This window comes from Podarcis cretensis (assembly GCF_951804945.1).
Source record: "Podarcis cretensis genome assembly, chromosome: 14".
NCBI lineage: Eukaryota > Metazoa > Chordata > Lepidosauria > Squamata > Lacertidae > Podarcis > Podarcis cretensis.
Window position 1 is genome coordinate 6,310,624 of NC_137183.1, and position 144,179 is coordinate 6,454,802.

Below are 144,179 nucleotides of genomic sequence, written 5' to 3' on the forward strand. Positions count from 1 at the left end.
ACATCCATGTTGCGGTGGCCAGCTGCAGCTCCTCTCCCTCCTCCTCTCCGCAGCCAGCAAGGCACCCTTTCCCATGGGGAGGGGTGTGGACTTGGAGGCAGAGACCCTACCTTCGCATGCAAGGCCCCCCCCCCCTAAAAGGGAGCCTCACTGGCTGGCTGTGGAGGGCGGAGCTGAACTGCTTCTCTCTTGGAGGCAGCCCTACTGCCACCTGCCAGATTTTCTTTGTGGGTGCCCAGCCCCCACAATAATATTATTGTGGGTGCCCAAGCACCCATGGCCTCCTGGAGTTGGCTCCTAAGGTGAGGGGTGGGGGAGCTTCATTAGGCCCACCAGGCCATTTTTCTCAAATCACACTCGCCTGCTCTACCACCTGACAACCAACTGGTCACCAGAGCTTGTGGAGCACCTACTCCTGGCTCAGCACAAGACCCAGCGATGAGCTGGTGCCATGTGGTGCCATGTGGGGGCACATTTGCCTTCACAGTTGGAAATCAAACCCTGTGGGCAAAAACAGGTCACCAGTGATTGGCCATTGAGCAGCCCTGCTCACCTCTCAAACCTGGACAAGTAGGGGCAGGGGAGAGAATGCTTTTGCTCACCCAACTGACCAAATCCCACCCCCTGCTCCTGTTTTAGGGCCTTAGGGAGAAAACTAGCCTGGAAGACACAACCCATATCCCAAGAGAGGTTCTGAAGGAACAGGAGGCCACCTCCTTTCTGAAGATGAGCAGCTACCTGGATGGAAGACCTCCTGTGAAGCACCTACATGCTGCCCCCTTGGGTCCCATAATGGGAGAAGGAGAGGCAGACATTCTGAACCACTGTGATGTTTTATTGCAAGCAGGCGATGCAGAAGGTTGTGAAATAATAATAATAGAAATGAACCACACAAGCATGTTGAGAGGCTCTTCTGATGTGTTGTGCCTTCCCCCAAGCCAATCAGATTTGTCTGTTGTGTCTTATGCAATACTGTGGGAATGTTCTGGGGTGCAGGAGAGGATATATTGTGAGATTATATCCTAATCCAACTTGTGCTAACAAGTTCCCAAAATATCAGCAGAGTTTATGACATTCCCCTTTTAGTTCGCAACGGTAACGTCTGCACAGGTTCGCTAGAACCTCTATAATAATTACTCTGGTAATTTCCCCTTTTGTTCCCTCTTAAAATACAAGACACGACACAGTCTTCATAAAAGTATAAAAGAGTTTACTCACGTTCTGTTCACAATATGATCCCAGAAGGCAGACAGCTTTAAAAAGGTTACATACACTTAGAATCTATCTTACAGGAAGATAGTACTGTCCTCTCTTGGCTGAGAGCCAAGAGGCCATGTTGCTCCTTCAGAAGATGAAGATGAGAGAGAGAGATATGGCTGCCTGCCCTGTGCTTTTATCATTTACCTGCACAGGTGAGGCCACACCCACCTCTGGTCACATGCGGAGGAAGTCCGTCCCCAGGAAGTTTACCTGCTTGCTAGATAGACATCCCGCCCCATGTTCTAACATGTACACTCTAGGAATGTTGTCATTGACTGCTCCTGTGTTTACATCCCACAAATACCTCCCTTAAGGGTACCAAAAACCAGTCACTCGAGAGATCTTAACAACAGAAATCTGGTGGGGAGAAATGTGAGAGGTACAGAGAGGGAGGGAACATGAATGAATGCAGTTGGACCTGCTTATTGGCTTTCCTGTTCAGTTTGGGGTGACACGTAAAAGGCAAAAGAGTGGGGGCTTGATGGAGGAGGTGGCATTTGAGGCAGGATTTGTATATACGGTGACATGACAGCAAATGTTGACTTTGAATGCCCTATGTGAAATATTGGCCTTGCTCTGGAATGTGGCAAAAGTCCTGCTAAGGATAGACTGATTGAAGTTAATGAACATGACTAACTTGAGTTCACTCGTTTATATGGGGCTCCTCTGAGCAGGAGTGGCGGTGGACACAACCCCATGGTAGGAAAGGCAACACACTTTCCCAATGTGAGTCTTCTCTTTGGCAAACACCAACACATGGAAACAGAGGTGCCCCCTGCCATGAGATCCGGGGGGCGGGGGTAGAGCCATAGCATTTCAGCCATGGGGAGGGGGTGGAATGGGACGATCTGCTTGGAAGTTCTCCTGAGAAATCTCGGTGGAGAGCGCCCCAATGTTAATTAGAAGGAAGAGGGGGGCATCCTTTGGGTTTTCCACCTCAAGCTCCAAAAAGTCTCAGAGCAGTTTAGTGAGTGAATTGCAAAGTTGCCCTCCATCTCAACAAGCAGCAGGTTGTGCCTTGTTGTGGACACTGCTCCTGTTTTAAAGCTGTAAAGAACCAAATCTGGGATGAGGAGATTGCAGGAGTTCTTCTGAAGGCAACTTTTTTGCATTCTCCCCTCCCCTTTCTTCTTCTTCTTCTTCTTCTTCTTCTTCTTCTTCTTCTTCTTCTTCTTCTTCTTCTTCTTCTTCTTCTCCTCCTCCTCCTCCTCCTCCTCCTTCTCCACCACCACCACAATCAGTTTTTGGCAAAGTGTTGACTTAGCTCCCACCCCCTCCGTTGCCTGGAGTCTCCGTCTGCTTCCTTGCCAAAGGATTCTGCACCAGATTCTGCACCTGTTTGCTCTCCCTGTAACAATGCAGGCAGAAGAATCTTTGGGTCACAAGGCCCCTTAAAAGCACCAGCCTGCTTTAGCAAACAGCTGGAACCTGGCAGCTACACAATCAGCACCCAAGGCTCTTCGTGAAGGGGGGAGCCGAGAGGAGCCCAGAAAAAGCACCTTGGAACCAGCTTCCTGCAGCCACAAGCAAAGAGGAACCTTCCCCTTCAACGGGGGGGGAGGGGGCGGCTCCACAGCTGCAGAGTCCAGTGGGGCTGAGGGAACTTCCTTCAGCCAGCAGCTGTGCAAGGAACTTTTGGCAGGCTCCGCACAGCCTTGCTGCACCCCACAAGGCAGGCGAGGCAGACTCCAGAAACTGTGTGTGTGCCAGCAGAGCCTGCTGGTTTGACTGTGCCTGCTCCATCCTGCGGCTGGCTGGATGTGGCCCCGGCTTCAGGGACACAGAAAGGCCTTATGTCAAGACAGACCATGTCACTCCATATTGTCTGCACTGACTGGCAGTGGGAACCTCTTCCAGGCGATGTTGTTAGGGACTGAACTGGGGATCATCTGAGCGCAAAGTAGATGCTCTGTCCCTGAGTTACCGCCTTTCCCATCACCTAGTATTCTGTCTCCAAGAGTGGGGTGCTGCGTGTCATTCTGCCATTTTAACAGCAGACTTCCTGTACCATCTTTCCTGTACCAGGTTAAGGTGTTAAAGGACTCCCTCTTCCCAGCAGCTCTTTACATGATGACCATGAGGGCAGAGTGTGTCCAAGCCAGCACCACATGCCCATGGGATAGACCATGGGTAGGCAAACTAAGGCCCAGGGGCTGGATCCGGCCCAATTGCCTTCTAAATGTGGCCCGCGGACGGTCCGGGAATCAGCGTGTTTTTACATGAGTAGAATGTGTCCTTTTATTTAAAATGCATCTCTGGGTTATTTGTGGGGCATAGGAATTTGTTCCTTTCTTTCTTCTCCAAAATATAGTCCGGCCTCCCACAAGGTCTGAGGGACAGTGGACAGGCCCCCTTCTGAAAAAGTTTGCTGACCCCTGGTTTAGACGCTCCCCTTGGGCCATGGCCTCCTTGTTTTGCCTCTGGCAACATTGCAGGAAGAGACAGAAGGAGGGGGGGCTGCCAGCTGGTCCAGGGCTCAGCGTTGTTATGCACCTGCTTTGGGAGGCCCATACCTGGCCTTGTCACGAAGCAAGCGAGCTGCCACAGAGGGCTCTGAGCTGGTCTCAAGCGGCAAGGTCTGAGGAAGAACAGCTGGATTTCTACCTATTTGCTCTATGATTCAAATGCTGCATGGCCTCCTTCTCATACTCTCTAGTATCAGTGGGAATTAAAGATACGTCACTTAAAAAGAAGATGATGTTCCAAAAGCACAGCAGTATCACATAGGATAAGACGCAGGTGGCGCTGTGGGTTAAAGCCTCAGCGCCTAGGACTTGCCGATCGAAAGGTCGGCGGTTCGAATCCCTGCGGCAGGGTGCGCTCCCGCTGCTCGGTCCCAGCGCCTGCCAACCTAGCAGTTCAAAAGCACCTCCGGGTGCAAGTAGATAAATAGGGACCGCTTACCAGCGGGAAGGTAAACGGCGTTTCCGTGTGCGGCTCTGGCTCTGGCTCTGGCCAGAGCAGCGATGTCACGCTGGCCACGTGACCCGGAAGTGTCTCCGGACAGCGCTGGCCCCTGGCCTCTTAAGTGAGATGGGCGCACAACCCCAGAGTCTGTCAAGACTGGCCCGTACGGGCAGGGGTACCTTTACCTTTTTATCACATAGGATAATAGGAAGCTGAGTGAGACCCTTAGTCTACCTGGCTCAAGACTGTCAACTACTGTGGGCAGCAGCTGCTATGAAGTTTCAGGGCAGCTAACTCTCCCAGCCCTACCTGCGGATGTTGTTGTAGATTGAACTTGGAGCTTCTGCTTTCAAAGGAGGTGCTCTAACGATGAAGCACCTACGATGGCCCTTCTTCCAAAGTCTCTCTCAAGGAGAGCCAACAAAATGTATTGTGACACCTGCAAAGTTAGCAAAGTCATTGTCCTAGAAGGAGCCTTTATGGGCAGGAGTCTGCTTTGTCCAATGCATGAATGAGACAGTAAAATGGCGTGCAGCTGTGGATACATACCTGTGGAAAAGACACACACTTTGCTTCTCTACATTTCCACACACACACACAAACACACATGGTGCAATGAGGGGAAGCTGCATGGTGAGATTTTAAAGTAGCCAGGCGTCTGCTGAATGTTGAGGTGCAGTATCTGAGTCCCATCAATGGAAGTGAATGAGATTCAGTCCTTGGGGTCCACAATCTCACAGGCAAAGGAAGGCCCAGCCATTCTCAGGGGGCCTTCGGTGAGATTCGGTCATTGTGGGAGAAGGGTGAGCTGTGCTGCAAAGATGGAGGAGGCCCCCCCTTGACCGCCTCCCCAGCTCTTCCTCCCCCCCCCCCAGCCTGTCTTTGCAATGGATCCGCCCTTTGAATCCCACCAGAGTTTCTCTGCCGCTGACTTTTTGAAGGGTTAATTGGGTGCAATTCTAAATACATTCAAGTATATTGTAGGAGACAAGGATTAAATCCAATGATGTGAAAACATTCCCACGGTTTTGACTTACTAAAAAGAAATAAGCAAGATGTTGGCCATTGTCATGTCGCATTACTTCATACTAGCCTGGAGGCAGACTTGACGGGAGGGAAATGAAGAGAGATGTAGCGAGAGGAGACCTGCAAGTCCATGTTTTGCTTCAAACCCCGATTTTCTTATGCTCAGAGATGAACGGGCACTGCAAGCGAAGCACACCACTTTATTCCTACACCACCACATCAAGTATCAAAAAGTGCATTGATGGGACCACATTGCAAACTCATACCTTTGCTGCCATCTTCTGGCTGAATAGGGGAAGGACAGGCTGGCCCTTCTCTTCACGCCAGACTTCTGGAGCCAGGAGGACAGAACACCAAGTTTGCTTGTGTTATGTTTGGACCAGTTAGCTGCGAAATGTACTTCGACAGACTTTAGCAGGAAAGTCTCTGTGAAAAGCTGCTGTGCCCCATGTTAATTAGCTTGGCTAATTAGGCTTCGGGTGCTCGTAGAAAGCACCAGAATTGGCCCATCTCTTGCACCAGAAGTAAGGCTGCCCCCGTGGGCAAAACTGCACATTAAAATGCAAGGGTTATTTGGATTATTACGTTTTTAATTTAAACCACATGGCTTTAGGCACTTGGGGGAAGTAGCCCTGCTCCCAGTTTGTGGGTCTTAGTAATTTTGTCATAATAGTGCCCTTCTCTGCCCCTCTAATCTCACAACCACATCAGCCACCTGTGCACTCCTGAAGGTGTCCAAGATGAGGTGCCCTTGGCTCTAAGGATCACCTGTTGCTCATCTGCCATGGATAGATGCAAGCTTCCAGGTCTCGTAGCCACTGGGCTCTTTTTATTTTAATTTGAAGATAACACATGCAAGGGATTGTGTGTGTGTGTTTTCATTGCACCCAGTTGCAAACATTTAAAATACTAATTATCAGAGGAAAACAAAGTTGAAAGTGAAATGTTAATTGTGTTTCCAAGGGTGGTAGGCACATAGGCAGTTCAGGGGGTCGGGGGACAGTTAAATGGCTGAACTTGGACTTAAGGTGATAACATTTGATTAAAGCAAATAAGAATCAATATAAGTGCAACTGGAAGGAAGCTGGCTTGCTTAATCAATGACTGGATTTTCGCTCAGTTGTTACAGTCTATCAAGATGCACCAAAGAATTTGTTTCTCTTTTCTGTGCTTTTAATCTGCAGTATCCTTAAAAGCTGCTACACATTTTATGGGAGTTTAAAAACAACAGCAGCAACTGCTTGTGTTGCAAAGGCAAGGGTGGTAATTTGGGTCAATTACAGTCACTGCACATGGGTGCTACTCTTGAGCAATAGGAACAGTGAGAGAACTTACTAACAGGAGACTGCTACAAATACCGGTATGTGATTTGTCAGTTGTACCCAGAAGAGCGATGCCTGCCTATTAAGAACAGATGTCAAATATATTGCAGGAAATACCCAAGCGCTTAGCAAGTCTGAACATCATGCATACTGCACTGAAGGTGGGGCAGAGGAGCTTTTCCTAAGTAGTAGGGCGGCATTGGTGTCAAGCGGGTCCCTGGACCAGATGGCCAGGAGGTTGCCTGCTCTTGATGGGACAGGGATAGCCTAACCTCTGTTGTCTGTGCTCTGGTAACCTCAAGGTTAGATAACAGTAATATGTTATACTTAGGGCTGCCTCTGAAGATGGTTCAGAAACTTCAGCTGGTGAAGAATTCAGCAGCCTGGTTGCTCACTGGGGCAAGACAGGTTGAGCATATTACACCTATCCTGGCCCGGCTGCACTGGCTTCCAGGCCCAATTCAAAGTGCTGGTTTTGACCTAGAAAGCCTTGAATAGCTCAGGACTGCGATACCTCAAGGACTGCCTCTCTCCATATGAACTGACCTGGACCCTGCAGTCATCACGTGAGGCTCTTCTTTGTGTGCCTCCTCTGTGAGAAGTCTGGCAACATGAGAACAGGCCTTTTCTGCAGTGGCTCCGTTTGTGGAATGCTCTTCATTACACACCTTTAGGCGCCAGGCAAAAATATCCTCTTCAACCAGGCCTTTGGCTAACAACCTATATCCTTTTAGATGTCAGTGTCAGCTTAGATGGAGCTCAAGGAGGAGAGGCCAGGGAGCTGCCCCCAGGAAGGCCCTTTCACAAATCACAGGACCACGGACCACAATAGCGCTTAGTCACTGCAAAAAGAGTGTGCGGCTAGATAGCCCTTTGGTCTGATCCAACAGCATTTTATATATAAAAGGTAAAGGTAAAGGACCCCTGGACAGTTAAGTCCAGTCAAAGGCGACTATGGGGTTGCGTCGCTCATCTCGCTTTTCAGGCCGAGGGTGCCGGCGTTTGTCCACAGCTTTTTGGGTCATATGGCCAGCAGGACTAAAACACTTCTGTTGCAACAGGACACTGTGATGGAAGCCAGAGTACACAGAAAAGCTGTTTACCTTCCCACCGCAATGGTACCTACTTATCTACTAGCACCAGTGTGTTTTCGAACTGCTGGGTTGGCAGGAGCTGGGACAGAGCAACGGGAGCTCACCACCATTGCACGGATTTGAACCACTGACCTTCCGATCAGCAAGCCCAAGAAGCTCAGTTGTTCAGACGATATGTTATATTCTATGTTGATCCCTCAACTTGCAAAAGGTATTTTAAAAACCCTCCCCCGAAGGCGCCAGCCAATGGGACCCCTCCACTGCCAGGTTACAGTCTGCTTCATCCTGTCATAGCAGGACAAAAACTGACAAAGACCTTTTCCTGTTCTTCAAAACAGAGAATGGCACCATCCCACTGCCTCCAGTGCTTCAGAAAGTGGTTTGCCTTCACCCTTTTGCCCTAATGAGACTGGGCAAGTCACTGTAGCTATTGCTTTGGGGGCAAACAAAAGTAAAGAAGATCCTATTAAAAATGGGAAGCTTAGCACAAAAGAGTGGGGGGAACCACACCAAACTCCGATTCAATAAACATCAGAAGAGGTTCTATCCATGGATAATTAACTCTGATGTCTTTCTAAAAACGAGAATAATTGAAAACAGGGGTTTAAAGTTGATTCATGGAGGCTTCCCCAAGATATTTATTATTGCAAGCTCAGAAGATCTGTCTGGGTTCTGTCACTGGGGATGGCTAAACTTGGTGTCCAGATGTTTGTTTAAGTTTCTCCCACATAGTTCTGAAGTCCGTTAGCAGGGGGTTATCAGGGAGCAGGCCCTGCGAATCTTCCTTGACTAATATTCTCATTTCTTCCGCAACTTTGATGTTTTCTTTCATTAAAATTCCTGGCCCTTTGCCACACACACCAAAAAAAACCTGCTTGGCTTGCAAAAAGAGAGGCCTGTAGACATGACATACGACCGAAGAAAGCTAATATTTATCATCAGCTGTCATTAAAGCCTTGCTATAATTGGTGTGGTGACGATCAGAACAGCTTAAAATGGACCAAAAAAAAAAAAATTAAGGGAAAAAGAACCGAAGGTGCATAACAACACAAGTCAGAAAAAGGTGTCCACCAAATTAATTGGGAGTTAGCGAATTCCTGCACTTTATTTTTTAAAAGGAAAAGAAAAAGCAAGACAAGAGTATAACTATGAAGCTGAGAGGGGGGTGAATTCAGGGCGCCATTGATGGTGGATGGAGAAATCTCACTCTCAAAAACTGAGGCACAACCCGTCGTGACCGCTTCCTGGGCAAGTCCCACATGAGAGAGCGAGCCTGGCTGTGGCAGGGCAGGAGTGTAGGGGTGTTGCACATGCGTGCATGCATGAGAAATGGACAGAGGTTCTCAAGCATTTTCATTGGCTAAAACATTCTTGGAGAGGGGGTTATCCGCAATTCGTAGAAACCAGCCTTATAACACAGCCTATTTCTTACTCATAAACTTTGTTATTAATTGAAAACTGTAATTCACCGAATTTGCTCACAAATGCACCCATGTTGAACGGTACTGTGCAGGGGGGAAGAGCCCCCATTGCAGACAGCAAACATCATAGTCAAGAAGAGCACAAGGAGGAAACGCTGCAAAGTTAATGGGACTCCAGGAGAGTTCAGGGAGAGCATGGAGAGCAGCAGGTAGGAAGAAGAAACAGGGTGAGGGGGGAATAAGTAGGGGGTGGTGCAGCAGAATTACAGGGCAAAAGAAAGAAGGGCAAGAGGACTTAGACATCTCCCACTGTTTTGAACAGAGGTACACTTTGGGTAGGGACACAGGTGGCGCTGTGGGTTAAACCACAGAGCCTAGGACTTGCTGATCAGAAGGTCGGCGGTTCGAATCCCCGCGAGGGGTGAGCTCCCGTTGTTCGGTCCCTGCTCCTGCCAACCTAGCAGTTCAAAGTGCAAGTACATAAACAGGTACCACTCCAGCAGGAAGGTCAACGGCATTTCCGTGCGCTGCTCTGGTTTGCCAGAAGAGGCTTAGTCATGCTGGCCACATGACCCGGAAGCTGTATGCCGGCTCCTTCGGCCAGTGAAGCGAGATGAGCGCCGCAACCCCAGAGTCGGCCATGACTGGACCTAACGGTCAGGGGTCCCTTTACGTTTACCTTACACTTTGGGTGGACTAAGACATCCTTCTCCCAAAGCCCCCTGCTCTCCCAGCAGCCCAATGGCAACACTTTCACTGACTTTAAGGAGCCTAGAGTACGTTTTTGTTGATGCATTTAAGATTTTAAACTATGTTACACCCCAGAGCAGATTCCGCTACCATCAGAAACCTGAGAGCATTTAAAATAAAGTATATCTTCAAAGGAGTGTAGTGCTACAAAATTAATCTGGTGTTCACCATTTTAGGCAAAGGTGGTGGGAAAGAAAGAACCATGTTTTCCATGTGTAATCTTTCTCTCTCACACACACACACATCAAGTATCTTCTCTGGACTAGATGGTGGGAAGTAGGAAGCTTTGAAGGCAACCACATTAAAGATGTGATGCGGATCACTCCCACAAGGCAGTGTCTCAAATGTCCCTATTTCACTGCAGTGTCCCTATTTCACTGCACCACTGACTGCCATTAAGAGGCTAGAAGCAAGTGCTTGGGTGATGCAGAACAAGACTAAGCAGAGGGTCATATCCTAACAAGTCCTACTCAGAGTAGATCCATGGGAATTAATAAGCCTAAATTAGTCATGTCCATTAACTTCAATGGTTCTATTTGGAGTAGGATTAGAACTGGATTCCACTACACTGGGGGCCACATGTCAAACTGAGTACGTAGCCTATGCGTAAAGGGGGACAGGGACTTTTTTTTTAAAGGGCAAATGGTGGGGTCTCACAAAACCATTCTGGCATCATTGATACACAGTAGGGGGCCTGTGGGAGAGGCCAGTGAGTACAGGACTTAAAAAAATTAAATGGTCAATCCCGACCAGAGACGAATGGTTGATGAAGATGATGGACTATGCCAGGGGTCAGCAAACTTTTTCAGCAGGGGGCCAGTCCACTGTCCCTCAGACCTTGTGGGGGGCCAGACTATTTTTTTGGGGGGGGATGAATGAATTCCTATGCCCCACAAAATAATCCAAAGATGCATTTTAAATAAAAGCACACATTCTACTCATGTAAAAACACGCTGGTTCCCGGAACATCCACGGGCTGGATTTAGAAGGTGATTGGTCCGGATCCAGCCCCCAGACCATAGTTTGCCTACCCATGGACTATGCCGAAATGGAAACACACACACATAATTAAAATTAAAAATTGGGAGTGGCTTGGGAGGTCACAAAAAACCTTTTGACCATGGTCTCACAGCAGGAGACTTGAAGCAGTAAAAAGACCTTTCAAAATTAGCTTTTGCTTTTGTTTTTTTAAGACAAATTGGGGTGAGGGTCTTGAGGAGGTGCAAAATAACCTCTTGAGGGGGTAGCTGCATCCCATGGGCAGGTTAGCCATCCCCACACTTTAGCCAACACAGAGGAAGTTGCCTTCACTAGTGCATCTAGCGCATGACCTGCTACGCTGGCAAGCTGAGGCTTCCCAGGGCTTCAAACAGGGAGTCTCACACAACCCCATGGAGATGCTGCGATTGAACCAGGATCTTCTGCATGCCAATCATGTGTACTAACACTATGCTATGAGCCTTTGCCACAGTCCCAAGGGCTCTATCTAACCACCCCAACAGTGGCTCCATCAAAGTATAATCAGAAGCAGCAAAAGGAAACCTGCCAGAACTGAACTGGACATACTCCGAGAAGGTGAAGGACTATGACTGATCTGCCTCTTGAGTCACTTCCTGCCTCTGAATGCCTTCATTCCACCCCAGCACGTGTGCCTCAAACCTGCAGCACTCCTAGAGACTATTGATCTGCAAAGGGTTGGATCTTCTCTTCCCCACAGCAAATATCTACAGAGCAGAGATGTATACTTCTTCCCTCCCCCCTCCCCCCCCCCGTTTGGTCAGCCCTGATCCAGGAGATGCCTTCATAGGCAGCGCAACTAACTGACAGGGAGGTACCGTATTTTTCGCTCTATAGGACGCACTTTTTCCCCTCCAAAAATGAAGGGGAAATGCATGTGCGTCCTATGGGGCGAATGCAGGCTTTCGCTGAAGCCTGGAGAGCGAGAGGGGTCAGGAGAGCCGCAGCGCCAGCCCCACAAGGTCGGGGGACAGCGGGGAGGCGGAACGCCGCCATCCTGCTGTCTCCCGATGTGGTTTGGAGGCTGACGGCGGGGAGACGCGTGCTTCTCCCGGCCGCCAGCCCCGCAAGCTCCGGGGACAGCGGGGAGGTGCAGCGCATCTTCCCGCTGTCCCCAGACCTGGTCTGCAGGCGGGCGGCGGGGAGAAGAGCTCTTCTCCCCGCTGCCGGCCCCACAAGCGCCTGGGGGGGAAATAAATTTTTTTTTCTTTATTTCCCCCCCAAAAAAACGTGGTGCGTCCTATGGGCCGGTGCGTCCTATGGGGCGAAAAATACGGTGTTTTGACCCTGACATCACAAGGAGACACACACTGAAACATGCTGCTCCTGAATTTTAATGCCACATAGAAAAATATAGAAACACAACACTTGTATTCTTAAATAGAAAATATTTGTAATCTTTTACACAAGTTAACAAATCCTACATTTGTTTGGAATCAGTCGAAGACTAGAAGGCAAAGATTTGGCTGCTCTTGCATCTGCTGCCTCCCCCTTTTACATGGGGGGCACAGCAGACTCAGTATGCCCCTGCACAAACCCAACTGAGGCAGGCCACTGTGGACTGCTGCTTCTCTGACTTACAAGCTTTCAAAATGCACCAACTTCTTTGGCAAGCAACAGCAAAGGGAACAGGGAATCTGGAAACCTCTGCAGCACTCTGGTTAATCCAGGGCCTCTGCAGGTGAGCACTCCTAACAGCCTCGGGCTAAGATGCAGCAGCCCACAAGAGGAAAAAGCACTGCGATCCTTCTGAGTCTTCGCCCAGGCATCCGCTGCAGATTCTGCCTTGGACTCAGTCTTCAGCCGAGCTGTAGCATTCCTCGTCCCTCACTTCTCTGTAGTTGCCCAGCGTCTCCCCCTCTGGCTCATAGCTGGCCATCTGAGGGCCTAGTCGGCCTGCAAGCTTCTGGGCTGCAAGTTTGGCTAGCATTTCCTATAAAAACAGAGAAGAGAAACCATTTACTGAAAGTGAGTAAATGCTAGGGTGGTCCCTAGGCCCAACAGAAACACACCAGAGAAAGCCATATACCAGTGTTTCCCAACCTTGTGCCTCCAGCTGTTTTTGAACTACAACTCCCATCATCCCTGACTAGCAAGACCAGTGGCAAGGGATGATGGGAATTGTAGTCCAAAAACAGCTGGAGGCACAAGGTTGGGAAACACTGCCATATACTATGAGCTGCCCACAGAATCCCCTGGTGTCAAGGCGCAGTGCCATGCTAGAAAGAAAGGCAGTGGAGAAGAGGGGTGGGGGAAAACAAGACCGCCATTCACAGTGCTAAAGCAACTTTGACACATTGTGCTGAACACTGGGAAGTATTTCATAGAATCATAGAGTTGGAAGAGACCACAAGGGCCATCGAGTCCAACCCCCTGCCAAGCAGGAAACACCATCAGAGCACTCCTGACATATGGTTGTCAAGCCTCTGCTTAAAGACCTCCAAAGAAGGAGACTCCACCACACTCCTTGGCAGCAAATTCCACTGTCAAACAGCTCTTACTCTCAGGAAGTTCTTCCTAATGTTTAGGTGGAATCTTTTTTCTTGTAGTTTGGAACCATTGCTCCGTGTCCGCTTCTCTGGAGCAGCAGAAGAGAACACGAGTTGCAGAACAAGATGGCAAAGGGGACCCTAAGGACAAAAAGCCCAGTGCAAGCAGGTAGGTGGAGAGGGGGATCCAGTCCTCTCTTTTCTCTGGCATCCTTAACCACTGAGTTTCAACACCAGTGTATTAATTCATGAACTTGAAGAAAGAAAGAGACATCATAGAGCAAACTAGCTGTTAAATGCTGGAAGTAATTGTCCTTTACAGGCGAACTGCACTTCAGGCGAAGGTGTTCAGAGAAAAAAATCAACTCTGGCTGATGTTTATCTAGCTGAGTCTACAAATCCGAGATGGTTGGACAAGATATGACATTATTTGTAATTTAATTACAGACAAACCGTCCCAAGTTGTTTATTAACATCACAATAAGCAAAAGAAAACAAAGCAGAGCGTGACAAGACAGTATTAATTTAGTGCCCGATACTCTTCTGTATTCATTCCATTCTCACCTGCATTTCAATTAAATTAAGGCTTGCAAGTAAATTAAGTGGATGTGCATATGAAAAAGATTCATAACTCAAATTCAGCATGTAGAATTTCAAAGCTATGTAAAACTGGCTTATTTGCAATCTGCGTATTTTTACTTGTAAGTCAACATGAGTTAGATTGCAATCACAGACAAATGGGAATAAATATCAAAATAAATAAGCTAAGTTTGCTCTGAACATTTCTATTCAGAACATTCCTATCCAAGTGTTTTTAGAAAGCAGCATCTTTTGGGTGAAGTTGAATACTGGTACTGCTGAGTCAGGCCACTGATCAAAGTATTGCCTCCTCTGACTGGCAATAGTTTTCCAATATCTCAGGCAGAAACAAGAACAGCCCTGCAGCAGCTGCATGAGGCCAAAAGGGGCTCATCTAGTGCAGCATCCATTATGGGAAGCCACAAGAACGGAGCACAACAGCACTCGGCAGCTGGCTTGCAGAGCATACTGCCTCTAACGGGGTCTAAAACACAGCCATCTTGACTAGTAGCAATGGATAGTCTTATCCTATAAGAATTAGTTTCTCTTATAGCCACCAAAATTGATAGCCACCATTACCTCTTGTGGGAGTGAATTCCATAATCTGACTGCATTTTGCATGTAGAAGTACTTTCTTTTGCTTGTCCTCAACCTTCCACCCTCCAGCTACACCAGATGACCCCCACTGAGTTCTATTATTATGGGAGAGAGAGAAGTTTCCTACCCACCTTTCCCACATGATGCACGGCACGTCTCTCCCACCTCCTGCTACCTTTCCACTGAGCCTGCACATTCTGCAGGATAAGCTGTGCTGTACCACCAAGCAATGCATTCTCCCTGATGTTGGTTTGGGGCTGGGGCTGGACCTTGCGCCTCCTTTCTTTCCTCTGTCCTCCACAGCCCAAGGCAAAGCAAAAGTACTGAAGCTTCTTTGCCACGACAAGCTGTTCTAACTCTGGGGTCAAGGAGTTCCCTCCTTGGAACAAAATCCTAGCAGACACTTCTCCCCCTCCACCACTCCAATCTGCATGTCCTCATAATATGTAACAGGAGCTCATGCAAAGCACCAGTGCTTTCATCAATACCTCATAAGCTTCCTTTTGTTGGATCTGAATTGCTATTGAATCTTCTAGGGATAGCAGCTGCGTAGGCTCGTAATGAAGAGGGGGTAACCGAGCGGCTGTGATGTCATCCAAGTGCTTCTTATCTCTGTGGCGTCTTTCCTCTGCAGAAAGGGAAAAGGGAGGACCTCTAGGTGAAGGGATATCTGGGGAGCCACAAGACGATCCACTTGACTCAGCCAGCAATCTAGAAGAAACCAAGAGCACAGCTCATGAAATGCCTCCCAGCCCTCTGGCACATAAGGTTGCTCCTTCCCTCCACTCCTATTCCGCTCTGAAATTTCAGGTTTGGATGAGTTTGAGACTAACATCTGATGCTCAGGGAAGCTTCCTCAGTTGTGCTTGCACAGAAGAGTGGGGCCATGAAGCAATCAAGGAATTAAAATGACCCCCATCTTGTTCTGTCCCAAGGATTTTGGCTTATAAGAGGACTGAAACACTTTGTATTCTCATATAGGCCTCCGTGGCAGAGAAAATGGCAGCTCTGGTCAGGTGGCAGCTGCTGCCTGGTTTCCTTCAAGTCCACCTGGCATTGGGCCAAGAGAGAGTTTAGGGGTCTCTGAGTGGAAGAGATCCCTGTGGCTCTACACTGCTTGGGCTAAGCTCCCCCTGCATCCGGGAAAGGGCCATAGCTTGGTGGTTTTGCATTGCATTGCAGGGGTTGGACAATTCTATGATTCTAATGTATCACAGCAAAGAATAACTATTTTATAATCCTACCTTTAAAAAATATTTATTCCCCAAAATATGTATCATAAACTTCCCAGTATGCATAAAACATACCCACACTTGTGGTTATAGCAAAAGCTCTCTCTGCAAGAGCGTGTTTCCTACAGTACTCACACATTAGCTTTAAATCTGCTTCTTTTTGCCACAGGGTTCTTCGCTCTCAGTTCCAGCACTTCCATGTAATGTGGAGTTTTGGGTGGTGTGTTTGGAAAGTTTTGAAAAGCACGGCCTTTACAGTCAAAACTCTGCCCATTTTCAGAGTTCTCCCCACACTCTCCCCCTCCAACTGAAATTCTTTCGAAGGCATCCACCAGTGCTTCACTGCTGCTGTTTGCAGAATGTGCTGGATTTTCAGCTTTGTCTAGAGAATTTCGCTTGGGAGCCTCCTGAGCATCTTTTGGAAGCCTGGCTATTGACACCTCCAAAACATTTTTGCTTCCTTGAGGAAAACTGGTGTCCTCAGGGGCTTGTCCTACTAATGCACTTCTGTTTGCTTTGCTTCTTTTCTTGGTCCAGACACTTTGCTTGTTCTGCAGAGATGATTCAATCTCATTGTAGTGACATTCAGAAATAAGAGGTGAGTCTCGGCATGTTGACTTGTTGCTGACAACCCCTTTTTGTTTGCTAGATTTGATTGCCTCTTGTTTTTCCTGGAACTCTAATCTAACAGCAGATAGAAGCTCAGTTGTTCTCTGCAGCTCTTCCTCTTGTGCAATGGCAATCTTCAATTTCTCAACGAAGTTGGATATCTTTTTACCTTTATCCGGAAGCCTGGATACAAATTTCCTATAATAGATGTGATGAAGATACACACTAAGGTAAACAGAATTCAAGGATGAGTTCTAATTCACATTTTGAATTCCTCTGAAGCCCATTAGCAAACAGTCTGCTACTATCTCTTCTATTTGTTTGAGGTTGTCAAATGCAACAGCATGGTTTTTTCCAGAAGATTTTCTGGGGTGAAATTGTTTGCATAATAAAATCTTTTTATGTCCTAGAGAACAATCTAATTAAGCATGTTTATTTTACTTGTATTTAATAAAGAAAACTAAAAATGTTGAAACTACCAAGATTGCCATATTGTACAGTATTTGAAGTTGGCATCATAGGAACATAGGAAGCTACCTTATACTGAATGAGACGATTCACCTATTTAGCTTGGTACTGTACTCACAGCAGGATTTCATGCTGCATTCTCAGCTTCTCACCAGAGACTGTTCTGTATGCAAAACAGATGCTTTTACCACTGAGCCACAGCCCAATCTCATGCTGCTAATGAGATAAGGAAATGACGCTCCCCCCCCCCCCAGCCTTGGCACATAAAACAGGGTAGAGGGGCACATATGACCCTATGTGACATTTGGCCACCCTTACTTGGAACTTTCATTTCTGGAGGGGGAGATCTTCTAACATTTCACAGGTGACAATAGGCATATCAGTGTGCCTGCGGTGTTTCTATTTTCATATCACATTCAACAACATTTAATTTTTAGATAAAACAGTTTTAGTTGAATTAAAAAACAGCAGCTCACTGGCAGTGTGCATTTATGTGTGCAATTTATATGTGACAACCATTTCCATAGAAGCCTCTAGTGTTTCTTTTGCTATTGATGCTGCACAATTTTATTAAGTTTGTCATATCTGAGAAGGACCTAAAGCACCTGCCTCACATGCAAAAATTTCAGTCCTCAGCATCACCAACAAGGGCTGGCCCAGAATTCCACCTGAAATTCTGGAGAGCTGCCGCTCATCAGTGAAAAACACAGTGAGCCAGGCAGACCAAAGGCTTTATGTCTTAGCCTCTCTCTCACGTGTGTGTGTGTGTGTGTTATTTATTGACTGTGAGGTGCTTTGAGGGGCATCAAGTAGCAGGAAAGCAGCACGTAAATACCAGCTATTGATTTTCGTAGAAAAGTAGGCAAAATATACATTTCTGAAATAGGACAATAACAGAAATGCTTGAAAGACCACGTTCACGGCGGTACCAGCACAAAGGGCTGTGTAAGTTGTTTGAAACTGTTCTTATAACTTATAATTGCGTTTTGATGCTGTAATCCGCCCTGGGGCTTTAGGGTGAAGGGCGGTTTAATAAATTATAATAATAATAATAATATCATCGTTAATACTACTACTGCTACTAATATTGTCCCGGGGTTGGAGGGCAAAAGCGGAGGGAGCGCCGCCCTCCAGGAGAAGGGGAGCTGCTCGCCCAGCCCCGCCTGAGCCGCGGAGGGGGAGTCGGCCCGGCCCTCCTTCCCGTCCCCGGCCTCTCACCGGTCCCCCAGCAGCTTCTCCTGCCGACTCAGCATCTCCCGCAGCTCCGGCAGGCTCCGGCCTCGCAGCTGCTCCGGCGCCGCCGCCGCCGCCATGCCTGGCCCGGGGAGGGAAGGCCCGCATGGTCCCGGAGGCAGGAGGAGAGCGGGCGGGGACGGACACAGCAGCGGCACCTCCGCCGCTTCCGGCCCCCGGTGGGCGCCGCCATGTTTCCGGAAGCGCCCTACGGCTCCCCAGCGGGGCCAAAACACTTCGGTGGCGCCTTTACGCCTTCGCTCGCTTCCTAGGCAGCCGTTTCGGCAGGAGCCAGAGAGGCGCTGCAGCAAACGCGTTCCGACGTTTTTAGGGTGCTTGGCTCCGCCTCCTTCTCCCTTATATATAAGTCGTTTCTATTTATAAAGTTAATTGCAAAGCGCTTTGGGCGCATGTGGAGCTAAGAAGTCGTATCGTTAAAACCAATCGTTAACAATACTAATTAATGCCCAATGATGGCCAATGAATCAACAGTGTGATGCAGCAGCAGAAAGAGCTAGTGCTACTCTACTCTGCATCAACAGAGAGTCTCCGTCAAGGGAAAGAATAGTACCACTTTATTCTGCAGAATACACCTGGAGCCCTGTGTCCAGTTCCAGGCACCACAATTTAAGAAGGGTGTTGACAAACTTATGCAGAGGAGGGCGACCAAGATGATCAAAGGTCTGCAAACCAAGCCTTATGAGGAACTGTTGAGAGGAGATATGATTGGCCACCTTCAAATATCTTAAGGGCTGTCACGTGGAGGGTGGAGAAAGCTTGTTTTCTCCTGATCCGGAGGGTTGGACTCCAGCTAACTGATTCAAGTTACAAGAAAGGGGATTCTGGCTAAACATATGGAAAAACTTTCTGAAAGTAAGAGCTGTTTGAGTGAAGCAGATTCCAACAAGAGGTGTTGGACTTTCCTTTGGAAGTTTTTAAGCAGAGGTTGGACGGCCATCTTTTACGGATGATTTACCTGTAAATCCTGCATTGCGGGGGTGGACTGGTTGACCCTTGGTGTCCCCTCCAACTCTAAAATTCTCCAAGTGGGAGCTAGAGATTTAAGTTTTATAAGCGCCTCAGAGCACATGTAGAACTATTTCCTTTGAGGTGAACTAGCATCTCCTTACTGCTGCTTTTTTAGAAAAGATACTGTTCCTTAGAGTGAAGGCACAATGGGTTGCCCCCTTGGGAAGACTTAAAGGTACAGGGACCCCTGACCATTAGGTCCAGTCGTGACCGACTCTGGTGTTGCGGCGCTCATCTCGCTCTATGGGCCGAGGGAGCCGGCATTTGTCCGCACACAGCTTCCGGATCATGTGGCCAGCATGACTAAGCCACTTCTGGCAAACCAGAGCAGCACACGGAAACGCCGTTTACCTTCCCGCACTTTGAGGTGCTTTCGAACTGCTAGGTTGGCAGGAGCAGGGACCGAACAACGGGAGCTCACCCGTCGCGGAGATTTGAACCACCAACCTTCTGATCGGCAAGTCCTAGATTTAGGAAGCTGCTTTATACCAAGTCAGATTGTTGTCACACTGACTGGCAGCAGCTCTCCAGTGTTTCAGGCAGGGTTCCCTCCTAACCATACCTGGAAATGCTGAGGATTGAACCTGGGACCGTCTGCCTGCTGCAAAGTGGAGGCTCTGCCACTGAGCTATAAGCCCTTCTATTCAGAAGGGGACATGGATGGCTTTAGATGAAGAAGTCTCAGCTCTCACAGAAATACTGAAGCCAGCCAGACTCATGTTCCAGCCTTACACCTCCCGTTTCTTCGAACCTTCCTGGAGAAAGCTCAGCACTTAGTGAATCTGCTTCCATCCTAAAGTCCAAGCTCCCGCTGAAATAGGCTTCCTTCCTTCCTTCCTTCCCTCTGGGATGAGGTCCAAGCCACAGCCCATCCTGTTTATCAGATATTTGGCTGAACAGTGACTGCATCATCGTGTTTCCGTTTTCCAACTGATTGGCCCGGTCTGGGCTTTCTTTTCTTTTTTCCTAAGAAAAAGCCACCAAACTGGGAGGGTTTTCCTAATATTTCTTCTAAGTGAATGGGTTTCAAAAAGTTCAGATCAGCAAAAACAAAGCAGGCCACAGCCAAAAGTGTAAAATGTGCTCTGCAAAGGATGTTTCTTCTTGAGAAGAAATTACAGCCACCTGATCAAAAGTGAATCCTTCTGAGTTCAGTGGACCTTACTTCTGACCTGAGCAAGCAAGCAAAATGTAAAATAGGGCATTCTCACTTTGCGGAACTGTACAGTACCTGGCAAAAGTATTCTATGTGCACAGCTCCTGCGCAACAGACACATGATTTGTGAAACAGCTACAGATATAGCATTTATTTATCCCACTTTTTTGAAATGTGGTAGTGTCTGAGGTTCCCACCACCCATAAATGCATGACAGTATCAAAATAAATCCTGCAAGACCAAGCCTAACAATATGAAGAATGGTAAAGGTAAAGGGACCCCTGACCATTAGGTCCAGTCGCGACTGACTCTGGGATTGCGGTGCTCATCTCGCTTTATTGGCCGAGGGAGCCAGCGAACAGCTTCCGGGTCATGTGGCCAGCATGACTAAGCCGCTTCTGGCAAACCAGAGCAGCGCACGGAAACACTGTTTACCTTCCCGCCGGAGCGGTACCTATTTATCTTGCACTTGCACTTTGATGTGCTTTCGAACTCCTAGGTTGGCAGGAGCAGGGACCGAGCAACGGGAGCTCACCCCATCACAGGGATTCGAACCACGGACCTTCTGATCGGCAAGCCCTAGGCTCTGTGGTTTAACCCACAGCGCCACCCATGTCCCTGTCATGAAGAATGGTAGGGGAACCCAAAAAAAACAAGAGAGCCAAAAGCTCCTTAAGAATTAACCCTAGTCAAACCAAAGTATTGCCTGAACAAAACATTTTTTTCCAGTGTTACCCTCCGCCAAGTGATCCTTGCCAGGGCTAGATCAGGAGGAAGGGGGTCCATCTAGTCCAGCATCTTTGTTCTCACTGTGGCCACCCAGATGCCTTTGGGAAACAAGCAAGCCCTCTCCCCTCCTGCAGACTCCAGCAACTGGGATTCAGAAGCATTACGGTCTCCAACTATGGAGGCAGAGCATAGCCACTGTGGCTAGTAGTCCTTGAAGGAAGGAGTTTTACAACTATAGAAAAGGCCCACTGTCTCCCCACCAGCCTCACTTTAGAACAGGGGGTGCAAAACCAGTTTCAGCCCAACAGCCACATTCCCTTTTGGACAACAGAGGTGGGGGCATTCTGGTGATGGGCAGAGCCAGATGCAAAAAATGAATGGGAGGGGGTTGACACTTTGTACAATAGGTATAGACTCCCCTCCCCATCTTCCATCTAGCCAAGCAAAAGCACACATTACAACGGGACAAAAACACTCGAGGGTGGGGACATGCGGAAGATCTGGTGAGAGGCATGGCCTGGGAATGGGCCTGAGGTTCCCCCCCCCCTTGCCTTAGAAGTTGGTGGATAAGATGTGAGTAAAGTGGCCTCATCAGGTGATCTTGGTAGACAAGGCAGCTTCATAGATGAGGTCTTTTTGGTGTTCTATAGGTATGGCCTTGCTACTTAGAGACACCAGCTCCATTTCAAAGGGAGAAATGTTTTTTCTCTGTTGACTTACACCTAGCCAACAGTCCAAATTTGGATCATGAACTCTTTTGGGCAGGAATCTCTTTTGCTAACGTTACTCTGTAAAGTGCCATTTAAACCCTATACACAAATCTCAAAACTGAAATGCACTTAGAATCTAGTGGTTCAACTTTGGAGGAAGGTAGTTGAGTCTACCTGGGAAAAACCCAGACTCTAGTCCTCTACTGCAGTTTCCCAAACTTGGGTCTTTAACTGTTGTTGGACTACAACTCCCATCATCCCTAGCTAGCAGGACCAGTGGTTAGAGATGATGGGACTTGTAGTCCAAAAACAGCTGGAGACCCAAGTGTGGGGAACCCTGCTCTATTGTATCAGGTGGTCTTTGTTTTGTATTGCTCTAAAGGTACTCAGAAGTGGAACTTATTTTAATTTAGCTAAGGACAAGATGTTGATGTGAGGGAAAAGAATTCTCTAAGAATTCTTAGAGAAAAGCAAGCATATATTTGTGTGACCATAACTTTAATTCAAAATCATGCGACAGACAGCATCAGCCATGTGAGGCAATCAGAGGGCAATCTCATTAGCACCTCCGTAGTGCCAGAGAAATTCTCTGCCCACACACTTCCAAGTTACAATTGAAATAATTGCAGCAGTCATCATTCAGCTGCAAGAATGTGAACTACATTCCCCTCCTCGTTTCAAAGTCCACACTCATATCTGACTTGGCAGGTGTTTTCCAGTATATTTCGGGAGGTGCCCTTCTTACAATATCAGTATTTAAATAGAAATAAAACTTCAGCAAAGTGAAGTCACAGAGCCAAGGTCATCTTCAGGGGTGACTTGCATATATAGCGTTGGGGTTTCCCCTGTCAAAATAGGAAGTTTCAGTTCTGCCTTTGCTAAGGGGTAGCTTTTGGCCCGTTATATCCTGCTTGGTTTGCACAGTTGGAAGAGTGTTGTAGAAAATTTCCATATCCATTCATATTTCAACTCTTAACAAGTTTGTTCATCATTTTTAGGCAAGCTCACATTTATTCCTCTTCCATTGAATATGTAATGTGCAAGGTAATTTGCCAAATATTCGATCTATTGCAAGGAGGTAATAGAATTGTTTTCATTTCATTTATTTATTTCAGCCATTTATACAGTGCTTCACCCCTTAGGGTTGTATCCATTGCTAGTCAGTGAGCCAGTGTGGTGTAGTGGTTAAGAGCGGTAGTCTCGTAATCTGGGGAACCGGGTTCGCGTCTCCGCTCCTCTACATGCAGCTGCTGGGTGACCTTGGGCCAGTCACACTTCTTTGAAGTCTCTCAGCCCCACTCACCTCACAGAGTGTTTGTTGTGGGGGAGGAAGGGAAAGGAGAATGTTAGCCGCTTTGAGACTCCTTAAAGGGAGTGAAAGGCGGGATATCAAATCCAAACTCTTCTTCTTCTTCTTCTAGTCCTATTCACAGTAGACCCTGAAATCTCTGAAATCTTCCTGGTAGGGCTGAACCTATGGCTCACCACACCTATGGCTTTCCCTGGACTGGGATAGCCCAGCCTCAGTCCATGCATAGTGACCTCCCCTCTTGGACAACTGCAGGACACTCTAATGAGGCTGCCCTTCAATACTGTCCAGAAACCAGCTAGAGTAGAATGCAGTAGTTGGTGAGTGGGGCAGTCTGGTGGGATTATGTGTTTTTAGCAAAAAGAGTTTGTGTCACATCTAGAGAAGCGGGACCATTCCTGTACAACTGAACAGCTTAACAGCTGAAGACCAGTAGGGAAGCTTTGAGAAGTTTGAACATAACCTGCAGACCCACAATTCCTGTAAACATCGCTAGCAGATTCAGCCAAGACTTGAAATTATTTCCCCCCTCTCTGCCTTTGTGGATTATACAGTCTCAGTGATGGTGACTGTGGAAACTCTCACAACCTGTTCTGTATTTACTTCCTTCTTTTCATCATAGTTTTATTTGCTCCCCAATTTGGATTGCTTTTTGTTGCTAATTTATGGACCTACTATAAAGACTCAAAGGTGGGGTTGGTGTGCTGAAATATGCTCAGATTATTTCAGTTAATCATAAGAAAATCACTGTAGTGTGCTCCTTTTTAATTAGTGTTAATTAAACTTAAAAATATTCCAAACCAAGGCCAACAAACTCTATTCATTAAGTTTCTGCACTGCCCTTTCTCCCAAAGCAACCCAGGGCAGCAAACGAGGCAGAAAAACAATACAATTAAAGTAAGTGAAATGATTTTAAAACATTAAGACATGTAGTGCTTTCAGGACTCGTGACACATAATCCCATCAGACTGCCCCCCTCACCAACTACTGTGTTCTACTCTAGCTGCAGTTTCTGGACAGTGTTCAAGGGCAGTCTCATGTAGAGTACACTGTAGTAGTCCAAGAGGGAGGTTACTAGAGCATGGACTGAGGCCAGGCTATCCCAGTCTAGGAATAGCCACAGGTGGTGAACCAAATTTTACACTTACATGGGAGTTGTGAAGGCCATCAGAGGGAGAGGAAGTAACAGGCCAGGCATAGGCAAACTCGGCCCTCCAGATGTTTTGGGACTACAACTCCCATCATCCCTAGCTAACAGGACCAGCGGTCAGGGATGATGGGAATTGTAGTCTCAAAAATCTGGAGGGCCGGGTTTGCCTGTGCCCGAGTTAGGCACTCTCCACTTTGCTTGGATATACCTCCAGCTGCCAACTACCATTACTGAGAGTAGCAGCAGGCCTTCCATTGTGCTTAGATCTCTTTATTTTAAAGGTGTATACCCCTGCTTGTCATCACCTAGCTCTCAAAGTGGCTTACAGCAATAAAAATATAATCAATGCAACATAAATTAAACCTCAGAAATTTAAATGAAAACATCAGGAAATTTTGAAACGCCAGAGAAGCTTTCATGATGCAACAGCCTCCTGAAATATGATTTTAACCAGGTACCTGAAACTTATCAGGGGTGGTGCCTGTCTGACTTCTAGAAGCAGGGAATTCCAAAGTTGGGCCCAGAACACTGAAGGCACAACTTCTCATTGACATAAGTCAAGCTTCTGCTCCATGGGGACCCTGTTCTCCCAGATGATCTCAGTGATCAACTTGGGATGCCTAGGGCAAGGGGGTTCTTAAGGTGTCCTGGGCTTGTACACTATTATTTATTTTTAATTTATTTATTAAATGTGTATACCACCCTTCATCCAAGGATCACAGGGCGGTTTTATATTGTAAAATGTGCAACATAGCAACAAAGAAAAATAATACCCACCCTGGCTCCTGTATAAAAGGTCCTATGTTGTTTAATTAGCCAAAGGCCTAGGAGAAGAGTGGTTTTTTGCTTGGTGCCTAAAGGAGTCAAGGTCCCCATGGATGCAAGCAATTTTATCCTTAAAATTGCTTTGCAAACAAGTCACAGCAAGCTACCACCTTCTGTCACCTTCTTCTGGAGAGACTGTGAAATGTTCTGCACCACCTGGAAAAGCTCTGCTGGATGGCACGAAGAGGATGCAGTGGAGATAGTAAAGTATTCCTTCTTTGCTGCCTTCATTGCCACTAGGTAGGCTCAATGACAAGTCCTTGACAGTGTTTGATTTCCTCCATTATGTTCAAAGAACCCTAGTGCAAGAACCCGTAATCTGGAGCAGTAGATCTAGTTCCATGACCTGCAGAATTAGTGCATGAATTTGCTTTTCCCCCTCCTCCCTCCTGTTTCTTTTTTCTTTTGTGTCATGTCTTTTTAGATTGTGAGCTGCTCTGGGAGCTTGTTTTTTTTTTTTTAATGTCATAACATTTTTATTGTAATGAAAGATTAGTTTTCATCCACATTAACAGTCTGTAGGCTTTTGAAAGTGGTAACTGGCACATATGTGACCAGTGTATACAGTTTATTAGGCGAATCCTCATCTTCATTGCGTTTTCTGGATAAACGCACACGGATACGGTAAGGAACATTCCTTACTCCTTTTGCCCAGACAGCCTTGTTCAAGCGGGTGTCAATGCGTACATCAGGAGTCCCCATCTCCTTCATTGCAAATTTACGGATTTCCTTGAGAGCACGAGGAGCCCGCTTCTTGAAGCCCACGCCATGGATCCGTTTGTGAATGTTTATAGTATATTCCCGAGTAACCACCTCATTGATGGCTGATCGTCCTTTCTTCTTTTCACCACCTTTCTTTGCAGGAGCCATCCTGCTCAGGACCAGACCAGAAAGCCTCTGGGAGCTTGTTTGGGCGGAAGAGTGGGTGGAAATGCTTTAAACAAACATACTGGGACTTACTTCTGAGTAAACATGCCTAGGAGAGTGCTGTTTGCAGGATGTTGGACCAGAAGACCCTTTAGTCTGATTCCAGCAGCAAGGCTCTGTTTACGTTTGTAGGACTGCCCCACACATGACTCAAGATTTTTTGTCCAAAGTATATGAAGAAAAGGCAAAGCACTAAAAGAGTCTGGGCCCTCGAGCCCCATATTTCTTGCCATTTTGAACCCAATCCACTTTGCTGCTATATGTACCTACAGTACATATTGTCACATGGTCCTCACTTCTCCAAGTGATGAAGATTTCCAGGTGTGCAGGTGTTTTCCAAGTGCTTGCATGTTTTCGGAGGACGGAACACTAGAGACTTGCGGCATTTTGCATTATCAGATTTATTTACAAATGGCAATAAATCAAATCTCCAGAAAGCGGCACACCCAGGTGCTTTCAACGTTTCAGCTCCCTCAGCGCTGCTCTCTCTCCTTCTGTTGCAAACTGCAGTTTGCTTCCCTCAGAGACTTCAGCCTCCTCCCCATGTCAGCAACAGGAGTGCCATTCTTCTTCCTCAATCTCTGATGTCTCTCTCTCCATTCAGAACTTTCCAGAACAATCTCAAACTACTTCCTAGGCCTTCACTCACGCTGGAAACCATTAACATTACTTCATCAAATCCCAGACTCTGACCACGTATTGCCTTGGGAAGCCAAGGGCAAAGGCATGATAGTCCCACCCACAGTAACAATTTCATAACAATATAAATGGAATATATAACATCACAGGGAATATATACTTCATATTTAGGTTTCCCCTCCATTTGTAAATGTAGAATATGTTGCCTTTGGTACAATTTCCAAAAAGTATTTATTCAAACAGGCACACTAGAGCCAAGTGAGAAGGAACTGAGGTGGCTGGATGGTATCCTAAGCAATTACCGTATTTTTCGCTCTATAACACGCACCTGACCATAACACGCACATCGTTTTTAGAGGAGGAAAACAAGGGAAAAAACATTCTGAATGAAACAGTGGATGTATCATTTTTGTGCTTCATGCTGTGGCCACAGACATGTGATCTGATGGTGAATTTGGGGTGACCCAATGCAAAAATCCTGAGAATCCCTGTGGATCCATGCTTTGTAACCACGTTTTTGCACCATTGCAGCCCCAGGCAACAGTGGGTGTGTGGTTTTTGGGGGGCAGGCTGTAGCCATGGACATGCTATGTGCTCTGATGGTGAATTTGGGCTGACCCAATGCAAAGATCCTGAGGATCCATGTGGATCCATGCTTTTTAACCACATTTTTGCACCATTGCAGCCCCAGGCAACAGTGGGTGCGTGATTTTTGGGGGGGCAGGCTGTAGCCATGGACATGCTATGTGATCTGATGGTGAATTTGGGCTGACCCAATGCAAAGATCCTGAGGATCCATGTGGATCCATGCTTTTTAACCACATTTTAAGTGGGGAGGGAAGGAAAAACACAGAAGGGACAAGGAGCAGGAGAGGGGTGTGCAGAGAAGCAGCTGGCTAAGAATGCAGGAGAGGGGTAGGGAGGAAAGGAAGGCAAAAGTTTTCCCTCACCTACCCACCCAAGCCAGCCAGCTCTCTCTCCCTCCTGCATGTTTTCAGCTTTCCCCTCTGCTTGCCTGGAGGGGAGGGGCTTTCCCTGCTCTTTGTTCCGTTTGAGCAAACACAGCAAGGAAACAGAGGTGGGTGGGCAGTAAGACCCTGAGGCAGAATGCCGGAAAGCAGCCGCTTCCTCTTTTCAAGTTTCCCTTCTAGGAGACTCGCGATTTGATTTTTGCCTGCTTTTTTTTGCCTCCCCTTGCACCAATTGGCTCCAGGGACCACACAATAACACGCACAGACATTTCCCCTTCCTTTTTAGGAGAAAAAATCTGCGTGTTATAGAAGGAAAAATACGGTAGTTCTCTTGCTGTAGAGTTATCCAAGTGACTCATATGGCCTCAGACTTCCTATACAGTGTTCTTTTTTATTTACTAATTAAGTAGTGCACATACATGAAAATAACAAGAGCTCTGTTAAATGTGAAACACAGTGACAATGGGCCAGAGTCTTTAAAAGCGTGATGCCAATCATTTTAAATCAACATTTTCCCTGTTAACTCTTACACATTGTGTATTCCTTGAGGAATAGCTAGCCCCTCCAGCACTTATGTTAAATGACATTAAAATACAACATAGCACATTATAAAAATGCATATACAGTGAGTTAGTCAAATGTGGCTTAAGCTTCAGTACAAAGGATTTTTAACCTTATTTCAGTGGAACAGCATTCAGGGATTTTCAATATACAAAATAATAGGCTTTGTTAAACAGGAAGGTTATAAATAGACACGTAAGTATTTCCAGGTATTAAAATACATGAAGAACCAATGCTATATTTCCTGGAGACAGATGAGAGGTGGGTATGAAAGACTGAAAAGGTCCCTTTGAAAAGAAACTGTGAATCTCAGAAATAAACTTGGTAGTTAACAGATTAGAAAGCTACGTGCCTTGTTGCAGAAACCCAACAAATTTCATTCCTTTCCACAAAGCTCACAAGAGCACCACTGGCACGCTTCCTTGGTGGTGGCCCCTGCCTCCCTCTTCAGGAGCACCGTGGTCCCATTCAGTGTTTTCAGAATCAGCATCTTAAAGAGCTACAAAAAGCAGAGACTTCCTCCCCAAGCAAACTGCCAATATATCTTTGGCTGTAACTACCACTTTTCCAAAAAGGAAAAGAGTAACATTGAAATTAATGCCCTTTTCAAGTAAAGAAAATGGCACTTCTGTGAAGTAGAATTAGATTAAAGTTCAAACGAGAAATGAGTTTCCATGTGCAGTTAGGATTGCTGTCCAGCAGCCTCTCCTTCAGGTGTGCTCAAAATGTGGCAGGTGACTTTGCATACTCCTTCCTCTAAAAAAGGAACAGGGGCAGAGGTTTTGCTCACCTTTGGTTCCCTTGCAAATAAATACAGGGCAGCTTCATGAACAAAGTGTCTGAAAGGCTTCTCTGCCTCATCAGTCCTTCATGCTGCAGAGTTTCAAGACGCTGGAACATGTGTGAGGAGTTCCTGGGCCTGGAATGATGGCAGTTGTGCTGCGCTTTGACGAATACTCCAAGACTCTCTTGAATGGAGTGTATGTCCTGGCAGGCTTTGATGTCTCGGAAGATACGCCGCTGTTCTCAGTGCTAGGAATGAAAACCAACAGCACAAAATGTTAGACACTCGAGAAATCAACCAATAGTGTTTGGCTGATCAAAACCAATGAAAAGGAATCCACAGCAAATATAACTCTTTCCTTGAGCAAGTAGAGTGAGGAAAGTCCTTCATGCAGCACAGCTGGTAACCAGAAACAAATCTTCTACATGTTTTAGAAAATTGTTTGATGGTTCGTTATAGAGTCTGTTCAATATTTGGAGACCTTAAAATATCAAAACCAAATTTTGCATGATGGTTCCTGAGACCAAGGAGCAAGTCTTGATCTATCTTTGGATACATCTGGATGCCATTTTGAATCAAAATGTTGGACTGAACCTTTCAAAACTGCACTGGTTTTTGGTTTCTTGGAATTCCCAAACAACACTGGGTATGAGGCTGCTAGTTTTTTATTTTTTAAAAAAGACACAGCATGTTGGAAGAATTGCATCTAACATGTAACTTGTTGTAACATGGCAGCCCACTGCAGTCCACCTTTAGTCTCCAGACACCGAACTGGAAAAGTGGAGAGAACAGTGATGCATGCTGGGAATAGCTCTGCTCCCTAAACCCCAGGGCCAGATAATTTGACTCTCAAATTTTTTACATTGCAACACCCACAGGAATTGACAATAACTGGCTTACAAAAGGCTGACCTAGTGAGCCCCACAAAAGATGACTTCAATCACCCCCCTCCCGAAGCTTGTCCGGAGTTTTGGGCTGGGCTGCCATCAGTATGCTGATGACACCCAACTCTATTTGTTGATGGACGGCCACCCGGACTCAGCCCCAGACACACTGATCAGATGCTTGGAGGCTGTGGCTGGATGGTTACGTGGGAGCCGGCTGAAGTTAAATCCTTCGAAGACAGAGGTCCTCTGGCTGGGACGGGACGACATGGGACTGAGGGGGCAACTCCCATCTCTTGCGGGGGTGCAATTAGTGCCAGCACCGTCCGTTAAGAGTTTGGGTGTAATCTTCGATACCTCCCTCTCCATGGAGGCGCAGATTGCAGCTACAACAAAGGCGGCATTTTTTCATCTCCGCCAAGCTAAGCAGTTGGCTCCTTACCTCTCTCGCCCTGACCTAGCCACTGTGATCCACGCGACGGTCACCTCCAGACTGGATTATTGTAACTCGCTCTACGTGGGGCTGCCCTTGAGACTGACCCAGAAACTCCAGCGGGTGCAGAATGCCGCAGCGAGACTCCTTACGGGGTCCTCGCTTAGAGATCACATTCATCCGGTGCTATACCAGCTGCACTGGCTCCCGGTGGAGTACAGGATCAGGTTTAAGGTGCTGGTTTTAACCTTCAAAGCCCTATACGGCCTAGGGCCCTTGTACCTACGGGACCGCCTCTCCTGGTATGCCCCACAGAGAAACTTACGATCTTCAAATAAAAACACCTTGAGGGTCCCAGGCCTCAGAGAGGTTAGGCTGGCCTCAACTAGAGCCAGGGCTTTTTCGGCTGCGGCTCCAACCTGGTGGAACGCTCTGTCACAAGAGACAAGGGCCCTGCAGGACTTGACATCTTTCCGCAGGGCCTGCAAGACAGAGCTGTTCCACCTGGCATTTGGTCAGGGCGCAGCCTGACCCCCTCCTCTGGCAATCTTTACAAAGCTTTAGTTTATGGTTGCCATCAATTTTGATTTTAATTCATTTTTATAATGTTTTATGATGTCACACTGTTTTAATGTTGTTAGCCGCCCTGAGCCCGGCTTCGGCTGGGGAGGGCGGGATATAAATAAAATTTATTATTATTATTATTATTATTATTATTATTATTATTATTATTATTACTATCATGCAAATCAAGGTAAACCTTTGGTTCATATGTGGGTTATTAAGTACCTGGGCAAATAAGACAATACTTGTATCATACTTCCTGAGGAACAAGCATAAAAACATCACACCTGAGGCACAATAGCAATCTCAAGCAGAGCTTCAAATGAATTTTTAACTAATAAGGGTAGGGAAAGCTCAGCCTTTGTCTCCTTTCTCCCCTTCTCTTCCAGCCATTCCTTTGAAACCAGACTCCAAAAAAAGAGAACAGATTCTGGCACATGCTTGGAACTTCTTTCTGTACACACCCACCATTCTCCTCTGCTTCCCACTGCAGTCTTACTCAGAGCAACTGAATATCAGAGCTTGTGGGTCCCAAGAGCTGAAAAATCGTAAGAGAACCTGAAGCAGAGGAACTCTGGCCTGGATGCTTGGCCCTAGCATCAACACCCACCCACACCCACTAGTCATTTAGTCATTTGCAACTGCAGGAACTCCTCTAATTCCCAACCCTTTAAATCCACTCTAGTTAGCAACCTTTCTCTCTCCTCTTCTCCACTGGAGATCTCTTTCTCCACTTTGGGGGTTTGAGTGCAGTAGATTATTGGGGGGGGGGAGCCCAAGGAACACATTATTTAGTGTGTAATTGAACTTCCTTTCCCCACCCTACCTTAATATATCTTGTACTTCAGCATTCAGCTCAAGCTCTTGGTGTGAATTCCTGGAATCATGTGCCAGGGTGGCACATGGTCAACCCACAGAAAGCATTCCCCTCTCACAAGTCTGTTTAAGGGTCACATGTGAAGTACATGCAAGCCCCCAGAGACACATGCATTCAGAGACTTCAGCATTCAAACTGGAATCTGATTAAGAACTTTCCCCCCAGGAACTAGAAGTTATTATTTATGTATAAGAACTTGCAAAAGACTTTATTTAAACAGATGTTTTACCAGGGATCCATAGTTGTTGGTATTAATTGCTACTTAACACTTTTGCACATGGTTGAAATCTTATTATTAGTATAATATACCGTAGGTTGTATTTGGATATTATTGGGTCTCTTTATTTCATTGTGCAGAAAATACATTAAGCCTATGCCTGATGAATGGCAATTAGCTATTCATAAACAGCGTGAAAAAAGCCTCTTCCTGGTTTGTTTGTTTTACTGGCATTTGCCAAGTTGCTACAAACTGAGGAACATCTGCCACGTTCCCCATACACATTCTTTTGGTTTAGGGCCTTAAGAGCTTTCCTCAAGCCATAAAAAATCATTAATTCTTGTTTACTTATAAAAATTAAACAGGAAAAATAAAGGGCTCCATAAAGCTAAGCAGAGTAAAGGTCAATGATAAATTTCCAAATGAACCACATATAGATGCTTTGGCACCTTGAGGGTCCCCAGGAAGCATCACATAAATAGCTGTCACACGGCCTGGAAATTTCTTAACTTGTCTTATTATTGCAGCCTCTAGGCTGAAGCTCTGGAAACCAATGTAGCTGGTTGTTAATGTCAGAAGGGCAAAATCATAACTGAGTAATCTTATTAGTGCTTCATTAAACTGCTCTAGTGAAATGACTTATTCAGCGTGCTGCTAAGACTTCAGTCTGCTCTGGCAAGCTGAAACACAGCAAGCATATAAAAGTTTATTCCGTGTGACAAATCACTGTTCCTCATTTGGCCTTGAAGAAGCACCTACGGAAATGCCCACCTGCCCACGTCCCCCCTCCCAAAAAAACTTCACAATTCCATGAATTTGCAAAGGGGTGGCAGCTGCTTTAGTTGTCTCAGTCTCTCGACGAAGTGGGCTAAAAAGGATTCCCCCTGAATGTATTTCAAGCCCAGATACCTCAGTGAAAGGTCACATCCTACTCCAACATCTCTGGTTTCTACATCAGTCCTTGACTGTGACTCCATCAAGTAATCCAAACGGTCTTGTAATTCTTTATTCTGAAACATACAAAATTGACAACTCAATTCTTCAGTTCAATATCCCAACAGGCCCTGCAATTAATTGTTACACATGCATACTGTAAAGCAATGAAGAATTTTTCTTCATTAGTATCTTTTTTAATTTTTGAGAGAAGCTCATGATAGTGTACATGACTCATCCTGCTCCAGGCCCCACCCCTGTTGCGGAACCCGGTTAGTCTTAGAGATGGTGACCAGTCCCAAGGTCACCCAGGGAGGGCCTCGAACCAGAGTCTCCTCCCCTGTCCTAAGTCAACACTCTTAGCCACTGCCACTGCATAGCCTATCATTTAATCTCTTTAGATTAAGAGAGGCTTGCTTTATTTATTTTTACCATTGAAGGAGAACATTAAGACAACAGAGATGGGGGAGCAGGAGGTATTTAAAAGGAAGCTTATAGGGAATTTCTTAAAATGGAGGTGCAGAAAGTGAGAAAGGAAAAAGATGAAAGCTGGCATGGGAGAGTAGTGGAGAATGTTGGATTTAGGACTCATCCTTACTGTCATTCAGTATGGATAGTAAGCTTCCTGTACTTCCATTAATTCTCTGTTGGTCATATGACATTCCCCTCCAATAACTGCCTTCCCACACATTCTCCTCTCTCAATCTGGATTTTCTCTTACCCTCTCCTTTTTTGAGTGATTTGGAGGAGAGCGTCCTATGGACAGGGGAGACTTATCCAGTGCTTCGCTCCCTTTCGTGTCACAGCTCCCATGGATCCTGACAGGTTTTGCAAGCGGGAGCAATGAGAAGCCTAGATGCTAACACTCTGATCTAGCTTCCAGGGTTTTCCTGGAAAAGCTGTCGCTCAGCTGTAGAGCATCTGCTTTGCGTGCAGAAGGCCCCAAGTTTAGTCCCAAGCATCTCCAGGTAGGGCTGGGTGAAACCTCTTGCTGTTAGTCAATGTAGAGTGTAGACCAATGGTTCCCAATTGGTGGTCCACGGACCACTGGGAAGTCCGCGTAACTGACCCAGGGGGTCCGTGGTACCATTCACGTAACACAAACTACGAAGGTCAAAAACATGGATCGGCTTTTGAAAAACAGGAGGCCCACAATACTTAACCAGTTGGGGACCATTGGTGTAGTAGACAATACTGAGCTAGATGGAGGAATGGTTTGACTCTGCAAACGGCAACTTCCTGTGTTTTCCCCTCCCAAATCTAACCACAAATGTGAAAAGACGTTTCTATTAATTTTCACAGGCTTCTCTTTACATCTTACTGCTCATCTGTACAAAATATAAATATAATTTTTTTTATTTGTTGAGTGCCTGAAAAATAGGTGTTTCACAGAACATGTAGGAAGATAGGTGCTGCCTAAGTAGACTTGCTATCTAATACAAACCACAAAACCAACCTACAAATTAATCAAAAAGTAGGAGGCAGCACACACCTTAATTGAAATCTAACAAAATTAGTTGTAATATAATGTCTAGGAATATTTTAGCTAGACATTGGAAAAATATTTCAGGGTAAACATAGATCATTCTTACAAAAGTGTATGGGATATTGGCCTAGTGGAAAAAACTAATAAATTATGGTTGTTGAAGGAGCAGAAACAAAAGGATAACTTCACAACAGTTTGGCTTAATTTATTATGTATGCAAGTCTTCCAGACAATAATCAGTCCCCCTTATAACATATAGCTCTACATGGCTACAAGAGTGGCGTGTGGCAACATTTTTTGTAGGAGAACAGTTAGGGCCAGAGGCGCCAGCTTGCGAGTGTGATGGGGCAATATCGTACACGTGAGCATCACACCTCCCTCCCTAAGCTGGGCAGAAGCTTCCTGGGCTTTGGGAAGGCGGCACCAGGCTTTAATACTTTAATTTAATCAGAACATTTAGGGGACTAGTCTAGTCCCCTAACAGTCCATTGACTGCACACCACTGGGCTACAGTGATCCTATAAAAGGGGAAAGTATTGGATTTCCATTTCCTCTGCCCTTCCCCTCACATTCACATTCACACAAATACATCCTGGTCTGCATTACCTAATACAGGAAGCACTTAGTTCATTATCATCCCTGCTCCTGACTCACTCAAATCTCTAGACAGCCACTCAAATACAGCTGACGATTATACTCAATAAAGTTTATTGTTTTCTGTTTATAGATTTTCTGTGGTTCCCCCCTCTTTTTTCTTCTATGCTGTTGACACTTGATTCTTAATATTATGCTGCCTTGATCAGAAGTGTTTCATATTTGTTTCTGAATTTTCCAGACTGAGAGTATATAAATGTTCTACATTGTTAAACTTTTACATTATTAAATTTGTATTTATATTTGTACTGGGCTAACGGAACTAGCAGTTTTGAGGCATTTTTACACTGGGAAAGATAATCGGCTAAGTATCAGTTAACAACAATAACTTCCAGTAATTAGCCAAATATAATCCTTACCTCTCCTTCAAGGAATGATATTTTTTCTAAAAGCTGTAATATAAACAGTTCCTTTTGCTTCATCTTTCGCTTTTGCAGCTCAATCTATGAAGAAAAGAAAGAAACAATGTAAATGCAGATAGGAGGGAGAAGCTCTGTTACTAAGTAAGTTCCCTACCCGAAATTAGATTGTACATATCCATAGGAATGATTTCCAGAGGGATAGCTGTGTATCAGTCTGTTGTGCAGCAGCAAAAACAAGACCCATGACATACTCCATTCATTGGAACATTAAATTACTCATTTCAAACTTTATAGCTAAGCCTGAATGTTTTTACAGAATGCAAGCAGGTCAAATTGTGATTGTCGAACACATAAAAATGTAACAAATGGCAACGGGGAATAAGTTTCAGGGTTCAGAGCACTAATGTTCCTTTTTTAAAAAAATATTTTTATTCCAACCTTCTGTCATTACAATATTCAGTGATGTATAAAAATCAAAACTATCATGAGATAAATCCTAATAATAAAACTGAACTCTCTCACACCTACAGAGTTGTTGTATATATGTGTGGTAGCCCCATATATGCTGTCTTGATCTCTTTGTGGTAAGGGGGCAAATACAAACATGCTTATATCTCATGCACAAGCACACCCCCTCTCACCCCAAGAAATCAATTTGTTATACCCATGTTGTGCTGATGACAGATTATACCCCCATATCTGCACAAACTAACCATGTGCTCATGGGCATAGCCAAGGGGGGCAGGGGGGGAAGCTGCCCCCCAATCAATAGGAATAAATACAAATCTGAGGTTCTGCCCCCTAACAAAAGTCTGCCCCTCCCAAAAATACCCATGCATGTGTTGCTACTGCACAATGTGAGACTACTCCATGGCTCCTAAGTCTTCCCTTTCATTTGTGCTGCTCAGCCACTGCAGATGTTTTCTTTGACTTCTCTGCCAGGCAAAAAGTCATTGGATGCGGAGAAGGAGAGACCTAGCAGCAGAGAGGGAACTAAAGGCTACTAAGATGATGCAGAGGCAACGGGCATGATCGTGGGCAACAGGGACACCCCAAGTTATTTTAGTGCCTGCATCAGCAGAGAAACCAAATGGCACCCTCACGACTCACTAACAATGATTACACCGTGAATTTTTAAGGGACGTTAGGACATAATTGAATAAAACCCCCACACAACCAGTGAAATGAGCAGGAGTTGCACAACGGCACTGCTCTGCTCCCGTGCATTTCAACTGAGCTCACGTCTTAGTGGTTTCCACCTCAAGGCTCTGTCTGGCACTCCCTACTAACATATGTAAAAATGTCCAGGAAAATGACATTCTAGGGAATTAGACAAAGGAGGAAGGGTGTGTGTGTGTGTGTGTGTGTGTGTGTTTAAGTCCCTGGAGAATTACATCAGTGTATGAAGATAGGAGAGGCAGGCAGCATGGCAGGAAATGCGTCTGCACATGGAAGAAGGCAACCAAACAAGATACTGCCTCTTGTCAATACCTGTTAGGGCTGGGACACAGCATACCAGGATGGGTCCGGAAAACCATACCATGGATGACTAGACAGTAATTATCTTATTTCATTTAGATTAAAGGCATTCAGGGCAGCTAAGTACATTTCCTTATTTGCTCCCACGACATTACAGTCATCACTATATTTGTTTACCTACAATCACAAACAACAATTTATATACCTAAGCAAACAAGCAAATAAAAACAAACAAATAATAGGATGAAAATCAACAGAACTTTAAAAAGAATCCACACTAAATGCCAAAATATTAAAACTCTAAATTAGCTGAAGATAAACTGACGCGGGTGGAGCTGTGGGTTAAACCACAGAGCCTAGGACTTGCCGATCAGAAGGTTGGCAGTTCGAATCCCTGTGACGGGGTGAGCTCCTGTTGCTCAGTCCCAGCTCCTGCCAACCTAGCAGTTCGAAAGCACGTCAAAGTGCAAGTAGATAAATAGGTACCGCTCCGGCGGGAAGGTAAACAGTGTTTCCGTGCGCTGCTCTGGTTTGCCAGAAGCGGCTTAGTCATGCTGGCCACATGACCCGGAAGCTGTATGCTGGCTCCCTCGGCCAATAAAGCGAGATGAGCACCGCAACCCCAGAGTCGTTCACAACTAGACCTAATGGTTAGGGGTCCTTTACCTTTAAACTGACCTGATTCGAAAATTGTAGTATTCCAATAGCAGCAAATGCTTAGCAAGTCTGGGTGAATAAAATTGTATTTACCAGACAGCTAGAGCTAAGAGGAGGCACTAGGATTGTGGACCAAGGGGGTGTTCCAAAGAAGGGTGCCAACACTAAAAAGACCCAGTCCCTAGTCCCTGGTCACCACCTATCTAACTGCAGGAGACCACTGCAGGCAACTATTTGGAACTGGGGGTGGGGGTGGGGTGGAATACTTCCTTTATATCTGAGAGGCCTATTTAGTATTTTCTTTATATTTCAAAAACATTGGCCAGTCCAAAGCCAAGAAGCAAATCCAGGGTTCAGCTGCTGAAGTATGTTTAAACAATGGAATTCATTCTCACAAGATGTAATGATGACAACAAACTTGTATGGCCTTAAAACGGATTAGATAAATTCATGGAGGGTAGAAGCGATGTCAGTGGCTACTAGTCATGATGGCTGCTGTACTGCTTGTTTGCTTCCTAGAGTCATCTGGTTGGCCACTGTGAGGACAGGATGGTTGGGAGTAGATTGGTACTGGGTCTAATCCAACAGGACTTAAGTTCTGGGATTTTTACAGCAAATGCCTTAAATTGCCAACAGAAGATGCAGAATTAAGAACAGGAGGACTGGTTAGACACCCTATGAGCACAAATGACAGGTATAAGCACATTGCACACCTTTTTTATCCTGTAATGATTATCCTAATTTTTTAACCTTTAGTGATAGTATTTTCTATGTTTAATAATAATAATGGCACATTAACAGACTATGTGCTTTATGTACCATCTGCCACTCGTATTGAATGTGAGGTAACAAAGACAAGTGCACCTATAAACTTCCCTGTTTGGGCAAATAAATTCAACAACAGGGACTGTGAGCCAAAGAAAATCATAATAAACAGCTTTTACTACGTCACTGTAAGAGAATGGTAAAATAAAATCACAGCAATATAAACAGGAATTTTCTATAAAATGTACACCTAATTAAAAAGATTTCTGAATGGCACTCACCTTTGCTTATTAAATATTTTTTTAAATAAATAAGATAAACTGCAGCAAAGGGATTGTTTATTTTAATTAGCTCTTGAGAAATTTTGGTTTCTTATTCAAAATAAATCAAATTCCCATCTAAAACTATCACTACACTTACACCCACATGCATAAAATGTGTTTAGAATGCTATGATTGTGTAACTGATCTTTTATTCAAGTTAATACTTTTAAAATAGATGTTTAACAAGTTCACTGTTTACAGATGTATATATAACAAAAAGTTTGAGCCAAATGAGAAAAGAAGAAATGTAACAAGGACATTGATAAAATGAGAGTATTTTTCAAGCAAAATTTTCTATCAGCATTGTTGCTTTTAGAAACCTAAAGGGAACTACCACTCATGTGCGTTTATCAACTACCACTGAAATGCACTTACAGAAGATCAACTGCTGAAGCATTATGTATATAATGTGTGCTATTTACCCATTTCTTCTCAAACAGCAGAGCTTAAAGCAACATACAAGCAGCCACTGAAATACGATGAACGTGATCCAGCAAAAGTTGAGCACTTTTAGAAGTCCCCCTGATTTTATTTGGAGAGTCAAGGATTTACCTAGCCCCACTGCAAGATATCATTTTTATTGTGAATTCATAATTATTTGTGCTCATGATGGCATTGGGACAGTTATATGTGATCCCACTTTCAATATACTCTTTGTGCACACAAAGTTTCAGAGTGGACAGGCTGCTTTGTTTCAATTTGGTGAATGTCTCATAGATTCCTGCCGAAATTCTGTAACTTTTTATACCACAAAATTAAGATTTAATTTTTGACCTGTTTTTGTTGTCAAAAGCGCCCTTCCAGACAAGCAATAATGTAATAACATTGGGGAAACATCACAGAACAAATAATAAAGCAGAATGATGCACCACTGATGCTTTATAATGGGATCATTGACATGTTGCAGAATACAATGCCCGAAACAAAACCTGGAGGGACCCTTAAATATTTGGGATGATCATACGCAATGGAACCAGTGTAAAATCTCATGGCTACAGATTGAAGAACATTAATACAATTCATAGAATCATGGAAGAATTGCAAATAAACATATTGGGAAACATCCAGTGATGTTAGTGCAAGAGCAAAAATCATGCAGTGTGCAACAAAAGGGTTATATTCTGTTAGTGTTAAAGTCAGCTAGCCAAGAGGGTGATGGGGGAGGTGTTACTTAGCAACCAGGCAGAATGGCATGATGCCCTAATTGGCTGTGTAGTTCTGAGGGAGTTTTTCTCTATATGTTTGGTTGACGTTCTCCCTGTTATGTACTAGGCCTGACCTAAGAAGTCAAAACCTTTCTGTTTATTTCTTCAAATTCATCAGGAATTCTTTTCTTTCTTGACTTTGCCAACATTATTTAAGTGACTTTGCTAACAGTCCACCACTTGTGCAATGGTGGACATCCAGTTTCTATTCTCCCCTCTACAGCCTCCAGATGCCCCCCAAATTTGCTCTGTGTGGTCCCCTAGTTCTCCAGAGCAGATTTTGGGGATGCAGGGGGAGGAGAGAAAGGAGAGGGCCCATTGGGTGAGCAGATGCCGTCTTGGGCCATGTTGGAAGGACCTCACCTTCTGTGATTGGGAATCCCTTTTACAGCGTGATAACAACTAGTGGAATAGTAATTGTCTAAAGCATTGTGCACCAGAACCTGTCACTCGACCAGGGGATGCATTCAAAGAGATGGCAACATAGCACCAAAGTCAGCTAAGAAGGATTGCTTCTCAGCCTCACAGAAACACACTTTGCCTTCCCAAAAATGACGCATAGCCTGGGTTTTAAAAAGGAAGAAAATGGAAGCAGTTTAAAAGTATTATAAAACATTTATTAAAATAAAACTTGTAACACAAAATGTTGCTGCTACATAATAGTATTTTTATGCAGTTAACACTGCATAAAATAAAAGTGCACTGGCTGATAAGGTTATTGGCTCATCTTTGCATTGTTTTGATAAAGCATTTTAAAAACCAGATTAATACTTAAAACATTTAAAGGAGCTTGACACTTTGGAAGATCTATTAAAGTGAAACAACCAACCCATATTCCTAACACATGAAAATATAATGCTGCATTTAAGTTCTATCGACAAGAATAAACACCAGCAATGGAAGGAGAGAGTGCTATTGGGCACTTGGCATAACTGGGCTCCAGAGATCTCAAGTCACTCATCACCAGCATCGACTATGTGCCTTCAGTGATTCAATTGAGCATATGGTACCATCAAGCACATTTCACAGTATAATATGAAACAGGGCCAATGTTCAGGATTAACAGAAAAATGGGGTTACTACCATTAGAAGTGAGCAGAGTGATGTGTGAAATTATGTCCATGTAACTTGTAAGAAGAAACAAAAGCTAATTAAAAAATGAACATGATTTCACTTCTATGTCCTCCCCTCAAACACATCACTTTTCATGACAATACTTCCTTATCATTCATTCCCATCATCTCCTGTTATTTCAATACCTCTCTTGGACAATCTCTAATCCTCCTTTCCCTTTAAGGCCAGAAGTCCCTGTTCTTCAGGATGTTGTCCATAGGCATTTCCTATAGACATTTCCTCCTTCTGGTTATTCCAGGAATTATAAAGCAATATCATTGTCATCATACACTATGCAGTGTAACAGAGACAAACAATATTGGCTTTCATAGAAGAGGAGCATATACTTATATAGAGGCTTTCCAGGGTCTTAGGCAGAAACAAACCCAGTATTTCATACAGAGATCATTTTAACTGAAGATGTCAGGAATTGAACCTGGGGCTCTCTGCAGCACTGTATCTCTAAGCCAAGGCCCTCCACCACATTGTTCATTTGCTTTTTGTGTGAATATGATGTTAGATATAAAAGACACCAGAAACATGATTGTAAGCAAGAGACAGAAAGTGCAGTTGCAGAATGGACAAATTATATGCAAGAAAGATCAGGTTTCAACCTAAATACATTCCATTGTTTATTAAATCCAGTAAAATAAGACTGACTCAAAAGTAGGCTTTTAAAAAGTGGAGCCTTAGAGTCTGAATGTTTCTGTTTGTGCCTACTCAAAAGCTGTCTAGATTCTAACCTAACCAAACAGGAGTGGAGTTTCCCCAAGAGATTCACAAAATTCTCATTGCCCAAACTTTCCCACTGAGATTTATGATTAGAGTTTAACTCCCTCTTATGCCCTTTGAAAATTCCAGTCCATTACTAATATTATTATTTACTCTATATAAACTTTCAGTAAAATTGTCATTTTGCTGAGTTTGTTTTTACAGATACTATAATTCCAGTCAGTTATACAACAAGTTAGTGCTTTACTATAAGTACCTAAGTAATTGGTTTTGGGAATATATTGCACAAGCGTTGGATTGGAATTAGCAGCTGGTATAGTTCTGAAATTTGCTTTTGTTCCTGCATTACAGGTGCTCAGAACTGACATCCCTACCACAATGTAACTTTGTAGTTTATGGCACACATTTCTCAGATCCACCAAAAAGTTGAGCCCATGACCTCTTTGGTTCATTGTCTTCTTTTTTTAGTTGTTTAATTCAGTGTTCAAGTAACTTGTGGGATGGAAAAATATGCAACATCGCACAGCTTGCAAAAGCTTGAGTTTGTATGAACAAGGCATTTAAGAATTGCTTCTTCTACAGCTGGGTTTTCAAGTGCCTGCTAAACAAACATTGTCATCATACCACACTGGAGTTTTCGAAGTAACTACAGGAATCAAGATTCAGTTTGGCCTGGGTATATAGGGTAACTTTACAGAGCGGATCAGAGAATATTCCTTGGTTGTGGTGCATCCATGTTATTTCTCTCCATCGTTTTGTTTCAGGTAGTCAACATTTATCATCTTCCAATGAATCTGAGACTAAATGTGGAGAACAGCTCATGTGCCATGACCTAGAGACAGTTCAATTCAGTTGGTTAGGGGAATGTCACTCTAAATCTGTATTCTGCAAACAGCTCCTTAACCAAGGGATATATTTCCTTTTTAAAAAAACAAAACAAAACCCCCCACTCCTTTTAGGCTCATTCTGTAAATTCCCATCTATCAATCAGCACTGCTTTGACAATAACCCTCTTCCTATGCTGAGAGAGAATAGATGGCTTACTAATGAGGGTGTTAAATGTGGTTCTGTGTAATCAGCAAAACAGTGATTTTTTTGCTCTTCTCCTTTCTATGCTATTTTGTAGCACATGATTTCTCAAACTAAAAATGTACTTTTGTTGCTTGGTCAAATTAGCTTTTTACTTAATGGTTTGTTTTACTCCCATTTATTTTGCATGGGCTTGGGTAAATCTAGATTAACACATTTCCCAAGAAATATCAAGAGAACAATGCTGTCTTTTTCTATTAGAAGTATATTTTTGAGCTCTCTAAGAGAACTAAGTACAGGAGTGGTCTGGCAGGGTCACCAACACCAAATCCTGAAAGAGACTATCACTTTGCTATCCTATTCTAAACCTCCACTCATCTTCCTGATCCTTCCAAGGAAAATATGAATACAGCTGGGCTTCCAACTAACTACTAATCAGGATGCTCATATTTTAGACAGCTGTTTCTATATGAATTTCTGTAGAGTTAATGTAAAGTGTATGAACAAGAGAATCATATTTGTGTAGCTTGGCAGTGGCTCCATTAATTTCCAAATGCTGTATGTGCAGGCAATGCAAAACATTTACCACAAATTATACCATGAAAATAAAATGTTTGGCCGCAGTAGAGGGGAAACAGCATTTCTCACGCTTAGAGGTTGTTCTTAACAGAGCAGTTGCTACTTCTCTGTAGTTCCTACCTATACTGTTTCAGTAATGTCTGAACTAGAGAGGTCACACAGATGAGATGTATTATGTCATTAATTTCCAGCCTTCCAAGAGGTTGGCAGGGAGAGACAAAGAGTTAGTACTGGCACTGCAAGTAACAACGTTATTGGATCTCTGCATGTAATCTCTCATATCCAAACCTTACTGGAATGGTGTAGGAAAGTAACTATGATAAACAGCACCTTCACTATGGGGGCTGGTCATTCCCTGAAATGGAACTTCTTGAAGATTGGGCCATAAATGACATTTCTTCAAGGAACATAGACCAAATTCATACTCTGAATTTCTCTTTTTAAGGTCTGTCAGATCTGTTTCATCATCATCTGTTTCTTCATCCATCCATTAATTCCTTATTATTCACAAATGGCAGGTTACAACATTTCCTACAGTGAGCTAAAAGATTTCTATCCCTGTTAAATATCACACATTCAAACATACAATTATTTTTTTCTAGTCTTGGCATAGTGCATGGGTAGGGGCTGGATCCAGTCCAATCGCCTTCTCAATCCGGCCCACGGACGGTCCGGGAATCAGCGTGTTTTTACATGAGTAGAATGTGTGCTTTTATTTAAAATTCATCTCTGGGTTATTTGTGGGGCAATCCGTTCATTTTTATTTATTTTTTCAAAATATAGTCCGGCCCCCCACAAGGTCTGAGGGACAGTGGACCAGCCCCCTGCTGAAAAGGTTTGCTGACCCCTGGCATAGTGCATGCAGCTTAATTCACTCCCTTCCTCCTGTATGCTACTTGGCTTTCTTCATTTTAGAATGTAACTGGCAGCAACACCTGCCAGAAACCCTACGAGATTTTACATATAAATTAGTTCCTATAAACTAGTTTTTCAGGTTTGTTATTTGTTTGATTCTACTTACATATTTACAGCCCTGTACAAGCATTAATTATACATAACTGCTCAACATAAAGACAAAGCTGATGAAAATTATAAATCACCTAATATCGTTAAGAGGTAAACAAAAATGCTAGGAAATGAAACTTGGAGCACAAAAGTGAAGAAAAGGGTAACCACAAATGTCAAGGGTTACAAAACTTGGGCATTAGTTTAGAAAAAAGTGGAAATAAAGTGGGGCCTGATAGATGTGTATAAGATTATGCACAGTGTGAAGAATGTGAACAAAGAAAAAAACTACCCTCTCTCATAATACTGAGCTCATAATACTCTAATAATACCTGAGTTTTAACTCAGGGCCATCCAGTGAAGCTGACGGTTGGAAGATTCAGGGCAGAAAAAAGGAAGCTCTTCTTCACACAGCAAATTCACTTCTCCAATGGCCACAAAGTTAAATGATTTAAAGGGGGATTAGACAAATTAATGGAGGGTTTTCAGGCTATCTGTGGCAACTGGTCATGATGGTTGTGTAGCCACATTCCATGCAGTTGGTGGTTTTTTTTTTCATTTTAAAGGCAAACCCCTCCTGTGCTACCAAATAATGAGAGAGAAGGAGAGAGGGAGAGGGAGAGGGAGAGGGAGAGGTTGTAGAGTTGCTGGTACATAAAGAACTCACATCAGCATCTGATGCCTTTTTTTATGCAAAGTGTGGTATAACTGTTTTAATTTCCTCAAACCATCCTGAGAGGTAGAGTATTAACATTCTCATTTTGCAGATACTGCAAGGCTCAGGGCAAAACTAGGCATGACATTAACTGCATGAATGTTATCAGTGCTTTATCAGTGTGGCTTTTGGTATTTAAATAGCATGACCATGGAGGTTGGGGACGGTTCTGCTGAAATAAAAATAGCAGCTTCAGAAAGTCATTTTTTTGTTGGGACGTGGCACGGAAGAGAACGAGGTTGCTCAAGCAAACTTGACATGAGCCAACAGTGTGATGCGGCAGCTAAAAAAGCCAATGCAATTCTGGGCTGCATCAATAGGAGTATGGCATCTAGATCAAGGGAAGTAATAGTGCCACTCTATTCTGCTCTGGTCAGACCTCACCTGGAGTACTGTGTCCAGTTCTGGGCACCACAGTTCAAGAAGGACACTGACAGGGCAACCAAAATGGTCAAAGGCCTGGAAACGATGCCTTATGAGGAACGGCTAAGGGAGCTGGGCATGTTTAGCCTGGAGAAGAGGAGGTTAAGGGGTGATATGATAGCCATGTTCAAATATATAAAAGGATGTCACATAGAGGAGGGAGAAAGGTTGTTTTCTGCTGCTCCAGAGAAGCGGACATGGAGCAATGGTTCCAAACTACAAGAAAGAAGATTCCACCTAAACATTAGGAAGAACTTCCTGACAGTAAGAGCTGTTCGACAGTGGAATTTGCTGCCAAGGAGTGTGGTGGAGTCTCCTTCTTTGGAGGTCTTTAAGCAGAGGCTTGACAACCATATGTCAGGAGTGCTCTGATGGTGTTTCCTGCTTGGCAGGGGGTTGGACTCGATGGCCCTTGTGGTCTCTTCCAACTCTATGATTCTATGATTCTATTCTATGATTCTATGATTCTCTGGGACTTCTCTGAGGCTATTTACTTCTACTTGATCTCTCAACGGCTTTTGATACCATTGGCCATGGGCCTGTAAACCGCTGTGATATATTTTTTATGATACAGCAGCATATAAATATTTTTTAAATAAATAAACCGCAACAACAATGTATTAACTGAATCTATACAATTAACATAATGCAGTGGTTTTCAACCAGTGTGCCTTGGCACCCTGGGGTGCCTTGAATGATGGTCAGGGGTGCTGTGAGCAACACTGTCCTCTGTCCCTCCCTCCCTCCTCTGATGCCCACTCACATCTCTACCTCCCCAAGGCTTCCACAGCTGTTTGTTGAAGCCCTGACTACAAGCTTGCAGGGCAAATGCTGCCTCTGGGGCTGAACAGGGGGTGCTGGTTGCCAGGAGCTGAAGTAAGCAAGCAAGCAGGCAAGGGAGTCCAGCCAGCCAGTCCACCAGTCCTTGCTGTTGGGAATAGACAGACAAGTCCCAGGCCCCTGTGGGGCAGTGTGAGGAGACACCTCTCTTTGGGGCAGGGAGGGCAGCTCAGAGAAAAGGGATGGCAGCAGCAGCTGCTTGGAGGACTCCCAAGGAGAGGAGAGAGAAGAGGGTGAGGGAGGCTGAGGGAACACTGCACAAGGGAGGGTGTTTGAGAAAGGGAGAGAGGCTGCCAGCTCTTCTGGCAAGGGGGGGCATAACTGTGCTCCTGAGCTCAAAAGGGGGTGCCACAGAAAGAATGGAATTGTTCAAGGGAGCCGTGGACTCAAAAAGGTTGAAAACCACTGACATAATGTATAGTTTGGCCCTCAAATAAGCATAATGGCTTGCACAAAGCCAGGCTCAGTTAAGATGAAAATCTGCTGGACCATATCAGCTTTCAATACTTGGAGTGTGCATTTCTGGGAGGGTGGAGGATGAAGGTGGATGAACCACCTTCATGTGTGGCTGGGCATGATATGTTAGAGCAGAAGCAATGGTGGAGAAATACACTGTGGTTTCATGGGACCAGGAGGATTTCGGAGTCTTTGGGTCCAAGCCGCTTTGTGGAACACCCAACATGCCCCCTTTTTGGCCCTACTGACTGATGCTGGGTGGGCCAAGGCGCACCTTGGTGACTAGATCTAATCCTATTTTGAATCTTGGCACATCCTCCAGGGACCATAAGATTGTGCCACTGTTGTATTTTGTAATATTTGTCGGTGTCCAATATTTATATGTTGCGTGAATTAATTTTATTTGCACTTTTGTACATCACCCTATAACATTTTGATGAAGGGTGGTTAAGCAATATTTTAAATAAATAAAAATGCATTTCCTTTTTATCATGAACCAGAGCTAGCCACAATCTCTGAATGAGATTGCTAATCACACCAGGATTATATAACAGGACAGGATGCATAAAGTAGATAAAATTAACTCTGGTTTAAATCTAATCCAAAGAATACTTGTTTGAAATAGAAAATAAATAATGACTAGTTGGACACTACTTTGTGCTGGCATTTCTTATCCAAAAACCTACCAATGCAGAGATCCCAAATTGCTGCCTGCTTAGACCCATTAGAGGTCAGTTTGGCTCTCACAAACAACCATGTCAATTCAGAGAAAATGGACACAGAAAAAACCATGATGCACAACATGAGGTACATTTTCAGTGGCAGGGAGTATGCCAACCCTTTCAAAGACAAGCACAAAGAAGACTCTACAGCAGGAAGCAAAGGGAGGTGGGAAAGTTGATTTGCTTATACTAGTATTTTTGAATATGGCAGATAACGGGCTTACAAATAGGAGAATGTAACAAACAGATATCTTTCAGTTGCTTTCCAATCCTCCATAAAACTGTGTGAGCCTTAAATGTACCTTTGTAGCTGTGTGATTTGTGCTCAAACTGTATTGTGATGGCCATTGGCTATAAACAATAAAATCTACTGACATTACCTTCATTAGCTAGAAATTATGTTTGCATTTCATGTTCCAACTGCCACATTGGCCAAGAACATTAAGAAAACAGCAATATTTTTAATAATAGTGATGATGATGATAAGAGGAGGAGGAGGAGGAGGAGGAGGAAGAGAAGAAGAAGAAGAAGAAGAAGAAGAAGAAGAAGAAGAAGAAGAAGAAGAAGAAGAAGTTGTTGAAGTTGTTGTTCACAGACCGTATTGTCTGATTTCTGGTATAACTGTGATTGGTCAAAGTGAAAATTTAAATTAACATTTTAAAAACATTTTAACATGATTGTTCTTGAAAAAATATTTATGATCATTACATCTATTTGATAATATGTTTCCAATATCTGCCTTAAGAAAATCTTCACATTAGAATATTAGGTTATTCAGAGTAAGAAATAAATAAAAATGCCACAACTTACTTCCTCAACCATGTGCTTGACTTTCTTCTGTTGGCAAAGAACCATGTCATCTAGATGTTTGATTCGTTCTCGCAGACTAGCTGTAACCTCCTCTAACTGATGTGACCTAACAAAAGATGTGAATACTAAATTAGTAAATTTAAATTAGTAATAAATAAATCTGTAGAACAGCTGCTTCCCCAACACTGTATCAAATACTTTAAGAAAAAAAGGTCTGTCAATGATAAAACCAATGACACATAAATGGGAAGAACAGAATCATGGAGTTGGAAGGGTCCCAAAGGTCATCTAGTCCAATTCGCAACATATATCTACAAATTCATAATTGTCTTCAGTAAGCCAACTACCACCTGCCTTAGATGATCTTTACCTTATAGAAAGGAAGCTTTTCATCAGTTGCAAAGTAATCTATTTTAGAGTATGAATCAGAGGAGGTGGAAGATTGAGAAGCAATTTAATTTGAAAAATTGGTGGAGATTTTAGAATTTAATTTTAGAAAATAATTTGTTAAATGTATGCCTGGTACATTTTATAGGTAAAGGTAAAGGGTAAGGGGACCCCTGGCCATTAGGTCCAGTCGTGACCAACTCTGGGGTTGTGGCACTCATCTTGCTTTATTGACCGAGGGAGCCAGCGTACAGCTTCCGGGTCATGTGGCCACCATGACTAAGCCGCTTCTGGCGAACCAGAGCAGCGCATGGAAACGCCGTTTACCTTCCCGCTGGAGCGGTACCTATTTATCTACTTGCACTTTGACATGCGTTCGAACTGCTAGGTTGGCAGAAGCAGGGACCGAGCAACGGGAGCTCACCCCGTCGTGGGGATTCGAACCGCCGACCTTCTGATCGGCAAGTCCTAGGCTCTGTGGTTTAACCCACAGCGCCACCCGCATCCCCTGGTACATTTTATACTTGGCCACAATCCCTGGAAGGTTTTAAGTGGGACATATCAATAATCCTATCCGTCAGCATTTCATTTGGGGACAAAACAAACTTCACTCCAAGTGAAAGTTCTAACTTATGTATGTAAAACAAGGCCAGCCCAGGACATTTGCTGCTTGATGCAAAACAGAAAATGCCCCCCCCCACACCTACATCTTTTTTGCTGCTTGAGGCAACTGGAGACAGCCCAGGGAAGCCCTGGCATGCTGAAGGCAGCAAGGGAGAAAAAAGGAGGCTGGAGAGGAACAAGTGGTAGTGGTGGGGAGTGGCAGTGGAGGAGGAGCTGATGTACATAAGAACATCAGAAGAGCTTGTATGCAGCTGAACAGGTCAAAGGACCTGTCTAGCATTCTCTTCTCACAGTGGCCAACCAGGTGCTCATTATGGGAAGCCCATATAACCTGAGTGTAACAGCAACATCATTTGTTGTCAGCCACATTTTGCTGACATGCCTTTCCTGTTCAGAGGTGTGTGTGTCCAATTTTAACAGAAAACTGACCATACAAATGAGGGAAACTGAACCCTCCCCACTTTGCCAAAGGCCTTTCAGTCAGTCATTTTTCTCTCAGCACAACTCATTTCTAGTGCTGGAGCCTGGCCCAATGATAGGGAGATGGAAGATGGGCAGGTGTGGCTAGGGAGAGTTGGACTTCCCACCCACCCCACTTGCATACCCCTTTTAATGTTAAAATTAGACCAGTCTATCTATGAATGGGGCAGACGTGGCTGTCACCATCATGTATGCTTTGGGCCAGCGCTGCAGCTTTTCAAATCTTGTCTTGCCTGCCCTTTGAGTACATTCTGGAGTGTCTTGACAGTAGGGCTGGGCGATGTCAGCTTTTCAACATTGCAATGTATCACCAGTCCAACATTGCAATCTGGCGATACACCACAAAGTTGAAACAACAAGCTGCATTGGTTCCAACCCACAATGCATGGGGTGAAACTGCTTTGGCTCTCACCGCAGGAGCTGAGGCGCTTTCATGAGGCACCCCATGAGGTGCTGGGGACCACACAGCTTGTTTGTGCTGCTCAACTGGGGGTGGGGGTGGGAAGGCTCCTGCCCCCCAGCTGAGCGAGCCCCAAAGTCCCTCCTGCTTGCCTGCAAGCCAGCGTGAGGAACCTTAGGGCTTCTTTGTATAGCTCGGCTGGAGAGTGAGAAGGCTTCACCCAGCAGTATATCACGGGTGAACCCACCACTGCTCCTGAGTCCCTCTGCTACCAGCGGTCCAATGTTGAAAGTGGCACTGGTGGCAGAAGGACTCAGCAGTGGCATTGGTTTCTCCTGCAATATACTGCCGAGTGAAGTTGCCATCATGGTCTGCCCCTCATACCGGTCCTGGCCGATGCATCAAGACATTGTCCAGGCCTGCTTGACAGAGTTATGTGAAACTGTGCTCAGTTCAAATTTCCTCACAGATTTTCTCTCCGTGGCAGATTAGGTGCTCCTCATACAACAAATGCCTCTGTGCCCACCTGGAGGGGCTCCTGCATGAAAGGCCCCTTCAACATGTGGATGCACAGACAGACTGGATCCCTAGGGACTTTGGTGTGTCTGATCCAGCTCTTCTTATCTTCCCATTATAAATATTTCCTGTCAAATAATTTTCCTGACTGGAAGGCACACCTCTGCATAGTTTTCTTAATTGCCCTTCTCTTTCTCCATGTTTTCCAGGACTTGAGCTCCTAATTGTTATCGTCACCATAAAAGCTGTTGGGCAAAGAAAGTATAAATGGTTTTCAGAAAATAGCCCACAAGGTATCAAAGAAAATCTGGATTTTTAGGGAAGAAAGAATGTACATAAATTTCTCAAAGGAAATACTAATGTTAGTGATGCTCTTCTGCTCAGTAATGAGCATTCTCCAAATCAGAAGATGACCTTTAGTCGGGTGCTGTAGACAAGTGACATTTTAATGCCTTGAAGAAACCTTTAAGGTCTTCCACACAATGAAGACTAAAGAAACATTTACTTATTTTTACAACTGAGAAGCCATGCATGCATATTACCAGTAATAGCAGGTGGGGTGGAGCCACACCGCCCCCCACCATCAACATCACTACAGCTTACCTGGATGGCACTGGGGGATGGCAGTAAGGTCAGCGATGCACAGCAAGAGCACTGGATTTTCTTTACAACATAACCTCAGCTTTGCAGCCACCCTCCCCACCAGCCCTGTCCAGGTACGCTGCAGTGATGACCCCACCAGGCCAGTCACCACTGCAAATTACTATGGAAGAATTGTGCAGGGCTCCTTCTCTATAAGGAATGCAGATAGTAGCAGTATATATGGCATACTGAGAATTTTTTTTAAAAAAAAAAATCTAACATTATATCATTCAAAGTTAATTATCAACTACAGTTAGGGATAGTTTATGAGCACCAAGAATCCTAGAAAGAATCAAGACCTCACCTTTGTCTGCCTGACTGACTGTGAAGGTTTGCTCCATTAAGTTGTATTTCATATTCTATGAGTTGCTTTTGCAGTTGATGGCGTTCCTATGTGGGAAAATACATTTTTATATATTTCTGTCTTTTAACGTGTAAGAAATCAACTACAGTATACAAAACACTTTTCATTGGAATGCACACACTGCTCATAGAGATCCAAACACATAGACTAAAAAAAACAAGGTCCATTCACTCCTGAGCCCAGTTCTTAGTGCTTGTGCTTTACCTTTAAAGCTGTAAATGGTTGGCACAGTGCAGGTGGAGCTTTCAGCAGCACAGTAGAGACAACACAGATAAGGCTTCAGTTGGTGCTAAGGGCTGGTAGAGACAACAGCTAGTAGAACTACCATAGCAAGACCCTGGGAGCTCTCCAAGATCCTGCAAGTGCTCTGGGCGCCCTAGACTCCTGTCATGGCCTTTTGACAGGACACCATCAAGCTTCCCCCAACAGCCCCAAATTCTCACAGAACAGGACACCTTTATGAATGGCTACTTTTCATCCAGCCCTTCCAAATTGATGAAAACCACCAGAAAAGGTTGTTCTAGTTTCAACACTGTTACAACCTCCTACTTGGGTGGGCCAGTCATTCATGTCTTCTTTCCCTCTGCACTAAACACTGTACCTGGATACAGGTAGTTGCTTAGCCTCAAAATTCATATTGAAGAATGAGACCTGGTCTACATATGCATCAGAATGAGGTGATAAGAGTGGATTGTACCATTCCAGACTACAAGTGGGGGATATAATTTTTGAATAATCCCTTACATAAACGCCTCCCGGCACTGCCACCTTATCCTCACCTCAGGGTCAAATTAGAAATGGAACCAAAATAGAGCCCAGGAGGAAAAGGTATCTGTACACTTAGAGAGCCTTTGAGATCTTTGAATGAATTGATGTATTTCGTTCTGACCAGTGCAAACATATACAACAACAGAGAGCATACAGATAATAATAGATTAAAATTAAGTTTTATGAGCTGATACACAATAAATAATTCAGATACAAAACAGCTAAAATATTTTAAGTTAAACCTTAACCACTAATTTAAAGCATATTAAGACACTGGCCGTTAGATTCATTCAAAGCTTATCCCCTTAATTTTATAGCAGCAGCACAGAATCTAGCCACTTTTAATGTAATCTCTGGTTCCCTATCCTCTCTTAAGTATTTTAAGTAGCAATCATCAGTTCTGCTTGCGGTTTGCTGCATGATTGGAGTGATAAACATAGAAGGTACAGTATAGCCTTGTAATAATGACAATGTAGTAGGGCATGAGTAGCAGTTTTGACTTCCTTCACACCATATAGGCATATTTGCTCTGAATATGGTTTGCCTTCAAATCTGCCCTGCAGTAATGCAGATGGAAGGAAATTGAATCTGGCAAGGGTAAAAGTCTTCTTCATTCTCTCTTTGAGTTGTTATTATGTCATAATTTTCAAAAACTGCACACTGCCAATGCACATTAATGGATCAGGTAATATAGGCATATGTTACCAGCATAAGGTGGGTGTTTCCCCCTCTCAGCTATGTGAACACTAATCTTCTCTTCTACGGAAGAAAATTCCTATGCTCATATTAATTGCCACTGTGGTGTTCCAATATTAATTAAATCCTTTGCTTGATGAGTTCCACACACACACCCCACATCTAATTGGAATTGTAAATTAGTTTTCCAACAGCAAAGAAGTCGTGTTTCAGAATGTGATCCTCAGCAACAACTTCAGGCTATAACCCCCCAGCTTGGAGTGAATTGTACAATACATTGATGAAAATGGATGAATTGCACTGACCACGAGGACCTTCTTCATCTTCCTCCAGCATCAGAGATGCAGCAGCTGACCACAAAGGAAAGGGGCTTTTCCATTGTGGACTCTGGACTGTGCAATTATCTCCTTAGAGAGGCGTGCCCTCCCCCATCACTGCCTGATTTTAGGCAGGCAGTGAAAAGTGTACTTTCTAGAGAGTATTTTTAGAATTGTTGCCTCCTTGAAAGATATTAGCTTGTGGTAATTTGTTCATTTTGATATTGGCCTGGTTTGCACATAATGCTAACTCAAACCATGGTAACTCAAACCAAATGCTAACTCAAACCAAGCCCCACCGCACTATATATAAGGGTCTGGTGACTTCTGTTTCAGTGTATCTGATGAAGTGTGCATGCACAGGAAAGCTCATACCAAGAACAAACTTAGTTGGTCTCTAAGGTGCTACTGGACAATTTTTTTATATATTTCAACTGCATCAGACCAACATGGCTACATACCTGAATCTAGAACCATGGTTTAGAATGAACAAGCAAATGTGTGGGCTCCTGGAAAGGAAATTGCAGCTGCTTTGCTCCATCCCAGTTATGTTGTGGTGCTATGGCATGGCTTGAATGAGCATGTCCTCCAAAACTGAGCTCATGATTGAGACAGCTCTAGCCAACCAGGAGTTGTAACCAAGGCTTGCCCTATGGTTTACTAATCATGGTTTGTCTGGAAAGCTAAACCACAAGCTTGGGTTTAAGCAATACATTAAGGCAGACCACAACTTAGTGCACCACCAAAACAACTGGGGAGCAACAAAGTGGCTGCAATCCTGTCTCTGCGTGGCCACACCTTTTGTCATTCATGCTAAGGCATAGTTTGGCTTAGCAGTATGCATGAACACTTTATCTTATCTATTATAAGTATGTACAAAAAGGTGTGTGTCTGAATCAATAAATTAAACTAAACTTTCAAAAATATGGTCACATATGAGAATGTTCAAGTCTTGTAAAGTACATAGCTTTGGCATTGGGAGGATCACTAAAATAAAATGTTTAGATGTGTGAGAAGATAGGTCTACTTCATAGATTTTCTAGTTTACATTAAATTCAAAATAAAATCTTGTTAAATCACATTGAGATATAGCCATCGTCTCAAAACTAGCATGACATTCACCCGGGGCAAAGTCCATGAAAAGAAAAGGGCAGGGCAGGAGACACAAGGAAGCAAGAGGAAATCTGCCACAACTTGTTCAACAGCAGTACTATGAATGTCACAAGAGGTATGTGGGCAGCAGGCTTGCTGCAGTCACTTGTAAAAACATATTTGATGCTTGGCTGTGATTTTCAACAAACAAACTCAATATTGAGCCAGTTGCCCTGTGGCTGCAGTAGTAAAAGGAAGGGTACCCTAACCCCTGTGATGGGCAACCTATGGCTTTGCAGAGGTTCTTGGACTCCAGCTTCTTTAATCTCTCACCATTAGCCATGCAGGCTCACTGCAGCTGATAGGAGCTCAGAGTCCAACAGCATCTGGAGGGCTACAGAACTTTCCTCCCCCTACTCTACCCCTTGCCATTGAATCGGAGGACTATGGGCCACTGGAAGGCTGTGCCTCCCTTGCTCTCTCAAGAAAATTGCCACAGAAAGAGGAAGTCTGGTCTAGACTCAGACAAAGGACAGGGAATGAGTAGATGTAGGAAGCCTGCTTCTTCCGCTCTCTGCCACAAAGGAACTGTGTCAATTGTCCTATGACAGCCACTGGAAGAAGAAAGTTGACACCATGGCCAAAGGAGTAAAGGGCCTCAGCATTGGGGGTGGTATTAATGTGCTGCAAGTTGCTTTGGATAACATTTAATCAAATAATGTTATATACAACTATATTTACTTATTTTTTTAAAAATTATCTGTGCACACAGAAATAGATAAGTGTAAAAACAACTGTCCCCAATTGCTATTTGATATATGAAATAGTCTCTGCACCACAACAACTGAGGAAACTTAAACCATCTGTGTATTTTTGTAAAATGGATGAAGCAAGCACACAGACAATTTACTGTATTGAGGAATTTTAGTGTACACACTTACATCTTCCATGCGCAAAATAAACTGATCCAGCTCGCCAATTCTTTGGTCTTTTTCTTGTAAACTCATCTCGGTAAGTCTCATCTTCTTATTTGCATCTTCAATGGCTGTAAGTAGTCTATTTGTTTCAGACTGTGAAGAAAAGGTGAAAATAGGCAGAATCAGCAATACACTGTATAAGCAGGGTAATGTCCTAAAGCAATGTTCTATCAGGAATATATCTCTGCTTCCGATTCTCTTGTCAGCCTCATCCCCACTCTGAAAATCCTCTCTCCCAGACCCCGGAGAAAGCTTGGAGCACAGGAAGCTGCTCTATCCTGACTCAGACCATTGGTTCACATAGTTCAGCACTGCCTATTCTGATAGTAGCTCTCCAGGGTTTCCAGCAAGAGTCTTGCCCAGCCCTACCTGGAGATGCCAGGGATTGAACCTGGGAGCCTTCTGCATGCAAAGCAGGAGCACCTTCACTGGTCTACAACTCTTCCCCAGAAGGGCAGTAAGCATCAGCTATCAGAGTTCATTTTGCAGTCACAGTCCCCAATGATCCCCAGAAAATCCAGCTATGTGAAAAGCTATAGCTACAACAAACACACCCACTTTGTTCCTTCTGACTCTAGACCTACAGGTATTGAAAGCTTAATGACAGTAAGCATTTTGGAAATAACATTATTAACTTACTTTTTCTTAGCAAAGTCAAACAAATTATCTTAAAAGCAACCTATTATAACCCAATCTTGTACATGTTTATATGGAAGTAGAGATGAAGGAGAAATTAAAATCAGTTCACACATTTAAAGCCAAATCTATCAAATTTGCATGTTCCCAGACAATATGAAAACCAAAATGCAGACATCCTTCAAAATTTGCACATCCAAATTTTGTGATATACTTATCCAAATAACCAACATTAACAATAAGGCAGTGGAAAGTGTGCATAAAAATGAATATAGTAGTGAAATATTCATTATATTAGGAGAAATTGCTTGCAAAAATATGTACATTAGTCAAACTACATACAAAAATATGTTTATTAGGAGAAATTCACACTAAAAACTGAAACAATTTCATGTGGGCTTTTTAATGGCAAACTGCTGCAAAAATGTTGAGAATTGATTTTAAGATTGGAAAAATGAGAAACTGAGAGAACCAATATTAACAAATCCTTCCATTCCTATTTGGACACAAGTTCTGCTGAGTTAAATGGAATTAAATTCCAAGTAAATGTGCACAAAACTAAAGGCATTTCAATTTTCTTCCTCTGAAATATTTAGGTTTATTTTTTTTCCTTTTTATTGATTTTACAACATATCCTCACACCACAGTGTACACTGGAAGATGACTTGGCTTCCTGCTACTACACTAGTTGGTAAACTAGTCTGTACATATCGCGTACATGTTCAGTTGAAATCAAAACAAGACAAAAACTATAGAACAAAGCATGTGTCCATCACTCAGCCTTGCAGCAACCCATCAAAACCATTTCCTCTTTACAAGTGGATGGACTAGGCACAGCTACTCAGTAAGAGGCCTGCTGAAACTCACAACCTGGGGTTTCCATGTTCCCTTTAGTGTAAGACTCTCCCACCACCACAATAATACACAACACAGGAAAAAGCTTCCCACGTACTATTAGAGTTTCTTTCTCAAGTTTATGTTTTTGCTCTTCTTCTCGTAGCTTCTCTTCATATTGACTGTATAGTTTTCTGGTCATCTCTCTCATTACTTCTGCATTTGCTTCCTGTGAACATTCTACCTATTAAAAAAATGAGGACATTTCTCACAGCCAAATGAAACATGTAAGACAGAAAGCGAAAGGAATATATTGGCAGAAGAAAATCAGATGCCATAAAGCAGAAGCTCAAGAAGTTGTCCTAAGACATATTATGCCTGAAGCTGAAAATCCAAACCCCCTCCACACACCCCAGCCTTTCAACTAAGGTTGGTTGGCCATCCATCATGGATGCTTTACTTGAAATCCTGCACTGCAGGAGATTGGACTAGATGACCCTCAGGGTCCCTTCCAAATCTATGATTCTATGATCCAACCTGGGACACAATCCTGAAACCACCAGAGAGTTGCCTGGCACAGGCCTCTTTCAAATTAAAGGGAGCTATGCAGGAATACAGCTCCTGGTCACTTCAATGGGACTGGCACCATATATATATTACATTTTACCTTACTTTTCGGCAGAAAAAAGGCTCCCAGACCAGCTTACAAATACCAAGACTATATATACTAGGCTTTCACTCTCCGCTTTCTCAGCCTACACAGCTGTTCCCCATCATAATAGAAAACAGAGTTGCAACTAAAATTCATGAACACTACCAACAAAAACAAGGGGCAGGAGAATAGGCAAGTTTTGAGGTAAACACATCCTGAATTCTGTGTCAATAAATGAGTAATGATATAACATTCCACAGATACTGCCTTTCCAACCAGTCACTGTTTTGAAAAGATTATCACGTTCCTCATGCTGTGAGGCACTGCAATTTCCTTTTCCAGGCGTCATCAGCAGTAGGATCCTCCACCACCCATGCATTGTATTGCCTCAGCTTACCTTGAGTTTGAGCAGCTCGTTTTCAACTCTGGCAGTTTCCAGCTGTTTCTGCTTTTCCTTCAGTTTTTCCATAGACTGTTCATGTGTTTGTTTCAGATTTTTTATTTGGTCTCGTATAACTGTATTCTCCAAAGTAACATCAACTAAAGTTTTCTGTGAACATATTTTTAAAAATACAAAATTAATTCAGTTGCTTGAAAAACTGGGGAAACTTGAAAAAAAGCTGCCTGTTTTTTTCTCCCAGCATTCCCTCCCCACCCCCCGTTACTCCTTTGAGAGGGATGCAAGGACCAGACATATTGAACAAACTTTAAGATCAGACTTACCAAGTTTGTGCTGTACAAGAGACCCACAAATACAACAGATTATTTGTAGGACCCAGTTCTATGTAAGATTTCTGAGAGCATGGGTAGAGAACCTTCAGCCTCTCCATTTGGCCAGCAAAACCATTTTGGCCAAGCCATACCCCTCTGACCTAGGTTTGATGTCATATATGACGTCAGGTTTGAAGCAAGTGAAACCCTGGCTCAGCCTAAAGGTGTTTGCAAGCACCACACAACAGCAGGGCTGGGCAATATCTGGTTTTCAGCCTCATAAGATATCGCCAGCTAAACATCATGATGTAGTGATATATCATGATGTCTAGAAAGAAGGAAGAATGAGGAGATAAGGCAGGGAAGGGAAAAGCAAGCAGCCAGCGTTAATTCCTGGATGTGAACTTCAAAGCGGTTTGAACTAACTCAGTAGGCAGCCCTTCGTAGGCAGCCACACAGGTGATCAGTGACACTGTTCACAGGTTCTGCCACTTCATGGCAAGGTTAGGCAGGCAGAGTGTAACTGTCAGGGTGCTGCAAGGTGCCATACATGCCGAGTAGCCACAGGGCACTGCTGGCCTCCTGGGGCACCAGCCTCCCTGAAACTGAGGCCATTCGCGGCACAGCCTCTCCCCAAAGCTGGTCCGGACCTGCCGCCAGCTCTGGCTCATATTGATGGTTGCCTGCTGCCGGACAAGCGGCAGCTACTGGGAGTCACCCTCCAGAGCATGGCTCCACATGGCTTGTGCCGTGCAAGGAGCCAGAGGTGGCTCCATTCTGCCTTAGTGCTAAGGTGCAGCAATCACAGCCGCTAGCACGTACTAAGCACACAGCTTCAGAAGCAAGGAAGAGAAGCCACTGCTGCTTTCCATGTGCTCTTGCCGCTGAGGGCAGGCAGGTGGGTGAGTGAGTGAGTGAGCACACGCAAGAGGTGGGCGCAGGCACAGCTGCCGCCTCCAGACCCACTCAAGCATCTTGGGAGGGACCTTCAGCAAAACACTGGTGATGCCCAGGAGCGAAAGGGATGGTGCTGGCATTCACGATTTTTTGCTGGGTCAGAAATTCCAAAATTGTTACCACAATAAAGACTTCAAACTGGTTTTGTGCGATGTATTGATAAATCGCCTAGCCCTACCCACCAGTTTGGAACACTCCTTACAAAGCACTCCTCAAGACTTGCAGAGTGCTTTGATAGGGGCTTTGAATGCTGTGCATTTGCCCACATGGTTTGGTTTCAAACCCTCTCAACAAAAAGGGTTCTCTGATGTCATTTTGATATCAGGAGATTGAAAGGTATGTGGTCCCTATCCACTTGTCAAACTTTGCCCACAGAAAGTGGGGGAATCCAATAAACTTTATCCACCCCTGCCCTAGGATTACTAGTGAATAGGGAATGGTGATGAGGAGAGGAGAGAAGAATCTTCTGGTGCAAATCCATCCCAAAATAAACCAAGAAGCATTATAGATTACTGTGAAATAACAGACTACCAAGCATGAAATGCTGGCTTTAAGACCAAAACACAATACATTACAACACAATACATTACAACACAATACTTTAATACAGTGGGCTCACCACTTACACGAGGGTTAAGCTCCCGGGGTCAACATGCAAAGGCAATATTGTACAAAGTCAGGAACCCCTTAAACTGCCTCCCTGGGAGAAAGAGGACTGCTTACTGGGATCTGGAAAAGCTTCCAGAGCACTCTGGGACACTCCCAAAGTCCTCAAACAGCCCAGGCTCAGAGGTGCGAGGGAGGTTCCCAAAGCCCTCGCGCCTCCTTACCAAAGCCTGATAAATGAGGTGGAAAGCTGCTCACCAGGCTCTAGGAAGGAGGCACATGGGCTTTGACAGCTTCCCAGGACCCTCCTGCAACCTTCCCAGATCCCTGTAAGCAAGGAAAAGCCATTGGGTGTGCAAGTGGGTGGAGAAATAAATAAATGGATAGCAGCGAACATCGAGTTTCCCTTGCTCTTCATTTATTTATTTATCCCCCACCCTCACACCCACACATAAGGTTGCAGTAGCATAAGTAAAGCAAACTTAAGTTGTGGGCCCACTGCATTTTATATTAATTTATCTTGCAGAAAATGACGTAAGCACTTAACTCTAAAATGTAAGTTATGTGCTTTAATTCACAATGCTTTTCTACCACTGGATATTTAAACAAACAGAGTCCAAGCTCTAAATGTTAAACTAATTCTCATTTTGGCCTACCGATGCTTTATATAACTGACGTAAGAGCAGTGATGTTTGCCAACATAATCATGTATCTATGGTGACCATACTATCAGCAATTTACCTGCAACTCAATTGAGGCTGAGGTCAACGAGTTATTCATTTCACTGAAGCTATTCAGAGCTGCAGAGTGCACTTCTATGTGATTGTCCAATGATTCTTGTTGAGCACTTGATACCTGAAGAAATATAAGCAAGATTTCCCCCTTAACTTAAGATAGCAGGAACTGCAAGCTTACCAGTTGTTTTGTATTAAGGTTACCTGTTTATACAATGTGTTTTACAGGCATCTATGGAAATACATGTGCTCCATCATTACTTGTCACAGTTCACACTTTTGCAAGGGCAAGTAAAGTTGTGTTCTATGCTTGGCAATGAAATATGTCCTGGCTGCCGTTAAGAGTCCACTAAAGCTGTCCCAATGCACCTTCCTCAAAAGAAGTGCCAAAGGCATGAATCATCTTTGACTTTGTGGTTCCTGCAGAGAAGTACCCCATGTTGTATGGCAAAAGACACTTGAAACTTGAAAGCTTCAGAAATGATGTGTAATAATTCATTAGTGTGTGGCTGTCCTAGAGGTCACATTCAAACAATATTTGCACTTAATACTGCTCTCTGTATTGCGGCCCTAATATCTATTTTTATAATATTCCTGTAAAAATGCCCCACAATTTACAGATGTTAAAATATTGATCACAAGGTGCATTAAGCACCTGACCCAGAATATCTTCAGGGCAAAATACAAAATGGCACTATATTGACATTGCAGCCAGATATATACTAGCATAGATGTATAGACTAGATAAGGAATCCAGGTGGCCTGTGCTTAATGCTTTGAAGGGAAAAAACGACAAATCCAAGACAAGAGTGAATGTAGAGATCTGCTTCACTGAAACAGAAGGGAGGATATTGCATACAGCAGCAAAATCTGAGAGAGGGATACAGCACACTGCGTAATTTTGATCACAGAAACACACTACCAGAAAACCCCACAGTAATACAAACAATGCCAAGTCAGATGAAAGATCTAGACTTGTCAACATCCAGTGAGAGCCATGTCTAGATGAAATGTGCATGGACTGGGGGCACTCCTCCATAAATATGTGAATTATTCCACAAAAAGCTTACTAACCAGTGGCAGCCAGGCCAGCAGGGTGTACTTTGGAGACATATGCAGGACAGAGAACCAGAGAAACACAGACAGATTTTAAAGGGTGGATTAACCAGGGAGGACAAAGAAAATGGAAGCGTGAAAGCACCCTATAGCCTGTATTTCCACGCTAAGCTAAAAAGAGTGAAGGAACAGTAGCTACATTAGGCAGAGACACACTGGTTGTAGAAGTAGTCCTTGCTTCTGACTTATTCATGTTTTATAAATGTAACCATCTTTGAGCATCAGACCAATGCTGTATCCAATGTTGATGGGAATAAAATATTCTTATGCATTCCACCTAAACAGTATCAACATACTGAGAATTCAGTAATTATTAAGCTTATCACTTTTGCCATCTTTAAAGTACATGAGTACTTACTGCCAGTTCATTTGTAAGCTCTTGGATTTTGCGTTTCATTTCATCATATTCGCCATACATTTTCTTTCTTACTTTTTCCAATGTTAATCTCACCTAAGAAAATAAAATATATAAATCAAAATATTGAATCTTGTTTCCAGTTCTGTGTAGATTATCATTTCCACAGCCCAAACATATTGATCTATTTATAATGATAGCCAGTGCTTTTTTCTGGGGGGAAGCAGGGGAGATGCATACCCCTAAACATTTTGTGAGTCTAAGTTTGGTCTCATTGAGGGGCAGTATTTCAATGAGTAGGAAAATGAGAGTACCCCTAAACATTTTTTTAGAAAAAAGCACTAGTGATAACCAACTAAATCCAATATAACAAATTCTATTTTTATTTTTAATGAACAGCATCCTGTACAGAAAATTCAACTCACATCTCTTATATATTTCATTTCTTCTTTCAGCTGTTGAGTTGACCATCCATAAACCACCATTTCTTTGTTATGATTGTCATCAGATCTACGCACCACACCATACACCACACCGTGCGATAAGTTCCCTGCAGACAATCCATTGGGAACCTGATAGAGTTGCTATATAAAAATAAACAAACTTGTGTTACAGTCACTCTGAATTTCAAAATATTTTAACAAATCTGGAGCAGCTAACAATTCCCAAATACTGAATGCTTTCCTTCACCATTGTGAACTCAATTAAGAATAGTTATGTGTATATTTTCAAGTAAGTGCTTTTAGCATTCAATTTTTAGGGTTCCAAAAATCCCATGGAAAATAGAGATGGGGACTACAAAGGTCAATTAAGCTTGGTACTGATCATCTATCTAAATAACCAGTAACTTCTTGCAGCCCTTGCGCTAAATGGTTCACATCCACAGAGGCATTTTAAAACCAATTTAAGTATATAGCCTAAAGTGTCAAATAATTACATAAAGTCACGTTGTAATACATGTGTATGACCAGACTGCCTCAGAATTCTGACTCATCAATAAAAATACATTGTTTTGTTTTGAAAGGAGGGGGAGCAAGCATATGCAATTTGAAATGGGTGTGTCGCCACACTGAAAAACAGTTTTTCCTGGGTTAAATATTTCCTTTGTTGCTTTGGTATCAACCACTCCCCTACCCTCATTATTCATATTGAAACATTCAAGAATTATTTCTGTGAAATACCAAAGAGCAAAGTAGTTTGAACTGGGAACAACTGTTTTAGAAGTATGTACTTTTCCAAGGACTTGAAGACTGCACACAGAACAACAAGTTCTGGCAGAATTTGAAGTATCGCATTCTCCACACATGCACAAAATGGGGGGGGGGGGATGCTCTATATTAGTACAGCGGTACGTTGGTTTAAAGGGACACGGATGGCGCTGTGGGTTAAACCACAGAGCCTAGCACTTGGCGATCAGAAGGTGGGCAGTTCGAATCCCGGCAACGGGGTGAGCTCCTGCCAACCTCGCAGTTTGAAAGCACATCAAAGTGCAAGTAGATAAATAGGTACCACTCTGGCAGGAAGGTAAACAGCGTTTCCGTGCGCCGCTCTTGTTCGCCAGAAGCGGCTTAGTCATGCTGGCCACATGACCTGGAAGCTGTACGCCGGCTCCCTCGGCCAAAAAAGCGAGATGAGCGCCACAACCCCAGAGTCAGCCACGACTGGACCTAATGGTCAGGGGTCCCTTTACCTTTACCTTAATCCGTTCTTAAACCAAAGCATTCTTAAACCAAGGTGTGCTTTCCCATAGCAGCGGGGGACTCGATTTACAAATGGAACACACTCAACAGGAAGCAAAACATGTTCTTATTCCAAGGCAAAGTTCACAAACCAAAATACCTACTTCCGGGTTTCCAGGTAATCCAAGTTGTTCATAAACTAAGCTGTTCTTAAACCAAGGTACCACTGTACTGTCATGAAGGGTGTTCACCTTTTACAGTTGTACCTCGGAAGTCGAACAGAATCCGTTCCGGAAGTTCGTTCGACTTCCAAAACGTTTGGAAACCAAAGCGCGGCTTCCGATTGGCTGCAGGAAGCTCCTTCCACTCTGCAGTTTTAATCTGAAATCTTAGGTGTAGTACTGCACTCAGGGCTCAGAAACTGCTCACGCTAATGAAATTCCCTGTTGCAAAATGCAACCAGAACAATGGGAGTTTTGAACGCTGACAGGGAGGAACAAACAGGGGGAAATCTGTCAGGAAATAACTTCCAAGGATGTGTGTGCTAAATCAAACACAGACATATTTCTTGCACAGCACACCTTAGAAATCATACTTTTCCATGTCGAAACCCTAGGTTTTGCAAAAGTCCAGTAGACTGCCATTTATCTTGCTTAAAGCTGCAATCCTTATACGCAATAACCTTGGAGTAAGTCATTGAACTCAAAGGTAGTACCCCTTTGAGGGGTAGCCATTGCTTGCACAATGACATTTGGTTATGCAAAGGAAACTTCAGTTTCCCCCCTCTCCCCATGGCCCCTATATCTGTTCTGGGAGTTATTCCAACCCTCCGGAGGGGATCTGGAGAGGTGGGGGGAACATGAAGAGGAGAGGAAGGGGAAGTGCCATTGTGCAAGAAAATCAATGTGCTACCAGATCTGTCTACTTGGATTCTGCCCAATGGGACTTACTATTGAGTAGACATGTATAAGATTGTACTACAGGTCCCTTCTCTTTCCAAAGAAGTTGGTGAAAACTGAGGATATTCAGCCCAGCACAATGGCTACCTCACTACAATCCTGACTTCAGATCATTTCTAAGTTGAATAGCACTGGCCTTAGCACAAAGATCCCATGGGAACTCTGCTGTTTACTTCCCTCCATTGTGAAATGTGCCTGTTTATTCCTATTCTGCCCTTCCTGTTCTTGCAACATCTGCCATTTCTTCTCTTCTCTCCCCTCCCCACATTTTGTTTACCATCTAGACTGATTAAGAGTTCTGGAAAACTTGAAACTTGTAAACTTTTCTGTAACGTTTTGATTGATTTAATAAAGGTATTGCCCAAATGTGGATTTGTGAGTTTTTCCTATGGACCAACGTTGATCCCTTCCTCTTTTGTATATTTTAAACTAGTTACTGATCCCTCAGAAGACTTTCACTGCTGCCCTGACTGCTGAATGTTTGACAGTCACCTGGTTCACACATAATGCTAACCCATGGTTTGTTAAGCCAAAATGTGGTTAGTTTTAACATTAACAAAATGTGGTTTGTTTTCGCACCCAACAGCATTCCTTAACCATGGCTTGTTTGTCCACCTCATCCCAGACACTCACCAACTTACAAAAGCATGAGACATCAGTAGCTGGAAAACCAGGCAGATGGCCTTCTTGGTAGTGACACCCTCCCTTCAGATGTCAAGGAGATAAAGAATTAAACAACTTTTAGAAGACATCTGAAGGTAGCCCTGTTTCAGGAGGTTTTTAACACTTGATGTTTTATGTTTTTAGATATGCTCTAAGCCACCCAGAACGGCTGGGGAAACCCAAGCCAGATGGATGGGGTGTTGTTGTTGTTATTGTTATTGTTATTGTTATTGTTGTTGTTGAAACAAACCAATTTGCCTATGAAATGACTTATAGGTTATTGAATAAACCATGGCTAAAAGAAACCATGGTTTATATGCAAATACAGCCAGTAGTCCATAAGGGCCATTGTGAAAGCTTTCCAACCATGCCCATTAGCTTACATCTACATTTTAAAAATCATGCTGGCCCTGAGCCAAAGAAGCAGGAAAGGAAGATCCACATCCAAAGTTAACATTTTTCTTTATCACTCTTGTAGACACAATGCCACATCACAAACAGAGTTTTCAGATACCTACAAATATAAAGGCAGCTGAGCTGCAGCTTGGAAAAATAAGCAAAAGCCTTGTTCTATGCTTACAATCACTGACATACAAAAAACTAATCAATGGAAGAGGGTTAGCTTTCAAGCCACAAGCTTTGAAAAATACTGTTCAAAATGAGGCATATAAGCTTTAGAACATTTGTGAACATGTACTTGGCAATAACTGAAACAGGTTTTAGAGGAAGCTTCCCAGCCTTGCCTTATTAAAAAACTAAATTCTTCAAGAGCAGATATTAAGCAGAGCAAAGGTATATCTTTTTATGCGCTAGTAACTGCCATTGCACTTTCCTTAGCAATGTCACACTAAGCATACATAAAACAATGGTATCTTTCTCTGCCCTTTTTGCTACCTCTCTACTGCTTTTCTCCCAGAAACAGAAATTAGTGTCCTGTCCCGTCCCCAACTCATGAAATGGAACAAAACCGTCACCCTTTCCTTCCTTAGCACTCTGCTACTCAAAGCATTCTTATTCATTTTATATTTAGACCACCCTTTATTAAAAATCACAGATTTTCTTCCAGCTTAGCAGCATCCCCAGAAATGAGTTATTAATTAACAAGATTTTCAATTCATTTTTTTAAGAACCATGCTCTACAAAGTGCCTCACAACACATATAAAATATAAAGACACATTCAAATATTGGGGAGAAGACCAGTGAGAATATTCCTAGATGCAACTGAGCACAAAAAGGTAAGACAAGGGCAGGGGCAAGTTTCACCCAGGTTAAAGATCCAGCTTGGCGCATGTGCACGAACAAACACACACACCACACACACTTGCATACACACAGATACAGGCTAGGAGCCTCAATGACGCCGTTATGGAAGCTTCACCTGGGGCAAAAAATATGGCTAGCCTCCCCTCCCCCAGCTATGGCTCTGCCTCCCACACATTCCATTTCATGTTAAAAGCAAACGACACATAAACCCTTCATATGTTCACAGGCCAGACTAGTGGATAACAATGTTGCTGCCTCATCACATTTAGCTTGGCCTATGTAGCTTTTTGGGACGCAGGTGGCGCTGTGGGTTAAAGCCTCAGCGCCTAGGGCTTGCCGATCGAAAGGTCGGCGGTTCGAATCCCTGCGGCGGGGTGCGCTCCCGCTGCTCGGTCCCAGCGCCTGCCAACCTAGCAGTTCGAAAGCACCTCCGGGTGCAAGTAGATAAATAGGGACCGCTTACCAGCGGGAAGGTAAACGGCGTTTCCGTGTGGCTCTGGCTCTGGCTCTGGCCAGAGCAGCGATGTCACACTGGCCACGTGACCCGGAAGTGTCTCCGGACAGCACTGGCCCCTGGCCTCTTAAGTGAGATGGGCGCACAACCCCAGAGTCTGTCAAGACTGGCCCGTACGGGCAGGGGTACCTTTACCTTTACCTATGTGGCTTTTTAGTAACTTCTTGCCCATGGCAAATAAGAATTGATGACAAGCATAGAGAAAGAAAGCTGGTTCTTTTTTGTCCTGGCTGTTGTTGTGACACATTTACATGGACAGACAAGCTAGTCATTGTTTTATCTGAGCTAGTAGTTTATTTACAAGGCTGTCTTCCATCACAGACAACTCTGGCATCTCACAAAACCCATTTAGTCATGAAGACAATGAGGCATGTAATGGTTAAATAAAATGTGCTGATCAGCTTACAACAGTTGTTTGGCAGGGTCATCCAGTTAGTGCCACTGAACCACCAGCCTGACACTGTGCCTCAAAAGAATGAAGCCCAGCCCCATTTCAAAAACTACCTTGGCATTTATAGAGCACAGCTATTTCCATATGGCCTCGTGAAATTGTGGGTGTGATGATAATAGAGCTATTACTAAGCTTTTGATGTTGCTTCACCTCTTTGTGAGCCTCACTTTGCAACGAAGGCCATGGGGGCAGGGAGAGAAGTGTGTCACCTGTGCCTTGCACATTCAGCACCATACCCATTTCTGCATATAAAAGTTCTTATACACAAGTTCCCACACTGGATCTATGAGTGTAGGATTAACTCTTTCCTTCATGCACCCCAGTTTCAATTACACCCCTCCAGCTACTATTTTTTTCATTGCAGGAAAATGCATCCAGGTGCATATGGACACCTGCATGTTTCTTCCCATGGGGCAAAGGACAGATGGAGAGGATTTAAACCAGGAAAGCACCACAAGGAATAAAAGTAGGGGTAGGAACCAAAAACCTCCCCCAGATCCAATCGGAGCTCCCACAGGAAATCCTAATTACCAAGATCCTAATTACATATTTTCTGAGTTGCAATGCAATTAGTTGTGCCCAAAAAGTCAGAAGATGCTGACTGAAAATTTATGCTACAGTACTAACACTGGTCAGGGCCCTAACTTAAGACTCTGAGGATTTACAGCTGTCAACCGGCCAACAGCATCACCAGCAGAAGGTGTAGCACAGCACTTATCTGACAACACAGAACTGCAGCCACATCTGAAGAGGAATCGTGGAATTCACAGCTTTTAATTAATGTTTAGAGACAACACAGATACGGGAGGGAATTTTAAAATTGCTGACTGAGCTGGGGGCACAGATTGGCTTTTTTGAGCAGTTAAGTAGATGGCTTTTATCAGAATATTGTTTGTTATGATGATTTTATATTTTGCTGTAGAATATTTTGGGATTGTTATATTTAATTTTGGATCATTGTATTTATGTATTACTATTTATAAGTGTAAATAATAATACTTCATGCTCATGTAACATACAGTGGTACCTCTGGTTACGTACTTAATTCATTCTGGAGGTCTGTTCTTAACCTGAAACTGTTCTTAACCTGAAGCACCACTTTAGCTAATGGGGCCTCCCGCTGCCGCTGTGCCGCTGGAGCACGATTTCTGTTCTCATCCTGAAGCAAAGTTCTTAACCCGAGGTACTATTTCTGGGTTAGCGGAGTCTGTAACCTGAAGCATATGTAACCTGAAGCGTATGTAACCCGAGGTACCACTGTATTAACATTCTGTAATATTTACAACAGTCCTATACTATAGAATTATTATCCCCACATTACTAATCAGGGACTGGTGCGGAGAGAACAATAGCTCCCTAAGGTCACTAGTAGATTCATGATTTAACCACATTTGAACTAGCGGTGACTCAAATCCCACTATTAAGACAGCCATAACACTTCTGAATCCTAGGTCTTAAAACCAACTACCTTCGCTCCCTTGCTCTTTCATATGCCTAGAATTGCTCCCATTACACAGGTGTAAGTAAGAGAGATACCTCTTACTTACTTCACATTCCTCCTTAAAACCCACTATTTCCGTTGGCATAAGCACCTAGTTCCCATGTCCTGCTGCAGCTCTGCTTGCTTTTCCTTCAGAATAAAGTTGGCCAGCTTATGCATGCTTTTTAAAAAGAGTGAACAATGTAATATGGATATGCACTTTGGTCTTAGTTTTGCCCAAAAAGGAACGGGGGGTGGGCATGCCTTCCAATAAAACAATTGGTAATTTTGTAAACCACCAAAATCTACTCCATTTGCAAAATCTGTGATGTGTAGTGCAGATTTCTAGAACTTTTTTTCAGTGCATGCCAACAGACTCATCTGAATTTTTTTTAGATGGATTAATATTTACAGGGGTGAAGCAAACATCAGCAAAATTTCGTCATCTTACCTTTTTGGTCCTTTCAGTCTTATTTTTAATTTCCTGAGAAAGCGAGTTTTCTTCAGGTGGCAGGGTCAAGCGTAGCCGACACACGTTTGCCTAGAAGAAAGACAAAGCTCTTCTTTCAGTATATTAAAAACATTACTGTCTTTGTGAAAAGAATGAAAAGTAGCTTTCTAAAGGATAGCTTGTTTACTTCAGGGAACAAGAAAAACAGACGTTTTTATAACAGAAATTATTAAATACTGTTGAAAGACAAGGGAGGGTCAAAAGCAGGGCTATCTACAAGCAACAGTTTTCTCCTTAAGTCGAACTCATTCCATGGCAAATGGAATTATTACTATAACAATATTCTCATGGACAACAGGTATTTGCAAATTTGTTTTAAAAAATGAATAAATTTTATTAGCTTTTATAAAGAGCGATACAAAGATAATTATCAAATACCTTTTTCTCCAAACTAAAAAGTTAATCTAAGTAAAATAAAAACATAGATCCAGAGGAAAAGAAGAGGAAAAGATGGAAAGAAAAGGAAAAAAGAAGAGAGAAAGAGATATAGAAGGATTAAAACAGAGAAAGAGAAAAATAAAGTTAAGAAACTAACGAACTCCCCATTCTTCTTCTGTCAGCTATATATAAACATTATTCAACTCATCCACTCCAATATAACACCCAGCACAACTACTTTCTATAAACTTCAGCCTTTAAATCCAAAGGTCATTATTTCTTTTTCACGCAAAAAGTCTATGAGAGGCTTCCAGTCTTTAGTAAATGTTAACAATGACTTTTTTCTGATTAAACATGTCAATTTCACCATCTCAGCTAAGTCTAATAATTTTAATAACCATTCCTCCATTGTTGGTAATGATGAGTCTTTCAGAGACTGAACTAGGTAGGGGGAAAGTTAATTACAGTATACCAGAGAAAATACATTAAAAATCACACAGCAGTCTTACTCCTCTGAAAAACTTAGTTTCTCACTGCTTTCACTTTGGTGAGCAAACATTTTGAAATGGTTTTCAGTATATTTTTTCAAGACACAATAAAAGGAACTGAGAACACATATTGTGATACTGTAACACATGGGTAGGCAAACTAAGGCCCGGGGGCCAGTTCCGGCCCAATCGCCTTCTAAATCCAGCTCGCGGATTGTCCAGGAATCAGCGTGTTTTTACATGAGTAGAATGTGTGCTTTTATTTAAAATGCATCTCTGGGTTATTTGTGGGTCATAGGAATTCGTTCATATATTTTTTTCAAAATATAGTCTGTCCCCCCGCCCCAAGGTCTGAGGGACAGTGGACCGGCCCCCTGCTGAAAAAGTTTGCTGACCCCTGCTGTAATATTTACATATTTACATATTTACATAAAATAACACGTTAAGATAGGGGTGAAGGAACTTTTTCACACTGACAGCTAAATTCCCTTCTAGACAGCCTCCAAGGGGCAACATGTCAGTGGTGGGTGAGACCAGAAGCAAAAGCGGGAAGGGGAACGAATGGAAATTTTACCACTGTACTGTAAGTAGTTTCCACATACATTCACAAAGCTCACTCTGTCCTCCATCCAAATAAGCAAGAGGCATTTTGAGAGTTCAAGGACATATTCCAGGCAAATACATTAAAGGGCAGTGCAAAGTAGGGCCATTGAGTGGTGTGGACTGGAGAGAGGGGCTGTGACTAAAGAGATAATGTAGAGGAGAAAGAATTGCAAGAGCCGGATTGGAAGGCCTGAAGGGCCACATTTGGCTCCTAGGTCTGAGTTTTCTTGCCCCAATATTAAGGCTTATTGGGATCAAATTTTGCTTGACATTACGTTACTGCATGAGACGACTTAACATTCCACTATTTTTATTAAAATTGAACCTATGAGTGTTGCTTTGCTACATGAATAGAGATAGCAAGTGTTCCAAAGCATAATAATGGCTTTGTAATAGCAAGTGTTATCAGCTGATCTCAGTTTTCTGTCCCCTACAGCATACAAAGAATGTGCATCCTGGAATGATAACAGCCTACACTATCAAATTAGTGGAAAAGCTATTTAGAGGAGGATGACTGTTTTAACAGCCCTTTCATTAGATCTACCAGTGTTTTAACACAGCATTAAAGAGTCAAGATCTTAATCTGGTTTATGAAACATTTCAGAAATAATTTACATAGTTTTAGTTAATGTTTCAAAGTGATAATTGCCAGTATCCAAGATAGCAGCAACATCATCCTTGTTACCTCATTCCTTTCGGGCCTTTTCATTCATTAAGCAGCAGCAAACCTGGGTTTATTTCTGGAAGCACACTTCACAAAGAGCTACAACCAAGCCTAGATTCCTGAGTGTGCAAACACATGATACACTTTTATGCCAACACAAGTTTTATCCCTCTAGTTCCTGCTTGTTTCCACTTCAAACTTCTTAGGTACACACTTAAAAAAACCCATAATGTATGAATAACAACATTCTTGGTGAAGGACCCAAGCTCTTAGTAGCTAAATCTAATGCCTCTATGCTGACCATTCTCTGTTAATGTCAATCTTACAACCAACTTCTCTTCAGACTCAGGAAAATACTGCATGTATTTTGGACCACACTAAAAATAATAAACTGATGCTTCAACAAAACAAATGTGTTATACCCGGCACACATCATAAGCACACATTCTCAAGCATACAGGTACAAATTAAATCCAATCAGGTTTAAAAATGTGCTGTGAACCCAACACTTCTGCATTTCTAGTCACATTAAGTCAGGGGCGGGGGGCGGGGGGGAATAGGATTGCAGCTGTGGTCAGGTTACCTTGATATGAATCCAGAAGTATGGATGCATAATGGAGGAATGAGTAACTCTGGAGAAAATTTACAGTAGTCAAAGCACTTTTAACTAACAATTTATTTTACATTTGCTTTACTGAACAGGTGCATTTTGGGTAACTTCTCTCAGAAGGCTAAAGGCAGCCCTCCAAATTCTTTGACCAAGACAGTAAAAGAGACACGCAGATTAAGGCATGTGTGGTGGAATTTATCACTGCAAGATGGGTCACTGGTTTAGGCTATGTTCACATTTGGCCTTAAAATGCAGCAAAGTTGTTCCCCCTTGCTGCATTTCAAGTTGTATTTTTACTTGCAGAACACACCATTACCTGTTTTGTTACTTACACACACACCAAACTCCTATTCAGTAAAGCCATAATCTGTGCATGTGCTGTCATCTGCGCATGTGCAATGGATATCTGAAATGTACACACCTCATCTTAACAGGAGTTTACATTTTCAAATCAGATGGAAGTTAGTTTGAGGGAAAATGTATCAAACAGCAATATTTCTCAACAAACTATATGAAGCCTATGCATTGTGACTAATGTCATACATACTCAGATTCAAACATTAGCATTGGGAGCGCACTGGAGCCAGAGAAAGCAGTCATGTGTTCACAGCCTTAGACAACTTGAACATGGGCTTAGACAATTACATAAAGGAAAGCTCAATCAATGGCTAGTGACACTGGGTTCATGCCTTTCAGGGTGGAACTAAAAATGTAACTACAGTACACAGATCCTTTTCATTATTACTTTTAAAATCAATTCTTCCACCAAAGGGCCTAAGATGGAGAGCACATGTTATCTTCACACCAGTCCTCTGAGATAGGTAAAAGTGAGAAAGCACACAACTGGCCCAAGGGCACCCAGTGAGCTTCGTCATTAAACAGGGATTCCAGCATAGGTCTCCCCTACCAAAGTCCAGCACATAATCCACTACAACACAGATTAATAAAATATTTGCATGGCACCAGGATGGCCCAACCACATCAGCTGCTCAAAGCAACACTTTGGAACAGCAAAGAATCAGACTCTTGAATCCAAACATCTTCAGTGATGCTGCAAGAGATCTTGGAGTGCAGCCACTTAGCAGGTTTCTCAAGACAACTCACATGCATTCATGTATACTTCTTTAGATATATGCTGACCTTTGAGGTAAATCCTCTTCAATGATACACCCATGCCAACCATAGTAAATTACTTTCTCTACAAACACATAGTTTACACCTTCTACATTTTAGTGGAGGTTGCCAACAAGTCAAAATTTTACAGGAATGGCTGTTATTTTGTTTCTTTGCCAGAATAAATGTAGAGAGAGAATGCAAAATTCTGAGTTTGATGTTTTCATTGTTATTTCTTTAAAATGACACCTTTCGGAAGAAGGCAGAGCAGTCTGCACATGCTCAGAAACAGACATAATGGATGAGACCATGGTGAATCCAGCAGTCTTGTCCAGCATCCTGCTTCCTACAACGACCAACCCGATGCCTCAAGAAAACCCACCAGCACAGCATGAAGACAATGCTCCTCTACTGTTGCTCCCTTGTATTTGGTAATCAGTGGTAGACTGCTTCAAGTTTGGAGGCTCCAAATAGTCATCCATCCATTATTAATTTACAAAGCCCTAAACAACTTAGGTCCAGGTTACCTCAGGGATCACCTGAACCCTTATATCCCAGCTCGATCATTGAGATCACCTACAGGAGCATCGTTGTTGAGGCTCAGTTGGCAAGAAGAGGAATCAAGCCTTTGGTGTCACAGGCCCAATCCTGTGGAATACTCTACAAGAGAGATTCAGCAGACATCTTCTGTGCCAGCTTCTAAATGCCTACTGAAAACTTTTCTATTCCCCCAGGCCTACACAAACAGTTAAGAATGCCTCTCTCCACAATGGCTAATTGATCTCTGTTGTTAACGTTTTAATATGGTTTTTACTGTACAGCTTTGTTTTACTGCTGTAAACCACTTTGGGTTTTGTTTTGGTTTTTCACATAGTGGTATATAAATATTTCTATAAATAAATAAATAGGCATTTCCTCCTAGGCCTCTGTGAATTTGTCAAATTGCCCTTCAAAGCCATCTGAGCCACAGACCATCAGCACACCTTGTGACAGCGTCCTGCTTTGCATGTCATATAAAATACAGTTTAAAACAAGCTATAGATTGTTTAATGTGAAACAGCAGAGTTCTGGTGCCAGCTTCTCAGAAGTCCTAAGACGCTCCTCCCACTGCTCAACCCTGGAAACAAAAAGAAGCCAGAGTCTGGTTTGTGCCATCTGAGGCAAGACGTGTCTTGAAATAGAGGGGGAAACTTGTCTGTATCCACTTTCTCCACAAAAGGAATAACATATCATACACCAATATCCATATTTCCATCTTAAAGCTGTTGTGAGGGACCAAAACACCCTACTACTTCATTTCTATTTTTGAAAGTAAGTATGATGCAGGATAATTCAATCCGTAGAGCAAGAGACGCTTAATCTCAGACTTGTGGGTTCTAGCCCCACATTGGACAAAATATTCCTGTGTTTCAGGGGGCTGGACTAGATGACCCTTATGGTCCCTGGCGCTGTGGTCTAAACCACTGAACCTCTTGGGCCGGCTGATCGGAAAGTCAACAGTTCAAATCTGTACCATGATGGTGAGCTCCCCACTGCTCTGCCCCAGCTTCTGCCAACCTAGCAGTTCAAAAGCACAAGTGCAAGTAGAAAAATAGGTACCACTGTGGCAGGAAGGTAAACAGTATTTCCATGCACTCTGGCACTCGTCACGGTGTCCCGTTGCACCAGAAGCGCAGTGGCATAGCGTGGGGGGTGCAGGGGGGCCCGGCCGCACGGGGTGCAACATCTGGGGGTTAGGGTTAGGAGTAGGGTTAGGGGGCGCAAATCCACGGGTTAGGGGGCGCAAATTACTGACTTGCCTTGCCCCGGGTGCTGACAACCCACGCTACGCCACTGCAGAAGCGGATTAGTCCTGCTGGCCACATTACCCGGAAAGCTGTCTGCGGACAAACACCGGCTCCCAGTGGCGTAGCGTGGGGGGTGCAGGGGGGGCCGGCCGCACCGGGCGCAACATCTGGGGGTTAGGGTTAGGGGGCGCAAATCCACAGGTTAGGGGGCACAAATTACTTGCCTCGCCCCGGGTGCTGACAACCCACGCTACGCCACTGCCGGCTCCCTCAGCCCAAAAGTGAGATGAGCGCTGCACCCCATAGTCGCCTTTGACTGGACTTAACCATCCTGGGGTCATTTACCTTTTACCTTACCATACCATTCTATGATTCTATGGTAAAGCAAGATTATCCCTTTTATGGAGCAAGGACATCTTGGCGCAGGTGAGGGGTACAGAACAAAACCACCTTGGCCTGCCCTTCCTCAATCTGTAGCCCTCCAAATGTTGCAGGAGCCCACCACCCCATGAACCATGCTGGGTGGGGCTGATGGGCCTTGGAGTCCAGCAACCCCTAGAGGGCAGGGGCCTTGCCTTCAAGGCACCCAAGCCCAAAACAGCGCTAAGGAAGGCATGCGGGGAGCAGCGCGGCTGAGACGGCTCCCATTTCCCCCGAGGTTTCGCCTCGACGCCCTTCCCGCCTTTTTCCGCCCCTGAGGGAACTCGCTTCGCGCATGCGCCTCCTGTTCCTGAGGTAAGTTGCGCCCCTGCCTCCGACACCTCAGAGAGACCCGCTCGGGGCCGCCGCCGCTTTGGGGTCCCCCTCTCTGCGCCTGAGGGGAGCTTCCTTCATCGCCGTTCGCTAGTTTCGTTGCCCCGTCCCCGCTCACCTTTCTCTGAGCAGGGCCGCCCTGGCCGTCGGGCTTCTTCGGCGTGGTGGTGGTGAGGGTCAAGCCCGAGCTGTAGCGCAACATCTCGGCCGCCTTCGACGCGTCCCGCTCGGTGCGGAGTTGTGCCTCGCTCCTCTCTCCGCCTCACACGCCCCGCGCGCCGCCGCCCTCCCGCAATGGCCACGGGCCACTGACAGCCTCCTCCTGACCCGGCGGGCGTGGCGGGCAGCCGCCCGCCCGGCCCGGCCAGCCTCTTCCCCGCCTCCAGCCCGCCCGCCCGCCCGCCCGCCTGCTCGGACGGACGGACGGACGGAGCGGAGTGAGGAGGCCGAAGGGCCCCCGGGGGGAGGAGAGGCGAGTCGACCGCGCCTCAAAGCGGCTCCTGAAGGAGGCGAGGCGCCTCAGGCCTCCTGCTGACAAGGGGACAGAAGGGGGGGGGGTGATCAGGCGGCTATTGGGTTCGATAAATCGGTTTTTTCACCTTTTCATTCGACTTAAAACGGAGCCTTGCGCTCCACGACAAACGTAGAGCTCTGGAAAAAACCTAGGAGTGGGATTCCTCAGTGAGATTCCAGAAAAACAGGAGTTTTGAGACGCGACGCAGCTGGGAAATTTAAATCGACTCAAAAAGTTGCTTGTCCCTTAATCAAGCAGCAGATTTGTGGTGGTGTTGTTTTTATACAAGCTAATAGGTTAAAAGGTTTGTAAAAACATAACATTCACAAACAGCAATTAAAATAACTTCTCCCAAATATTCATGAAATAACTATTATTTTTAATCATTCCTGTTGGTAGCCAACAGGAATACATGGTCAACATAATCCCACCCTAATTCTCTGCACACTTTTGCCCCTGCGTGGCCAGGCTGAATGCGTTAAGGGAGCTCACATAAATGTTGCTCCTCTACTAGATTTTAAGAAGCATTTAAATTTGGTTTCAGCCCAGGGGGGCATAAAGGGGTGTATAAGTACTTTAATAAAGCTGCAGTCCAGGAGCAGTGGGGCAAGATAGCTACCTCGGCATCCAAAGCCCTATGACAGGGACCACTAACCTATTTCTGTTTTTTTTATAGAATATTTATTAAGGTTTTTTTAGAATATTACAATAAAAATGAAAAAAGAAAATAACAAAAATACGAAATAAAAATAGTTAAAAACATACAGATTTTCTATTGCTAAATTTCCTTTAGCTTATTTCCCGGACCTCCTCATACCTCCCTTTTTTGTATTCCACTTCAAATTGTTGGTTCAGCAAATCCTTACCATTAAGTTTTTACCTGTTTGTAACCCTTTTTTCATATTATCTTAAAGCATTACAGCTGGAATCTGCTTAATTTCTATCCAACATCATTCTAACATTCATTAATTTTACAATATTTCTGTAAGTAGCCTTTAAATTTCTTCCAATCTTCTTCCACCGACTCTTCTCCCTGGTCACGGATTCTGCCGGTCATTTCAGCCAATTCCATATAGTCCATTACTTGCATCTGCCATTCTTCCAAGGTGGGTAGGTCTTGTGTCTTCCAATGCTTTGCAATGAGTATTCTTGCTGCTGCTGACCACTAACCTATTTCAGCTGTGGGCCGGTCCACCGTCCCTCAGACCATGTGGGGTGCCGGACTATATTTTGAAAAAAAAAACCAAAAAAATTAATTCCTATGCCCCACAAATAATCCAGAGATGCATTTTAAATAAAAGGACACATTCTGCTCATGTAAAAATATGCTGATTCCTGGACCATCCGCAGGCCCGATTGAGAAGGCAATTGGGCCGCATCCGGCCCCTGGGCCTTAGGTTGCCTATCCATGCCCTATGGCTCCTGGCCAGAGCAGAAACGGAGGGCAATAAAACTGACTTTGGTCAAATCTTGGCTCACTAGCCTTTTTAGAGTTATTTGATTTGAGAGTGTCAGGTGATCTCATTGACATTACCTGGACTTACAAAATGCTTTTGACAAAGTACCTCATCAAAGACTTTTGAGTAAAATTAGCAGTCATGGAATAAGAAGTCCTCTTGTGGATCAGGAATTGGTTAAAGAAGTAGGAACCAGAGATAGGAAATCATTTTCCAGGGAATGGGGGTGGGGAAGAATGGCTGTGCACCAGAAAAGGTAACAGAAATATGTGTACCTTTGGATACCATGTTGAGGACCCCAGCCTCAACTGAAGGGTTCTTGGTATCAGAAAGATGGAAAAGACTGAAGATCATAAATCCAATCAGATTACTCAAAATGAGACAAGCAACAAGATCCTTCCATTGGTGTACAAACAGTCTTTTGATTTCCAGTCTAATATTTTCTGCAGCCAAATTGCTCTGAATGAAGCTCTGTGATAAATGCAAGAAAAGCATTGTGTTTCTAGGGGTCTTGTCATTCTTCTCCAATCTTTGCCAATAAAGTAAATAGACAAGCAACCCTAATTCCTTCTGTTTGGTGCTCATTGTGACTTTGTAGTCTAATTATAGATTTTATTCTATTGTTACCAGATCAATTTTTACTCTTCTTGATGTTCCACACTCTGCTTTTTTATAGGGGTTAGAAATGTCTTCTTCCTCAACTCTGTTCTGGCACAAATCCAACATTTACTCAAAAAACTTCACAATACGCAGAGGCAGATTGCTTAAACATATGCACGTGTCATTTAACAATGTGCAGTACAGGAATAGCAGCATTGCTGCATGAGGGTTAAGATTCACGCTTACAATATACATTGAGTAATTAAGCCAGATGAAAGAACAGAACATGGCACACCCTGTATCACAGTTAACAGTGTGTGCAACAAATGAAACGGATGTCAATCATTTAGGCTATGATTTCCTATTCTATCAAATCCAGAATGTGATGACCAGTTACTGTTGAGGAATGAGAGGAAATTGCAGAAGAATAAGCGATCTGAACTTTGATGGTTCTGTAGGGCACATCAAAGTATATCTTGGATGAGACACAGTCAATATCAAACCACTTTAGTGCAGATTATATAATCAGTTGAAGGGGCTAGATTGTGGATTAAAATATTTATTATTAATAATACTTTTAATTGGACAAAAATTAATTGTGGACAAAAATATTATTAATAATACTGTCTCCCTTAATCTGAAACTTTCAGATTTGCTTCAAATGGGCACATTCAGAACTTATACATGCTCATTTCAATAACGCTAAAGGTGCTTCCTGGTTGGAGTGTGTGACACTGATCCAGTTTTTCTTTGTGTACACATGACAAATCAGCTGTCATACATTTCTGTTTACTTCAGTCATGGATATTCATTTTTGCTCTGCAGCTTCTGTCCACAGTAGTGGATGGGACTTGATGAAATGAATTTGTAGGTTTCTTTGTATTTCAACCCCACAAAAACTTCTTCCACACCCTCCGCTTCCTTTTTTCTGTTCTGGGTATGTACCTGTGCACATGAACAGTGCCAGATCTGTACAAATGTTTGCTGTAGGGGGTAAAACTCTGCCCTGCTGCTCACTCTACCTGGTTGTGAACTCGAAGCAACAAATAATTTTATATAAATCCTCCCATGAATTTGACTCCCATTAATCCTTTTAAAATCTATTTGAGCTAGAGGGCATCATCACATCCTTTGGCAGTGAATTCTGTTAGCTAATTGCACAGCATGTTGATAAATTATTTAATTTCTATACTGCCCTTAGGAGTATATGGGGCCTTAGAGGAGGGGTAGTACTTCTGGTGGAGGCATGTTGTGCTCCTGGGGTAGTTTGCCCATCTTTGGTCCCCAACCTGCACTCAGCTCTCACCTGTGGCTTCTAGAAGCTGTCAGCATGTGACAGCAGCCACACCCTGGGAAATGGCTTTGACTGGCCAGCTAAACCAGGTGAGAGTAGCCAATGGATCTCAAACCCTTGGTGTGTTAGGGACTTCCCATGCATGCTAAGACAGGCTCCAGTGGATTGAGTGGATGAGACCAAGGTGGGTCTAACAGTCAAAAAGGCAGTTTCTGCATGTGCTGTAGAGGAAAGTGAGGGGCAGATTGGGCTTGTCAACGTGGGAGGGTAGCCAATCTAGGAGAATGAAAAAACTGATCTGAAACCACTGCTGCTTTATGAGATATCTTCAGGATAGGAAAAGGCTAAGGAGTAAATTCTACACAGATTGGAGTGGAGTCCCTAAGATGGTTGGATGGCACATTGTATGTCTCCTGGCAACACCTGCAGTCAAGCTGGTGCCAAACCTATTGCTCAGTTTTCCTTTGGATCACATCAGCAAGGCTGAGAGTGGGGGTCTTGTCATCTGGCAGCCCAGGACCGCCATACACACTTCCTGGGCTTGTGCAGTGGGGAGGTCACTGGTGCTGCTAACAGTGCTTTGACCTCATCTCTGGAGGCGCACTCTTGAGACGGACAGATGCCAACCAATACCACCCTTCATCCGAAGATCACAGGGTGGTTCACTTCTGTTTAGGACCTATTGCCTATTAACTTAATTGGGTGACCTTGAATTTTAATAGAGTAAGAGTGCAAGAGAAATGTATGCACTTCCTTGTCCTATTAAATTTTTATTTCTAACGACTGAATATCAGCATGGAGAATATGCTTAGAAGAAAGAACTAGAGATCTGGTGACCAAGTGACTTACAATTAATCCAATAGGAGGGATCATTTTGTGATAAGTTCTGTAGTATGTAGTAGCAGCACCCATCATTTAATGAGAGGTCCTACTGTGGAGAAGACATGGAAACACACCCAGATTTCTTAGTTATGTGACCTCCTGAGTAGCTCTTCCTAGTATTTTCAAGTATCATCCATTCTGTTCTACAGTTCAGTAACAACCAATATTCTCTTGCATGTGAGCTCTTTAGTAGTAGTAAACGGAAATTTACTCCTGTAATTTCCACGGAAATAGGCTATTCCACATAGATCTGATTCACATACCAAGTTAAACGGTCAGACCAAAAGCAATCGCATAACCAGCCTAACAAGATTTTCCGATTTAAATATGTCGGAGAGATGCTAAGATCCAGATAATTTTCAGACTAAAGCTTTCAGAGTTTGAGACAGACCTTCCAAAGAAGACATAGGCAGCTCTATCTTCCCATGGTTAAATTGAAATGTGTTAACTGAAATGACCAAGAGGTCCAGCATCAATCAGCCTACTATTCACACAACACGGATCCATCCTCCTAGCCACTCTGTGTTGGCTTCAAAAGTATTAAAAATAACTATGAGTCCAGGTTCAGACATAACAATGTTAAAGCATGACTTAACTCTCACCGAATCAGCAAGGTACACAATGTTATTTCCCAGAGACCACACATTTTTCATGGTATGGCTTAGTGTTATGTGTGAAAGGCCATGTGTCATTTTTAGGAACTGGCCACAAATCAAGCTATGAAACTGATTTCAAGTGAGGTTGCAAACCATTCTTTGACTTAACCATGGTTATGTTACCACAGAAGTTGTATGTTTCATGAAGGTGGAAGCCTTTGACAACTGAGGCTCCCTGTAGCTTATCCTTATTTTAAGTATCCTTATTTCTTTTAACAATAATTTTTATTAGTTTTCAATTACAATAATCCAATGATAGCCTTATTATAACAATGCCAAATTATAATACAATTACTAATCCCAATCATTCAATTATATAATTTAGGTGGCCTGTGTGCTAGCATTGATGGTTTGATTATTTACTTTGTTTCTGCATTCCAAAATCTTATTCATCTCAATTACATCCCAGTCAAAATAACAATCCCTTATATGACAACTGCAATGCTAACGACATCCATTTGCCTTGACACATTAAGTGATTTATAAATCTATAGGTGAAGCATTCAAACTATCTTTATTCCTCTTGTGTGTGACAATTATTCTGGCCATAGTGTTCCTTCCTGTCCTTGTAAAATGTTTTATCTATCTTTTCCCAGCCGTTGCTGCCCTCCGTCATTCCTTGGGCAGAGCTAATATCCCATTGTTATTTCAGAAGTCAAGTATCCTTATTTCAAGACATTGTTTGACATTGTTTTAAAATAAAATCACTTACTTTATACTCAGTGATATGTTGCATAGTGGGTCATACCCAGAGTAGACTGACTAGAATCAATGGACGTGACTGTTTTAAGCTAGTTGACTTCAATACAGTAGGTATATTCTGAGGCTGACTTAGTTGGAAACAATGTTTTGCATCGTATTGTTTTATATTCCTTTTTTCCCCTCCCCCCCCTTCTTTGCATTTTCTTTGGCCAGGAATTATGTTCTCTTGTTCTCACAACAGCTTGCCAGCCAACTCCTGTAGTTGCACAACTGTCTCAGTTGCCATGTTACCTCCTACCAATCTTCATGCACAGGTATGCCAAATGGGAGAAAAAAGGAACCAAACATCACATGAAAAAAGATGGTCCATTAAGTGGATTTCATTTTGAAAGGCCTCTCCACTTTTGTCAGATTTTAACTATTACAGTGGAACCTTGGTTTTCAAATGTAATCTGTTCCAGAAGTCCGTTTGACTTCTGAAACATTCGAAAACAGGATCAAAGGGCTGGCTGCAAAGTCAATGGGGGAAAATGAAAAATGCGCCTCAGAAGTCATTCGAAAACGGAAGCATTCACTTCCAGGTTTATAGCATTCGGCTTCCAAATTGTTTGGCATCCAAGACATTCGAAAACCGAGGTTTGACTGTACTAAATTTCTCCTTTGACAGAGGACATACTGTTTTATGCAGTGCTATTTTCTGGGGATACTCAAGGCTATGCTGTACTGGCATGTTTTTTTCTAGAAGAAAAGCACTGCTTTGATGTAGTGTTATGACAGCTCCACTGCCAACCATGCCTGGTTTTTAAACAAGTTTTTGAAAAAGAGGCTTGTAGCTAGTTTTCTACTGGATTAAAAGGTTACCACCATTTTTGTTAATCTCAGTGCAGGCATAACGTGGCAACATGCTTAATACTAAAAAGGGAAGGAAAAAGCACAGGAACCCACAGGATGCTTCCATTCTCTCATTGTGAAGAGATGGAGGGAATGTTATTCATCCATTAAGCCTATTCCTGTTGACCCATTTCCATGGGGCTTATATAAAAGTTCCCACTGAACTGTCTTCCACTCTGCCACCCTTAACAATGTTCGAGATCCAACTCTGTTTGGGCTATCACTGTCCACTGGGTGCCTCTACTCTCAAGAAAGAGGGTGTTGGAATTGCACAAAGAGACTCCAAAATTGGATGATATTTAGCCAATGTAATTTTATTTCAGAATGACTAGTCCTTTACAGTTTAAGCATATCTGGAGGTAGCTGCCAGAATTATTTGATTTCCCACCTCCCCACACACAAATGGCTTGAGTGAATCAGTTTATGGGCAGAGTCCACAAGGAGATTTCTCTTGCATGAATCCTTGACATGAACAGGGACTTTGGAAGGGAACCTCCTGGTAGATTCTGCCCTATATTTCTGGAAGGACAGCTGAACACTAGTGTAAAATAATGTATATATGATAGTTTCAGAACAAACATAAAACCACAAGAGGTAGCCTCTATTGATTGTCAACACAATAGACTTCCAGTTTCTTTTTCCCTTCTAAAAATGCTGTCCGAGTATGGTGCAATCTGCCTCCTACAGATATTAGTGACAATCCTCTCGATGCTGATGGGCTGGAACGGAGAGAGAGGACTGAAAATAACACTGTTTGGCAGGAACCACAATACCTACTGGAAATCCTGCACACTTACAGCACAAGTTATTCCTATTAACCAGGATGTACAGATTTCTCTTTGACTTGAGGTAGAAAACCCCAAATGCCACCTTGCCTCTCACTCATGAACACCAGGCACCAGCCACTAAGAACTTTTCCTATGCAGTTACATTGTCAAGAGATACTGTGCTGTTTCATAATTCAGATTTGTTTTCACCGGATTTGCACAGTATAACCTTCCTATTTGAACAGAAATAGTTGCCTCATATTGAGTATCATCTAGCTTCGTATGAGCTACTCTGATGGGTAGTGGTTCTCCAACATCTCAGGTGGGTTCCCCCCCCCCCAGCATACCTGAGATACCCATAACAAGTATTTTGAAAGTTCTTTACACAGTGCATAGTTAAACTATGTAATTCACTCCCAGAAGAGGTAGGGAGAGTCACTAACTTGGATGGCTTTAAAGGATGATTGAACAAATTCGTGGATGATAAGGCTATGGTTCATGGTTCTTCCTCCACCGTGGGAAGCAGCATGCCTCTGAATTCCACTTGCTGGGAATCGCAGGCGGGGAAAGTGCTGTTGCACTCAGGTCCCACTTGTGGGATTCCCATAATAGGCACCTGGTTTATCACCATGAGAGCAGCATGCTGGACTGGAAGAGCCTTTTTGACCCAAAGCAGCAGCGCTTTTCTGTGTTCATGTGGAGGGGTTAGGGACTGAACGGGGGCCCTTCTGCATACAAAGTTGGTGCTCTGGCTGTACCTAGAATCCCCTTCCCATTCCCTACAGCTGCTGCCCTATAAGATGGACCAGCCTATTCTGCCAATCAAACTTCCACAGGAAAACCACTTGGGTGCTTTCAGATTCTTTCAGACCTCCATGGCATCCCAATTCCAGTTCTCTCGAAGCCTCTACCTGCCCCTAGGAACTCTTAGCATGAACGTCAGGCTACAAAGTCAGCTGCTGCAGCAGCCCAGGAGCTGCCATTTCTAACGGGATAATCAGTGCCTGGATTTGATTTTGCTTATATGATCAAACAAACTCCACAGACTTATGTCCTCCCCTGCCCACTTTCCTTATAGTCCTGCGACTCATCTAAGGCTCCTTCTCCTATTAAAGGGTACTGCCAATTTCAGGGCTGTGGGGAATTTATTAATGTATGCACAATGGGTGGCATTCTGGAGGCTTAATTGCTTTTATGTAAGACTCAAGCCATACAAACACTGCTCTACCTGTTCCAATACAGAAGCAAAGTTTCCTTCATCAGGAATGGTTTCTTACCCTTCCTTTTTAATTGGTATCTTTGTTCCCTTAACAGTGCGACTGTGGACCTATATGCACATTTTTTTGCTTCCAAGATTTTCATTGTTATTATAACCATAGTTACTTAAAATCCCAAGTACACTTGAGACATACTTGTTTTTGTTGCTAACTAGGCAGCATTCAACTGGAGTTCATTCTCAACATCTTGAGCAATGAATTTCCAAAACTGATTAACTCCTCAAAGTTGGCCACCTATTATAATTAACATAATTCTCATGTAATTCAGCATTCATCGGTATAGCAGTTTGATGAATCAGGATGCTTCCTTTTGTAGAATACCAAAGCTGCATAGATGGCAATATGGCATTGCAATAAAACCTCTCTGTGTGTGTTTAATCCTTGCTAATCTGTTCCCCTCCTGACGATGTGGGGCTGCAGCTCCCATTAGCTCCAGTTAGCATAGCCAATGGTCAAGAATGGCTAGGGGAGCTGTAGTTTAACATCATCAGAAGGGCCACAGGTTAGCCTCCCCAGTGTACACAAAAGCATGTTTATAAAAGCCTGTAGATAAAATGCAAAGTCAGGGTGGGATAGCTGTTCCTTATACAGTATGCTTGTTGTGCAGTTCTTTGTGGTCCACAACAGTAGATCTGGTAAACCATTTAGAACAAAGTGGCTTGTTTTAGCTTCTGGTCCAAGACTGGCCATGTACACATTAGCAGCTTAAAACACAGCGAGGTTGCTTCCCCCAATCCCATGTGTTTCAAGTTGCATTTGCATGTTGCTGTGCACACCAGAGATTGGGTGGACCTGATGCACATTACCTGTTGGGTTTTCTGTGCCTACAACCCCTTCTCCCCTCCCCAGAAAATCCTATTCATGAAGGTGTCATCTGCAAATGCACAATGACTGTCTCAAATGTACACCCCTCAGCTTAACTGCAGCTTAAGTTTTCAGAATCGGGATGGAAGCTGGTTTGGGGGAAATGCATCAAAAAACAGTATATCAGTTTGTGCAAAAACTTTAAGACTCATATAGAATATGGCTAACATGATGTGTACCCAGCTTCAAACACCAGAAGTGGGAGTGCATTAGAACTGGAGTAAAGAGTCGGGGATTCTGTACCTGGCTGTAGCAGGAAATCACCTGGTTCTTTTGCTCTCAAGGGCTTTGCTGGGTCAGAATGAAACGGACCAACTGAAAATAGGGGGGCTTTGTTGAGGAAAAAATAAGTTGCAAATCCAGAGGAGAACCGTTTTTTCTCTACTCATTTTTCATGAACAGCAGAGGATTTAGATGTGAGAGAAGCTCAAGGCACCACAAACTGCTGTACTTCCATATGTCAGGAAAGCCTTGCTGAGATCCATGGGAGCTCATTCCTGTGGAGGTCATCGCTCCTGGGATGCAGACCTAGCTCCAAAAATTCTCTTTCTTCACTGAAACGGCAGGATCAGTATGAAAGACACAGTGAGTGCATCCACACACTCCTGAAAACCAAGGACGGGACTGGAATAGCAGCATCCAAAGTTTCTGGCTCAAAACCTGTTCTTTATGTTCTATGAGCCCTGGGAATAAAAGCTTTTCTAACCCTCCCACAGAGTCTCGCTTGCTTGGAGACCTAAAACCTTGCTTGCTGAATACTTGGAATGTAAGGCTTTTTCAAGCTGAAAAATAGTATGATATTTCAGCAGAGATTTCAGTACTTTGCATGTGCTCTATAAAAACGGGAAGCTTTACAAAAATAGCTATAGTGTGATCAATTAAAACATCTAATTTAAAATATGTACATTCTATACAGTTTCCTCTAGTTACATCAGTTAAATACGCCTTTTCTCTCTTAAAAAAAAATCTAGCATCCATGTCAGATGGATGCAGTTTAACCACGCTTAGAAACAGAAGGCGCTGGCTCCTTAGGACACAATTTTAGCAACCATCCTATTTCTGCTGAGAAACGTCATCCTAATTTAGTGGTGTACTCTCTATGGCTGCAGGCAGCTTTGGGTTTGGAAAGCAAATCCTTTGTGTTTTAGGCTGTTTATTTCTGAAATATCTCAAGTCTGAAAATGGCACACTGTGGAGAGAGATATAAATGCCAACCAGCACCAATATTCCTGCAGCCATTGGCTTCCAGAGTCCGTAGCTCATTGCTTTTCAACAATGAAGGCTGAACATCCACAACTCATGGAACAGCTGAATTTTTAGCTTTTGATATCATCGTCCTTTAAGAATTTAAATCCTGAAGGTGCTTCATAAAGGCTCTCCCCATCAGTGCTGAAGTCGTCGTCGTCATCTTCAAGGTCATTCAGCATTTTACTAGAGGTCTTTTTGTGCCTGCTAAAGCAAAAATATATAAACATGTTAGTGTGGCTTTATAAGCTGGCTGTCAATATTTGGACTGCTTTCATGATGTATTTTAAAGACGCTGGTTGATTTGAATGAGCCATTCCAATGCCTACAAGGCTAGGAAAATAGGTGCAACTGTCTCCTCTACACCCCGGGGGGGAACACCAGAATGAGCACTGCAATCTTGGGCATGTGCCCCTTTCTGCAAAGTTCCTCTTTCTCTGAATGTTTACACAAAAATAAGCTCCTTAGAAACTCAGCAGTGAAGGTTCTGGTATGACACTTAAGTCCTACATTTTTCTGGAAGGAATTTGAGGGAAAGCTCCAAATTTGGACATTTTAAACTAGTTCCCAGCAGAGGGCTGAATGTTAGGGTACAGGGAAATCCCATCCAAAGTGCCATGGAACCCCAAAATTATAAATTTGAAGGGGCAGGGACAATCAGCTTGGTTAAGGTTTCCAAACAAAGATTCTTAGATCCAGAATGAGGAGAATGAGTTGGGTCATACAACCCATGAGCAAGGAGCCACTGTGGCAAGTGGAGCTGTGACTTTCCAGATCTTGGGAAGGGTTGATGAAAGCCTTTCTGGGTCCCAAGGCTCTTCCTTTCCCACCTGAGTTCCTTTTTGATTGCATTCAGCTGTCCTTGCAGTTGGTCATTCAAGTCAACTTGCTCTTCCAGCTCCCTCTGAAGCTTCTTCTTGGTGCTCTCAAGCCTATCTATTTCTTCTTCTGCTCCCTCCACCTGGCGTTTCATTGCTTTCAAACGCAAGCTCAGCTGAGAAATAAGAAGAAAGGGGCCAGTTAGAGCTTGGGAGGACAAGGGGTCAGTCATCTTCAGCAACCCTTGATGGAGGGCATGGAGCCTATGTGAGCAATGGAGTAATCATGGGAAATGCTATTTTTATGGTCAGAAAAAAGCTTAAGCTCAAAGCCTTTGCCAGAGGTTGGGAATTGGATCCAGATGAAGGACCTGCTCCAGAAGTGACCAACCCTCCATGGGGTCCCTTTGACCGAGTATGTATGAATGTATGCATTTTACCGTTTGGAAAATAAATGGGTCACTAAAGTGGTGCGTATCAGATGCTGCTGGATTGCAACTCCCATCATCAACATCATCACTGGCTGGGCTGGCTGGACTTGATGGGAGTCCCAGACTCTGAAGGACACCATGTGGGCAAATCCCTGCTTTAGAACAACAGAAGGCATTGGATGCAACATACAAGAAAAAGCAGAGGTGTACTCGGTGGTTTTTTCTGGGGGTACAGAAGAGTATGAGAAGAGAGAAGAGTACAGAAGAGAGCCAGTGTGCGGTAGTCTCGTAATCTGGAGAACTGGGTTCGCGTCTCCGCTCCTCCACATGCAGCTGCTGGGTGACCTTGACCTAGTCACACTTCTCTGAAGTCTCTTGGCCCCACTCACCACCCAGAGTGTTTGTTGTGGGGGAGGAAGGGAAAGGAGAATGTTAGCCGCTTTGAGACTCCTGAAGGGGAGTGAAAGGCGGGATATCAAATCCAAACTCTTCTTCTTCTTCTTCTATGCAGTACTGGCACACACACACCCAAAATGCTAAAAGTGTAGCACTTACTGTAACAACTTCATGGTGACTACCAGCGCCCTTTTTTCTTAAAAATGGAAGCCATTTCATATTGTGTGATATTTGTTATGGTTTTAGTGTCTTTAGTGAGTTCCTGGGGCGGCTCACAGTCCCAAGATGAAGGGTGAGCTATAAACTGAATAAAAGTAAATTTGGGGGACAAATCCTTGGTAACTACAATAGCCCAAGAGATGCTTTCCTTCCTTACCTGGTCCTTTTGATCTGTCAGAGAGAGATGCTCATCATCCACTTGCATCATGACCTCCTTAACTTTCTTTTCAAGCCGGCGGTTACTCAGCTGGAGGTTAGCTCGATCCCTAGGAAAAGAGAAGGGCATACTCACAGACAGCAAGGTAGGAACCAAAAAATGTTCCACTTACCTGGGAGAAGGACCTACAATTGAAAATAGATTACTCAGAGTAGAATGCAACATGGGTACTTAAGCCCTATAAATCAACCTCAGTTTGTGTAAGGGAATGTTCCTTAAAAATTCTGCAAGGTAGCATCGTACGCCTGGGCAGCTTTCACACATGACATCAATTGCCCCACAGGGCTGTTGGTGCAGCTCCAGTAGCAGGGGGACATGTTTCCATTTTTGTGGGAATGCCCCTGACATCCAAATTTTGGAGTGGTGTTTTTGAAGTATTTTTATTTTTTTTAAATACCGTATTTTTCGCCCTATAGGACGCACTTTTTCCCCTCCAAAAATGAAGGGGAAATGTGTGTGCGTCCTATGGGGCGAATGCAGGCTTTTGCCGAAGCCTGGAGAGTGAGAGGGGTCGGTACGCACTGACCCCTCTCGCTCTCCAGGCTTCAGGAAGCTCTCCGCAAGCCTTGGGAGCCCGCGGGAGTTCCCGTCGGGCTCCCTAGGCTTGCGGATAGCAGCCTGCATCTCGAAGCCTGGGGCGCGCTGCACATCGCACTCCGGGCTTCGGTTCCCCGACCTGGTTTGGAGGGTGGCGGAGGGGAGAAGCGTGCTTCTCCCCGCCGCCAGCCCCACAAGCTTGGGGGACAGCGGGGAGGTGCAACGCCGCCATCCTGGTGTTCCCCGACCTGGTTTGGGCTTCAGGCAGATATCCGCAAGGCGTGGGAGCCTGGTGGGAAGTCGCGCCGGTCTCCCAAGGCTTGCAGAGAGCTGCCTGTTCTGGGGGCTGGGGTCGGGGGAAGCTCGGGCTTCCCCCGCCCCAGCCCAGCACCTGGGGGGGAAATAATTTTTTCCCCTTTATTTTCCCCCTCCAAAACTAGGTGCGTCCTATGGGCCGGTGCGCCCTATGGGCGAAAAATACGGTACTCCATCCAAGCTTCCCCACAACTTGTCATTTTGAACTTATGGGATGATCAAACAGCAATTTTCAGATCAAATTAACTTCTTATGTGGATGCCGGGTACAAAAAGAACTTATTTGGCCCAGAAATGAAATATATTACTGGACTTAAACCTTTCGTTGTGGAATAAAAATATGTCGACTGGGTATTGCAGAGAAAATAACCCACGAATTACATTTCTCTAAGGGTAAGGAAGACCTGGAACACTTCTGTATCAAAGGCCTGTCTAGACAAGTGGGAAGGTGGGAAGTCTGCCAACCGGGGCATGGAGACAACAGCCCTTCCGTATGGTGTGTCTCCAACATGAGATATTCTGATGTCCACTGCCAGTAAGTATGGACGGTCTGCTTCTACTACCTGTTCTTCTTATATGTGGCTCTGCTGTTGTGTTATTTTTATTGGATGGGTGGATTATAAACTTTATATTGATTTGAAATATTGTAAGCGGTACCAATTTTGAAATAGGTTCAATTCTTTTTTAAGCTAACAGAGGTGGTGGGTCTCCAGTATTTAGATGAGAGGCTTGTTGCGACTCTTAAAATAGATGAATTTCTGACTGGGACATGGTGTTCCCTGGGTGGTCTTGCAGTCTGCTTTACCTCTCTTCATTCTCCAGCCGCTCCTCCAGTTCCATGATCCTGGTTTCCATCTGAACCAGAAGCCCTTCTTTGCTGGACTGGTAAGAACCTTCAAGATGAAAGATCCGGCTTTTCAGGTCTTTGTTCTAGAGTAAGAATATGCAGAGCTTATTGAGCAGGTAAGTCTGTGGACAAATCAGCAGTGCAGCACGGGGCCTGGGCAGTTGCATGCCCTAGACTTTTTGACTGGCGAATGGCATCCATCTCTTTTCCCCAGTTAATATGAGTCACACTCTGTCAGAAGAGTCTCTCATGATGATTAATGGAAACCTCTGAGGGGATTGTGGCCCACTGCTCAGATCTGACCTTCGTACCTTCCAGGTCTGATGCAAAGTGCTGTGATAACCCTGAAAGCCCTTAAGATTCCTCAGAAAGGATCAACAGTTCAGATCAACCTGCCTTTGCCTAACAATCTGCTTCACAGGCCCTGCTTAGGTTGCTGGGCACACAGAACAGGCCCTTCTCTTGAGTGACCCCACATTTGTGAAATTCAGTCCCACGGGAAATCAGGGAAACTTCACCCCTTTATATGTTGAAATGGGCCTTAAAGACCCACCTCTTTTGGTGGCTTTTACTGGCTGGCAGAAACTGTTGTGGATATGGAAGTTATAGATGTGAAGTTTCTGTATTTCACAACATGTAGTGAAAGTCTTGCTGAAGATCACGGGTGCTGACTTGAATAAAATATTGGGGGGGGCCTAGCTAAGCCCCGCCTCACATAATCACAATACACAGTGCACACAAACCCTATTTGAATGGCAATGGCCATCAACCTGGGGGGGAAGTCAAATACTTTAGGGGGGGCGGAAGGGACCTTGGCCCGTAGGAGTTGGCTTCTATGCTGAAGCTACACAAACACAAAGAAAATAGTGGATCCTTTGGAGAAGGAAAAACACACACGTAGGGATCATCCACATTTCAGATACTGCCGCACTTTTCAGACACAGATCTGCACTTTAAAGCTCTTTGTCATTTTGCTCCAGTTCAGTGGTAAAACATGGGTTTTCATGAGGAAAGCGCTGGGACAAAAACAAAAACAGAAAATGCTTGGACAATCTGCAGAAAACTCGATTGCCATTTTCTCCAATTCAGCAGGCAAACGCAGGGAAAGTGCTGGGCCAAAAAAGAAACTGCTCGGACACAGAGCTTCAAAGCCTGGACCTGTGCCTGGTGGGACAAAAGGATGTCTGGCTGAGCCTTTAGTTTTGGACAGCTAAGATGCATGTCCACCACTAGGTGGCACTCTGCTCCTGAAGTGTTTAAGCTGGGATGGCTATGGGTGGATTTTTCCTGTGTAATTTCCAAGAGAAGAGGCACTGGTGTCCAACCCCCCTGCCAGGAGGCAGCTCTGCTCCTTAACCCTGAAGGTGTGGGCCTAGGCAAGCCTTCCCCAACCTGATGCCCTTCAGCTGTTTTGGAGAACACCCAGCAGCCCTGGCCAGCACAGCCATAAGATACTGGGAGTACAACTGTGGGTGTGGCAGCCCAAACTATCTGAAGGGATCTAGGCTGGGGGAGGCTGAGCCAGGCTCTGCCCACTCCATGGCACTGGGAGTGCACTCAGTACACAGTCTGGGGCACTGCCTGCTAACATCCATATTTCCCATTGTCCAGTCCTGGCATCAAACACCCCAAGCCTGAATACAAAACAAGTCGCAATCCTTGCCTGCCTCTCCAGCGAAATCTTGTCACATTCCAAGTCTTGCCTCGCAGCCCTTTCCTGAAGTAGCTCACTCCGCATTTGCTCAATCTGTAGGCGATAAGCAAAAAAGAAAAGAAAAAAGGCTGAAACCTCCAAAGGGTAGCAACCTAGCAACACGTCTTAACACTCTCCTCTACAGCTCCAGGCAGTGCCGTAGAATTGCAGCCACTAAAAAGAGACCCGCAGGTGGCTCAGACCCAAGCAGGCCTATCCAGTCCAGCTTCCCACAGTGGTGAACCAGGGGCTTCCTGAAAGCCACCAGCAAGGCACAAGGGCAACAGCATGTCCCCAGGTGTGATACAGTGGTACCTCAGGTTACAGACACTTCAGGTTACGGACTCCACTGTAATGGTTCTAGGGGGTTGCTCGTGCGTAAGTCATCGCCACACCTGGCTGAGTTACCTGGGTGAACCCTTTCTGTCCAGACAGCCACCCATCCGTGGCAGTCTCAATCGCTGGCAGAATCCGTCAGTGGGCGTTTCTTGAACTTCTTCCAGCAAAGAAGTTCTTTGACGCCAAGTCTCCGCCTACTCTCCCTGCGCGGAAGCCTTCTGCGCAGGGAGGGTGTGGGCAGCGGAGGACCCGTGCTCTCCTCGCTGGTCTCCGGTGAGGAGTCCTGGAGCCTTCTCTCCGATTCCCCCATCTGCCCGCCTTCTCCACTGGTGCTACGCTGATTTCCTTCCCCAGCAGATGAGCTGTCCCTCTTCCTGCTGGGACCCTCTCCACCATCCCTCTGGAGCCCTCTCTCCTCCTTTGGCTCCGATGGCAGTTCCCTGACATCCACTAACCCAGAAATATTACCTCGGGATGAGAACGGAAATTGTGCTCCGGCGGCGCGGCGGCAGCAGGAGGCCCCATTAGCTAAAGTGGTGCTTTAGGTTAAGAACAGTTTCAGGTTAAGAACAGACCTCCAGAACAAATTAAGTACTTAACCCGAGGTACCACTGTACTCAGCAGCTGGCCTTGCCTCTGATCCTGAAAGTAGTACACAACCATCATGGCTAGTAGTCAACCCACTTGGCCACAGCTAAGGGCATTTCCAGTCTGAAATGGGCAGAAAGGGCACAAGTGGTGGGAAGGGCAGCATGAATATTAGTATGAGGATGGACGAGGATGGGAAAGAAAGGAGCATCAGGCTTGCCTTGTGGAAAAAGAAGCCAGATGGGAGGAGAGTAGAAATTGTAGCTCAATGTAGCCCAGCACACACTTTGCAAGAGGTCCCAGGTTAATCTCCAGAAGCACCTCCAGTTAAAAAAGGCTCAGGTCGCAGGTCAAAGGTGACAGTGCTGAGATGAACTAATAGTCTGGCCCGGTGTAAAGCTGCTTCTGAAGGAGGGAGCTATTCCTGACCCAAGGGAGCAGTGGGGAGGGCAAAGACCAAATGGTGGGTTTGGGTGAAGACAAAAGGGGCTGGCAAAGGAGGAGCTTAGCCACAGAAGGGGGGGGTCAAGAAGGGGCATGAAGTGGGGGAAGTAGAGCTTGGGAAAGCAAAGTCATTTTCTGAGGGTAAAAAACATAGCCACACAAAGACCGAGAGAGAGATGGAATGAGATACTAGCCAAAGATACCAGCGCCATTTTATAGGAAAATGAGGACAAAGAGGATCCCAGTGGAAGGTTCAGTTTGACATCATATCCAAGACACAGGGTCTGGGAAGACCCTTGCAGGAGCTCTGGACTGTGTCCAGGTTTTAAGGATATTAAACTACTTTTGGGGCAGTTCCCTACAATGTGTCCATCCCAATGTGCACCAAATTCCAAATGACAGCATATGCTCTCCAGATGCCCACACATACACACCCCAAGTACCATGAACTTCTGAAACCATTGTTCTTGTCTGGACATTGGAAGATCTTGTTATGGAGTGCCCACCGTCCCTACTTCCATCTTTTACAAGGCCCTTTTATTGGGGTCATGCAGAAAACTCTGCTATAATTGCTCCAGGAGGCCCAGACAAAATGAAAGAAAATTCTGAAAGGGAGGGGGGAATTAATGAGCAACTAATTAAAGATGCAGCTTTTAAATGGATGATGTTTGTCAGCGGGCTTGGATGTAGCTGGTCACAGTGAGGTTCCAGACACTGAGCTATTGTGTCCTCTGTGTGCTCAGAGGCTGTGAAAAATGTGGGCGGCCATCCCTGGGTCTCACATTAGGGATGGATGTAGGACAGCAAGGGGCACTGAGGTGATGGATGCTGCTGCTGTGGTGGTTGAAGGATGCTTCTGTGTAGAAGGGTCAACACAGTATTGTCTATTGGTGGACATTTCCCCAAGGGCTGCCTGTGGTGCCAATCTCACTGTGCCCAATGCTGGGGGGGTCTGAAGCAGGGGTCTCGTCAGGGTTTGCTGGGCTTCTCTGAATTGCAACCTTTGGTGCGGCTCTCAAGGGGTGTTAACTGAGCTGTGGGCCACGGGAGGGTCTTGTTCTTCCTTGGTGGAGACAGTGCTTTTTTGGGGGGGATACGCAGGGGTACGCATACCCCTAAACATTTTGTGAATCTAACGGGAGAAGAAACTAAAAATGTTAAAAAAATTAGTTTCTTCTCTAGCACGGTGAATCGTCAGTTCCGTTGCTACCCCCGATGGCAGCCTCATTTCCTGTCACGGTGTTTCCCGAGACTCCCACAGAAGCAAGCATTTAATGTGTGAAGTAGGAGTTGGAATCTAGCATAGTGATTGGTCAGTATAGTTGTTACCACCTCCAACGGCAGATTCATTTCCTTTCCTGGTGTTTCCCGAGTCTCAGACGGAAGTGAGCGTTACTGCGAGCTGTCAGCTGTGTAATATGAGGTCATGCATGTTCTTTGTACTTTTGTCCATTTACTGTATTTATTTTCCCCAATTTGCACTATTAAATGGTGACTTTCTTGAGTCAAAATGAGAGTACCCCTAAACATTTTTTAAGGAAAAAAGATGGGTGGAGAAGATCAAATTTGGTGAAGGATCTAGGCAGGGGTCAGCAAACTTTTTCAGCAGAGTACCGGTCCACTGTCCCTCAGACCTTGTGGGGGGCCGGACTATATTTTTGGGGGGAAATAGGAACGAATTCCTATGCCCCACAAATAACCCAGAGATGCATTTTAAATAAAAGCACATATTCTACCCATGTAAAAACACGCTGATTCCCAGACCGTCTGCAGGCCGGATTTAGAAGACGATTGGGCCGGATCCGGCCCCCGGGCCTTAGTTTGCCTACCTTTGATTTAGGGGCAGGTTTCTGATAGCCCCAGACTGGCACATCTTGGCCACTAGGACAGAAGAAACATGGGCCTACTGTGCCCTTCTGAATTTTTTTATCTTCTCCTCCCCAATGCATCAAAGATGTTCTAATTCTATGACAAGCACAAGCATGAACTGCACCGCTTCAGGTAGCAGCTGCTGCAGCTGGAAGGGAGGCCCATTGAAGAGCAAGCATGTCCGGTCCAAGGGGCCTTTATTAGAGAGCTTGGTGCTTTGGGTCTGTTTCTGGACAAGGCGCAGCTGTGGAGTTCGTTGTCAAGGGGAAAAGTAATTTGATTTCTAATAATAGCCTTAAGACGGCTGCAGCCGCTGTCTTCCGTCTCCCACTGGACACACGCACGTCTCACTAGTCCTCAAGAGGGGAAAGCCAGGAGAAAATAAAGCCTCAGCCCTCCCTGTTTCCTGGGCCGCCTGACTCAGCAGAAACACTCAGCTGCTCAATAAAGGGAGCTAATAGAAGCCTGGATGCCTCTCTGGCCAAAAAAGAGCCGGCACTTCCCACATTTTCATCTGCCTGCTCCACGCACCTGCGTCAAGTGAGGAGCAGGTGTGCAGCATCCACTGGGACTGCTTTGCCAAAAGAAGTGAATGACAGCCCTGCCAATGTAACTTCATCCTTTGCTCATTTACTGTGCCATCGCTATGGAAACAGGCCCCTCAAGAGAAGCTGCTCCGGAGTCAATTAATTCATGTTCAGTCGGCTTTATTTCTTTGGTCGTCCGTCTCCCGGCCGCAGTTGTTAGTTGCTGCAGGACGAGAATGCATCCAGGCAGTAGGGGAAGAAGGGCTGCTGTTGAATGCTGGCCACTGGCACAGTGGCATTGCCAAAGAAGGCTCTCTCATATCCACAGCTGGACTCGGGTTCAAGTCACCCCTGCAGGCTTTGCAAATAATAATAACACAGGGTTTTGTTCCTGCTGATAGTGCCATCCTCAGCATTGATTCTGGGTGGTGTCTCTTTACTCAAGGTTTAGGGACTGACTAAACAAAATGACACATAAATACAACTGGTTCTCCCATCTCCTTACATTTTTGCAAAAGCAAGCCGCATGTTCCCTTCTCCTCTTTACACTCCAGCTCGAATGCCAACAACACAGTGGGCATAATCCAGGGAACACAATCCAGGGCCCTGGAGTCCCACAATCACATTTCAATTATTTCTTTCCTCTCAAAGCCACCTGAAGGATGGGGCTATGAAGAAGCTACAACTCTCACCTGCTGAGCTGGAAGAGCTGCCATTAACTTCGAAGCAGAAATGTGCAGCTTCTCAATCATGACGAACAGCAGTTTAAGAAGTTAAATGCGCCATAAAACTTAGGCAATATTTTCTATTTAATGCCGATCACTCTACAGATTAGTCTCCATTAACTTCATATTAAGGGAGCTTGCCAGCAATGGGGGAGGGGAGTTTCCTGGGTCACCCAAAGGTTTGCCAACTTTTCAGTCAGCCCCTGCTGCTGTCACTTCAGCAGCAATTAGCAAGTGGTAACAACATTTAGCTTCATCCATGCCATGGAAATGACACCTGCACATCGCCACAGCCCAAACCTTTGTTAAAGGCACAGGGGCAAACGGGGCTGGGTCAGTTGGCACCCTTAATCAACGATGTTGACCAAAACAAACCCATTATTAGTCCTTGCTTTATTGTGAATGTTTAGCAGACCCTGAAATAGTCTCCTGGGAATCCATCCTTTGGCCATCCTAGTGTTGACTCAGAACAAGGAAAACTTTGTAACTCGTATAAAATTAGGGGCTCCAGAGCCTTTGGGACAAACACCTATTTTGCCCTGACCCAACACCCCGCCTCCCAACTTACATAATATGCTGCTGGTCAGAAAGTTGGTGGTTTGCGTTTCCTTTAAAACTTCTGATTAAAAACTACAGCTACATCCCTTGAAGGCTACCTCCACTCCATGATCCCAGGCAAAGAATAGGCTGCAGCATCCCCACTGAACACTGGCATGGTCTGTGGGTCCAATAAGGGCCCCCTTGCCCTAGCCCCACAAAATGCTGCATAAATACAAACAACTTTTAAGCAGGAGAGAGGAAGGAAGAGGAGAAGGCTTGTACATGCCCAATTCAAACCCACAAGAAACAGAGAGATTCATTGCCAGCTGATGCTGCTGACAGAATGCTGGACTCACATTCCTGGCACGGCCCCGAAACTCACCCTAGGCCAGTCCTACTCTCCCAGTGCAACCTGCCACACAGAGTAGCTGCAAGGATTTCACAGGGCAATCGTCTTGTATGCTGTCTGGAGGAGAATGTGAATGGAATCCCTAGAAACACAGCTGAGTAGTGGCTGGTGGGTTGGGCCCAATTAGAGAACTCCAGAGGATTGTCAGGAATCTTAATGTGCTCCCTCCAGCCAGAGCTGCCCAGTGGAGAATTCCCCCTGCTCAGGTACCTGCTCTCTGCACCTGCTGATCCTTTCAGACAAGATGTCTGAATTGTTCCGCTCCTCTTCAAGCTCGAGTTCCAGCTGGGACATCTTGTACTAAAAGAGATGACACAACATTGGCTCAGTGGCTGAGAGTGGGAAGAAGGAGTAGCAGTGGGTGACCAAGGCAAACTTGGGAATATAAGAATTGAGGACTAGAAACTGGGTGAGGACCAGTGTTTTTTACCAGGAAAATGGTCTGGTACTCACCGTACCACTCAAAGGCGCGCCAGCCTTGCTCCCGAAAGAGGCAAAGTCCCACATGCGCCCCTACAGCAGCTGTAGCATCTCCCCTGGCGACACAGCCACATGAGGAGACAGGCGTTGAGGCGGGAAGAGGAGAGGGAAACGGCGCCTGTGCGGTGGGACGAGGCACCAGAAGCGCCTTCCCTGCATGGCTTCTTTCCCTCAACCCCTTCCTTTCCCTTCTCAAAGCTCATTGGCTGCTGGCGCTTCCCGCCTTTGCAAATCATGCCCCCAATGGCTTGCAGAGTTGCCGGTCACTGCTCCCCACCCACCCACCCAGAAACCAGCTGTCAGTCACCTTCCATATAACAGTCTCTCTCACTGGTCAAATCAGAGTGGGCAGAGGAGGCAGTGGACTCAGGGAACAGCCGGGGTGGAGATGGGATTGGCTGAATAACCTGCCATGATGACAACAGCAATGACAACTATGATGTTTGTCACTGGCAATGCTAAGAAACTGGAGGAAGTGGGAAGCAGGGAAACGGGATCTTGGAAACACTTCCAAGGTGCAGAGGACTGAGCAGCCCCCAGTCATTGTTCTCCTGCTTTAAGCTGCTGGAAAACAGTGCTGGTGCTGCATACTGACATGGAGCAACAGGGGGAAAAGCACTGGTGAGGACTGTGCGCTCCCAAGTGTTTTTTTTTTTTTTAAATTTTTTATTAAATTTTGACATAAATATATTTCACAAACATACAAAAGACAAAATGAAAAGGAAAAAACAGAAAAAGAGAAAAAAACAAACAAACAAAACATGAAATACATACAACTTTGATGACATTGTTCGACTTCCCTTTATCTCGATTTCGGAAATTATTATCTTGTTTATCTATCTGCTGTGTCTATTCCTTAATAAAACTTTTTACGTAGTAAGTGTTATCTCATGCCTACTGTGATTTCTATAAGTACATATGTGTTTCTGATCAACATTTTAATTTTCCCCTTGTCTCTATTTCCATATATATCCTAAATTTATCCCATTCATTGTTAAATTTTGCACTTCTTTGATTTCTTATTTTCTGTGTCAATTTAGCCAGCTCCAAATAATCGGATAATTTAAGTTGCCACTCCTTTAGTGCTGGGATTTTTGGTGTTTTCCAGTACCAAGTGTTTATCTCCGGAATGGGGAACATGTGGGTCTCCAAAGGTTTATTGGGCTCCAACTCTCATCAGCCCAACAAGCATGGTCTATGGCCAGGGATGCCGGCAATTATAGTCCAACATTAACTAAAGGGTCACAGGCTCCCATCTCTGGCTTACGTTGATCATCATTCAATATCTCTCAAGCTGAAAGGAATCAGCAACTGGATGTGAAATCCCCAAAAAATTCTCTGGGGCAGTTCTTTAGGGCAACCAGAGTTTCATTCCCCTCAGCCATGATGGCAGCATCACATGAAGAACCCCGGAAAACCAGAGGTCCACATCTGACACAGCCCACAGAGTGGGCAGCTTTTCCAGACCAAGGGCAGTCTTCCCAGTTCCCCTTCCTGGAAAAGGGGTCGGTGATGCCTCGGGGGGCTTCTACATACTCAAGCAGAGCTGTGAGTGCCAAAACATAGCTTAGCTGCTGTTTTATGATTCTACTGTCATCTTTTTGTAATACTCCCTTGGAAACAGTCTTTGAAAGGAGGTGTGGAAATGTGGCAGGGGGTGAGGGGAAGAGAAAAGGACTGGGCTGAATGTACCAGCAACCTCAAGGGGCACTTAGAGGGGCAACATTTGATGGAGTGTAAATAGAGCAGGGTGAGATTTGAAACATGCACTCCCTTGCAGCTCTGTGTGTAGGGTGTGTTTCTGTGGGTGCTCTGTGTCCCAGTGCCAGGGACGGCCTGCTCCAGTTCAAATAGCCAGCTGATCACATCTGGGCAACATGTCTTTCCCTCTCCCGAAAGAAGGGAGGAAGGAAACATGTAAGCAAAGACCAAGCAGCTAAATAGTCTTGTGTGAGACAAGCGAGAGAGCCAATCAAACCAAACCTCATTGGCCTCTGGTGATGCTTATGGAAAGGAGATAGAGCTGGAGTCAGTCCCCCTCCCCGTGTTCATCTTCCTGGTGGTGCCTGAAAAGATGACTCAGCTCTGTCCCACCCTCCACCCCACTCATCTCACCTACCTCCATGATCTTGTCCTGTCTTGCTCTATCTTCTTTCAGGTGATTTTTGGCCTCCAGTTCATATTCCAAGGCTTTCAAAGTCTGTTCCAGAAGCTGTGTTTTGGTAATAGCCTCATCTTGAGCTCTCTGGTGATCTCGTAATTCCTTTTCCATAAAATGCATCTGAAAGAAGAAGAAGAAGAAATTGTGGGCTAAAGACCCCCCTGGGTAGGAGGCAATCACTAGTCTGGTCTGTTGCGGAAAGAGAAACTTATAGGGCAAAGTAAATCCATCTTGCATTTTCCAAGTACAGATTCATGGGCCCATCTGCTTTGATAAGCCTGACATCCCTCCAAGCCTGATTCAAAGGTGAGAAAGGGCAGTGGATCCCCATAAGGCTAACTGCCCACCCCTTGAACAAACCACCTTGCCCTGTGCAGGAATCCTGGCCCAGTGTAGCAAGCAAACCCATTTGGGAGGTGTCTTGTGAAAATTCACCTGTCCAGCCAACACTGAAAGCAGCTTAACCATTTTGGGGTGCCTGCTCCAGTTTGAGAAGAAGAAAGTGATTGTTGAGATATGGAGAGAGCAAAGAAAGGAACTGGTTACAGAAAGAAATACCAAATAAGGCAGCTCTATTTTCTCAATATCAGGAATCTTTGGCCACATTTGTTAAGCAAAGGGCATTGCCCAGATCAGCAAGTAAAAAAACTCACCCCAGCCTCCTGGGACAACCTTCCCCAAACCGGTATCTACCATATGTTCTTGACTACAATTCCCATCACCCTCATCCAGTACAGCTGTATGATGCTAGGACTGATGGGAGTTGTAGTCATAGAATCATAGAGTTGGAAGGGACACCTAGTCCAGCATCCATGGCAGATGGCCATCCAACCTCTGCGTACAAATCTCCAAAGCATCTCAAGGGGACTGGATTGAGGAAGGTTGTCTAAAGGAAACGGGAACATGGGAGCAAGAGAGGCAAGGCAAATGAAGATCCAGCCGTTTGTGCAAAGCTACAAGATATCTGGACGTTGTGGCTCATTAAGCAAGCCAAAAGAGAAGCACAGCTGTGTACAAATTGCCTTTGGTGGTGTGTTCTGTGCTCGTGGACTTTCTTGGGTGACTTTGTGAGCACCTCATGTGGAAAAAGATTATTTGAATATAATACCACTTCCAGATTCAGAATCTTAGATTTCTGTTCACAGATACAGCTCTAGATATAGTGTGCAGATTAACAATCTCCATGTAATGTTTCCACGTGGAATCACTCACGCAGAGACTTTTTTTAAAGTCCAGGCTCTTTCATGAGCAAAGTCTGTTAAGTCAGAACTTGCACTTCTTAACTGTTTGTCTCAGTGATCTTGCATGATTTCCTTCCAGCCACAAGATGGCAGCATGCCAATGGCTTTTTGGGGAGACAGGCGTGGGATGGGATAAAAAACATTCTAACTAAACTATCTCCTAGTTTAGCAAGCCTTAGATAATAACTCAGTAACCCTGGACAGCAAGCCAAACCCTCCCTTCTTCCTGGAGCTCGTTTACATGATCAGTGACCCTTTAAGCTCATTATAGGATTTACAGTCAGTTACTGAATCATGCTGGAATACAGGTTTCTTGTTGGACCACTTTGCCCAGGGAGGTTCCTGTGTAAATCATAACACAGAAAATGGCCCGTTTTCAAAGATGAACAAGCCACATTCTTTTATATCCTCCACTGATAAGTTCTCAAATTTTTTTAAAACACTGAAGCTTGCTCAATGTGTCTGTTCTTACCTCTCTCTTGACCATGGGAGACCAAAACAGGACACTTGCTGGCAAGGACTTGGATGGAGCTAACTTGGGTGAGATTGGGATTTCTCTTTCTCTCTCCCTGCCACACCCCCCCCCCAGCAAAGTCCACATTGTCCCAGAGAATCAGGATGATTCTTCCAGACTGAGGAGCCATTACCTCTTCTTGCATCTTGAGGGACGCCAGGTGGGCCTTTTCCAGCTCCAGGTTTTTGTCTTTCAGCTGCCTGTGTGTCTCGGAAAGCTCCCGGCGATTCTTCTCCTTGTATTCATCAAGCTGGTTTTGGAGCTCCAGCGTCGATGTTCGTGAAACCTCAGTGATTTCTGCCATCTAGCAAAAAATGGAAAGGAAGCATTAGCAAGAAACAGGAAGCAATCAAAAGATGCCCATAGCAGGCTCCCATCATCACTCCAACTACGAAATGGCATATCCAAAAACATTAGGCCAGGGGTCAGCAAACTTACCATGCCTCGGGCCAGTGTCTCCAGCGCCAATCACGCGGTGGGCCGGAGGGCGGGGGAGCGCGTGCCCATATGCATGCGCACACTCTATTTCCAGTGCTCCTCTGACCCGGAAGTGGGCAGCTGCACAGTGCAGTGCCGGTAAGAGCGGGCGGCGGCAGTCACCACGGTCCGGATAAATGAGTCCCTTGGGCCTTATCCGGCCCGCAGGCCTTAGTTTGGGGACCCCTGCTTTAGGCTGAATACAGAAGCCCAAAGAGCAAATCACAGACTGGTGGTTTCTCAGCTTGTGTTGCTCACAAATTACCATCTAAAGTGAGAGGTGGGTGGGGAACTTCTCTGGTTCTCCAGATGCTGCTGGAGCCCCAACATCCATCAGCCCTGGCAGCCAGCATGGCCAATGGTCAAGGATGATGGGAGTCGCAGTCCAAAAGCATCTCGGAGGGCACCAGGCTCCCCACCTCTGCTATAAAGTCTTTGAATAGTGTTTGTAGAGACACAGTGGCTACTTAAACCGTGGGGACTTGGCCTGGCTCTCAGCACTGGTGGGTGAGCATGCAAGTGGCAGTTCCAGGAGTGCTGGTTGGCAATGAGAAGGGCGAGTGAGTGGCCCAGGAGAAGGCCTGAGACAATGGTCTCATCTGGCTTCATGAAATGGCTAATAATAGTTCATTTTGCATTTTTAAAGATAACTCTTAAGGTTACACTGAACACTACCTTCATCATACAAGCAGAAAAGTGGTTCTAAACATTTAAAAAACGAAGCTGTAAGTAATTATACCAAGAAAAGGAGCAGCAAAGAAGGGCTGTGGGTTGGAATGGAAAGCTGGGGGGAGGAGAGACAAAGGGCAGTCATTCTGACTAATTCATGTTATGCTGCCTTTTTAAGAGCTGGCATAGGTGTGTTTCTTTGGCTGTGCTTGCTGCAGCCAGCCCTGAGGCCGCTGGGTTAAAAAAAAAAACAGCAAGAAATGTGTTGTTCTTAAGTTTTGCTGGAAATAAATCACCAGGTTTGCTGACATTTCAGGCCCCAGATGAAGTGCTGTCCGTTTCCTGCAGTTTTGCGCTAGGGATAGATGGCTGTGTTCCTGCCCCAGCTGCAACTCCTGCTCTAAAAGCGCCTATTGATCTTCCCTGGGTCCCAAACATTAAGTGCAAAGTTCACATTTCACTTTCATTTGTACCTCTTTCTCTCTTTCTCTCTAACCCTTTTGTACAATTTGGTCTTTTATTTTCTCTCCCCCTGCCCTTGATATTTAATCTCCAGCCAGCTCGTACCTCCTTGTGTAACTTCTCAATAGTCTTGTCCAGTTGCCACCTCTCATTCTCTAATTCACTCTTCATCCTCTTTAACTGATCCTTCTGGTTAGCTTCATCTTTCAGCCGGTCAGTTAACTGTTGCAGCTCCTGGTTCAGCCGGCTGACGTCCTTCTGCAACCATGAAAAAAAGCCACCGTGTGAGATGCTCTCTTGCAATTTTTTTGATCTATGCACTTAACATTCTTCCAAGAAATGAGAGCAAATGGGGGGGGGGGAGAATCCCTGCTGTAACAAGAAACTTTTTAAAAAATAAATCAGAGAAGGGGTCCTCCGATTTAAGTTCCCTGGCGCAGGGACCTGGGCTTTTAATGTTGCTCTGTGGGCACAATCAGTATTTTAAAGGTTAAATACAGAGGTTACATTGTAAGTAAAGTACCGCCAAGCACATATCACACCCAGAAGCACACCTAGCATTTGACTGTGTTGAGCACCAGGGAAGTGCAAATTCAGTGCGCGAAACGGACAATGGTGAATCAAGGGCATTTATGTAAATGTGGGTTCATGTGCTGCACACGCCCGGCCCCCCAAAAAACTCACCCTGCTCAATGTGTACAGTTCATATTCTGAATCTGATTGTTTAGGTTTCCCCCCACCCCAGTGGGGAAAGCATGGGGCAAATGAGACTCCTCAGCAGCACAAGTAAAGCTAGGAGGGGTCACTCTTATGTCTTTAAAGGTAAAGGGACCCCTGAACATTAGGTCCAGTTGTGGATGACTCTTGGGGTTGCAGCGCTCATCTTGCTCTACTGGTCAAGGGAGCCGGCGTTTGTCCACAGACAGCTTCCAGGTCATATGGCCCAGCATGACTAAGCCGCTTCTGGCAAACCAGAGCAGCGCACAGAAATGCCATTTATCTTCCCGCCGGAGCGGTACCTATTTATCTACTTGCACTTTGACGTGCTTTTGAACTGCTAGGTTGGCAGGAGCAGGGACCGAGCAACGGGAGCTCACCCCGTCACGGGGATTTGAACCACTGACCTTCCGATCGGCAAGTCCTAGGCTCTGTGGTTTAACCCACAGTGCCACCCGCATCCTTTAAAGGTAAAGGTAAAGGGACCCCTGACTATTAGGTCCAGTCGTGGCAGACTCTGGGGTTGAGGTGCTCATCTACCTTGCTATAAAAGGGAGTTCTTATAGCTGAAAAGTTTCACACCAGGATTTAAATAGGAGAAGAGGGTGCAAAGAGGAGCATGATCCTTGAATTCTCCTGAAGAAAAAGAGCCTAGCAGACAATGTAGCACTTAACCAGAATACAATATGATGTTAAAAGCTACCACTGTGTTTTTCTCTCTGTGTGTGTTTTTTTAAACTAAATCTGCCAGCCCTGCTCCATTCCAAAACACTCCTGCAGCCCCATGAGTCCATCTTTCACAGGTCATTTAACTTCACCATTTGTTTACAAATCCTTGAAAAACAACCAACACCAACTCAGATCAGACGGAGATGAAGGCTGCATGGCAAAAGCATTAAGTGCTGGAGAATAAAAACTGCATGTTCTGCTTGTAGCCCACACTACCAATGAGATAAAGTTGGAGCAGTGGCGGCAACAGATCCAGCCCGTTTCCAAGTCCCCTGAACCAGCAGTTCTGTTGATCTGCTGCTCACCGTTCCATGAGAAGCATGCCAGCTTCGTGGGAAGAAAATGACAGCTTAGAATGCTGCAAAGCAAGTCGAAGGGATACAAAAACTTAGAAGGCAAAAGACGATGCTGATGTTCAACAACAGTGGCAGGAAAGCATTGCTGCTGGTGACACCACCAGGGACACCAGTAAAGGCCAGAGGACATGGAAGCCCAAAGGCTCTGCCGGGAAGGCAAAAGGGGACGGAGCAGGCCTGATGCAAGTCTGGGAGTCAGATTTTCCTTTACCTGTGCATCCTCCAGCTGGGCTTCCAGAGAGGTTTTGGCCAGTGCCAGCCCCTGCCTTTCCTCTGCCAGACGTGCCAGGGCCTCTTCCAAGCGCTGCTTCTCTTTCTGCCATAAAAGACAAGGTTATCTTTGAAAAAACGGAGGAAGCATTCTCCCCACGGTGTCTCTCCCAAAGATACAACATTTCAAACTTCTGCCCATTTTGGAACTCCAAAACTCCTGCTCCCGTACAATGAGTCTACATATTCACCTAGCTTGGCTCTCTTTCTTGTGGCACCAATTCTGCTTTTTTTTTTTTTTAACCCAGCTCCTCAAACCAAGTGAAGGCAGCCCTGTTTAGGGAAGCTTTTAATGTTTGGCGCACTATTGTATTTTTTTTTTATGCTTCTTTTTTTATTAAAGAGTTTCTTGTTTTACAGAAGTATGTGTAATGTCTCATATTTTTTCCATGTAACATTTTTACAAATCAGTTTCATTTGTTGAGACATTAGGGGGGGAGATGGGTGAGGGTGGGGTCAGGTGGCGATGTTTCTACTATGCTTAATGTATGTAGGGTTTGGTGTCAGCGTTGCTTGTGCTGTTCACTTCTGTTCCTTTGGTATTGAGAGAGGTTGGGGTTGGCCTAGGATGTGGTTGTTTGTTTGTGACTGGCTGTGGTGATCTTTGTTTTCGTGCGTGAGTGGGGTGGATGGGTGTTCTGGATCAGGTTAGCCATACTGATTTGTATGCTGTTGGTGGATTATTGTCATTGTCTTGTTGGGCTGAGTATGTGATGAAGGGGAGCCATACCGGGGTGAAGGCGTCTTCTTCTGTTTGTCCCCGTGTCAGTTTCAGTTTATTGGTTAATTTTTCTAGTAGGGCTGTTTGTATTTCAATATTTTGTTGGAAGCCACCCAGAGTGGCTGGGGAAACCCAGCCAGATGGGTGGGTATAAATAATAAGTTGTTGTAGTAGTTGTTGTTGTAGTAGTAGTAGTAGTAGTTGTGTGGGCTTAGGGCCTCCCCACCCTCCCTGCATGCCCCATGAGGGTCAAGGGATTGCTTTCTGAACCCTGCTATTGCAGCTGCACGCGGAGCTGCCTGATACCAAGTCACGCCATTGGTCCACCTAGCTTAATACTGTTTACACAGGCCAGCAGAGGCTCTCCGGGGTCCCTAGCCCCACCTGGAGATGTCAGCAGAGATCGAGCTGAGGATCATCTGCATGCAGAGCTACAGCCCTTCCCCATTTATCTCACTCACATCCTTTGAAACCCTCCCTTGACACCCCCTGCCCCAGCAGTAAAGTGGGAGGGCGGGGGTTAAAGGCACCAAATATTTGGAATTTTTCTATGAGAAGTTTTCCTGATGGTGGTGATGTCATCTGAGTGATGGGCAGATTTTTTCATTTGCCCAGGCAGCCCAACATGATGACTAAGTAGTTTTAGAGTTTTCATGCCCTTTCTTGGTTATGGTCCACTACTTTTGTTACTTTGCTTTCATTCCATGGTGTCCTTTGGGCGGTTCACAATTTAAAAATCAAATGAATTTATTATTACGGCCACAGACCGATTCCGGCTCACTTACAATATCAGGAAAATCATAAAACACAACAGGAATACATTGAATTGCAATTGGGTATGACAGTGACAATTTAGATATAGTGGCAGTTAAAAATATATATTAAATCTTGATCACTAAAATATAACCTAAAATTGTTATTTAAAACCTTAATCACTTTGGTAGTACAGCTTATTCCCTAAGTTTTATGGCAGTCGCACAGAATTTGGCCACCCTTAGCATGATCTCTAGATCCTTGTCCTCTACCAGGAGTTTTAGGCATTGAAGTTCAGACCCATTTGGAGATTTCTGTATAACAGGAGTGATAAATACCAAGCGTATATCCCCGTAGAAACAAAATCAAATAAATATACAATCCACAATACTTTAAAAAACCTGAGTGTGATATTCAACTAAGTTTCACTCAGGGCAAACCCACTGAAATTAATGGGCCTAACTTAGTTATGTTCAGTGGGTCTACAATGAGTAAAAGGTGAATCTCACCCAATGTTTGTTTGTGTGTGTGTGTGTGTGTGTGTGTGTGTGTGTGTGAAGGCAATAGCAGCACAAAGTTAATTTTAAAGTGTGTATCTTCAAGGGTGATTTTAGTTATTATGATTGTGTTGGCATGATTACTGTGTTCAACCTGACAATCTTATGCAGAAGGGTGACTTCTGTACAGTATTTACAAAATAAAGCAAATAAAAAAAGAAACCATCTTGTTCGGACTTCACCTTCCTCACTCTGCCCAGCCCCTTGTTACAAGGCCCGCAAGCCATACTGGCTGGGGCTGATGGGAGTTGTAGTCTGAAACATCTAGAGGCTCCAGACCGGCAAAGGTCACCCTAAACCCTTCCACTTGTGCCTTTGTTACAGCTGAGCATTCAAAGCCACAGGTTTCTTTTGGTTTCTAAACATGTTGGCTGTGGCTAAGCAGTGGATTAGTGGATTTGAATGATGGGCAGATTTTTTCGTTTGCCCAAGCAGCACAACACGATGACTAGGTAGTTTTAGTGTTTTTAGTGGGGTTTAGATACTAAAAAACATATCTGTTATAAAACAACTAAAAAAAGGAGTAAAAAAAAAATCAGGTAAGGAGGGGTGGGAAGTCAAGAAGAAACTCTGGATGTTAAAAAAATTGTATATGATGATAAATGCTTTGAAACATTTTTGGAGATTTAATAAATAGGATATAAAAAGCCACACATGCTGGCTGTGGGTTGTGCATCAATGCTCACCTCGTAGCTCTTTATTATTTCCTCCCTTTTCCCTCCTTCTCCTCTCATGCTCTCCAGCTCCTGCTGGAGTTCTTTGCTTTGCTTCTCCAGCTCTGCAATGGCTCCTTCCAACTCCTGGCTCTGCTCCACCATCTTGGCCACTTGAACTTCTGCCGTCCTCTGCATCTTCTCGGCCGCAGCCTTGGCACTGGACAGGGAGCCCATTTTCTAGGAACACAACACATGACGTGGCTCAGAAGACGGCAGCTCGGAGAAGTCAGGCCACATGATTTTGGTCTGGGATGTACAGTAAGAAAGTTGCTGCTCGGTGCTCACCACACACAGACACACAGACACACACACGGTGTATAGCATGTGCCTCCATTGGAAAGTCACACTGGCTTGTATCTGAAGAGATGGGCAACACTGGCCTGCAGCTCTTTTGAACCTCAAAGTATGTGGCTTCATGCCCAGCTGCCTTTACTTCACGGGGTTGTAAATGGAGACTGGAGGGGGCAGAATTGCTCTGGATTTAAAGTGGCAGAAGCCAAAGTCCTGCTCGCTGATGAATTTAGATGGTCTGACCAATTTGCTCAAAAAAGAGGCAACTTAAGCATTTGCGAGTGGGGAGGAGAGGATATGCTGGGTCATTACAAAGTAGAAATCAGGAAGCTGTTGAACCCTCTCAGCAGGTTGCTGGCAGAGGATCCATCTGTTGCCTGCTGGACTTTGTTGATGTATTTGCTTAACACGCGGGCTTGGAGTTAGCAGATGGCCAAGGAGGGTGTCCTGAGCCTTTAAACGCAATTCCATCTTAACAAACACTGTTACAGAAGATCCTCCACCAGCAGATCTGCATCAGCAGAAACTCAGACTAGGCAGATATGAACCAGCAGAGTCCATGCTTCCCCCCTGGGATTCATCATTTGAACCATCTGCCATGGAGAAAGAGGAGACCACCCCATGACATATCTTAGAGAATCAGCATCAAAGCAGGAATGCCGTGAACAGGGAGAGGCAGTGAAGGAAGTGGCTTTGGGGCTCACACAGTCTGTCTTCTAAATACAGTGGTACCTCGGGTTAAGAACTTAATTCGTTCCGGAGGTCCGTTCTTAACCTGAAACTGTTCTTAACCTGAAGCACCACTTTAGCTAATGGGGCCTCCTGCTTTCGCCGCGCCGCCGGAACACGATTTCTGTTCTCACCCTGAAACAAAGTTCTTAACCTGAACAAAGTTCTTAACCTGAAGCACTCTATAAACAAAGTTCTTAACCTGAAGCACTCTATGATTTTATGATTCTCTCAGGTTAGAATAGACTCTGGGTTCTTGCCAGCATCTGAAGAAGTGTGCATGCACACGAAAGCTCATACCAAGAACTAACTTAGTTGGTCTTTAAGGTGCTACTGGAAGGAATTTTTGTTTGTTTGTTTTGACTATGGCAGACCAACACGGCTACCTATCTGTAACTGGCACTATTTCTGGGTTAGCGGAGTCTGTAACCTGAAGCGTATGTAACCCGAGGTACCACTGTATATGGTTTCTCTTCTCAACTGTGGTTTGCTGCAAGTCTACTAGGAAGAATATACCAGAGGGCAACAGCTTTGGACATCACTGGATCCCACAGTGTGGAAAGGCAGAATTTAACAGGAATAGTTCAATGGACAGCACTAAAACAGCTTCCCTGGCCATTCTCTCTAACCAAAAACACACAATGGACACTGGGAATGGAGCTGGGGTTGAAGAACTGGAATTAATCGACAGGTATAATGGCTCTCCTTCCTTGGTTTTTTAGCAGATGCTTTAGGTGAGATTCCTGCATTGAGGGGTTGGACTAGATGACCCTCATAGTCCCTTCCAACTCTATGATTTTATGATTCTCTCAGGTTAGAATAGACTCTGGGTTCTTGCCAGCATCTGATGCAAGGGCCTGTCCCACTGGCTTGGCTAGCACCACTGGCCATTTGACTCCTCCCTTCCCAGAACTGTTCCCATTGCCAGCCTGCCACTCCATCATCTAATACTTTCTAAGAGTTGCTACACAGATTTGCCTATTTTGCTTTTCTCCTCCTCATTCCTTTTCCCCACTGTAATGTGCCTATCAGATTGAATATAATTTGTTTAAATTGCATGATTTGTTAGAAAGGCTGTAGCTAGCAGATAGCGAGCAAGATAGACAGATCAGGTAGGTCTGCCTCTGCTGTGGCTGCACAGGTTTGTTCCAAGTTCTCACAAAGGAGAGCCGAGAGTTTTCTGCTCATTAGCAAACACTCCAGAGAGGGGCCTGCCTTTCCTTTGGCCTCACGCTGAAAGGACCTGCTGAGCCGCAGAGCTCAGTGAATGCAATGCTAAGGTCTCTCATAACCCTCCAAGTGCTGGTCACACCCACGTTTAGAGACAACTCGAGTGCAACTTCCAGCACCATCAACCTGGCGCACACGCTCTTGTCATGCGGGCAGCATGGCTTTACAGCTCCCATGTGGTAGTGGGAGAAACGGGAGGAAAGAAATAACTCTCAGAGGGGCTTTCACAAGGTTCTTTGGACGTGCATTCTGCCATGTGGCTCCATACAAAGATGCCGGTGGCAGTTTTCTAGCCAGACTACAGAGAAGGCAAAGGCCATTGGGAGAAGTTGGCACAGAGATGGTATTGGAAGCACCAGTCTTTCCAAACTCTGTCTTACTTTCTATGGAGCATTTTAAATTGGATTAATTGAAACAGAGCAGAGAAGGGGTGTGTGTGTGTGTGTGTGTGTGTGAGAGAGAGAGAGAGAGAGAGAGAGAGAGAGATCTCCATCCCCAACATCCTTTGCACAAAACTGAACCCTTTTGGATAGGGAATGACTTTGGGCTGCTGCCTGCTCTCCCTAATGTTTATCAGCTCCTCGATGCCAATTCCTCTGCCCCTTTCGGCTCCCCAGAGCTCACCAGTAAAGAGCCATGCTATGAGAACCTATTCCAAGGATTTCTGCTCCCCCCCCATGTTATTTAGAATCACGAGGCTGGCAGGAAGGGGGGGAAGGGGGCGTACGAGTAAAAGCTGTTGAAGGCTACCCAAAGCTGTGTGACCGGCACTTAGTCACCAACCGCCACAGGTCCCCAACAACCTTGGCAGCTATGCAAAGGTTACACTTTCGCTCAAATGAGCTGCCCTTTAACCAGCTCTCCCATGCATTGCGGTACAAAATGTTTTAAAGAGGGATTTGTCCCACTGCCACCATCCTGTCATCCTCGGACCAAGCACTGCTAAAGGAATCCCATTATGCACATGAAAGTGAAAGCTGAGGGAGATTATGTTGTTCATAGCTCAAGACTGAATGGCGGGGATGCGGGGATGTGATATTTCAAATTAATACTTTGCAACTGTGCATTAACCAACTCCTCACTGATCACCCTCAATATCTGCTGCTTATTATAGGGTTTAAAACAAGAAATCCATAGAGGTGATCTAGTCTTCACTTCAAACAATATCTCTACCCAAGCTTTCCATTTAAAAAAGAAGTTAACTGTACAAGCAAAGAAAGAATATGAGGGAAATATGGAATAAGGAGGAAAATGCAGCACAGCAGAGTCCTGTGCTAAAAACCAGGAGAGGTACGGTAATAGCTGAATACAGAATCATTGTTAACAGGGCACCTCCCTCAAACAGTCTTTCTCGCAGTAGCCTCAATGGAACAGGATAGGCCTCATTCTGAGGACGTCCCATAGTTCTGGCACCAAGACATGTCTTATGTGTCCACCCACAGGACCTCAGGTGGTGGGAGAGAGAGAAGGAAGGGCCTCTGATGTCCATTGAAGAGTCCAGGTAGAAAATTTGTGGGTGGAGACAGTCTCAGGATTGGACCAATAAAGATGTTACAGAACTGGAGGATTATCGTGCTGCAGCTAATACGCTGGCAGCTGCCATTTCAGTCTTACGTTTCACACTAGACAGATAAGACACCTCCTGCTCTATACAGTGGTACCTCTGGTTGCGAACAGGATCTGTTCCGGAGGCCCATTCACAACATGAAAAGAGCGTAACCCGCAGCTGCATGTCTGCGCACACGCGGGTTGCAATTTGCCGCTTCTGTGCATGACATCATTTTGTGCATCTGCGCATGCGCAAGCGGTGAAACCCAGAACTAACCCTTTCCGGTACTTCCGGGTCACCGTGGGATGTAACCTGAAAGAACGTAACATGAAGCAGATGTAACATGAGGTATGACTGTATATCAAAGGACTACAGGATTTTATAATGCTATCTCTTTCCAAATGTATCACCTATTACAGTACATGGACTCTCCTTGAAAGATCTGGTCAATGTATATGGAAACTGCCTCCTAAGGATCCCAACAGCCTCAATCTGGTCTGTGCACCTGCCTCATCTCCCACGGCTGGAAGAAATGTGGGCTGCATGAGGTAACTGCTAGGTGGATTTGTAGCTGGCTGGTTGAGTACTCATTGTTGGTTCCTCGTCATCCTCGGGAAAAGTGACACAGGGTTCTGTCCTGGGCCCGTTGTAGTTCAATGTCTTTATAAAAATGGGCTGACATAAAGGAGTTCCTAAGAAGGATAGGATAGGGTGGCGCTGTGGGTTAAACCCCAGAGCCTAGGACTTGCCGAGACGGGGTGAGCTCCATTGCTCGGTCCCTGCTCCTGCCAACCTAGCAGTTCGAAAGCACGTCAAAGTGCAAGTAGATAAATAGGTACCGCTCTGGCGGGAAGGTAAACGGCGTTTCCTTGCACTGCTCTGGTTCGCCAGAAGCGGCTTAGTCATGCTTGCCACATGACCCGGAAGCTGTACGCCAGCTCCCTTGGCCAATAAAGCGAGATGAGCGCCACAACCAGAGAGTCGGCCACAACTGGACCTAATGGTCAGGGGTCCCTTTACCTTTACCTTTAAGGAGGATAGAGTTTGCGGCTGCAACTCTGTGTCATAACTCATGTACTCCTTGGATGCCCATTTTATAATGATCTTAGAAACAATTACATCTACCCATTTGTTAAGATCGCAGAAGGGAGGGACGTCTCTTGCAAAGACTTGATTTTTGTTGTCTGATGTAGAGAGATATATATCCTTTAGAACAATTTTTTTGCCAAAGCTTTACAAATTCGTGTAATAAAATTTAAATGAGGAATAGGAAATCATTTATCCTCTAAAGGTCAGGAAACAGAAATGTAAGCCGCTATAAGCAGCAGTATTCTTGTTATTATTATTTTTATGTGTGTAATGTAAACACAATAAACTGAACTGAACGTCTTTATGACTTGGATGAAGGAACTGAGGGGATGCTCATCAAATCTGCAGATGACACCAAACTGGGAGGGTGCCCCGGGATGTGAGTGAAAGTCACGCACTAGCAGGGCGGCAGGTGCCATTAGCGAAAGTGCGCCTCATGTTATGAGCGGTTTTGGGTTGAGAACGGACCTCCGGAACGAATTAAGTTTGTAACTGGTGATACCACTGTAGAAGTAACTCCAGAAGTAACTCTATTAAATATCTTCCATGACAACAATGCAAACGTACACAACAAGGAACTCATAAGTCACTTACTCTCAGCAGCTAGAAACATCATAAGTAGACCCTGGAAAGACCTATCAGGAGCAAACATAGACCATTGGAACCAAAATGTATGGGAAACCGCCCTACTGGAGAACTTAGCCAACATACTTAAACTAGCACGGGGACAAGCAAAGGAAGACGCCTTCATCCCAGTGTGATTCCTCTTCATCACATACACAGCACAACAAGACAATGACCTACCCCCCACAACAACATACAAACCAATATGGCTAACCTGACCAAACAACCACCCCCACATATAAACAAGCCACACTGCAACCAACTGAATGCAACCAACCAAACTCTAGACCCTCCAACCCCTTGCAATGCCAATGAAGAGAAATATATAACTATTGGACCTACCCATCTCTTCCCCCAAGCGTAAGATGTCTATGACATTAGTGTCTCATACTGAACCTTAAGGAACTGTGAAAAAGACTCTATGAATCAAAAGTGGAGGTGCTATATGTACTTTCCCTTGTGTATTTGTCAATTTTGTAAAACAAGAACATCTTCAGTAAAAACTAATGGAAAAAAAGAAATAGCACAATTTTTTGAAACAAAAGCAGATTATACTTTAAAAGAGATTTAATGGTTTGTTTATTTATTTAATGGTCCTGAAAGCCTCAAAAGTGCTGCTACTAATCCCAAATCTAGGCTAAGAAAAGATTCAGCTGCTGGAGTGAAGCAGGGGGAGCATCTCTGATTTGTGGTGTGGCCAGATCCTGGGGGTCTCACTTGAACGGTGTTCCGTACCTGAGAAACAGATAGCTTCTGGATCTGCCCAAAAGCACTGTTATTTCCTAACAACTTGGGTTACGTATAACAAGAATTGCACATGGGGGAAGCACTGTGTAAGGAACACCATATCCTCTCCCTACTCAAACACACAGAAATACACAGCCTTGGGATACAGCAGCAGCCAGGTTAAGCCAGGCTGACAACACTGATTTGTTCCAGATGCCCCCAAACTAACAGTAGAGTGTTTAAAGGCTACACAAAGTTTGGAGTTAGATGCCTGTGCTGGACTAACCTTGTTTTACTGTAATCCCACCCCACCCCCACCACACTCTGCCCTCCTTCATTTGTGATTCACAGCGGCTCCCCCAAGGGTTAAAACGTGATTACTTGATTTAACACAAAGCACAGAATACAAGCCACAGAACCGGCTGTGCAAGATTCCTGCAGGCAAAGGCCAAAATCACCTGCTCACTTATCCAGATAGGCTGAGAATATCTCAAGAACCTAGGTGGAAAAAACCCACTTAAAAAAGAGCCTTCAGTGGCCGGCCGGCCTGGCCTTGAACCTGAGCTCTTCACTTCTGAGACTAATTCCTTGCAACACTCTGTGTGTGCCAAGAAGGCATGGGAGGGGGGCGCATGACCTGGCTGGTTTGCCACAACAAGAGCAGCGCACTGCACTGGTTTGAAGGGTGGGTTTCTTTTAGCACAGCCAACGGCAAGTGGCAATTTTGTTAGGCTTGGTTGCATAGGGCTAAATGCAGCAAGTATTTCTTAGGAAGGCATCTGGGACGACACAACCTCCCACCCCAGGAGCTGATGCCAATCTGTACAGAAGTCAGCCAGCAGTACACTGAGAAGGAGAAGATGGGGAGGTGGGAAACCCCCAGGCCAAATGCTGGCTCAGCCACAAACTTGTCAGGCTGCCTGTGGCAAATTGCTGCCCTTTCAATCCCAGTGCCATTGGTGCCACACTAGAGGGCAGAGGCTTTGGGCCCCACACGACAGGAAGGCTCTGAACACCGCAGGGCTGGCTTGCCACATTGAGGTGTCAGCCAAGCACAAGACATTGTCCTCTAAAGAGAGAACCCCTCATAAGACCAGAGCCTTAAATTACTGCACTGCACCCCTGCTCAGCCCCCACCCACTCCATCTGCAAAATGGAGATAAAAATGACCAGGTTGATGCGTCTGCTGAAGCTGGTGCCCTCCAGATTTATCAGACTACAATTCCCATCATCCACGATCACTGGCTATGTTGGCTAGGGTCAATGGGAGTTGTAGTCCAACAACATCTGGAGGGCACCAGCTTGGCAGGTCAACTTCAAATTTTCTCCTACATGTGCTTCTACTTTGGTGACCTGGGGGTTAAGAAAGAGAAGAGCCTCATTAGTGGTGGCCCCCCCGTTAAACTCCCTTTTTTACAAATGTATACCCAGCACTTTTGCTGCCCCTAGGGAAAGTGCCTGGCCTATTCATCCTTTAATTACTCAATTCAGCTGTTATTTTTAAGTAACAATGTTGTCTTGCTTCCATTTTAATAGTTTGCTACTGTTTTAATCCTTCTGCTAGAAATATTTTAACAAAATACATAAACATAAAGTGTACACGAGAAGCACACAGGGCAGAACTAGGCATTTCTGACCACCTGGGCCTATAGCCAAAGCCAGCTTCCCAGCATCTCCTCACCCCCCCCCCCCCATTCCAGGTCCACTACATAAAAGGTACCATGGATGGTGGAACTGCAGAAGAAGCCCACAAGACTCCCTAGTGGAGGGCAATATTTGCCGGGGCACCAATTCTGCAGTGCAGCCTCAGAGGCACATGCTGCTCAAATGGGCTAGCACAGCAACCAGAAAGCTATCCACTTTGACGACTAAAACAGATCCAAGTCTCTCCAATACAAATTCTTCCTCTCCTGCTTCCAAAATGCCGCTTTCCAATGTGTCAGAAGCACAAACCTAGCTGCTACTGCACCCTCACCTCAAGTGCACAAATCAATCTGGGCAGATCTGCAAGATGGCTCAAAAATTGACTCCCTTGGGAGGTTTTGGACTCTCCTTCATGGGGAGGTTTTTAAGCAGAGGCTGGATGGCCATCTGTCATGGATGTATAGCTGAGATTGCTGCATTGCAGGGGGTTGGACTAGATGACCCTTGGGGTCCCAACTCTGTAATTCTATGATTCTGTTGCTAAAGTACAGCTAAGTCCTTGCACCTCAGGAGGCCCATTTAACTACACAGCTAAGTGTGACTCACAACATTCCCTTCATGTCAGAAGGAAGCCAAGTTCAAAGCAGATTTTCAGTTTCTGGTCATCTTGGATGGGCCCAAGAGTTGCCCTGCAATCCTGCTGATGAATTTACAGAAAAGACTTAGTGCTGAATGTGGAATAAGCTGGTTATCTTAACTGGATATAAGAATATCACCGTCTGGACAGTTTAAAAAACAAGCATATTGTGGGTTGGGAAAACAACCCCTGCCCCACAGGTCAAGCCAGCAGTCTGGCCATACAACAGCAGTTTAGAGAGTTTGCTTAGCTTAAAGACAGTGGGACGAAAAACTGCATCAACAAACGAAGGTGGAAAATAAGGCTGGATTTTGTTTGTTTTGCTTTAACTCTCAAAGCAGTTCTTATAGTAAATAACCTTTCCTCCTTTGGGTCAAAAGATAACTGGACACAATGCTGAAGGAGACCCAGTGACTTATCTTCCAACACCTCAGTTGTGACCCACCTAAGTTATAGGTCAACTCCCTTCCAGGGATACAGTGAAGTGATGCAGTAGCCCCAAGATAATGGATCTGAATTCTGACTCTCTGTACTAAAATCCTAGAAGGAATTGGGTGCGTACATCGCCTGAGAGATTATTGTATACTTAGCCTAATTATCAAAAGACATGCTAATAACAGACAGTGGGGGCTGGATTAACCCATTTTACCTTGGTAGTTTATCACTCAGAATTAGGGTTTAGTTGAAAGGAAGATCATTGGGCTTCCTTCTGAAGGCTTCTAATCTAACATTTGAACTCTAAATTGAAGGCTTCTCCATTTGGGATGCCATTAAAAGCTGAAAACTGGGAGACAGGCAAGTCTGACTCATTAGACATTTCCACCAGTGGCAGGAGGCTTCTGTAGCACAGAATAGCTTTAGGGAGACTTCAACAGGTAAAATCTCCATGTAATCACGATCTGTGTTAATTCCAGAAGAGGCAACATGGGCATAAAAATTCCTTGGGTTAGCTCAGCTCCTGTCACTCATTTCAAAGTCCCCACCTCATTTTCTGACTTGGCAACAAAACTTGGCCTGACACAAAACTTTTGGAGATAACACGTGTGCTGGAATTACAGCTTTTCTGGATTTCAGAAATTTCCCCACCCAAGTGGGGGGAATGTGTGCAACGTCAAACACTACTTTTGCCTCAGCTCCATGCCACCGTCTTCACGCTTTGCCTATAAATATGAAAAAAATGAATACCTCTAGCATGGGCTTGCTGTGGGAGCGAACCATCCCAGTGGCAGCCTGCTCATCACTTGAGGGGCTACAACAACATGTGATGGTTTGTCTGTGTTATGGACCATCACCACAGACCAAGCGTCACAGGCAGACTGTTCACATCGCCTGACATTGGAAAATGAGCCTTTGGTGCAATCCGTCCACATCTCGGCTGGAAGACCTGCTCCCTGCCTTGCAGGCCTTTTCCACCTGCCATGGGAGGCTGACGCCTTGACTATCTCCAGCTACCAAAGCTGAGGTGGCTGAACAGTTGGGGAATTGTTTGGGAGGGGATTGTTGCTGTTATTAGTGCCCTAATTGTTTAAAATGTTTTAATTGTTTCTAACTGCTTTTTAACTTGTGTGTTTTTTAATTTGGGGATGTTGTTGTTTTAAATCAAGGGACATAAGACGTCCCTGGGAAGAGAGGAGCTGGGGAGAGCAGGGGCAACTGGAAACTGGTATATTTAGCAGTACATCCAGCCTCTGGGTATGGAGGGTCCGATGAAGCCACAACTAGCTTTCTCTTTGTCCATGAATTTGCCTAATCTCCTTTAGTCATTGCTAGATGCTGCAGCTATTGAGTGATGCCTTGCTCTGTGTGAACCAAAGTGCAGTTTGAGTAAAAAGAGGATTCCAGAGCCTTGTTCCTGGGTTAATAACAGAGTGTGTCACTCCTATCTTTGATTACCACGTACAGTTCACGCTAAACAAGCCACTTCATTCACAGCATAAACACAGCCTAACGTGGCTACGAGCAGCCAGAGCAGGAAAAGGATTAACCTATCAACAAGTGGTTATTTCAGGGCTGTGTTATCCTCTTAGCCGTACATTGCTTCTGCCACACTCTGTTTGCTCGGCTCTCCAGCACAGCCAAGGTCATACCAATCGAGTAGAAGATTAACTCGCGTTCCCAGCAATGGCCTGGGTCTCGCTAGACGGGTGGATTGTTTTCCCTCAGGGCCTCAACCTGTGGACTTGTTAGGCTTTAAACAGGGAAACCCCGAAGCTCCCGCCCTACCGATATAGGTTTCCCTGTTTCAGATGTGACACCATCAGACAGAAGTATTCTGCTTGCTTCTAGATAGCCTTAGGAAAAGAGCGAGACTAGACTGCAGCAGAACTGAGCCAAGCTTTGAGAACTAAGGCAGTGCGGCATGTATTACACTGGATACCAGGGGCAGCATGAAAACGTTTTGGTGCCCAAGACAGACCATCTCACTTCTTAAATCAACTACTGTTCAACACAGAGCACTGGGAAATTCTCCTGCACGAGCCCCACTGAAATGAATATGCAAGAGTACAGCCAAGCTCTTTTTCCATCTCTTGTTCATGTCAGTGGGCTTGTGCTAAAGAACTTCCTGATGGGCTGGGCCCAATCTCTCTCTGCGCCCCTTCATAGCACCAAAAATTCAGCAGCAGAGGGAAGTCGCTTCGCATGGCCTCTGGCCAGGAAGTGCCACATTGTGCTATGCGCTGCTGCTTCGTGGGGCCTTTATGGCTGTAATTAGTGCTGCAGCCAAGTAGATAAGAAAATGATTTTTAAAAACCCAAACACAGAAAGGCAAACAGATGATTCAGTTCAAATAAATAGAAATAACAGAACAGCAGAAGATTTTGACACCTCTGCCAAACAGTAAGCTGGTTATATAAAGTTCGGTTAGGCCAAAAGAATTAACATGGGAGGGTTTTAACAAAGTGTCTCAAATGAAACTTCCAGATATAAATAATGTCAGCTTGACAAACAATAAGAACCACATGATTACCCTTCTGTGCAGAATGATGGGCTTTTTAACCACATGGTGTGTGTGTGTTTTTAACTGCTAATATAAACATATATTTGCCAGATCTTTCAGCCAATTATTGACAATCAAGCAGAACATCCCATTGGGATATGCAGTTATCTGTATTCAGGGGTTTCTCTGCAGCAGCAACTTGACTACAGAATTCCCTCGCACTAGAGGTGTGATCAGCACTGATCAGGCCTTCAGGTACCAAGTTAAAATGTCCTTCTTCAAGCAGACTTGCTCTTGGTGGAACTGATCAGTCTCAGATCAGCTTTTGGAATCCAGGCAGATTATGCCTGCTGCTGTATTTTGTCTCATTCTTTTAAACTGCTCTTTTACTCTTCCATTCATAGTTTAAATGTTACTCATTTTGTAAATTGACCTGGAATTTGTTTGAATGAAGGATGGTTTAGAAATGCAAGAAATAAACAACAAAACATCTAAAGGAACTCCTTTTACTTCCAATACCCACCCACCCACAAGGCAGATTTAAGTAGGCTTGAGTAGGAGAACTGCTCAGTTCTGATAAGTCACCATTTTCACCACGCAACCAGAAAAATCAAGTGAAATCATTATGCAAAAAGCAGGGACAGTCAACAATACTAGCTGTGCCCAACCTGGTGCTCTCCAGCTGTTTCCAAATACCCACCAGCTTCAGCCAGTGCAACTGTATAATGCTGGGGCTGATGAAAGTTGCAGTTCACAACAGCTAAAGGGCACCAGCCTGGGGACATGGGAGCTATGTAATGCACAAAGAATACATCAGAGAGGTAGAATGCTGGGAAGGGACGCAGTGAAGGGCCAACCCTCTGCCCCCTCACCAATATAAGCATGACAGAGCAGGGGGGGTGGCTGTGGAAGCCACAGGAAAAGGGTCAAATTGGCAGCAGAACTGGCTCCTTCCCACCAGCTCTTGCTACTGAAGATTGCTGGTGAAATTTACCCAAAACATTGGTGGCCTATGCCTAAGCCACAGGCAGGAAGCAAACGAATGCTGCCCATGTTAACATATCTGATTGTTATTACTGCAATATGATATTCACAATGGAAAATGTGGTCTGGTCAGATTAAAAACTGAATGAATCTAGCACACTCAAGATTAAAGGGACTGACCGGGGAGGGGAAGGATGACGGCATCAGAGCCTTTGAGTTTCCACAAAGTGTTTAAAGGGATAATCTGTGCCTTGCAGGCTTTGTCTAATGACTTGCCAAGACCATTAAATAGATTTTTACATGTGCATGGACTCAGCTTCACAAGGATGCTCTGTGGAGGCCAAAGAAGTTCTGCTACAGGATGCAGGTTGGCTTTTACATTCTGAACATGCAGCAAGTAAACAGAGCAAAGTATCTGAAATGGGAGGCAAATGTTTATTCCATTTTGTCCAGTTGGCCAGGAAGCAACAAGCGAATGGTTTATATGTGCCATTCAGTATGGCAAAGTAGGGGGGACAGGCAAATGTGGCCCCCATTTGGGCTACAATCCACCAGGATGTATGAAGCTGCTTCATTCCCAGGGCTGGGAATACATTTTGACACCTTAGGTTCCCCCTTTACAAACAGAGAAGTCCCTGTGATGGGCACTTAAATCTTATATCAAAGCGGGCAATAGCACAGTACCCTTCACTGCACCAGCAGAGGGCAGCAGGCAAGTGGGGGGGGTGCACAGTTCTGTCCTCTCTGAGCTCCTCAACAACAGCTACAGGAACCAAAAAAAATCCTGGGCCAGCACAAATCTTCCACCAAAGGAGGAGGGAAGAACATGAGACCAGCCTTCCACCATGCCACTTAATTTCTCCAGCTAGCTGAGTCCAGTCTCCCAAGTGCCAGCGCTTTCCAGGTTCCCTGGGATTGAACCTTATGCATGCAACTCGGGGGCTCTGCCTCTGGGCTCTGATCCTCCCCCCTCCAGAAGGGCTTATGGGACCCCAAAAAGGACCTAAGGCAGGACAGGAAAGCATCCCATACTTGCCAGGAGATCGTCTTGCTCCATTTCAAAGGCCTTCTTCACTCCTCCCCACCAGTCTGCATCCTCCTCCTGCGTCTGAACCCCAATTTTCTACCCCTGCTTCCCCAGTTCCTATTAAGGGAAGTGGAGGTACAGGGAAATGCCTTGGGCTTCTGAGCACTAAATTAGGGAGCTGTCTGAGACCATGGGCAGTCGCCTCTGTTCTGACTGCAACTGCTCCTGGGCTGGGTTAGTCCCCTGCTAGCTGCTAGCTAGTCCCTGCTCCAACAAACCAGTTGTTCACCTCCAGAGTCTCCCAATGAACAACAGCCTTGGTTGAATGTTAAGTCTGGCTCTGCACCACACTAACCTCTGTAACTTCTTCCAAACTCTCTCTCAGGGTCTGGAGTTCCTGGCTATGTTGCTCTTTGAGCTGGTCTATCTCCTGGTCGTGGCTGGACACTTCTTCCTTCAGGGCCCCCTTCAGGGCTGTCAGTTCACGCTCTCGCTTCCTCAGGATGTCTTCCTGCTGTTCTTTGACCCTCAGGATGGCCTGAAGATCCTGCTTCAGCTGCATTAGCTCCTGCACCAATAAAAAAAAGAAGAGACTTGCAGCCAGCACTGCTTAAAAAGAGAGGTCAAAAGCACTGAGAGCAGAAGGGTCATTTCCAAGGCCCTCAGAAACTCAGCACCAAGTCCTAGCTTGAAGAGTCACCTGAAACTGTTGGTGCTCAGGCCGCAGAGTCCTCTTCAGCCACAGAAGAGGATATAAGTGTAGAGCATCAGCAGGGCTGGCCCACCCATGAGGCAAGGTGAGGCGAATGCCTCAGGCAGCAGGATCCACAGGTCCAGCCTTCAAGAAATGCACCATCTGCCACTGCCACACAGTGGCAATGATGGTGCACTTATTAGAGGCCAAATCTGCCTCCTCAGCAGTAAACACCCCCCCCATACCACCTCTACAGCAACCTCTCAGCAAATAGGAGGTGCTGCTGGTCTCCTCCCATCCCTAGAGACGAAATGGCAGGGGCTGTCCTCTGTGGACTCTGCACCCGCCCAGCCTGATTCAGAGTGGGCCTCTTTCCTCCCCAATGTGGCCTTTGAGTCCCACTTCAACTGTTGGGCTAGGTCAATTTGATACCCCCGCCTGTTCTCGATGTAGATTTTCAGGTGGTGAAGTGGGACAGGCCACCACCCCGAGCCTCAGCCTCAGGCAGCAAGAACTCTCTGGGTGGACCAGGCTTGGTACAGAGCCCAGGAGCCCAGATTTCCTCCCTTTGCCCAAACAGATGCACTTTTGGCTTTGGCTCAAATCCATCTCCTTACCCAACTCCAGCTCAGGGCACGATGAGATGAAACACAGTCTTCTGAAGATTTTGTAACCTTAACACAGGCTCAAAAGGCCTTGAATATGACTGTAGCAGCAGGCAGAGGCTGCAGGAAGGAGAGTGCTTAACCATTCTCGCAACCCAAATCACCCCAGCTGTTTCTCGCTTTGCAGAGGAGAAGAAGAAGAGGAGTTTGGATTTGATATCCTGCTTTATCACTACCCGAAGGAGTCTCAAAGCGGCTAACATTCTCCTTTCCCTTCCTCCCCCACAACAAACACTCTGTGAGGTGAGTGGGGCTGAGAGACTTCAGAGAAGCGTGACTGGCCCAAGGTCACCCAGCAGCTGCATGTGGAGGAGCGGGGAAGCGAACCCGGTTCCCCAGATTACGAGTCCACCGCTCTTAACCACTACACCACGCTGGCTCCACACAGAGGAAAAAGATACTGGGGACGAGAATTCCCCTCTCCACCTGTCCTATGGGATGAAAAGCAGTGTCTCACTGCTTGGTCAGTGATCAGGAAAAAGTTGATATCTTCCAACATCCCTTCTTGTTTGGCCCTTAAACTGAACCCTTTGCTGTGGTGCCACCAATTCACCTCAGGGACCTTGGACAGGAGAACTCTTCCCGCAGGCCTGGACTACCACAGTGGCTGCTGGTTCCTGCCCCTTCTTCCAAAAAGAACCACGGCCCCTCCCCCAGGTCGTATTTTGCCTCCCTCACGACTTACCCCAAGGAGCATCTCCCTCTCGCCATCCTCAGCGTGCTTCGCGTTGTCCAGCTCGTCGTGCATCTCAGACAGTTGGTCCTGCAAGTCCCGGATCTCTGTCTGCTGTTGCTCCTGCTCCATTTTCACTTGAAAAAGCCTCCATAAGGGAAACGGAATCATGTTTTCTACCTATATTTGGCCATGTATTGTTTCATGTATATATGAGGAGGGCCAAAGGGGCCCCCTCCTTTCAGGTAATGGCAAATGGAAAATTGGGGCCTTCATGGTGCTGGCGACCTCCCAACCTCTTGCCTTGGGAACTCCCTCCCCAAGAAGACGCTCTCAGCCAACTCTCTCCAGAGTCACAGGAAAAGGTTCAAGGCTGGTTTATCTGGGAGAGTTTCTGGTGAGAACAGAGGGAAACCGAAGGCACTGGTGTAGTTTGGGGGGAGTGGGGGGGCAGCTCCTACATACACATAGCGATGGAGAAATGCCTCAGCCACAGTTTTGGCAGTAAGAGAAAAACATCTGGTGAAACCAAACTGTGTTTCTGGGATGTTTTCCTCTGTTCTGGCCACTCCCTTTTTTATCATTTCTGGAAAAGAATTGCAGTCAGTGCTCAGCTTCTCCCTTTGCCCTTATCCCTGACCATTGGCCGTGCTAGTTGGGGTTCCTGGCAACATCTCCCCCCTCCCAGGTTCCCCACTCCTGGCGCAGAGCAGAGGCAGGCAGGGAGAGCAGCAAGAGAGCCGCAAAGAAGCCAAGTCTAGAGGGTGGCTTTTGAGGGAAATGGACTGAAACCGTAAAGGGGCATGAACATTGTGCCCCTAAGCCAGGATCCCTATCAGGCTCCTGATGGAAGGCTGCAAAGGAGGGAGGGAGATTAAGATGGGATCTGTGGGCTGAGGGGGTGATTCCCAAGAGGGCGGACAATCACGCCCCACTGTTCACCCCAGCAGGCAGGCAGGCAGGCAAGACCTCCTGCACAAAACTCACTCTTCAAGGTGCTGCCTGAGGTCTTTCTCGCTCTCCTCCAGCTGCTTCCGGAAGGTGTCTTTATCTTCTATGGTCTTTTCCAGCTGCTGCTGGAGCACTCGCAACTCTGCCTTCACTGCATCTCTTTCATCTGTAATGTTCTGTTGGTTCTGCAAACAGGAACACAGAACACAGAAACACAGGATGGTGGAAAGAGGCTGGGGCGGGCCCTTTTTGGAAAGAATGCTGCATTTTTAAGAAAAGGGGCAGGCAATACATTGAGTTACTATAAGAAGAGGTGCCCCCATTTTTAAATAGTAACTTTGCAGAAATTCACTGTGCCCAGCAGCTGGGCTCAACACCAGCAGCAGCTCTAGTTACAGGGCGCGGGGCCACATCCACAGCCAGCCCCCACCAGCTTAGGCAGCTTCTGTATTCTGAGAGGCCCTTGGTCCAACTAGGCCAGCACTGGCTCTCAGGCAGACAGGGTGCTACCTGGCCCAGGGTGGAGAAATATTACCAGATTTTTTTTTCAATGAATCTGGCTGAGTGGCAACAGGGAGTCAGTAGTGGGGATGGTGAGGCAAAAGACCCTGGGCCCAAGCAAACATGCATATTGTACAAAGGTGCAAAGCCCTTCTTTTGCACCCTGTGAAACATAAATGCGCAGAGTTTTTTAAAAAACTGGGCAACAGCGCGCCGCCCACCCATGATTCCCAAGTCTCCCCTGATCTCCTGCCCCCTTCCCCCTTTGTTTTGACAGATCAGGGGAGGCTTAGGTGTCACGGGCAGACAGCCGTTGCCCAGGAGGGGCCAGCCTGGTAGTTCAGTTGGCTCTGGCTGGCTTCAGGAGCTGTTTGCTGCCATGGCGCAGGAAATATGGCGGGCGCCATGGCAGCAAGGAGCTCCTGAAGCCAGCCAGAGCTAACTGCACTAACAGGCTAGCTCTGGAGGCTGTTGAGACTGTGGCTGCCACATTTCTCAGGGACAGATTTGCAAATCTGGGGACATTCTGGGGACAAAATTTGTCCGGGGACAGATTTGCAGAACCGGGGATGTCTGGTAACCCTAGCCTAGGCCCACCCAACGTAGAACTATGGGCTCCCCAAAGAAGGGCACTCTGATGCAAAGGTGAAGCTGCCCTGGGCTTTCTGCCCATGCAAACAATTTTGCTTCTCCCTGAGAAAGCAGAGCAATGTGCAGTGCACAGCACTGGTGCAACAACAGGGTGGATGGGGACCTACCTTGACTTCCAAATCCAGCCTCCTCTGTAGATCAGAAACCTCCTTTTCCAGCTCCTTTGTCTGTTCCATCAACGCCTTGACTGAAGCAGACGTATCAGAGGCCTACAGTCAAAGAACACATGCTTGCTCTGAAAAATCTATAGATTGTTTTGTTCTAAAAGAGCCATCTAAAGCCAATGTCTCAGTTTAGAGCAGGTCTGATTATCCCACACTGTCCCTGAAGGAGCATCACTGTACTACATCTAAATAATGTATTGTGGGGGGGGGGGCAAATTGTCCTTTGTGTGCACCACAGAGAAGGGCCAACTCACATTGGTGCTACCTACAATTCCTAGGTAAGCCCACTGGGTCCAACTCAGAGCCAGTGTGGTGTAATGGTTAGAGCACTGGGCAACGACCTGGGAGATGCAGGTTCAAATCCTGACTCAACCATGAAGCTGAGTGACCTTGAGCCAGTCATCATTTCTCAGCATAACCTATCTCACAGGGTTGTTGTGAGGACAAAACAGGGAGGGCAAGAACCATGTACATCATCTTGAACTCCTTGGAGGAAAAGGTGGTATATAAATTAAGCAAATGAATAAGCAAACAAGGAGCCACTTTGCCAAGGGACCCCCTCAGGCCGAAGCTGACCCTCTTAAACTAGGCCTGAAATGAAATTGACCATTTGGTTTTGCTTTTGTTTTCACCAGCAGATTTTACTCATTTTCCATCCAGGTTCTGAATCCGTTGCAAGAGCTAAACTCGGGGGATCTCACTGAACAACATCTCAAGGACCCCACGTGGGCCCAGCCCTAGTCCTAATGATCAAAGGGAGGAGCTTCCCGTGAAGTGTAGGAGGGTTCAGTCATGACTGAGGCTGAAGTTCAGCTCAAAAGGATTTATTGAAGCACCAGGAACAACCTAAGAAGGGCAAAGCAACTATATTTCTGGAGGCCTGGGCCACACCCACTCTCAACGTGATTGGCTGTCTAAGCCTCCCAAGCAGCGAATCGTAACTCAGAGCTTAAGAGCCAATGCCAGTAGCCCAAACCCTAATGCTACGTGATTGGATAGCATGTATTGAATCAGAACGCAGGGGCTCAGGATCCTTAGTCCAGACTCGAGCTCAGGTGAACATAGACCACTGAATACATAACATCACCCCTCCCCCGTTTCACCGCACAGCATCCCTTTTCATCTTCACCGCTGAGTACCAATCAGCAGAAGGATTTCCTGTATTAATATCATACTTAACATAAGGCAGGATCACATGTGAATGGACCTTTGGATCATGTTTTTACTTCAATGGAGTTCAGCCTAAATCTGAAACTAACATTTGAACCTGATGGTGCTCAGCTAACCATTGAGATCTACATAAAACAAAGAACAGGCATAAAAGTGTGTGTAACAGTTACAAAGCACAGCTTGCCAGCTTAACAGTGCGCCAACAGACTTATGAAGCTTGGCATGGTCTGAAGCTTCGTTATTCTCTGGAGTTTACATGCTGAAAAAGGACAGAAATCCAAATACATAGCAGAATCCCTGCCAAGTTACTAGATCTTATAGAGTGAGGAGGAATTCAGACTGTCACTCTTTTGCAAGATGGATGCACATTCCAGAACTTTAGATTTGCTCAGTTAAAGTAGATTAAATTGCTCTGTCACCCTAGCATGAAAAATCCACTTTAAAAAAAAGAAATGGACTTTGTAGTTTGAAAGTAACAGGAAAATGCATGGAAACATGAAGAGATATTTAAGGGGAAGGAATGCAAACACCCTGCAAGTAAATCAGGATGAATGCAGGATGAACACTCATTGCCATCTAACCGCCCTGTAAACAAATCAGAGCAATAAAGACTGGAAGCAAATCAGAGTGGGTGCTCAAGCGTCAGGGTTGCCCAGAGGAGCCCTAATCTTTTTTTGTCACACAACAAGGTGAGGGATGTGGATAAACACAAGAAAGTTGAAGAGAGAGACAATCTTGTTTTCCTCGTGTACTTTACCTGTGAGTTCCCTGCTGCTCTGGACTTTAGAGTCTGGATTTTCTCAAATACCAAATTGACTTTCCTCTTCGTTGCATCATCATTTTCGCTGCTTCTGAAATATGAACAAACGCCAGCCAGCAAGGCAATGACTGAGATGTCTCACAGTCACCTGAAAGCCCTCAATTCCTTCAGTGACCATCTTATGAAAAGACACTCAGACACAGATGTTAGTAGGTTAAGATCAGAGTGGAATTTTACCTCCTGATAGTAAATCAGAGATGCCTAGCTAGACCTCAAGGTTGCTTTAAGGACTGAAAATCAGGGGGGGTAGGGTGCGTAATGTATTAATTGGAGATAGCCACCATATCAGTCCCAAATATCAAATATTCATCTGCTCAAGTCCTCAATCTAATGCCATTTCCACAAGCTACATGTTTGTGCAAGCCCACTAACCCTTCCTTGAGATAGTTGTAGAGAATCTGCTTAGCTGTTTCCTCGTTGCTTTGCTGTGCAAGTTCCTGTTGGCCCTTCAGCAGATCAGGAGTGACCTGGAATGACAAAGCCAGGTATCAGTCATATCCCTTGCAATGAAAGACTTCAGCTTCAGACAGAACAGCCTCTGTGCCACAAGCAGGGTGAGCCCAAAACAGTGCTATAGGGTGGTCTGAGAGGGGTGCAGCAGGAATATTTGCAAAGAGGATTTGCAAATGACTGCCTTGATGCCAAAGTCAGGAGGGGAAATGGACTTCTGTGTCCAGAGAGCTCTGTTTATTTGATACTTTGCCTTCAAAAAGGTAATGGCTCAAAATCCAAAAATGTGAATTATTCCTAAATATGTCCTAACTTGCCATCACCACTCCGCACTACCTCCCTAGAGCATGGAAGCTACTTAGCTGAACTCCCCCTTTCTGTCTCTCTAAGTTTTCCATTCAACAACCTCACCTCCGAGTGGCTGAGGCCACAAGGTGCAGGGATAACCAGCTATTTCATTCATATGTCCAAAATTGCATTTCTGTAGCACAGCATCCTGTTACTGGATCATGTCAACAGATCACACTCCGGCAAACATACCTGAGCAGCTGAAGCAGAAGCAAATGTTTTCACAGGCAGTTTCGGAGTCGCAAGACGGTTTGGTAACAAAAGAGTGGAAGTCACCATTTTATTTTCACTTTTCTTGGTCTGGCCTGGAAGTGTGGATGATTTATAAGCCGAACTCTCGCTGACTATTTTACTTTGCTTGTGATATTGCAAAGAGTTGAAATGCTTGCTGGGAGAATCTCTTGCTGCTGCTGTTGCTGCTGCCTGGAGTTTGCCCACAGACCGAGGAGAAACTTGATCCCCAAAAGACACTGACTTCTGATCTGGAGAGAACACCTTCTGAAGGCAAACTTTAGAGGGCTGTAGTAAATGCTTGGACGACGTTGCTGAACTTTGACTAAATTCATCTGAACAACTGGAATTCACCTTGAGCCCGCAGGGAAGGGCACTGTCAACGCTCCTTGACCGCTTACGGTCGTCTGGGTGAATCCTGCTCCTGATTCCCAGCCTGCCTCTTCTCTGAGGACCCATCTTCCGGTCAAACTTTTCAATGAGCTGATCAACTGCAGGAATTGAACCAGTGTCAATATCGCGACCAGTCCCAGGCAAAAATGGGATATACCTTCTGTTTTCATGCCTGTTTACATTGTCAGCATAGATGGCATACTCTTGGTCATCAAGGAAGAACTTGTACAGGGAAGCAACAGAAGTTGGGGTAGTTGATGATGATGACGACCGCCGTGAGCCATTCAGGACTGATCCTGCTGAATCTTGCCTGCGGAAAGGAAGGAGATCAGGTCTGCATTTCCTTGTTTCCTGATAGGTGGGCGGACTTATAGCAGATGGAGATCCATCACTAGAAGAACGTGATCCATGCATTCCATTGGGCGTGTCAACGACGCTGGGGCATTCCGATTCCTGCTTGCTTTGATCTGCCCCTACTGCAGGCATGGTCAAATTCACAGTTTTTGGTTTGGGCTTGGCCAGTTCTACACACTGGAGGGTCATTTTATCTAATGAAGCAACCTTCAGTGGTGAGCTCCAAGGCTTGCTGTCTGGTTTCTCTTCATCTGCAAGAGATTTGGATTTACTGGATGGGGGAGCCACAAAGCCTTCCAAATTCAGGAGGTTCTTTTCAGGATCATAGGGCTGCAGAAGCTCAGGATGCCTCTGGAAGTTCAACAGACTGGGTGACTGGGCGAACCCAGCCTTGAAATGCAAGGTGCTGCTCTCTCCCTCATCCACACTGGCCTGCAGGCTTTTAAATTTATGTGGCAATGTGCTGTAAGTTCCCAAACACTGTCTTTCTTCACCAGTTTTCTTCCCCAGTTCAGGAGCAGAACTGGAGTCCAGCACTGACCTATCAAGTGTCTCGGTTGCAACCTGTGGGCCGTTTGCAGGTGCTACATGACTGTCAGGCAAACATCCCTCTGCATTGTTGAGCACAATGTATGGATGCCCATCAATCCCTTGGACCCGGATGCTGACTCCGTAGGACCCATCCTTTGCATTCAGTGCACTCTTTGCCTTTGGAGGCACATTGCTTGCAAGCTTGAAGTGGATCCCGCAGTCCTGCTGCTGCTGCTGCTGCATGTGCCTGAAGCTGCCCACATAGGACTCCATTGTTCACATGGGTTTAAGCACTGCAAAGAGGAAAGAAACAGATACGTGAGTAGAGGAAATGAGCCACTTTCATCTTCATCATACCCTGGCATTTTCATCAAGTCCCTGGCATTTTCTTCACTGACATATGGGGCTGATCCAAGACAATTGGGCATCTGCAGAGGAAAATCCAAAATGCATCCACCACATACAGTGGTTAAAAGGGAGTTCAGTCCTTGAACAGAAATGGGCTGGAGTGGGAAGTGAGAAGAACAAGGCTGGCCGATCTCCTCAAGCAGGGAGTTCCAAAGGGCAACATGAGGATTGCCCAACCTTCATTGGCCTGAGTGCTGCCTTCATCCTTGGCTAAACCTCCAAGGGCTGGATGCTGGCAGTGGGTATAACCACCCCACAGCCTCTCTCACAAACTCTTAAAGGCGCACACAGCTTCCTCATCTCAGGAATTCTAATGCATACTTTGTGATCCATGCATGTCAGCTGAGTGGTGGACCCCTTCTCTGCTCAGCAAATAATCAATCCGAGGACCCAGGAGGGAGAATTTTTCACTCTGCATCATCAGGGCACTAGCCTTTGCCTACCTCACTGTGATGCCATTACTACAACAACAACAACAACAACAACAACATTATTATTTGCCAGTGCTGCCAAAATTAATAGAGTCTTGATGGGTCAGAATAAATGGGTGCTGGATCAGGTTTCCAGACTGTGGGTTAGTCACTTCTGGAGAATACCATGAGTGCAAAGGCCACTGGCCTAACCTGAGAAGGGCCTCCCCAGGTGGACTCTCAGTCTGTGGAGGGAACATGTTGAGAGAGAAAGTCCCCTCAGATGCCCTAGGCCCAGATCCTCTTCCCAGCTTCCAAACGCCCCACTTCCTCCCTTCTTCATGAAGAAGCAAGCCCAAACCAAACCATACAGAGAGTCCACTCATGTTTCCAAGCTGAAAGCTCCTTCCCTAAGTTAGGTAATGCTGCCTTCACCAACCTAGCTTTAGCCCATCAACTTTACGTATGATGAAAAGGTTTAGCCATCCACACATGCAAACCTGCTGCACTTCTCAAGTAATATAAGCCCGAAAGAAGGATCCCACTTCCTGTTGGATGTGCACTTGCAGCCTTATTCCATTTTGCCATGAACACATTCTAGAGCTCCATGAACAAAAGTTGGCTGTTCCGCTTCTTCTAGTTGGTGACCTCCTAACTCTGCATCCCAAGCCAGACAGGAGTGTCAGCTGGCCATGAAAGGAAGGCTGTAGCAACTAGGTGTGGCACAAAATGGTAAAAGGCCCTTCTTGTAGCCAATGTGCTTCTGTAGCACCATGCATGCCTCATTTCTTGGCACTTGATCAGAGACCACCTTGGGGCAAGAGTGGCCAAAGGGCAACTCAACATTTTGCCCATATCAGAAGGGTAAGGAACCAGGACACAGCTGCTGCTTGCCAACAGTTGTCTCTGAGAAGACCATGTGGCCATGCTCAGAGCACTCAGAGCAGAACACGCCAAGCTGCAGAATCATGCCCTGCCCCAGCTGCAGAATGCAGAAACTCAAAAATGCACAGACATTGAGCAGAAACTCAAAAATGCACAGGAAAGCACAGGTGGACAACAAACAACTGCAGGAAATGACATTTGCTGCTCCCAGCCTCCATTTCTCGGTTCCCCAGAACTTCCCCACACTTCCAGCTTCCCTTTGTTTGTTCTGCACAATCACATCTCCCACAAGATCTCCAACTTCCAGGTATTATGAGAGAAGACAACACCGGAAACGGTGCCTCCAATCTAATCGCAGTCAGACAGATCCAGCACCCTTGGATATCCACAAAATGTTCTGTCCATTCTGACAGATTTTGAAGCAAGATTGTCAAAAAGAAACAATGTATAATTTATATTGGCTGGGTATGGGGGGTGACGTCATAATGCTATTAAAGCAACAGCCAGTAAGGCCAGAATAAAGAGAATTCTCCATTTCTAACATTTTAAAGCAACACCCATCCTGAACCTTCAGCATCTAATTAATGCTACAGATCAAAGTGAGCTCTTCCTATGAAAGTCAGTGCTATAGTAAGGTTGCAATTCAATTCACACTCACCTGAGCATAAGACTTAAGTAAACATGCCCACGTTGGGCAAAAGATTCCTGCATTGCTGGACTAGTTGACCCTCATGGCCCCTTCCAACTCTACAGGTCTATGAGACTATGAATATGATTGTGTCATGAATCTGTTATTCTTTAAGGTGCTAGAAATGGCTATTATTGCAACAGAAATAATCATCTTCTGGAATCTGTCCAGTGAGAAACTATAGGGAGGTTTTGAATCTGTTTGGGTGTTGTTTTTCCCACCTCCAACCTTCTTTTATTACACACAACACAGGCACACAAGCATTGGCATCTGCATCAAATATCTTTTTAACGCTGGAAACTGAATTAGGATCTTGAGCTTTTCATCCAATGGCTGTGGAGTTTTCCTTTTTAAAAACATGGCCTTCTGTTTTAATTTGCCCTTTTTATTCATCACACTAAATTTCAGTAATGTGTTAATTTAGAGGGGACATTTATTTATCATTGCTCAGTGTGCTGATGCATGTAAAATAGTTTCGCAAATAAAATAGATGCATAACAATATCAATTTTGAGTGGTAAGAGCATAAAGTAGCCAAATTATTGTGCACTGTGTTGTGTTGTAAATCTTGAGGGCATGCCTAACACAGATTAATGTACAGTTCTTAAGTTATCTACGGCTGCAGTTTTATTGACATGGACCTCTTCCAATCAGATACAAACAGGCACAGCCACTTTGTATGGTCCCATCAAATAATAAAAAGATAGGAATAGTGGTTGGACTCAGTTCAATTTTACACTGGCTCACGTACTGTTTTCTTAACAATCACATCCTAAAGTGGAGAGGAAAAAACTGTTTCACCAGGGACATCTTCAGGATCAAAGAATTTTTCCAAGCCCAAAGGCATCTGGTCCAAATAATGTAATCACATTCCAGCTATTAATACAGCCAGTCTTGTCAGAAATGAAACAGAAACCATTAATCTCTTAGGAAGGTGCAGCAAATGTTCTTCAAATGCACAAAACCATTCTGGGGCTCGTTGAAGAAAAGAACTGCCTCTGCAAAGGATTTTGCAACCAAACAAAGCTTCTCTCTTCCTTGGAATTATTTTGACATTCCAGAAACCTGTCCACTTTGCAAAACAGATATATCATCCCTGGGACAGCAGCCAGGGACAGACTTTGGTAGTCTTTCGTAATGGCGCCCTGTGCAAAGCCAAAATTTGGTGCCCCCAAATGGATCTTTTCCATTATGGGTCTTCTTGATTTTGTGCCCCCCACAGCTTGGCACACTGGGGGGGGGGAGTGCCCATACCACCCTAAATCTGGCATTGCAGCAACATGCCCCTGATCGGCAGGCGGCAGCTTATTCCTCATAAATTAGTTGGAACAAATTGCTTCCTCTACTGTCAGTATTGTGCCTGAAGACTTTGGAGGCCAATAATGCAACTCCCAGGATCTTCTGGCACTAAAAACTGTCAGCTGCAATTTAGGAAGTAGGGGGCAAGAAACACTTTTGATGTTCTCTGCCTAGCAGGACAACACATCCACTGTTTCATACTATGCCAAATTTGACGGAGGGGGAAAAAAAACCTTTCACCTGGAAAGTCTGAATTCAGGCCAAGGAAGTCACAGGCTGCGTTTTTGTAAGCTGATTGTATTTGATGCAACAGCTGGGGTTTGTAAATGTTTGAGAAGGTGGCACCCTCCGGCTGGTGAGAGGGGAGAGCAGAGCAATGGCCTGGAACCAGTTTTGCGCCTTAAATTTAAAGAGAGGCAGGCAAAGAGTAGAGAGTTCTGCTGGAGCTGACTAGAAACCGGTACAAGCTTAGGGGCTCTGGGAATCTAACGCAGGCTTGGGGGCTCTGGGAATCCTATCTTTTTGCAAGCTCACTAGCTGTAAATAATACAAAGACACTTCAGTTTCCACTGTTCTCTCGGCGCCAAAGAAAACAAAACCCTGGACTTCTCACCACTCAGGAAATGAGGGATAACAATCCAAAACGGGTGGATGTAGCAAGATCTAAAGCAGGGCAGGGGAACCTTTTTCAGGCCACATTGGCAACCTTTTAGGAGCGACACGCCAGTGGTGTGTGGGGCTAGAGGCAGAAACGGGTGCAGCAACAATATTGCCCATTTCTTTACAGGAAAAGTCAGAGCGTTCCCACATACGGATGGCCACATCCCTCCATCCAGGTAAGCACCAGGCACAATCACAGTGCGAAGACACATTCTATCCAGACAAAAGCACTTGAGGAGGATGCAGAGGTGTAGCAAGGAGCATAACTCAGAGGGCCAGACAGAGAAGTCTGGAGGGCCACATCCAAGGTTCATCGCCCTCTGATCAAACAACTGCATTTCTCCACATGAACCTCATTGGCATTTAAGATTTCCCTCAGAGGTTTCTCCAGGTGCTTAGAGGTCTGCCAGGTGGAAAACTGGAGAAGGCCTGCCATGACACTGCCTTGGTCTGTCTACCTGGCAACTTTTCGTTAAGGAGCCAAACTAAGGCTATACCAACATTCCCTACCTAATTTGGTACTTTCCAGATATTTTGGACTATGACTCCCATCTATGCCAACCAGTGCTGCCCAAAACATCTGGAGGGCTCGAGGTTGGGGGAAGCTGCTCTAAGCCATCTATTGGCATCCCATTGGCCCATAAAGGTATTCACTCTCTGTTATTGTGACTGGAGTTTTTGCCAGCTTCTGGTATACAGTGGTACCTCGGGTTACATACGCTTCAGGTTACAGACTCCGCTAACCCAGAAATAGTACCTCGGGTTAAGAACTTTGCTTCAGGGTGAGAACAGAAATCATGCTCCGGCGGCGAGGCAGCAGCAGGAGGCCCCATCAGCTAAAGTGGTGCTTCAGGTTAAGAACAGTTTCAGGTTAAGAACGGACCTCCGGAACGAATTAAGTACGTAACCAGAGGTGCCACTGTATTTTACTGATTCTGCTGCTGCTCCTGCATTTTATTCATATTATGAGCAACAATATTTGGATATTTCAATAATTAGAATATGAATTATTCTTTTTTATTAACCATATTTGAAGAAAAGTGGATATGAATCCATAAATAAACTAAAAGGATTGAGACTCTAAGGGAGGTGCAGAATATATTCTACTAGTTCTGGAGACACTTTGAATAACTAGTAACTGGCACTGGCCAAAAGGTATCATTTTTTAATCCCCAAATCTAGCAAGGAAGTACTGTCTCTGGCTCATCTTCCAAACAGAAAGAACTTCCTTTCTCCCCAGGTCAGTCCGGGCACCACATCAGTCAGGCCGACCCAAACCAACTCAGCTACTACTTTGCTGGCTGGAAAACTGCAGGCCAGAAGGAACATCACAGAGTGGCTGCACTGGGAGCACTGTTTGCTCCTGGAACGGCTTATATGTAGAAAAAACTTGCGCAAGATGAAGCATTTAAGTAGCTCTTAAAAATCTGTTTTATCAGCTGCTCACTTGGGATCAGCTGTGTCAGAATCAGCATTCAAATCCAATTTTCTCAAGTACTGAAACCCAGCTGCAAATGTTTCAGAGGCCCTGTTGCAGGCAGCCAACATCTTAAAAAGAGAGGGAGGGAGGATGCAGTTACAGTGCTTTCCTTACATTTTTCTACCTGACTGAATGGATTTAGAAAAAAAAGGGGGGGGGGATCCATTGCTGTCCCCAAAGCAAAGAACTAAAATAGGCTACTTCAGGGAAAAGAGCTCCTTAGGCAAAGTTTCAGCTGCTTCATACGGTACTTCTGGGGAGATGTATTTGGGGAAAGAACACCACAGAGGAGAGTGGGGAACAGGATGGTGCAGAATGAGATCCCTTGGCCAGTCCATTTATGTGATTGACTGTCACAAATCATGGAGATGGCTGGAAGGGAAGGAACCATGAAGTTTTGCAACTGCAGGCAGAATGCCCCACTGCCCCTGTCCTTGATGCCCCCCCCCCCCCCGCTGGCAGATCCAGGCCCCCTCCTTTGCACTCATCCCTGCCATTGCAACTGGCCTACAGCTGTGTCCAGAGTGCTGCCAGAAGCCAGCACTGAGGGTGCAGCAGCAGCAGCACCAGCGAGGGGAACGGTGCTGTGCCAGCAGCCTGGGTGAAGCCATGCTCCAAAGGAAACATCAGCTCCCCCATATCTGCACCTGCCCTGCCTTTTTTTCTTTTTTCCTCTCCAGGGCTCAACTCTACTGTAGAACCTGAACCTGGGACTTGACGGCCACCAAAGCAGGGATGTAGCCACTGTTCCCCACCACCACCACAGCTCTGGCCGAAGGTGGGAACTGCAGCCTGGGACACCTCTTTCCACTGAGAGGCTAGAGCAGGTCGGGGTACTCCTCCTGAACCCCCAAATAGGCGCCCAGGTTGGGCCTGTTGGAGATTCTGTTACCAGAGACAACTTGGCACATTCTGATGCCTCCTTCAGGCCATCATAAAAATGAAACAACTGGACAATTTGCAACTCTTTTGATGGGGCTTCTGCAAGCGCTGCCTGAGGCAAGCAAACCACCTCGCCCTGGAGACTCCAGGTGTGTCCTGCCTTGGCCCATGCTGCCCAGACTCTGTCTCCACTTGCAGACTTCCGACACAGCAGGAGTCTTCACCAAGCGCCAGGAGGCAGTTTTATTCTACATACAGTGGCATCTCGGGTTACAGACACTTCAGGTTACAGACTCCGCTAACCCAAAAATATTACCTCAGGTTAAGAACTTTGCTTCAGGATGAGAACAGAAATCGTGCTCCGGCGGTGCAGCGGCAGCAGGAGGCCCCATTAGCTAAAGTGGTGCTTCAGGTTAAGAACAGTTTCAGGTTAAGAACGGACCTCCGGAACGAATTAAGTACTTAACCCAAGGTACCACTGTACATTTCTTTTTTCTGGTCTGTATATGTACAAATACCTTACTGCCAAAATGACAAGAGGCAATGGAATTCTTTACAGTACTTCAAAAAGGCCACCAAAGCGACGTTCTTAGCCCATTGCCTGGCCATACCAGTTTCCTCATGGCCGCCTCTCCTCTGGCCCTGTGGTGACCAACCAGTGTTGGATTTCCTCTATGACTGAAAATTATTTTATTTATCCTTCCCTTTTAAAACAGGAAACACTTCAGAACAAGCGGTCTTTGGCAGGCAACTATGGGGAGGGGGGTGCAGGGGGTGCTCTTATTCCAGGCCCAGCTGTTGGATGAGGGAGACAGAGAAACCGAGGAACTGAAGTGTCATATCAGATCACACAAACAGGAAAATGGACCACTAGGTTTGTAAGTAAAGGCGGATGGCCAATTCATGCTCACTTCTCCAGCATCAAAGGGCAAAAAAAGAGAATCTGGCAAGGTCCATTTGTATTTCTGCCAAAATGGCTCCCACCAAAAGACACACAAGGGGCCCCTTCAGATATGGAGACTGGCTATTAACAATTATTAATTGCTAGCATATGAAGTTGCTTCCCCTATACTCAGAGCAACACTATTTGTTCCATGGCAGATGTGGCTCTAAAGGGGGTGGGGGTGTCCCTCATGAAATGCAGCTGTGAGAGGCTGTCATTTCAAATAGATGAGCAGGGGGCTAATAACTTCAGCGGTCTGATTTTCCAGTCAAAGTTGCCTCTCCAAAATACTTTGCTACCACTTGGGGTGGGGAAAGATGGACGGGGAGGGCAGTTTTCATCAGAAAAATGGGCTGTGTGGAAAGGGTTAAGGACCCCTCCCCCTTTAATAGAGTCATAGCCACTTGTGGCTTCTTTTCCTTGAAAGAATCACCCTCTTACCAGCTAGCTAGGGATCTGAAGGGACCAAATCAATGGTTGGCGGGTTTTGGATATACCGGTAGTTTCCAAAGAGCTCCAAGGATCTGCACAGGACCCCATTCCTCACAGCCCCTGGGGATACCAAGCCTCTCCTGCAAAGACAGAATGTCACACTTGGGACAGTTAACTATCCCTAAATATAGCAAGACTTCCTGTTTGGCAAGGTTTAATGTCTTCCCTTCCAACTTACTAGGAAGATACAGCAAAGCCCAAATGAACAACAGATGTTGCCCTTGTAGCAGCACTGAGGTGTCTTCCAGATTCTTTTCTACTGTTCTTCTATTAGGAAGACCTAACAGATCCCACTATACAGTGGTACTCGGGTTAAGTACTTAATTCATACCAGAGGTCCATTCTTAACCTGAAACTCTTCTTAACCTGAAGCACCACTTTAGCTAATGGGGCCTCCCGCTGCTGCTGCGCCGCCAGAGCACGATTTCTGTTCTGAAGCAAAGTTCTTAACCCGAGGTACTATTTCTGGGTTAGCAGAGTCTGTAACCTGAAGCGTATGTAACCTGAAGCATATGTAACCCGAGGTACCACTGTACAGTCCCTCCCTGGCTGATCTGCTGAGTCTATTAATGAGAGAGTTTAGCATTATATACCTGTGATTTACAGTTGTATCCATGCACTGGCGTACGAAGGGGGGGGAGCACACCGCCCCAGGCACCATATGGGGAAAGGGTGTCATCGCGGCTGCCCCCCCCAGACGCACGCAGCATGGTGCGCAACCCTGGCCATGCACCATGCCCCCATGGGCAAAGTGCCACGCCCCCCCTCTTTTCCGCTCCGGGGACTGCAGCATGTTGCTCCACCACTGTATTCATGTATATTTTTATTAGTATTATTGCCAATTGTTATACAGCATTTAAATGGAAAAATAAAGAGTTTCATTAGAAGAAACTCATGGGCTTTGGGAGACCACGTGTCTTCTGTAGAATTTCCAGCTTGACTCTGGCCAGTGCTGAGCCTGAGGCAATTTATGTCAAATCCACCCTGTACCAGACCCCACAGAACCCTACAGAAAATTGCCACATCCTGTACTTGTTGCTGAGCCCTGCCCAGGTTCCTCCCACACAGAGGCTTGCACTGCACTCCCAGGAATGTGATCTGTTCTCTCTACAAATGAACTTCAATCGCATTCTGATATTTCGCAACTTATGCAAGCAGGTCTTTCCAGGCAGCAGGTCAGACTGGAGAGGCAGCCGGCACCACTCTCAAGCTTCTCCAGAGCAATCCCAAAATGACTGTAAAGTCCAACCCACCCCTAAAGGGAACCTAAATGCAAAACAAGAAACGCACTATCAGCTCTGTGGCCAATGATCAAAGAGCTCCATGCTGAAGACATCCACTTCAGCACTGCCTAAATTGTTTGAATTTTCCTGGACTCCCTGGCTGCAGCCTCAAGCAGCTCCCACCCAAAAAAACTTTTGCTGCTGTTTTCACTCTGGTCATCAGCTCTTGGAGAAGGGGCAGAGCTGAGCAGCGCAGCATCTGCTTTGCATGCAAAAGGTCTCAAGTTCAGAAAGATAGAATGTTTTTTATGTATGCGACAACAGCAGCAAGAATACTCAATGCAAAGCACGGGAAGACACAAGATTTGCCCACCTTGGAAGAATGGCAGATGCAAGTAATAGACTACATGGAATTGGCAGAAATGACTGGCAGAATCCGAGACCTGGGAGAGGAAGTGGTGGAAGAGGACTGGAAGAAGTTTAAGAACTATCTGCAGAAACACTGTAAAGTGTATGAATGTTAAAATGATGTTGGATATGAAATAATATGGCATCAGTGGTACAGTGTTAAAAAATATGTAAAAAATGTAATAGAAAAAGGGTGAAAAAACAAGGTTATATTATGTCAAAGCAAACAATATGTTAAAGGTGTTTAATTATAAGGAGGAAAGATTGGAGACATAATAGAAGTGATTATAATAACCAGAAATAAGTTTTGAAGAAGGGTAAGGATTTGCTGTATTTGATTGGTCAAAGAGGAACACAAAAAAGGGAGGCGTGAGGAGGTCAAGAAACAAAGTTTTGTAAACATGAGTCTGAAAACTGGAGTTTTTGTTTTTAACTTTTTATTTTTTTCTTATTTTTTATATGGTGTATTGTCTTTGCTGTTTTGTGATGTTTTGATGTTGTTGTTTTTTTGTTTTTGGAAAAATAAATAAATATATATTTTTTTAAAAAACAAAAGGTCTCAAGTTCAATCCCTGACATGGCATCCCTGGGCAGAACCGGGGAAAGGGATCCTGCGTGAAACCCTGGGGAGCCACTCCCAGCTTGTTAGCTTAGGCAGCACTGAGCTAGCTGGGCCAGTGGTCTGACTCAGTGTCAGGGCTGCTTCCTATACTTCTACCTGGCTGGTCCCCTGAGACTGCCTGTCTTCAGCCCTTGCCTCCTTCTGTGACATGAACTGGCAGGATGCAGAGGAAGGGGAACAGGATCCTGGCAAGGGCTGTAGCCACGACTGGTACACACTAAGGCAAGAAGAAGATGGGGAAGGGGAGCTTGGGGACTTAGGAGGTACGCACAGGACATGGCGAGGGGGGCAGCTGACAGTTCACAGGAGCCAGGAGAGGGGGGACATACCAGCAAAACCAGAGACGGCCCCTTCTCCACAGACATTGCGCTGGGAACAGCGGGAAGGGCGCTCTAGGAAACTGAGGCAGGCAAGGGAACACAGCCCAGCTCACTAGTTGACCAGGTGGGGATCACAGGGATCAGTAGGTCTGGGAGAATGTTTGTGGTCACACAGCTGGATTAGGCTCAGAGCAGGTGAGGATCACATGCCTTGTCGAGTGCAGAGACACAGTTGCTCAGCTAGAGCAAACCCAGATGTGTCAAAATTGGAAGGATAAAAGGGAAGCAAGGCAGAGAATCTGTGTCTGCTCAGCCTTCCACGTTGATGGACCAAGGCTTGGCTGCTTCAGAAGCTCCACTGGACTGTGACTTCGGGACTGACCACAGGTTTTCTGACCGCAGGTTTTCTGACCCTGGATCTGCTGCAGAGACGGGAGCCTGGCCTAACTGACTTTGGATTTGGCCTGGTCTTTGACCTCTTGGACTGTCGGACTACTCTCTAGCATTTCCCTTGCGAACTGTGTACACTAGTGGGACTTACCTCCATGTACGTTGGAGTTCAGGACATTCTGCTTCTAAGTTCCTTTTCCCTTCAAACCTGTTGTCTAGCCCAGTTCAAGCAATCTGGTTCACCCTTTGCATAGGGTCCCCATCCTTGCACTATCCCTTCCTGTCGTGCTGTGTTAAGCCAGAAAGTCTTTAATTAACCATAGATTCCCATTAAACCTAAACCTAGAAACTGGTTGCCATGTCTGGAAGAAGCCAGGGTCTTAAACTAACTTCAAACCATAGACTGAGGTCTTGGCTTGGTCTGAGTCTAATATCGTTTTCCAGTTTGGAACGAGCAGGAAACGAAGCTTAACTAAAGACTTCCAGGCTTAATCACAGCACATTGAGGAGGGAAGAGACTGTATGTGCAGGCGCAAAGCTGGTTCATTGTTTGAGTTTACTAAGTTAAAAAGTTGGTCTCTTTCTGGCCCAGCTCATCTGCTTCCTTTTCCCCAGGTAGCCAGGCTGATTTCTCTAGTCCAGCCTCCATTGTGGTAAAGCTCCCCCAGAATTTCAAAAAATTCAAAAATGGCTGGACTCGAAACAAAAGCAAAAAACCCAATCCTAGTCAATATAGAGTAACTGTATTTTTAATTACACCAATCATTGGGTTGGAAAAAACCTTGCCCGTTCACCAACATACAATTTCCGCAGTATTCTTATAATAGTTATTTATATTGAATCCTGATATAATTACTACGTTGGTTTACAGCAGGGGTGGCAAACTCCCAAGAGACTGCGATCTACTCACAAAGTTAAAAACTGGCAGTGATCTACCCCCTTTTCGGGGGTTCAGGTCAAGGCTGTTGAGCTTTTCTTAGGAAGGAAAGCCCTGTTTTGGGGGGTTCAGGGCAAAACCTTTGAGCTTTTTTTAGGGGAGCCAAAGTTGTTGAGCTTCTTGGGGGGGAGCCAGTGAACTACCAGTAATCTGCCACAGACGTCCAGTGATCTACCTGTTGGACATGCCTGGTTTACAAGAAAACTTCACCACCACCTCACAAAAAGCAAAGCCTACAAAAAGCAAAGGAACATTTTCTTCCTGCAGTTTAGAATTAATTCACTATCCCACATGATGTAAGGATGGCTACAAGCTTAGATTGAGTTTTGTTCTTGTTTTTTGTTTGTTTAGAAGAAGGAGTAGACCAATTAACACCGGAGAAGAGGTCCACCAATGGCTACTAGATTCTTGGGTACTAAATCTTAGTAGGTTAGTCGTAAATTTGGAATTCAGAAGTTCATCATGACAGCCCCATAGGAAAATCCAAAAATGCTTCGCTGATCAGTTACTGTACCCCACCAAAGAGGAGCAGTATGCAACACAATACCCAGTTTACTGGAATCAGTTTGACTATCCATAGTTTCCTTGAGTCAGTTTGTCCTTACTTCATAGATTCAACTTTCTAAAACACATTCGGCTTTAGCAACTCCAGCCAGTTGAAATACAACCTCTAGCTTTGAATTAGAAATGCAAGCAATCTTGCAAAAAAGGGTTACCATTTTTAATGGCCAGCATGAAGTAGGAACTTCTTGCTAGCCACTTCAATGGTAACACTTCAAAGAAAAGGAGGGAAATATCTCTGCTTATTTTCCCCATTCTCTTTCCTCTATGCTAATACGGCACAGACACAGTAAAACCCGAAAGCTTCAGTATCAGCTAATTCACTTGCCACAGCTGCACCTGCTCTGAAAAAGGTCCCAGAATTGCACAAACCCACATTCAACTCCATTACTGAATCTCAAGAGGCTAGCAATGTCTGTTTGAAGTCGCTGCTCTCGAGGGAATAGACACAATTCGCTATCCCTCCAAACTGAACCTGAACAGGTCCTATTCAGACCCAGCAGAAGGAAATGTCTTTATAGAAATGCCCATCATTGGTGTCTGCATGAGTCTCACACTTGGAATGTCGGGTATGAGCCATTTTGGCACTGGATTCCAGATTCTGAGAACAGGAGAGGCAGATTAGTGAACACTGGCAGCAGAACCAAGTACAAGAATCATACACCTTCCTCTGGAAAAAAAATGAACAAGCTCAACAAACTACCCAAATGAGAATCTCAGATCCAAAAGAGCAATGCTCCTTTCACAAAAGAGATCCAATTGCCATGTTAGAAGCCAGGGCTCCC

At 45.0% G+C, this 144,179-nt stretch overlaps 3 protein-coding genes across 4 annotated transcripts in view; all 3 read right to left on the reverse strand.

Annotated features, from left to right (window-relative positions):
- Positions 1-12,113: 12,113 nt before the first annotated feature.
- Positions 12,114-76,232, reverse strand: MYZAP (myocardial zonula adherens protein). The gene is made up of 17 exons (XM_079952870.1): positions 75,957-76,232; positions 69,383-69,472; positions 62,347-62,505; positions 61,925-62,017; positions 60,458-60,571; positions 57,840-57,992; positions 56,909-57,034; positions 55,285-55,413; positions 51,411-51,496; positions 48,058-48,163; positions 35,202-35,285; positions 32,679-32,779; positions 28,874-29,042; positions 17,990-18,378; positions 15,830-16,501; positions 14,951-15,173; positions 12,114-12,730 (listed from the first exon to the last, which is right to left on the reverse strand). Exons 1-17 carry the CDS (start codon positions 76,038-76,040, stop codon positions 12,590-12,592), a joined length of 2,919 nt encoding a protein of 972 aa, XP_079808996.1. The 5' UTR covers positions 76,041-76,232; the 3' UTR covers positions 12,114-12,589.
- Positions 25,358-25,807, reverse strand: LOC307203008 (large ribosomal subunit protein eL31). The gene has a single exon (XM_079953533.1). It carries the CDS (start codon positions 25,780-25,782, stop codon positions 25,405-25,407), a length of 378 nt encoding a protein of 125 aa, XP_079809659.1. The 5' UTR covers positions 25,783-25,807; the 3' UTR covers positions 25,358-25,404.
- A 6,895-nt stretch (positions 76,233-83,127) lies between the features above and the next one.
- CGNL1 (cingulin like 1) overlaps positions 83,128-144,179 on the reverse strand; it is a 77,963-nt gene continuing 16,911 nt past the window's right edge. Inside the window, exons 2-19 of one of the 2 annotated variants that reach the window (XM_079953184.1) lie at positions 129,471-131,080; positions 128,853-128,947; positions 128,418-128,511; positions 126,434-126,535; positions 125,211-125,359; positions 124,236-124,371; positions 122,547-122,759; positions 108,694-108,900; positions 105,918-106,022; positions 104,010-104,162; positions 102,430-102,600; positions 100,500-100,661; positions 98,111-98,200; positions 92,430-92,513; positions 90,725-90,849; positions 89,009-89,117; positions 87,818-87,981; positions 83,128-87,194 (exon numbers count right to left, since the gene is read on the reverse strand). In XM_079953184.1, coding sequence (XP_079809310.1) covers positions 87,059-87,194; positions 87,818-87,981; positions 89,009-89,117; positions 90,725-90,849; positions 92,430-92,513; positions 98,111-98,200; positions 100,500-100,661; positions 102,430-102,600; positions 104,010-104,162; positions 105,918-106,022; positions 108,694-108,900; positions 122,547-122,759; positions 124,236-124,371; positions 125,211-125,359; positions 126,434-126,535; positions 128,418-128,511; positions 128,853-128,947; positions 129,471-131,060 — 3,885 coding nt within the window. In that variant the 5' untranslated portion in view covers positions 131,061-131,080 and the 3' untranslated portion in view covers positions 83,128-87,058. Of the gene's footprint in view, positions 87,195-87,817; positions 87,982-89,008; positions 89,118-90,724; positions 90,850-92,252; positions 92,514-98,110; positions 98,201-100,499; positions 100,662-102,429; positions 102,601-104,009; positions 104,163-105,917; positions 106,023-108,693; positions 108,901-122,546; positions 122,760-124,235; positions 124,372-125,210; positions 125,360-126,433; positions 126,536-128,417; positions 128,512-128,852; positions 128,948-129,470; positions 131,081-144,179 lie in introns of those variants that run through there. The other variant, XM_079953183.1, reaches the window with a different exon arrangement.

Bases quoted from the DNA above. Each gene is read 5' to 3' on its own strand.
- MYZAP (XM_079952870.1), bottom strand. From the start codon at position 76,040: ATGTTGCGCTACAGCTCGGGCTTGACCCTCACCACCACCACGCCGAAG. The intron at 62,018-62,346 runs GTGAGTTGAATT...TTATTTTCTTAG, and splicing joins AAATGAAATATATAAGAGAT to GTGAGATTAACATTGGAAAA. The intron at 57,993-60,457 runs GTAAATTGCTGA...ATATGTTCACAG, and splicing joins CAGCCTCAATTGAGTTGCAG to AAAACTTTAGTTGATGTTAC.
- LOC307203008 (XM_079953533.1), bottom strand. From the start codon at position 25,782: ATGGCTCCTGCAAAGAAAGGTGGTGAAAAGAAGAAAGGACGATCAGCC.